Here is a 126,211-nt window from a genome sequence, read left to right on the forward strand (position 1 = left end):
GTATTATATTTTTATCTTATTTCTTTTACTTATATTTAGTATAGTGTGTTTTATTTTCCATCTTAATTTACATTAAATGTTCCTTTTTTGTCTTTTTTATCTTATTGTAAAGCACATTGTGCTGCATTTCTTTTATGAAGTGTGCTATACAAAAGTTAATATAACGATTACTAACTCATGTACTATGTTGTAAAAAAAGCCAATATTGTTCCTATATGTTGTCAAGCTGATATACAGTATCATTCTAAGCCTATCTAGTCATACATCCCTACCTAGAAATAACTATATAGGTAGGGACAAAACTGGAAGAGAATTTTTTTAACAATCTGACTAACAAGTAATCTTTAAAGTAACTAAAGTAACTTTTAGGGTTGATGGGTGTCAGTTAAAACAGTGATAATCAGTGTGTTTGTCAGATTGTCAAAAACATCTCTGCAACCATAATAAGTCAGAGAACAGTTCAGAGCTTCAGCACAAGGTGGCAGGAGTGTGATAGTAACCCTTCTCCATGTGGACCCTCTGCAGAAAGTGAACAAATTAGTTTTGTAATAGGTATTGATTAGCTGTACACTTTTTTTGTCTGTTTCTTTTGTGCTTTTTAATGTTAACCCTTCTCATGTCAAATTTAACAACTAGGTGATTGTTTTCATTGATGATAAAGTGAAAGCTTTAACATACAATTTGTATATGACAGGTCTCCCCACTGACCCTGCCTCTCCAGGTTAATGTGGAGAATTATTCCTGATTGAAATAAATGAGGACTCGACACGTTAATTGTAATGCACTTTTCTTTATTCTACAGTTACTTTGACGACAAAGGGGACCACAGCACAGAAGATCCCGGAGGTCTTAGGTCGTCGTCTGTGAGCTTCACTCCTCATCTAACCCTTTCTGTGATGAAGAATGATAAGACAGTAGACAAACAGAGATGGATTAGGGACAGAGGACCAACAAGACTCAACAAGTGTTATCAAAGGTAACTTGGCTACAATTTTACAAGTTAGTGATTCTGACAGTAATTCTACATGAACATTGAACATTTATTTTACTGCCCACATTCCTTTACTGTAGTATGTTGGCTTGGACACAAATCATTTTAAATGCTTGACAATTAATGTTGATTTTGTGGGATTAGATTCATTTTAACAATGTAGCACTGAATGTAGTATATGGAGGAAAGTGTTTTAAATATTATAAAAAGTTAAAGAGCCAAGCCCTCTTGAGTTTAGTCTCAAACCATTTGGGTTTTTTTAAACTAAAAACGAGAATTCGAAGCCTAAGTTCTGAGGAAATCATTTAGTCTTTTTAAGACATTTAAAACATTTATCTTTCAAACTGGGACCCTTTGTTGCATGGTGTTCCCCATCTCTCTCTACCTGCATTTTTACAGGCAAGTTATTAGGAACAGGTTCTTATTTACAATGGCGGCCTGACAAGTGACAAAGCCACTTAGGGGAAGAGAAGAAGGGCTAGAAAATAAAATACATTAGACATTCATACAGTTAAAAAAAAAAAAAATTAACAAAGGCATAACATGCCCAGAAATGTAATTATTTTAGAAAATAATATGTAATGCTTTCTGTGTGACAAAAAATGCATAGCACTAACCTACTAAATTGCACTAATCCAGTTTAACAAATCAATAAAAAAAATTTAATAAAATTGATCTATACAAAGTCTGGTCTGTTTTTTTTTACTCCCATTACAAATGATCATTTCTATAATTATTTTGCATTACAAATAAAAAAACAGCTTAAATGGGTTACATTGATATGGGAATGAGGATGATTAAAAGATAGTGTGCAATATTGTGAAGGTAGTAGGACAGTATACAGTATGAAGTGTAGCTTCTTACCTTGGAGCCCACATCACGGCTCTTGGCACGCAGCTTGTTGACCTGTGACTCAGCGATATCAGCTCGCTCTTCAGCCTCATCCAACTCGTGCTGCAGTTTGCGGAACTTGCCCAGATGAGTATTGGCCTGCTCTTCCTACAGGATTCAACAAAAACACAGGCCACAATATTCTATTACTACAATAGGCAATGAACCTGAGGGAATTGACTTAAAGCCACATGATCTGATGAAAGGGTAAACACAGCTTTAACACTGGTTTGTAGTTCACCAACTAGATCTTAAAGAAGTCACAGTGGAGGCTGAGATGTTTCCTGGCTTGAATTCAAAACAGCTAGTTTTTTAGTAGTATTTTAGCATCTACACAATGTATAATATAGGCATGCTATAAACTACAGTAACTATGAGTGAAAAAGTATTTTTAAGCCTCAATTTAAATGTATGAATTTAAAACAATAAAGAAACAACATATACATCTTGAGCACACAGCACAAATGAAATACAGCTTTTCCAGTCCACACTTACAGCCTCCTCAGCAGCTCTCTTATAGGCTTTGACTTTCAGCTGCAGTTTGTCAACCAGGTCCTGCAGACGCACCATATTCTTGCGGTCTTCCTCAGTCTGTATAAATCAAGGGAATAGGAGAAACTCACAAGTTTGATAAGGAGTATTCTCTTCATATAGCATCTTAATTTTAACAAAATTGGAAAAGTAGATGTGGTATAGTGGAACAATATTTTGTGGACCCATGCATAAAGGCATATTTGTGAGCAGGCTAAGAAGACACCTTTTAATGGTATATATTGTATGGATGATAATACACTAATACACTTGTTGCTATTTGTATAGGTTATGGAAATAGGCAAAACAAATCACCTGGTAAGTGAGCTCTTTGATGCGTCTCTCATATTTGCGGATTCCCTTCACGGCTTCACTGCTCTTCTTCTGCTCCGACTCCACCTCATTCTCCAGCTCCCTCACCTGAAAACATCAGAAAAGGATTTATTAGAAATTCACTGGTTCACAAGGAGCTAAGCTCAAAACATTAATCAATATATTTTAACATTTCACTTCAAGACACTTCTCAGCCAACTGTGCGGCTCTACAGAGCTTTGTAGCCAATTTCAATTCAATTCAGTTTTATTTATAGTATCAAATCATAACAAGAGTTATCTCAAGACACTTTACAGATAGAGTAGGACTAGACCACACTATAATTTACAAAGCCCCAACAATTACAATAATTCCCTCAATTTCAGGTACATGTTACAGTCTCAAAGCTCTGATAAACCCATCTGCCCATAATCAAACAGCAGAAAGACAAAGTAAGTGACTGCCTGGTGAAGGAATTGAATTATATAACAAACACATTTATCTTAGGATTTGATAGACTGTTTTAGAGTTCAAAATATGATACTACATCTTTATGAATATAAAATGAATGTTGGTCCCACAATTGTACTTGCAAAAATTGATGATTTGTATATTGGTAAACTTCTCTTACCCTGGCCTCGAGCTTCTGCACCTGCTTCTTGCCTCCCTTCATGGCGATCTGTTCAGCTTCATCCAGACGGTGCTGCAGGTCTTTGATGGTTTGCTCCATGTTCTTCTTCATACGCTCCAGGTGAGCACTGGTGTCCTGCTCTTTCTTCAGCTCCTCTGCCATCATGGCAGCATCAGTAATGGCCTTCTTGGCCTTCTCCTCAGCGTTTCTGCACTCCTGCACTGCTTCCTCCACTTCACTTTGAAGCTGGGAAGCATCGACCTCAAGTTTCTTCTTCTGGTTTATCAGGCTGGTGTTCTACATATTTTCGAGGTGTGAGATTTGAGAAAATATTACTGCACTTAGAAATAGCAATGCTTTTGATTTCTTTATAATGTCCAAGAAAACCAGTCAGTCATCCATGGTTGTTGCATTAAATTATGAGTTCTCACCTGTGAGTGCAGGAGCTGCACCCTTTCACTAACATCCAGCAGCTCTTGCTCAGCAAGTTTGCGACCTCTCTCAGTTTGCTCCAGAGCAGACCTGAGCTCCTCCAGTTCAGCCTGAAGAAGGTTGTTGCGCCTCTCAACAATGGCCATGTTCTCTTTAAGATCATCATTCGCCCGAACAGCCTCATCCAGCTGAATTTGGCAATCCTTCATAGTATGATATCAACCACATTGTTTAGAATCAGTTTGAATTTGAAACATCTTAAGGGAGTGAGCCTTTCGTTTTCAGTTTACCTTGAGATGTGCATGAACAGATTTAAGTTGTTTCTGTGCCTCAGCTGCCTGCCTGTTGGCCTGGCTCAGCTGGATCTCCATCTCATTGAGGTCTCCCTCCATCTTCTTCTTCAAACGGAGAGCCTCATTCCTGCTGCGACACTCAGCCTCAAGAGAGCTCTGCAGGGTGTCTATCATCCTCTGCAGGTTCCTCTTGCACTGCTCCATCTCCTCATCTTTCTCAGCTAGTTTGCGTTCAATCTCAGCTTTAATTTGGTTGAACTCTAGCTGGGCTCTTAGAATCTTCCCCTCTTCATGCTCCAGGGAGGCCTGGTGGACAGGAGGGTACAGAGTTATACATAACCGCTGACAAGAATTTACATAAAATGTTTCATTCCGAAGGCCTGTACCTCAGCTTCCTCAAGAGCAGACTGGATCTCACTTTTCTCCTGTTCCAGTTGTTTCCGTAATTTCTCTAGTTCATGGATGTTCTTTCCACTCTCACCAAGTTGCTCAGTGAGGTCAGAAATTTCCTCTGTGGAATACCAAGCAGTGTGATTTAGATGGGTTTACAATTTCAACTATAAAATATGTCTGCAGAAACTTGGACACAAACCCTGGCAGTAGATCTTACCCTGTAAGTTCTTGTTCTCTCTCTTCATGGTCTCCAGATGATCCAGAGACTCCTCATAAGAGTTCTTCAGTTTAAAGAGGTCAGTGCTCAGAGCCCTGGCCTCCTTCTGGGAACTCTCCAGCTCACACTGAGACTCTTCGTATTTCTGCTTCCACTCAGAAAGGACCTACAGTGGAAAGAAAGGCCAGCGGTAAGTGTATATGTGCCAGACAAATGGAGAAAGGCCTACAGTCTTGGGGAATTTGCCTCGCATGAAACAATTTCTCCCATTAATAACAACGGCACTACAAGGTGGAGAACATATAAAGCTCACACCAACTCTAAACAATTTTAGTGTTAGGTATATATGTATGAAAATATTTGGACTGATGGAGAGTCATTCTCTACAGCTTGTGCATCTTTTACAGGTGGCATATGTGTACGTTTGTGGAATAATTAAAATACTGGTTAACATTTGTACAATGTTTTAGCCCATTCATCTCAGTGTATGCCAACAACAAATACTACCACTGGGGGACACCAAAGTCAGGCTTTTACTAATTTTACAAACTGGGTTAAACAACCCCTGTTAGACTTTCTTTGAGCAATGGACATGACCCCTAGCTGCTTCAGAGAAGTTGCCCTAAAGTATCCTTGTACTTGGCAGCTCTAAGCTGTAAATGTGTTCCCACAGGAAGCCGCACTACTGGCAATAGCAGGTTCAATGTTTTGCTGATACAAAGGTTCAGAGGCTACAATGCAAATTGATACTTTTGGTGCTCGAAAATTCTAAGTAGTATTTTACCTTGTCAAAGTTTCTTTGCTTCTTGTCCAGAGCAGCAGCAGCAGCATTAGACCTCTCCACATCCACCATGAGATCTTCAATCTCATTCTGCAGCCTGTGTTTGGTCTTCTCCAGAGACGAACATTTAGCATTCACTGCTTCCACAGCCTCCTCAGCATCCTGCAGACGCTGAGCCAGCTTTTTCCTTTAGAAATCGATCATTCAAAGCATTTAATGTTCCTGCAGTTGTGCTTGTTGGATAAATTCAAATAAATTCATCTAACGTGACTGGCTGCTCGGTCATCTAACAGACAAACTTTTTGTTCGTCTTACATTTTAGTAGGAACATAACACAAACAAAAAGCTGATCTGCTAGACAAAGTAAAAATGTCTATTTAGAAATTAAATATCATGAATATCATGAATTTGGATCTCAAAATGTCTTACTTGGCCTCCTCCAGTTCCTCAGTTCTCTGGATGGCATCAGTTTCATATTTAGTTCTCCACTGAGCAACCTCAGAGTTGGCCTTGGACATGCCTCGCTGCAATTCAGCCTTGGCCTCCTGCTCCTCCTCATACTGCTCCCTGAGCAGGTCACAGTCATGACGAGCAGACTGCACTGCATGGGCCAGGGCACTCTTTGCCTATCAAAACAAAATTAAATGAATGAGTAACGCTGTAATACACTTTAATTAGAAATGACTGTCCAGTGTAATTGGGCACTGCAACTTTATTTTACCTTGGTCTCCTCTTCCAGTTGTCGCTTTAGGTCTTCAATTTGTTGAGTGTAGGACATTTTTCCCCTCGTCAGTTGAGACACCAGGGAATCCTTTTCTTCCAGCTGCCTTGTGAGCTCACCTTGTATTGGCGAATGCAGATATTTGTATCACCAAAAAGTTAACTTTTGAAAGAAATTTTGTTTTCTCAGTATTCATTTGAAAAATGTATACATGAAAATTGTCAGATATCAAATACATCAAGTAGATAGCAAAAATATACCATTTTCAGTTTGAAGTTTTGCTTTTTGCATATTGAAGTCATTGATGCAGCGTTGAGCCTCTTCAAATTTGGTCTTGTATTCATTCATCTGATCTTCCACAGTCCTGCATGTCTTCTCTAGATTTGTCTAGATTTAAAATAAACATTTAAATATTCCCATTTAACCTGAAATACCCACATATCTGTGCAATGTCAACAATAGCAAAAAAAAATTGTTTGTCAGTTTAGCCAACCTTTGTCTTCACAATATGTTCCATATTGGAGACCACATCATCCAGCTCCAGTCTGAGCTCGCTCTTCTCCTTCTCCAGTTTCTGCTTGACTCTCTGCAGGTTGTCAATCTGCTCTCCCAGGTCAGCCACACTGTCAGCTTGTTTCTTCCTGAGTGTGGCAGCAGTGGCTTCATGCTGCAGAGTGGCCTCTTCAAGGTCTCTGCGGAGTTTCTGGAACTCAGCCTCCCTCTTCTTGTTCATCTCAATCTGAGCAGATGTTGCTCCACCAGCCTCCTCCAGCCTCTCACTGATCTCCTCCAGCTCTCTGGCCAAGTCTGCTCTCTGCTTCTCCACTTTGGCTCGGGCAGCTCGCTCTGCCTCAAGCTCTTCTTCCAGCTCTTCAATGCGGGCCTAGAAAAGCAGGGTTGTTTAGTTGCTAATTACTATTGAGTGTTTCACCAATTTTGAATCATTACACATGAATCGTCCATTACCTGGAGCTCCTTCAATTTCTTTTGAAGCTGAATTGTTACCGCCTGCTCATCTTCTATTCTATTGTTGAGCTGACTGACTTCAAAATCTTTCCTGTGGTGAAATAAAGTTGTTAGAGTTAGTATAACTGGTCATCTGTTTTGCCTGTATTCTATACAGCGTTTGTGTACTGTATGATATACAGACATGCTGTACATACAGTAGAACACTGATTCTCAAAGTGGGGTCCATGGCACTCTGCCTGGGGCTTTTACAAAAGGCTTCATAAATTAACGAATATTTTGAATTTTAAATCTATAATAGTTCATAGATAACGTTCTAATCTAACAAATCCAACTCTTTAATCTGCAAATATCTTTAATACATGTCTAATATATTTCAAATACTGTTCCCTTGAGTTGTTCTTTCACATAACTAAGACTCTCAAAGTGTAAAAAATATGCTATGTCAAATTATTCCAAGGAACCTTAGGGGGTTCCCAGTATATTCTCTATCTTGTAATGGGTCCTTGGCTGAAAAAAGATCTCTGCAGTAGAATAATGTGATTACTTTTTCAGATGCTCTTCAAGTTGCTGCTTGTCATTCTCCAGGTCCATTAGACTCTCCTGGGTTAATTTTAAGTCTCCCTCTAGTTTCCTCTTTGCTCTCTCAAGGTCCATCCGAATCTTCTTCTCTTGTTCCAGTGAACCTTCAAGCTGGAAAATAGCATTACAGAAAGTAAAACTATAGTCCTCATTATGCAAGGAGCATATGATCTTACTAAACACTTTAAATTAAGCTTGCGACAATACGTTGTAGAATTCTCACATCATCCACTTGCTGCTCCAGCTTGGCCTTGGCCTTGGTCAGAGTGTTGACTTTGTCTTCTTCACTCTGCAGATCATCCAGCGTTTGCTGATGAGCTTCCTGTAAGGCTTTCTTTTCTTTGGTCAGCTTAGCTATGATTTCATCCAGAGCAGACATCTCTTCGACCAGGTTCTTCACCTGGGAAATTAGAGATAGGTATTGAAAAAGTGTACTGGTTAGAAATGTGCTACGTGTTCATGTACTTAATATTAAGAGAAATAGAAATAGCTGGTATTGTCATACCTTGTTCTCTGTGGCATGCTTCTCTTTCTCCACTTTAGCCAGAGTTAACTCTAAGTCATCAATGTCTTTCTTCAGCTCAGAGCACTCATCCTCCAGCTTCCTCTTCTTAGCAGTCAGTTCAGAATTCATCTCCTCCTCATCCTCCAGTCTTTCTGTCAGCTCTTTGGCTTTTGCCTCCAGCTGAATCTTGTTTTTGATCAGCCCCTCACATCTTTCCTCAGCATCTGCAAGATTATCTTGCTCCTGTATTGAAATGGTCATTCATTTGATAACTTTGTTAACATAGGATAATTTGCTATATAAACGATTAATAAATATATATATATATATATATATATATATATATATATATATATGTATGTATATATATATATACTGTATTGTTATATTACCATTTTGACATTAAAATATTAAGAATGCTGTCATTAGACTTACAGCCTGGACATGGAGCTGCAGGTCATTCTTCTCTTGAAGAAGAGAAACCATTTTCTCCTCTAGTTCCTTTCTACGAGCTTCAGATTTTGCGTAAGCCTCCTTCAGCTTTAGGAATTCTTCCTTCATGTTGGCCATCTCCTTTTCTGCCTCAGCAGATCTCAACAGAGGTTTGATCTTGAAGAACAGCTTCATCCAGGGCCAATTCTTCACCCCCATGAAGGCACGGATGTTCCACTGGATCACCAATAGTGCATCTCTGTCAAAGATCAACCAAAGTTATCACTACCACTTACACAAAACAAAATCATTACTTATAATCGTCATCATTTACTTTGTTTTAGTTTTTTTTTTTTTAATTCCTGATTCCTCTTACCTCCTTTCATAAAGCTTATGGAATTCTACTCTTGCCAGCAGACCTCTTGCTCTTGCCTGGATTCCAGTGATGATCAGTGACAAACGCTCATCCCTCATCTCCTCCAGTAGCCCAAGAAGACCAGCCTTGAAGAACACCTTAAGGAGCATGTAAATATCCGCTAGGTGTTACACATAAGTGCTTGCACCCTTTTGAAAGAATGCATAATACATTGTTCCTCTTAGAAATTAAAAGTTGAACTCAAGTGAACTCTTGCTCAATGCAACACACTCCTGGATTTTGCTGATACAGGCCTATTTGGTCTGGTGTAACCAGTAGCCTATAGTGGCAAATATAAGTTAAGATAAGATTGCTGTTGAACTAGCATTATTCAGATTGTTTATTGATTTAATGACTCTTCTAGACTATTCTTCTTCTACTTGTACTACTGTTCTGCTACGTTTTGCATTCCGTCGTTGATTACAGACTAAACATTTGTAGCAGATGTGCTTTGGACTTTTCTCTTTTATGAATTACCTTAGTGTGGCCAAACTTGTATTGGTTGTGATCAATATCCAGAGACCCAAGAAGTTTCTCAGCTCCCTTTCTACTGTCAATAAACTGACCCTCAGGGATGGCAGCAGGATTCAGGATGCGATATCTAGAAAAGAAAAAATAGTTTGGATAATAATATTTACTTTGTGTTGGCCCGAATGAAGCCTCATGAAGCTTTGTGAACCATTTTTACTTTATTTTCTGAGCCCAGTAGATGGTGCTCTTTGTTCAACAAAGGGTTGAAAGCACACTGAATTGCAATTTCTTGAGCCTTTTTCTTTAAACCAAGAGCGCCATCTAGTGGGCTCAGAAAATAAATACAAAATTTCAAACAGCCTCATGAGGCTTCATTTGTCCATTACTAATATTTTCATTTTCTTTGGGAATTATAAAGTATGTGACTAAACATTTGACATATGAGATAATACCTCTGTTTGAAATCTCCATAGAGGATCCTGTTGGGGAAGCCCTTTCTGCAGATCCTGATGCCTTCCAGCACACCGTTACAGCGCAGCTGGTGCATCACCAGAGGGTTCTCCATGGCCCCAGGAGTCTTGGTCTCATTGGGGATGATGCAGCGAACAAAGTGAGGGTGAGTAGACCTCAAGTTGGTCATCAGCTTGTGCAGGTTCTCCTGAGGAGGTAATTTAACCCTGTGTTTAACTCTCAGTTTAGGTTATTGTTGTGACGCATATCTCTATTACCAATGTGAAACGAATCAGTCATTGTTTTGCATATGGAATAGCCATTCAAACATATTTATGTTTACTAACCCTGTGCAAGGCCGACACTGTTTGGAAGGATGAACCTTTCTTTTTGCTTCCTCCTCCTTTGCCCTTTCCACCTTCAGCTAATAAACCGGTGTACAACTCAGTTAAATTGCCTTAACAGACACAGGCATAAACTTTTCAAAAATAATATTGACATTCCCAGTGGAGGTTAATGCAGTACTACATTCAGTTTATTCCTACCTGCTTCTGATCCAGCATAATTTGCGAAGAGGACAGATAACAGTTTGAGATTAGACTTCTGGTAGAGTCCTACAACGGTCTCATTCAGAGGATCCTTGTTCTTCACCAGCCAGTTGTTGATATTATAATCAACAGTTCCAGCATAGTGAACCAGGGAGAAATGGGCCTCTGGTTTCCCTTTAACAATTCTGGGCTTCTGGAAGTTGTTAGATTTCCCCAGATGGTTGTCATAGAGCTTACTTTTAAAGGTGGTATCAGAGGCTTTGGGGAACATGCACTCCTCTTCAAGGATGGACATGATACCCATGGGCTGAAGGGACAAAAATATGAGTGGTTTGATAAGAACATGTTTTTTAAAGCTTTTTTATTCATGAATGGTTAATAGTCCAGCTTCTCACCTTTTCAATCAGGTCAATGCAGGCCTGCAAGTCCATACCAAAATCTATGAAAGTCCATTCAATGCCCTCTTTCTTGTACTCTTCCTGCTCCAGCACAAACATGTGGTGGTTGAAAAACTGTTGCAGTTTTTCATTGGTGAAGTTGATGCACAGCTGCTCAAAGGTGTTGAACTGTAATGTAGTGACAAAACTATAGTCATTTCCATACTCATATCTTCATTACCTGCATTAAGTTGAAAAAATATGGAGTTGAATAAATTAATTTGCCTGTATAATATAGATTAGATAAACATAAATAGATGAAGCTCACATCAAAGATCTCAAATCCAGCAATGTCCAGTACACCAATGAAATACTGGCGAGGCTGCTTGGTGTCCAGGGATTGATTAATTCTCACCACCATCCACAGAAACATCTTCTCATACACTGATTTAGCCAGTGCACCAACAGCATAGTACACCTAAAGAAAATCCAACCTTTAAAGTTACATTAAATAACCCTTATTGTGCACTCAGTTTTGCTTCCTTCATCTTTTGTACTTTAGGGGACACCTTCCAAAAAGTTTAATTCTTACCTGCTGGACATTTTGTCCCTTGGTGACCCACTCATTTCCTACTTTGACTCTTGGGTGACAGAGACCCTTGATGAGGTCAGCAGAGTTCAGGCCCATCAGATATGCAATTTTGTCAGCAACTGTTGAGAAATTGTGGTATTAATTCATCAAGGTTTTTGCATTAGGTTTCTTTTATTCCTGATTCCTTTAGCACCGTTGGCTGTACTTTGTTTCCACAACATCTCTCACCTTCAGTGCCATCAGCCTCTGCCTGCTCTTCACGTTGCTTGTTCTTGAATTTCATATTTCCATGATGCATGATGGCTCCTGTCATCTTGTAAATGCCATTCTTCTCTTCTTGAGTGAAGCCTAGCACATCAAAGGCTTCCTGAATGAGAAGATGGGTATTATATTTGATGTCTGATGTCTTTGACTTTCTGCATTGTATCACGGTTTGCAGTAGAGTGACGGGAGAGATCCGGGCAATAAAGCTGTACTTTTAAGAGTAATATTTTAAACGTGGGAAAAACACATGGGAAGCCAGAGCAACTGCTCCTGGCTGTTGTAACAACAGTCGTTATGGTTGTTGGAGACACCCAAGGCCAAGTCTGAATGATCATTGTTGGCGAACAAAGCGGTATTGATCATCTTGACAATGACCCCACAGAGGTTAATTAGCTGGGTTTCCATAACGTTCAGTCAGAACTAATGAAGTTCCTCAGATGAGAGACGAAACGTCTTCAGAGCACCTTTTACCAATTCCAGTTGCCCTTGATTTTAACCCTCCCCTGGATGACTATGACCCTGGATGACTGAGAAACTTCACAGACAGTATGCTAGTGATGGCCAAATGAAGCCTCATGAACCTGCAAACCATTTTTTCCTTTTTCTGAGCCCAGTAGATGGCGCTCTCTGTTCAACAAAGGGTTGATAGCACACTGAAATGCCATTCCTTGAGTCTTTTTCTTTAAACCAAGAGTGTCATCTAGTTGGCTCAGAAAACAGTTCACGAAGCTTCACAAGGCTTCATTTAGCCATCACTATATTATGGTACATCCCTACTCACATCTGTTGCTATTAGCTCTTCAGAATCATTGATGGAGGCTACTGTTGTCTCTCCTTGGGAGATGAAGGCGTAGTCATATGGGTTGTTGGTGATAAGCAACATTTCTGAAAAGTAAAACAGAAATGTTATATTTTGTATGCTAGGGATATAGCAACATTACAACTACTAGTTGTTACTGGTCCAAAGTATAGTTGTTTTCATTTACCAAGCAGCTCAGGTTTCCTCTGAGACAGGATCTGATAGAAGATGTGGTAATCTCTCTCAGCTTTAAGCTGAAAAGTGACACGGGACTTTTCCAGCAGATCTGTAAAGGAATTTGCATTAAGTAACTGTGAAGGTGATCATTGTTTACATTGGACAAACATTGAAAGTTTAGAGAAAAGACTGCTTACATGTCTCAATATCAGCTGAGGCCAGCTTTCCACTGGCTGCAAAGTGAATTCGGATGAATTTGCCCTACAATGTATGACAAAAGAAAAGTTAAAAAATAGAAAAGGCACCGAGGTATATTCATTTCAGACAGAAACTTACAAATCTGGAGGAGTTGTCATTCCTGATGGTCTTGGCATTACCAAAGGCCTCTAAAGCAGGGTTAGCCTGAATGATTTGATCCTCCAGGGTACCCTAAAAGATTTGTTAAATTGGTCACTATTTGTCTCTACAATACTAACGAAAATGATGCATTGTGATGATAAAGGTTCTATTTTATGTCATTTAAGCATTTGAACCTTTTTCTCGGAGCCTGCATCCTTCTTCCCGCCTGCAGCTGCGATGCTGGCAAAGTACTGGATGACTCTCTTGGTGTTGACAGTTTTCCCAGCACCAGATTCTCCACTGAAGACACAAATTGGATTGTTTTCATAAATAGACAAATGGGCAACACACAATTAGTCAGGTCTTTGATGAATCAACAAAAATGCATACAAGTTACAATCTGTAAATACTGATACACCTTTTCAGTGGAATACATGGAATTTTCTTCGCTTGTTAAAATACTAATATAATCTATCATTATCCTTTTTACAATTAATTGTTTTGCATTGGCCTATTGCAGTTTATAAAACAGTAGCAAATTATTACAGTATTGATGGCTTGCTTGTAGCTGAACCATATAACATAAAAACTATCCTGAAGAATACATGCTGAGTGTTGTTTAGTTATTTAGTTTCTTGCCATCAAATCCATAATCTAATGTAAATGTTTTTATTCAGGTATTCCCATCCACTGGGGCATGCACAACTGTTCACTGATAACATACCACTTAAACAAAGAACATATTACTGGGATTTACCGGTGCATATCAGCAAAAACTCACAAAACCAACAAATTATATTCAATGGCTGGCTACTGAATTGCCACTTACTAAAATTCTCAGAGCATTATATAATTCTCAATTGCAGTATAACATAGTCATCAAAACATAACTTACGTGATGAGAACTGACTGATTTTCTCTGTCTGGGAAAGAGAAGAAAGGGTCACTTAAGGATTCTAGGATTCCTTAGCATTTGTACACTTCACCTTTCTGTGAAGATATGATAACTGAAAGTGAATTACCAGTAAGCATGTACTGGTAGGCATTGTCAGAGATGGAGAAAATATGGGGAGGAGCTTCAGTCCTCTTCTTTCCTCTATAGGCAACAACCACCTCTTGGTTGTAGACTGGCAGCCACTTGTAGGGGTTGACAGTCACACAGAAGAGCCCAGAGTAGGTCTGTAAGAATGATAATTTGGAAGCAGACGTTTTTAAGATACAATCACATTAGCCATTGATATATGAATGTAATATGTAGTTGTAGTGTAGATGAAGGGTACAATCTAAGCTTTTAACTTACATAGATCATCCATGCTGCATAACGCTCTTTGAGGTTAAACAGCACAGCGGGCTCATGGAGGAAGGTCAACATCGCCATGTCTTCAATTTTATCAAACTTTGGCGGGTTTTGAGGGTGTACTTCACAGTCGTTCACTGTGACAATCTGAAAATGGAGATAGTGAGAATTAATACACTATTATTTATCCTTAATTAGAATTAGAACTACTGTTTACTAAATGTATTTAGTGTAGGAGGGCGCATCATGCCTCTGTGCATAAGAGTCTCTGGTTTCTACTGTTTCTTTGATATGTATGACTAAAGGACAAATCCACTTGAATCATCACTTGCATTACCACTGTGTCTTAATTAGGAAACTAGTTGTATCCATCACTGACCTTCCCTTTTGCAGTCAGAGCAGTGACTTTGTCCCCCTCACGGCTGGTGATGGAAGCCTTCACGTACTCCTCGTCAGTATCAGGAACAAAGCACTCCTTCTTCATGTCGAAGGCACGGGTCTGGGCCTCCAGACGCTCCCTGTCTGACTTCCTCAGGTACGGAGCTGCTGCCCCAAAGTCTTTCATGGCAGCGTCACCCATTTTTCACCTTGTCTACAGAAGAAAGAATCTCAATATAAATTCAGCTGGTATGCATTTATCTAAAGGCAACTGAAGGATAAAAAGAACGCCTATGCCAATATAGTCAGGTTTTATATTTGTTAATCCCTACGTCATGAAATTCACTGTTTTTAAATCAAACACATTTTAATTTTTCAGATGCTCTTACCTTACCAATCCCTACCGCGGAGACTGAGGTGTGATGGTCCTAAGGAAATAAATAACGGAAGCTGAAGAGACTAGTCTGCCGTCCACATCAACACAGGTAATGCTTTAGAGTCAAAAGTGTAGCGTGGGATGTGTAAGCCATTGTTCCTGGACCTTACCTTGAGATAGAATGGTGACCTATTGGGGGTTTCACCATGAGTTCTCTTTATAAACAAATCCTCTCTACCAAATATGGAGGAGCATTCAGGGTCCAGGAATGTTATTGTGTCTGCGTTGGGTCGGGGGTACATGAAAGGGAGGGGGTTAATGAGTGGAGGAGAGCAATATAGAAATCAGCGGGTCAGAGTCTTATCAGTGATGGGGTCCCCTGACGAAACCATATTAGGAGCTCCATGCACTGCAGTGATTAATCATAGGTATCCTCAAGCAGCCAGGGGACCACAACTCAATCTCTAAATAGACACAGGGAGGAATTCCTTTCTCATCATCCTTTAAGTCTGCTTCTGTTACAGGAACAATACATGCTGTACTGAGCAGAAGCATCCTCACTTTAGACAGGCAACACTCATACTGGTAAAAAAAAACAGTTTAAATATATTTAAATGGTATATGATCTATACAGATATGGTGATATTTAAATAGATGGTGATATGCCCAACTTCAGGATGTCAAAACCTTTCCAATTTTAAAGTAAGTATTTATTTGTGAAACCTAGTGTTTTTTATCAGGCAAGTCAATCAAATATGATTGAGTAGAAAATGATGTCGACAAACAGATGTTAGCTATCAGAGGGCAAATGCCAATTTTACCAGTATTAACAAAAAATGAAAGAAAACATCCTTAAAATATGTTTCTACATAATTCCATAATAAGTCAATTAAAATGTCTAAAAAACGACTAGACCTGTTATATGTTTCGTTGAGTTATGTACTACTAACATTATCCAAAATGTTTTCTACAATGTTCAAACCCAGAGGAATCTGTGATTCTATTCAAGGTAAATGAGGTCATACAACTTTTAACCCTAATCTAGTTGCTCTGATTTCCAGAGAAAACAAAACAGAAAGTTAAAAAATATAATGGTTAAATAAAAAGTAGAAGAAAACAAGAAATCTATATGTAACTTTCAGTTTGTGTTGATTCTAGCGGCCGCTTTGGACAAAAGTGGTAGTGTTTTTACCACACCTGCTGTTGAAAAGGTCTTTTCTATACGGTGCTGCATTGCACGCTGTATATTACTGAGTTAGCGTTACCAGGAGGTCATATAGTCGCAATGAATGTTTTGCTCAACCAGAAAATCATTCATACAGATGCATCTTTGCATTTCAAGTGTTTAATACGGTAACTTAGCCTACTTTGGATGTCTCGTGAGCTAAACCAGGTATCACTGTCACTGTGTCACGAGCCAAAGCATTAAGAGATTGTTGTAGCAAGCAACGTAATAATAACTTATATAGCGCATTTCATGAAACCCACAGACGCTTTACACAAGTAATGTTACAGGGGGACAAGGGAAAGAAAATAGTAGGTCAACACAAACATGGACTAAAAGAAATAAAACATCCGCGCTAAATGGAAGGGGGACGTAATTTAATGTAGGTTACTGACCACATTGTGCATTGTAAAGTTATTTTATTAATGAAATAGACATATTACATAACTGAGGGCCAATCCGGGGTGGGTTTTGAATCATTTACAATCCTGTAATTGTCTCCATCTGTTACAAATCTGTGACCCTTCAGAATGCGTTACTGTAACGCCGTCTACCTGCCGCAAATCATTCTGTGACTTCACGGGAAAAATCTGACCCGGGCAGATGCCTTACTAAAAACTATATCAAAATAGCGTTCTTTTCACTGTTAGTCTCGTTGGTCTCATGCTGTTACAGGTCAGTTAAGACCATTGTATGAAAAATGACAGCGCTTCAGAGACATTAAAAAGTTACATATAGTCACTTTAAGTTATGAATTATATATCTGTTTTGTTTTGCATAATTGCAAAATAATTGAGAAATCATTACATTACATTCTAACTATATATTTTTGCATGTAAACCTTTAAATAATAAAGGAGTTGGAGAATGAGAAAGAAATAAGTACACATCAATGTATGTATCAATGCGTCGTGGAACAGAAGCAAAAAACAAAAGGATAGTTCACGTTCTTTGCACGCTTTACAATAATGCAGAGAATTTCATAAATGTAAACTATTGGTATTGTTGTCTAAACACAAAGCAAGACGCAGAAAATATCTGGAGAGATGTTCCAGGGAAGTATGTCATGTATGGGTCTCCATTACCCAGAAGGCTTAAGTGAAATCGCAGTGAGGCATTTGTAACATATTGTGTTTAGTTATCATAGAATGGACTTTGCAGTAACATAAACAGCCAAATGGTACGGTCTAAAGACAGAACATTTGTCTCTGAGATTAACCAGGCGGCAAGTGCGAGGCACACAGACAGAGGTCTGCCACAGGTGACATGCTTGAGATTCACTGAAAGGCGGTTATGATGACACGCAATAGAGGGCTATGTCAGCATGATATGCTCCAATACGATGCCAAGGTCACTGTGGAAGCCTTCTCCCATTATCAGTCAGCAGCCAGTGAAAGCTGGCCCCTCAGTTACAGTCCTGTTGACATGTCGTTGTGTCTTTAGGGACAAAGATAACTGTGTGAAATTCCTGTTTAGCACACTGCACTGATTGAGCAGAACAGCCACAGAGGCTTTCAGGATCCCGCCTTTGCCTGCATCTAGGATCAGTTGTAGCAGATGATGGCCTCGCACTGGGTTCTGTCTCACATAAATACACTGGGAGTGACAGGGATTTCTCACAGCACATCAACTTTAAATATTCCATTTAAAATGCCACCCCTATGTGGAGCCTGCTGAGCTACTTCAGTTTTATAGCATATTTTAATTCTAGTCATAATTTTGATATCTTTGAAATCTACTCGTTAAAAGTCTGTTTATACACCTACCAACTGCTCACCCTTAGGTGCTGTTCACCGAGCTTACAGATTTATACTCCAAAACATATTTTGATTGACATTTTATGACCTAACCCACTATTTTAATAACACATAATCAATAAACAACATACGTTGTCATTTTGTATAGCAACTAAAATGCACAGCCAGTCACTAGCACCAGTAATAATCACAGCCCCTTCAGAGGTTAAGAGATAAAAAGAGGGTCAACAGCTGCTGACAAGTGCTGAGATTATTTCCATTCTGATAGCTTCCCGGGCCTGGTACTGACAGCTGGCGTCAGGGTGCCAAATGGAAGTGAGAGATGCCATGCCCCTGCTAAAGACCAAGTGAAGATAACACTGACCTTACAGGTCAGACTTCTTTTCATTAACGGAAACATGATTCAAATGCTTTGTTTATGTCAAAACAAATAAACATATCACCACATATATTTCATTAAATACAAACTGGGGGGGGGATATTTAGATGGAGCATTTTGCTACATGTCTCTGGGCTTTGGTCACCTACTCATTACATCAGCAACTCTCTAAGGCAATTCTTCTTCTTCTCAATTTTACCAGGAAGCTTTTTTTCTAATTTTACCAGTGACTCCATAACTATTTATAGGTTTGTTCTTTCCTCTGCTTTTACTGTAAAGCACTTATAACAGTGCCATATAAATAAAGTGTATTATTATTTCTTAGTCACTAAATTGTTTATACACTATGTTAGTTTATGTAAATCAAATCACATTAACATTGAGTAAAACCTAAGTTTTAAAGTCTTAAGTGTTTTTTTTTAATGTATGCAATTAACGACTAAATAATTATGTAACTAAATATGATACTATGAATATGATCATAATCATGACAAATCTGTATAAATAAGGGATTTTAATCAAATATGACCTTAAGTGGTTACAGCATTCTCCCTCGGTTTTCTGTTGGTTTGATTTTCTGTAGGTGGTGCTTTTTTCTGTCATTGTTTAATCATGGTAATTATTGCAGCTCATGGTAAGTAACCAATTTTACTTTTTCCTAACAACCACTGATGACGGTGTTGCTGCTGTTGCTGGTGAAGCCAATGACTCTCTGTTTATCAGAGGAATTTCCCCTGGAGAGACTTGAGTGTGTAAAATATTTTATAAACTGGCTTTAAACTGAGTCACCATTGTGTAAGACCAGTCAGGGGTATTATATACTACCATATACTATAGGTAGTATATGGTTGTTTGTATAAAAACGTTATGACAGTGTCAAAGATGATTGCTTTTAACTCCTGATATTAGACCTTAAGCATCATATACTGTACCATGTTAAAGATGGTCTAATTATAGAGGCAGTGAATTGTTCCATCTTTGGTCAGTCCTCTTATTCATTCAGGCATGGGCTCAGATGTCCTGTTAATCATGCTGATAATCCTCAACACATACTGTGCTGTATGTGGTGCACCTCTTTAGGCATACGTGTGAATGTGCTCTCATTAGCTAATGGATACCTGCTTGTCCGCTCAGGGAGTTAGGGACATGACATGTAATAAGAGAAGAGACAGGACTCCCTGAATTTCTCTGTGGCTTCCCTCTACTCTCTCATCCTTCCCCAAATCATTACTTAGTCTCCAGCAGCAGCAACAAAGGCTGGCACCATCGGTAAGGCAAAGCTCTAGACAAACATGTAAGGATAGCTCTCTTAGTACAGGGTATAAAAGAACATTAATAATTATAATTTGTAGTTTTCGCTTGATGTATTTCAGTATATGAACTAAATATTTGATTACTGATTCATTGAAATCCTTCCTAGCCCTTTGGAGGAACAGGCAGGCTTGGACAAGTATTTACTGAGCAGCTGCAAGTGATTATGCATGGTATTATGGTAGGCCTGAGTATGAGCATTGGTTTAATGTTGACATTGCAGCCCAGGCTCGTGGGCTTTCTTTAACTCTATTTTAAGAAAAAGGGATTTGTTTTATCTCTTCTCTATTTTAGCATGCACCCCACCTCAACTTCTCACTTTTAGGCCCTCTGCCACCCCATTTAAAAACATTTTCTGACTCTGTGGTTGCGTCTGCAATCTTTTATGCAGTAGCCTGCTGGGGAGCTGGGAGCACAGAGAGGGACAGGAGAAGACTCAACAAACTGGTGAAGAGGGCCAGCTCTGTTCTGGTCTGCCCTCTGGACACCATAGAGGAGATGGGGAGAGGAGGCTGTTAGCCAGGCTGGCATCAATCATGGGCAACACCTCTCACCCCCCATACATGAGACTGTGAGTTCCCTGAGCAGCTCCTTCAGCAGCAGACTGCTGCACCCTCAGTGCAAGAAGGAGCGCTACCACAGGTCCTTCATTCCAGAGGCAGTCCGACTCTTTAATGCAACATCATAATGTAGCACTGCTAGCTGTTTCTGCAATATGAGCCATCACTGGACAATATTCTGCACTATGTACATTTATCTAGTTATTACTCTGTGTCACCTCCAACTGTGCAATATGTCATCTCTATTCATTCGCACCTTACTCATCTGTATATCTGTGTTTATATACTGTCTGTTTATATAAGGTTGTTTATTGTGTAAATACGGTTGTTGTTTTATTACTATTATTATTATAACTAATTCTATTCTATTTTTCCATTTCCTATAGTTTATGTATATTGTTTCTCCTATGTCTAATTAATGTGTATTTGTGTTATTCTAATGTGTGTACATCTTTCTTTTGAGCTGCTGTAGCACAGGAATTTCCCCAGTGTGGGATTAATAAAGTCTATCTTATCTTATTTCATTGGTTCCCTTGAGTTTTCCTGATTAGGCCTCTGCTCTTCCTGATTCCTTATCACAACAGTGACGCTTGGTTTACTTCATGACTTACCTCAAAGCATTTGAATCAATCTAACTCCACTTACAAAAATTGATGGTGGCAATTTATATTGGTTACCTAAGTTGTATTACTTTATTATATATAATATTTGTAATTCGCAATAAACCTACTGTAACTTCGCTACTGACCAGTCAGTACTTAAGTTACACTGAATACAGTATTTCCTAAACAGTGTTCCATGAACCCACTCTTTTTTTTTATATCATTTCTTAAATGAAAGAATACAATGTTGTGAAATGTTGATGATATTTTATTAAGCACTACAGGTTGTGAATAGTAATAGTTGAGGTTATCTAAACGATTGAGTCTTAGGGCATAATATTACAAGAAAAAAGTCGTAATATTTCAAGAATAAACTAAGAACAGAATAGGTTGCTTTTGAATCATAAATTGATTGGATTACATGTGCATGTTTTAGCATTTCCTGACAGTACATATGCTACTGTAGCCTACTGTAGTTTCAATTTTCCACCTTTGGTGAAGGGAAGAACCCAGACGCTTCCTCAAACTTTGTATCATCCAGATTAGGTGTGTGTCCGATGGTCGTGTCCCAGGTATATAGCATATCAGCTGATCGCTGAGTAATAGCATTATGCAGAACAGCCTAAAGGATAGGTAGATTATGGCTGCCTTTCACATAATTTACATAGAGCCCATTGAGCTTTAATCACATTCTGATGCCATGACTAAGCTCTTGCTCTGCTGTACTACAGCTGCTGCTTTAAAACACATGTGGTTATTGACTGGTTATCATACATGATGTAACTGCTTTTGAGTTCTCTGATAATAAAGTAAGTTGCTTATTGGTGAAACATCACTCATTCAACACATAAAAGACAGACTGCTCTTATCTGTTTGCTACAGGAGAGTATGAAAATCTCGACCTGTTTCACATAAATTACGACTTCATTCCTAAAATATTGTGATTTTATTCTAATTAAATTACGACTTTATTCTCACAATCTCAAATTTTGTTTCCCCTCCATGTGGGCCTAATACTCTGTCGTAGATCTAAGGTAAAAGAATTTCTTCAGGCTCCGAATCTTCACTCCTCATCAAAGCCTTTCTGTTACAGCCGTGGAAGTTGGAAAGAAAGAAAAAGAGAAAAAGCTGTTAGTTCTTCAGATTAGTATTGCTTCAATGCCACAAAGCAATGCATTAATTTACACACTTATATAAACCAACATTTATTTGTACTAATACTTGAATAGCAAAGCAACATGTTAAATGCAGCCAACAGAGGGCAGCACGTGTCAGGCTCAGATGCTGTGCATGCTTCAAACCTTTGAGCCCACATCACGGCTCTTGGCCCGCAGCTTGTTGACCTGAGACTCAGCAATGTCAGCTCTCTCTTCAGCTTCTTCCATCTCGTGCTGTAGTTTGCGGAACTTGCTAAGATGAACATTAGCCTGTTCCTCCTGTTTAGAATAAATAAAAGAAACATAGTTACACATTGACAGGGGAAGAAGCCAAATAAAGACCACACTTCACACATTTCCACACTTACAGCCTCCTCAGCAGATCTCTTGTAGGCTTTCACTTTCAGCTGCAGCTTATCTACCAGATCTTGGAGTCGGGCAATATTCTTGCGGTCCTCCTCAGTCTGGGAAAATAAGACACAAGGTTACAAAGTTAATTTCCTTTAAAAGAACTTTAACCACACATGCAGATTAAGGAAGCTAGCTACATGCTACAAACCTGATAGGTAAGTTCTTTGATACGGCGCTCATATTTACGGACACCCTTCACAGCTTCAATGCTTTTCTTCTGTTCCATTTCCACCTCATTTTCCAGTTCCCTCACCTGGTCAGGGACAATATTCTTTAGATAACAGTCCCAATAACTTATTCAACATAACTGCTAAAAAAAAACAACAGACATCACAAACTGGAAATAATTACTCACCCTGGCCTCGAGCTTCTGCACCTGCTTCTTGCCTCCCTTCATGGCGATCTGTTCAGCTTCATCCAGACGGTGCTGCAGGTCTTTGATGGTTTGCTCCATGTTCTTCTTCATACGCTCCAGGTGAGCACTGGTGTCCTGCTCTTTCTTCAGCTCCTCTGCCATCATGGCAGCATCAGTAATGGCCTTCTTGGCCTTCTCCTCAGTGTTTCTGCACTCCTGCACAGCATCTTCTACTTCTGTCTGAAGCTGGGCTGTATCAGCCTCCAGCTTCTTCTTGTGATTCATCAGGCTGGTGTTCTTTTATAGTACAATAAAGGTAATTCCGTTATACAATGAATGTACTAAAGGAACATGTCAAATACATTTTAAAAAGTTAGAAGTCTAGCATCTGCCATACCTGTGAGTGCAGGAGCTGCACCCTTTCACTAACATCCAGCAGCTCTTGCTCAGCAAGTTTGCGACCTCTCTCAGTTTGCTCCAGAGCAGACCTGAGCTCCTCCACTTCGGCCTGAAGAAGGGTGTTGCGTCTCTCAACTATTGCATTGTTTTCTTTCAGATCATCATTGGATCGAAGAGAGTCATCTAGCTGGAGCTGAGCATCCTGGAAAATGTTCAAAGCCTCCGGTTACAAAGATACCATAGTAATGATACCAGCAAAAATGAGAGGCATGTTCCCTTTTTTACCTTCAAATGTGCATGAACCGATTTGAGGTGTTTCTGGGCCTCAGCTGCCTGCCTGTTGGCCTGGCTCAGCTGGATCTCCATCTCATTGAGGTCTCCCTCCATCTTCTTCTTCAAACGGAGAGCCTCATTCCTGCTGCGACACTCAGCCTCAAGAGAGCTCTGCAGGGTGTCTATCATCCTCTGCAGGTTCCTCTTGCACTGCTCCATCTCCTCATCTTTCTCAGCTAGTTTACGCTCCATGTCTGCCTTCATTTGGTTGAACTCAAGCTGGGCTCTTAGAATTTTACCCTCCTCATGCTCAAGAGTACCCTAAGATCAGTGGTGGAAGAATTATTCAGATCCTCTACTTAAGTAAAAGTTCTAATACCACACTGTAAAAAGTAAAAATCCTGCATTGAAAATGTTACTTAAGTAAAAGTATGTAAGTATCATCAGGAAAATGTACTTAAAACATTAAAAGTAAAAGTACTCGATGCAGAAAAACCCTCACATTTTAGAAACTGGATACAATGAAAACTATAAAACTGTGTTTAATAAGCTAATCATTTCAGCTGGACTTGTAGGCCGTTATATTGGTAGGTAGTTTAATTTATAATAAAACATAGTATTTTATAAACTACATGTGTTTTGTGTGCAAAAACCTTAAAAAGTACAATATTTCGCTTTGAAATGTAGAGGAGTAGAAGTAGAAAGTGGCATGAAAAGAAAAGACTTGAGTAAAGTACTAGTACCTCAAATTTGTACTTAAGTACAATACTTATGTAAATGTACGTAGTTACATTCCACCACTGCCTAAGATAGACATAAGGAGTTTGTCAAGCCATATATATGTCCAAATATTCTCCAAATTACAGCTTCATTTTGTAAACTATACATATACATACGTGAGAAACTGAGGTTTTGAGGTTTTAGTCTTACCTCTGCTTCCTCGAGGGCAGACTGAATCTCACTCTTTTCCTGCTCTATCTGCTTACGGACTTTTTCCAACTCATGAACGGTTTTTCCTCCCTCACCAAGTTGCTCAGTGAGGTCAGAAATCTCCTCTGTGAATGAAAGTAATTGTACTTAATTTGGCACCTGCAATGTGTATTGTTTGTTTGGACACATTAAGTGATATATTACCCTGAAGATTCTTATTCTCTCTCTTCATGGTCTCCAGATGGTCTAGACATTCTTCATAAGAGTTCTTCAGTTTGAAGAGCTCAGTGCTCAGAGACCTGGCTTCCTTCTGAGAGCTCTCCAACTCACACTGACACTCCTCATATTTCTGTTTCCAGTCAGACAGGACCTGGACATTGAGATATAAGTTTTACAATTTTAAGTTTAAATCACCATGTCAAGCTCTCTACAGTTTTGGCAAAGCTGATTATTTGAGGAGACTCTATTTGCACTGTAACAATATTTTTGAAACCCCAGGTTTCTTGATGATTAGAAAATACTGATATACTTTGTCAAAGTGTCTTTGCTTCTTGTCCAGAGCAGCAGCAGCAGCATTAGACCTCTCCACATCCACCATGAGATCTTCAATCTCATTCTGCAGCCTGTGTTTGGTCTTCTCCAGAGACGAACATTTAGCATTCACTGCTTCCACAGCCTCCTCAGCATCCTGCAGACGCTGAGCCAGCTTCTTTCTAAAAAACAAAACAAGTTCTAAATGAAGGCGGTTGAGATGTGGAATGACACGCAGCGAAGGTTTATTCAAACTGGAGATATAAAACAAATATATAAAACATTGTATATTGGGGCAAGCTGCCTGAGCCTCCTACAGCTTTCCAAATAAAGATGATTTTTACATGAGTAATTTAAAATCTACGGCTGCCATATTCATACAAGCACACCAGTTTGTTGAGGCTGACTTTCACTGCGGTTTATTGTCTTTAAAGGAAACTCAAAAAGTGTTGCGCAATGGCTGATTATCCTATGGACTGTCATGAGGATGATAGCTAGTCATTTTACTTTTTATTCAAACTATTCTGCCTCAGTGTCTGCATTTTGATTCTCAATCCCATTGCCTGGTACCTACTAGCCTCGTGAGACCATCCTGATCTCGCGAGCTCCAGTTTTCCACTCGCAGATCAGTCTGGCATCTTGAGACAGAGAAAATGTGGAGCCGTTCGCCAAACGACCGACCAATCAGCGTTGGTTTTGAGGTGGGTTTAGGTGTGACGCAACGAGAAGCGACTGTGAATGATCCTCTTATGAGGAAGGAAACTTTAGTTTGAAAGCGTGAGGGCCTTCCGATGCCAGACTTGGAAATCAAGATGTGTCCACAGATGAGAGTGGCCCGAGCTGTATACAGTAAATACATCAAATTAATTTGATCTTATCAACACTGTGGGCCTGGAGGCAGTGTTTCACTACTCCAAATAATAAAAGGCCAAGGCCAGCCAGCAATTAACACTGGTATGTTGTTATATGATTTAGAGCCCTATGCAGTTACATCTGTAGGAGGCTCACGCAGCTTGCCCTGACCTTGACCATTGCCCCATATGTTTACTTTGCAGCCCAGTTCGCGGCTACCAGCTGCAGGGCTCTCGCTTAAAAGTGGACGATTTAAACAATTCTTGTTCCTATTAGTCACTTAGACACAAACACATAGGAAAATAGTTTACAGGTTGAAAAATACCAAAGTTCCTCTTGAAGTTTACTTCTCTTGAAGGCTTTATCTTACATCATTATTATGTCCTTGTATGTACTAGACTCACTTTGCCTCCTCCAGTTCCTCGGTTCTTTGGATGGCATCAGTTTCGTACTTGGTTCTCCACTGAGCAACCTCAGAGTTGGCCTTGGACATGCCTCGCTGCAATTCAGCCTTGGCCTCCTGCTCCTCCTCATACTGCTCCCTGAGCAGGTCACAGTCATGACGAGCAGACTGCACTGCATGGGCTAACGCATTCTTGGCCTGGATAAATATTGTTAATGTGGGTATTTCTCTTGGACATGCAACTAGTTTTGAAACGTAGAGATAAAATAATACATTTTGTCATTTTCATACCTTTATTTCCTCCTCTAGTTGTCTTTTTAGATCTTCAAGTTGTTGATTGTAGGAATTCTTTCCTCTGGTCAGCTGAGAAATAAGAGATTCTTTCTCCTCCAGCTGTCTTGAAAAGTCATCTAGAGAGGTAAAATAAGTTTTAGAATTGCATCGTTCCACATTAAACACATTTATTATTTCAAGTGCAAAACGTAACACTGACCGTTCTCAGCTTGAAGCTTGGCTTTCTGGGTGGTGTAGTCATTAACGGATCTCTGATATTCATCACACCTGGTCCTGTATTCATTCATTTGATCCTCCAAAGTTCTGCAGGTCTTTTCCAAGTTAATCTTATATAGGAAATATACCATATAGTTCACAGGCATTGTTTACTACTTTACAACATTAGACATCTCTAGACATGTATTCACTACTTTGCTGATTTGAGGGATAGAAGCCTTGATGTTAAATCTAGCTCGTTTTGTCCACCTATCCTAATAAGAACAACTAATGTACGTTGGAGGTGTTCATGTTCACGGTTTACTGATGTTGCATCACCTCTATGTATTAAACTGTCATCATTTAGTTAACTACTAGGTTGTCAGTTCCACCAGTGTGGAAATTTACCTGAGCAACTTGATGCACACATACCTTAGACTTAGCTACGTGTTCCATATTGGAGACCACATCATCCAGCTCCAGTCTGAGCTCGCTCTTCTCCTTCTCCAGTTTCTGCTTGACTCTCTGCAGGTTGTCAATCTGCTCTCCCAGGTCAGCCACACTGTCAGCTTGTTTCTTCCTGAGTGTGGCAGCAGTGGCTTCATGCTGCAGAGTGGCCTCTTCAAGGTCTCTGCGGAGTTTCAGGAACTCAGCCTCCCTCTTCTTGTTCATCTCAATCTGAGCAGATGTTGCTCCACCAGCCTCCTCCAGCCTCTCACTGATCTCCTCCAGCTCTCTGGCCAAGTCTGCTCTCTGCTTCTCCACTTTGGCTCGGGCAGCTCGCTCTGCTTCAAGCTCTTCTTCCAGCTCCTCAATGCGGGCCTAGTAGAACAACATGTTTAAATGTGGCAATACTTTGGGAAAATGTTATTGTATGTAATTCATTCACAGCCACTAGTTCACATTTGTACCTGCAGCTCTTTTATCTTCTTCTGGAGTTGAATGGTCATGTTCTGTTCATCTTCAATTTTGCTGTTTAGCTGGCTGACCTCAAAGTCTTTCCTGCAGAATTTTGTTTGATTAGTGTTAGCCAAATAAAACTGCATTCACAATAATGACCATACTGAATGAACAATGTCATGATGAATTTGTACTTTTTCAGGCGCTCCTCCAGCTGTTGCTTGTCATTTTCTAAATCCATTACAGTCTCCTGGGTCAACTTTAAGTCTCCCTCCAGCTTTCTCTTCGCTCTCTCAAGGTCCATTCGAATCTTCTTCTCTTGCTCAAGAGATCCTTCAAGCTTAATGCAAATACATTTGATTACAACATTTGTGAATCATTTTATTTTTAATACTTACAATATCATCTAAGTAGTACAATTTTGATATGGATTCTTACATCATCCACTTGCTGCTCCAGCTTGGTCTTGGCCTTGGTCAGAGTGTTGACTTTGTCTTCTTCACTCTGCAGATCATCCAGCGTTTGCTGATGAGCTTCCTGTAAGGCTTTCTTTTCTTTGGTCAACTTAGCAATGATATCATCCAGAGCAGCCATCTCTTCAGCCAGGTTCTTCACCTGTGAACCAAGAAAAGATGAGTTACTGGATGCCGTGTTAAGTTGCTGATCTGAAACAAATTAAGGTTAAGTTGGATGTCATACAGTACCTTGTTCTCTGTGGCATGCTTCTCTTTCTCCACTTTAGCCAGAGTTAACTCTAAGTCATCAATGTCTTTCTTCAGCTCAGAGCACTCATCCTCCAGCTTCCTCTTCTTAGCAGTCAGTTCAGCATTCATCTCCTCCTCATCCTCCAGTCTTTCTGTCAGCTCTTTGGCTTTTGCCTCCAGCTGAATCTTGTTTTTGATCAGCCCCTCACATCTTTCTTCAGCATCACAAAGATTATCTTGCTCCTGCCAAACATTCAATCTCATTAGCACATACCTTAATGATATGTTCAAAGGAAAATGTCAGTATAGTGGCATTCTCACCGCTTGAACTTGAAGTTGCAGGTCATTCTTCTCTTGAAGAAGAGAAACCATTTTCTCCTCTAGTTCCTTTCTACGAGCTTCAGATTTTGCGTAAGCCTCTTTCAGCTTCAGGAATTCTTCCTTCATGTTTGCCATCTCCTTTTCTGCCTCAGCAGATCTCAACAGAGGTTTGATCTTGAAGAACAGCTTCATCCAGGGCCAATTCTTGACCCCCATAAATGAACGGACATTCCATTGGATAATTAATAATGCTTCTCTGCGTTCCACCATCTTCTGATACTCAATACGGGACAAAAGACCACGGGATCTGGCTTGAATACCGGTGATGATTTTGGAGAGACGCTCATCTCTCATCTCCTCAAGCAGACCCAGCAAACCAGCCTTGAAGAACACCTAACAACACAAATGGGTATTTAACTTTTTAGCTATCTTCTTCATCTCTTACTGGGATGTTTCACTTATCCCAATATCAGAACAACTTCAGATGATACCTTGGTATGTCCAAACTTGTACTGATTGTGATCAATATCCAAAGAACCAAGAAGTTTCTCAGCTCCCTTCCTGCTGTCCATGAACTGACCCTCAGGGATGGCAGCAGGATTCAGGATGCGATATCTGGGAAACAAAAAACAAAAAGTATTTTGGAGAATAATATTTAACTTCTGTTGAAATTATACATTATTTGACTTAAATCGGATAATACCGTTGTTTGAAATCTCCATAGAGGATCCTGTTGGGGAAGCCCTTTCTGCAGATCCTGATGCCTTCCAGCACACCGTTACAGCGCAGCTGGTGCATCACCAGAGGGTTCTCCATGGCCCCAGGAGTCTTGGTCTCATTGGGGATGATGCAGCGAACAAAGTGAGGGTGAGTAGACCTCAAGTTGGTCATCAGCTTGTTCAGGTTTTCCTTTTAATATGATGAAGCATACATTTATAAATACTGGCTTTTATAGCCAGTTATATTAACATGTAAAATACCAAAAATGTCATACACAATACCCTATGAAGAGCGGACACAGTCTGAAATGATGATCCCTTCTTCTTCTTCTCTTTTTTGACTTCACCATCACCCAAAACTGTTCAGAAAAATAACCTGAAAATGTAACCTTATAGCTAAACAAAAATACATGTAGAATTTCCAATCAAGATAATCACATTAGGGTACCTGCTTCTGCTCCAGCATAATTTGCGAAGAGGACAGATAACACCTTGAGATTAGACTTCTGGTAGAGTCCTACAACGGTCTCATTCAGAGGATCCTTGTTCTTCACCAGCCAGTTGTTGATATTATAATCAACAATTCCAGCATAGTGAACCAGGGAGAAATGGGCCTCTGGTTTCCCTTTAACAATTCTGGGCTTCTGGAAGTTGGCAGATTTCCCCAGATGGTTGTCATAGAGCTTAGTTTTAAAGGTGGTATCAGAGGCTTTGGGGAACATGCACTCCTCTTCAAGGATGGACATGATACCCATGGGCTGAAGGGACAAAAATATGAGTGGTTTGATAAGAACATGTTTTTTAAAGCTTTTTTATTCATGAACGGTTAATAGTCCAGCTTCTCACCTTTTCAATCAGGTCAATGCAGGCCTGCAAGTCCATACCAAAATCTATGAAAGTCCATTCAATGCCCTCTTTCTTGTACTCTTCCTGCTCCAGCACAAACATGTGGTGGTTGAAAAACTGTTGCAGTTTTTCATTGGTGAAGTTGATGCACAGCTGCTCAAAGGTGTTGAACTGCAAAGAGAAAATATATAGGATTTTCTATCCATTTTGTTGAAAGAGGGCTGGTTAATTGTGAGCTAATAAGATCATTTACATCAAAGATCTCAAATCCAGCGATGTCCAGCACACCAATGAAGTATTGGCGAGGCTGCCTGGTCTCCAGTGACTGGTTGATTCTTATCACCATCCACAGGAACATCTTTTCATAAACAGCCTTGGATAGAGCTCCAATGGCATAGTTCACCTGGAAAAAAGACAATATATCTATTACAAAGCATAGAAATAAATACAGCTTTTTTCATGCAAGCTTTTTAGCCTCTTCAGATGTTGCCATATACTGTAGAAAACAGAATGCATTCCTGTATTGGTTATAGAACCTTTGTGTATAAGATTTAAGTTGACTTTTTTGTACTTCTTACTTGAGCGACACTTTGTCCCTTGGTGACCCACTCATTTCCTACTTTGACTCTTGGGTGACAGAGACCCTTGATGAGGTCCGCTGAGTTCAGGCCCATCAGATATGCGACTTTGTCAGCATCTGAATAAGGAAAGTGAATTATGTAAAACTGCCTAATAAGGCCATTGTCCATCTTTATTGGTTCTGGGCCAGCATGACAAACAGCTTCTCTCACCTTCAGTGCCATCAGCCTCTGCCTGCTCTTCACGCTGCTTGGTCTTGAACTTCATGTTGCCATGATGCATGATGGCACCAGTCAGCTTGTACACAGAGTTTTTTTCCTCTTGAGTAAAGCCCAACACATCAAAGGCACTCTGTGGAGGAGCACATGATAACTCCTCAAGATTTGTGCAAGTAATATAGTTTTGATCCAAATTCTAAATTTGGGACTCAAAAAATTCTAAATCCTAAAAAGCTACCTTAATAGTTATTCTGTACTCAGTGAACAAACTGTACAATAAGAAATGAACAACTTCATTGTGGGTAGTCTGACGTCTATGTCAGAACGCAACTGTCCAGTCAGAGCATAAATTGCGTGATCAGCGCAACACATACAGAGAGCTTAATGAAAGTTCAGAAACTGCCTACTACTTTGTACCTGTATTTGTGAACTCAGCAAGAGACCGTGTTCAAACCGACTCTACCCCTGAATGAAATAATGCAGCCCCCTCATTCATCAGTGGAGCCAGTGAGTTGACACATCAGGGGTGCCAACACAAAGGGGTCCAGCAAAACAACACACGGTCATCCAGAAAAAAAGTTGAACCTGGTTAAACTTTTGCTGGAATGCAACGTGACTTCCTCCAACAAGATTGTTATCCAATCAAATGCATGCAAGTGCACATTCCTGGTAGACTACTTTGAAATCTGAACGCCTTATTTGTACCGTACCTTATTTCTACATCGCGATTGTTTTGAGGTAGAAACGAGAAAAGATTACAGAAAGATTAAATAGTTGATAACTTTCTAGAGTTGTAAAATCCTGTCTCTGAGTATTATGAACAGCTCAGAAGTGCTTTGGCTTCTGATAAGTCTTTGAACACATTAATCTGTTACTCCAACTGGACTTCCTGGATTGCATTTCATTGTCTTACCGGTACCTTAACCAATACAGCCCCCTGCTTTGTTTGAACACTGTCTTGTTTTTGGAATGAAACCTGTGTAACTCATTTAGTCATAATGATTAGAGTTTAACGTCATATTGTAAAAAGAGGAATGAGTGAGAGCCTGACATCTGTTGCCATCAATTCCTCTGCATCATCAATGGAGGCCACTTGGGTTTCCCCCTGAGAGATGAAGGCATAGTCGTAGGGATTATTTGTGATCAACAGCATCTCTGGAGGACAGAAAGAGAGAGAGAGAGAGTGTCAGTCAAAGTCAGACAGATGAACACACAAGTGCAATAAAAAGACAATGACAGCCATGGTTTTAATTTTTTCACTTTTTCTTTTCATGGTGGCCAACCACCACTGAGACAAAAATGAATCACAGCCTTGTACTAACCCAGGAGTTCAGGCTTCTTATTGGAGAGAATCTGGTAAAAGATGTGGTAATCTCTTTCAGCCTTGAGCTGGAAGGTCACACGAGACTTCTCCAGAAGGTCTGAACAGTGAAAAATACAAGAAAGAAAAAATGTCATATGTAAAATCAACTCTAGACCTATGTTGTAAAACATAAATAAAATAATATTAACAGTATTAGTGTATGTTAGATACGGGTGTTTGATCTTACATGTTTCAATATCAGCAGAGGCCAACTTTCCCCTGGCATCAAAATGAATCCGGATGAATTTACCCTGAAAATATATTGTAGTTTATAGTTTGCATTTTTAAAGAAACCTTGATATCTGCTACTGCCACTATTAACTTGGAAACTAAATAACATAATTCACAATTTAGTCATACAAAAATTAGACACTCACAAATCTAGAGGAGTTGTCATTCCTGATGGTCTTGGCATTCCCGAAGGCCTCCAGAGCAGGGTTAGCCTGGATGATTTGATCCTCCAGGGTACCCTGTCAAAAGGGAACATTATATATGCTCAATCTGTAATAAATGTTTAAAGCTACACAGCGAGACTTTAGCAACCTCTGGTGGCAGTTTTTGAAACTGAGCAAGCAAGTAAGCAAATCCATTCCATTTCAGTTAAAGGGGGTAAGAGTTACGACAACTTCCACAACTCACACCTTTGACAGAGCTTATTAGTTACCTTGTCCTTGGCAGTGGGGTCTTTCTTTACACCGCTAGCTGCAATACTTGCAAAATACTGGATGACTCGCTTTGTGTTGACTGTCTTTCCTGCACCAGATTCTCCACTGCAATTGAAAAGTCAATGATCAATACTTACAGTAGCATAATGTAGAATAAGATTTTATTTCAGAGCATTTAATGTCATATATGCTTTTCAAGAATAAGACATTACATACGTGATCAAAATTGACTGGTTTTCGCGGTCTACAAAAACAAGTTTGCAGAGAGTACAATTTTGTGAGTATCAAGATTCAGCACAATTACAGTACACGTGACAAAAGTTATCTAAATTTATTTAGGTTTTACCTGACAGCATGTACTGATAGGCATTGTCAGAGATGGAGAAGATATGAGGAGGAGCTTCAGCCCTCTTCTTTCCTCTATAAGCAACAACCACCTCTTGGTTGTAGACTGGCAGCCACTTGTAGGGGTTGACAGTCACACAGAAGAGCCCAGAGTAGGTCTGTGAAACACAGAAAAAATATAACTGTTCTCACATCAACCATTTGTAATTTAAAACTTTATGTTTTTATATATTGATCATTTCAGGTTTTGGACACACTATTTTCTCATTTGTGTACATTTGACTTTGAACTAATGCCAATATTTATTTAAGAATAGGAGCAAAATGAACCATGATCTCATCTTCTATACGTGTAAACATACTGTGTTACAGTTTATTGACACATCTTTTTCATGTCATTGTAGACTACTCACATAGATCATCCATGCTGCATAACGCTCTTTGAGGTTAAATAGCACAGCTGGTTCATGGAGGAAGGTCAACATGGCCATGTCCTCGATCTTGTCAAACTTTGGAGGATTCTGTTGCAGAATCTGGGACTCTTTGACCACCGCAGTCTAAGGAAAATTAATGCAGTTTTCTGATTAATACAGTATGTATTAGTCACATTATCAAGGGTTTGAATCCGACCTGAGGCCCTTTGCTGCATGTCATCCCCCCTCTCTCTCCCCCATTTCCTGTCTCTCTTCAGCTGTTATAATAAAGGGGAAAAAAACAAAAATATCTTAAAAGTAAGTAAGTAAGTAAGTAAGCTAAACATTCAGTGATTTTGTTAACGTGCATGCATGTGCTACCCTATTATACAGCTTGTGTAACATTACAAAGCATGCCACACATGGCAGATGGCAGCAATGCCTCGTTTCACCAAACACTTCACTGGAGGCACTTTCATGGCAGTGGTACTCAGGGTCCCAATAGAATTTGTATTACACTCACTCAAGGATAGATGCTTTGAATCACACATAGAGTTACTCTCACATTATCACTTGCTCCCAGACAAGGACTCTCACAGACACACTCTTTCTAGTGCTGCTCTAACTGATCCTGGTGATCGAAGTGACCCAGTTGGGATGGATTCAGTTTTCGTTCTGGGACAGATTGGTTTCAAGTGAACTGAAGAATGAAATGGCGCAGTCTCTGGATTTGACAGTGCTTAACTTTTGGCATTCTAGGTAGATTAAGGCAAAACATTTATTTTATGTCAAGTATTTCCCTATTTCATTGAGAATTCATTCTCTTAAAACTCTGTTTATGGCCTGCCTTTTACTTCTGGTTTCCCAAGATTATTGCAAGTGCTGTATTTCAGCAATGTGCTTACACTTAGTTTATACTGTACATGTTGACTTGTTAAGGTTATGGTTTGGATTGATAGTAATTGTATTAGGTCAATTTTAATATAGCCCAATATCACAAATCACAAATTTGCCTTAGAAGGGTTAGGGTTAGGGTTGTACAGCAGAACACCCTCTGTTCTTTGACCCTAACATCAGATGGAAGGAAAAACAGAAAGAAACCTTTAGGGAGGAACTGAGGAGGGAGCCCTGTCCCAGGACGGACAGCCATGCAATATAGTGGTATGTACAGAACAGACCAGCATAATGAAAGTAAAGTATAAACAATCCATATGACACAATGATACATAGAAAGTGAGAGGAGAGAGAGAGGGTTGGGAGAGAGACAGAAATGCTCAGCCACCCAACCTATAACAATAATAATACTAACAATTATAATAATAATAATAATAATAATAATAATAGAAATATGACTAATAATAAAAGTCGTTTCAGTAAAGATAATAGAATGATGATATAATAATAGCAGTAATAATAATAATAATAATGTATCATTGCAACTATGATAAGAAAACTGTATGTGTTGTTAATGATATAAGCTAAATGTCTGAATGGTAAAATGAAACCACTAACCTTCCCATTCTGTGTCTCTACAGTGACCTTGTCTCCATCTCGGCTGCTGATAGTTGCCTTCACAAACTCTTCCACTGGATCCGGGACAAAGCATTCCTTCTTTATGTCGAAGAGACGTGTGGAGGCCTCCATACGCTCCTTGTCCGACTTCCTCAGGTACGGAGCAGCCGCCCCAAACACAGACATCTCCGCATCCCCCATGGCTGCACTAATGTACACACAGTTAGTAGAGGTGATAAAGGGTTCACTCTGTCTGTATCTCATACTTCACTTTGTTATCTTTTACTTTACTTTTCAACTGTGGTTTCAAGGAAAATGTAAACGTTTGTCTTGTATATCAATCTTTAACTCTATAATATGAATTGCTTAGGAGAGGAAAATTTACCGGTGGATTCAGCGCCGATGACAGGTGAGCTCAGACTTCAGAGTATGCCAGTGACCTAAAGGGAGTAGAGAAAACTATAAGCAGGATATTGTGAGGATATTGTATCGTATTGTAAATGTCTGAATTACAGTTGCTTACTTACATTAGTATTTGAAAAAGTAACAGGTCTCTGGTTTTTCTTACTAGTATTTTGGATCATTAGTTCAACCTAGTTAGTTCAAATGTTCAAAAGTATATCTGACAAAAACATTTTGTGGCATACACCTTGTTATGTCACTCTTGTGTTAGCTATGCTTTAAATAAAAAATAAAAAAGTGTACATTCCTATCACATATTTAAATTGATGTACCTTTAGTTTAGACAGCAGAAAAATACAGTATAAAAACAGCATGAATTCAAAGTACAACCAGACTTACAGAGGCCAGGTGAAGAGGAGCAGCTGCTAGACCTGTGGTGAAGGCAAGGATCAAATATATAACCCCTGATAACCCTGCTTTACAAGGCCAAGGTTACCACCCTGTCCCACTCACGCACACACACATATCTCAACATGTACACTACTTCACACATTTTCCTTTACCCTCACACACACACACACACACACACACACATTGTGGTCATCGCCATCACTTTCATCACTTATGATAAGGCTCTCATGATGTCTGGCTTCTCTCTCTGCTCACGTCCAAATAATGTGATTTTTTGGGAACAGTGCCAAGAACTTTCTCTTACATAACTCGCCTGTCACTTACCAAAGCACAGCCTTTTATCTCTAATTCTACCACAGTTGTTTGTAGAGCAAGTGACAGCAGATCAAGCATCAATCATCACATCCATACATATATTAAATAATCCATCAAGACAATACAGTAATAAAAAGTCATACTAAGATTGGCATCTGAGCCATTTTTCCAGTGCCTGCTTAAAACCTCCTAAACTTCTGACCATCTTTAGATTTCCTGGCAACCTGTTCCACAGGCTTGTTGCTACATACAAAAAGGACTCCTTACCAGATTACTCTTAACTCTAGGAGGTACAAAATCAGTAGAGCTGCCCCTGGTGGAGTTATAATTTATAAATAAAATTACCAAAATTGCCTATTTCTTTTATATCAAATTCACTTGTATTTTTTTTAATTTATTTATTAATCTGTTTCTGCACACTAATAGCCACAGTATGTGGTATGTGTGCAACTGTGACCAGTGGGTTCTGGGAAATCTTTTTTTGCTCTGAAAAACAAATCTCAGGCACAGCCTGAAACAGCAGAAAATCTTAGCACGGTAAATAGGAACAGTAGGTGAAACTGCTTCTATTTACAGTTTACTAAGTCTGTCTTGAAAACAGACTATTTCCACAATAGATTATAACTATTTTGACTCTTTTAACAAATTAAAATAACTATTAATAAATGCAACAATCAAAGGGTTGTGCAGAATCCCTTTTTTAGTATTTGAACTTTTTGGGAGATTTTGTTTTTTTCTATTAGCAAAAGTTGTGGATAGTACCTGGTAGCCGGTACTTTTTTGGTACCACCTGGTCGAGGTTGCGAGACAGCTGAGCCGATATTAGAAGGTGGAGTTAAAACACTGCAGACCACTGATCGGTCAGAGAGAATGGTAACTAGCGCAACATGGGACATCCGGCACAAACCGCCATTTTTAAATAAGATACAGTCTATAGTGACCACAGTTTAAAAAAAATGGCAGCCTGCAAAACTTAGCTGTACACTATACAGTACATTCGACAAGTGCAGACATCGTCGATAAAAAGGATCCAGCGAGTGTCGTGTTGATGATGTTGCTTCAATTTCATGCGGCTCAGCTGGACGAATCCTAATTTGATATATTTTGTAGGTTTAATGATTTGTGTTGGCCCATCTCTTGCCAATAGCATAGTTGATACAAACGTTATTAATCCATTAGATTATATAAAGGGTTCTTTTACCTCTTTTAGTAATTTTGATCCACCTGACTTAAAGGAGGTGAATTATATTAGAATTAAAAAAAATCTGCTCCTGGTCATGATAAAATTGGCACCTCCTTAATTAAAGAAGTCATGATTTCTATTATTAAGCCTTTTTCATTTATGCATTATTCATGAAAACTGGCATCATACCCTGTGACCTGAAAATGGCTAAAGTTATTCCACTCTTTAAAACAAGTGATCCTAAATCCTTTCAAAACATTGTACAATTTAAATACTGCCATGTTTTAGAAAAGTTGTTTATAAAAGAATTCGGGACCACTTACAATATGCACTATGATCACCAGTATGGATTCCATAAAAACCATCCAACTTATATGGCACTTTTAGAACTTACTGATATAATATATACAGCTTTGGATAATAATGAGTATGCAGTATGTATATTTTTAGATTTTTCGAAGACATTTGACACGGTTTACCATGCTATTTTGCTTATAGTTTATAGTGACCACAATTTTAACAACAATCAACGAAGTGCAGACATTGTAGTGGTTTGCAAAAGCTCAATGCATCCCATGGGTTATGGCAGCTGCAGCTCTGCACGGACAGTTTGATTGACTGCTGGTACAAAGAAGATCTGTTATCATAGAAAAATGAAGAGTTAATTTACAGCATACTCTTTAAAAGCAGCATTTTTAATCTTTACACTTTGGCAGGGTATCAAGCCATTCAAGTCAAAAGCCTAAACATCCACTTTTCATGACTTTTCATACATCATAAAGTTGCATATTCATAGTCTTTAATAGATGCCGTTGAGTCACTGTTTTTGTCCAAATAATTTGCAATAAATTAATGAAAAAGGTCCTGCTCGGTATGGACACTTCTGTGCTCCCGGAAATAACAAATTGAATCTAAAGAACAGTGGCAGGCAGAGGGATTACAATTATAGCTGCTTCTTTTTAAGTGAACATTGTTGCATGTATTATACATTAAACCAACTTTTGTTAGTTAAAATAAAGTCCCAGTCCACTCCTAGACTGTGAGTTCTCTATCCATAGAAAGCTGCCCTTGTCATTGTTTACTCATCATTTTGGTATTTAGCATGTGTGCAGTTTATTAATCCTCTGGGTGTGATGGATATTAATAAACCTTTTGTTTGTTACAAATTCCTGACCTCACTGCCTTCCGCTGCATGACAAACCACACAAAGTGGGTTTGAGCCTGTTTACTGTCCACACCATCAGTGGCATTTTCAGCCTGATAGCTGCAGGGGAGATAAGGGCTCCCTTTAACTAGTACTGAATTGAACCATGCTCATGTCATGGAGACAAAATAAGACCATGGCTAGACAAAGAACTTGAACTGAAGTGTTATTCCTGTTTATTGTCTCAGTCATGATTTGGCCGTTATATTTCAGACACTAAAGGTTTTATAATGTTATGATACTGAATATTTGTAAATGTTAATGAATATTGTTAAAAATTACAGCTTTTAGTTACAGAATTGTCCCCCAGGAGCCACTGGTTTGCTATGCCTATCATCCTAGGAGTAAATTACTTTTATTTTGCAAGGGGTATAGCTGTGTATGTGTGCCCCAATACTGTTCAGCACAGATTTTGTAAGTGCAGTAAGTAGCCTAAGTCATTAAAACTGAATTGTGTCAATAAAAAAAACATTCAGACATATTTTTGTCTTTTGGTAGGAATGAACAAAAAGCCTCCAGCATGTCCATCCATGCCCTTCCTTTTTGGCTTTCTGCCTTGGAACATTTTCAGCAGCAGGACAGGGTAGAGCAGATCACGCAGTCAGCTGTTTGTGTTTTCAGTCAGTGCCGGATTAGAGGTGTGATCCTACAGCTGACAGCCACTCTGGATTCCTGCGCACCACACAGACACCCGGCCCTTTAATGGATCTGCACAGGGAGGGGTGAGTACTGCATGTGGTACTACCTTCTCCTTCAATTAACTGAAACCAAAAATACAGTTAAAAGTGAAACAATAGTTGAAGGATGCTGATGAAGATGCAATTTACACAGTGGATCTAACATATTAGCACTTTTATTTGAATGATTAAACAAGTGCTGTGTTTAATCTTAGGGTCTACAAGAGTTGTTTGCGAGAGAGCAGGGAGAGGGAGCTAAAGTGAATGGACTGTTTCACTTTTATCAAACAGATGAAAATTAAATAAGTTTTGACCGGTACAATGATTATTATGCCAGCTAGGCCAAAGACACCTGGTATTGGTTATTATTACTGTTCTCTTCTAATGTTGTTAGAATAAATCAATATGTTTCTTTGAAGTGCTTTTTTATGAAAACTTGTTTTTGTTCCCTATTCAAAATATTAAAAAAAATATTAAAAATACATAAATCTCCCTCATTGAAAATTATATGAATATGCAAATATTGTTCTTTTCAAGTGTTTAACTACTGGTTACAAGATGTCTTCTACTTTAAAGGAACACGCCGACTTATTAGGACTTTAGCTTATTCACCGTAACCCCCAGAGTTAGATAAATCCATACATTCTCAGAAAGGCGAAGCATTGCTGATCTGCTCAGGGCTTCTCAGGTGCTGCAAAGCATATCACTTCGCCCAAGTAGCAGAAGTAGCACTGCTTCGCCTTTCTGAGAATATAGTTCCCAGTTTATATACAGTTAGAAGATGGCTGTGTCTCATGTGACCTTGTTATTTGTACACGCTGTGACTATACAAATCACAACATGTAAACAGGAACATGTTGCCGTTATTTTGTCACTTACTCAGAGCAGTGAGCTAGTTGGAACCGATTACTTTCAGGATTCGTGCTAGGCTAAGCTACCGGTGGAACCGTCGGACAGAGTTACAACACGCACGGAGATGAGAAGGGTATGTATGGACTTATCTAACTCTGGGGGATACGGTGAATAAGCTAAAGTCCCAATAAGTCGGCGTGTTCCTTTAATGAAAAATCCATTCTGTGAAGTAAGTTGGGTAAGTTTCATACTCAACCACAATTGGCTTCCAAACTACTTGTGATGTCACAAAATCCTGCAGATTTTCAAAGTGAAACTGTTCTGACTGAGCCATCTCCCCTCTGTGTTGGAGTATGTTGTAATGTTCCAGTTGATCCACACAGTGGCAGTATGCTTTCAAATAGGATTCACGAAGAAGAAACTCATATGCCTTTCATTTCATGTTTAGACTGAGGGCGCTGTGATCTGAAGTTACTGAGTGGATTTATAGATGTATCACTTCCGATGCGCCTGAGCATAATCCTGACATTATCGGTGCTGTTACCTGGAGTTAGATGTTTTAAGTATGTCTCCATCAGAATGACAAAACTCAAGCCTTCGTTCATTGAACACTCACTGTATCTTGGCTCCAAATCTACTCAGCATCTTTCTTTCTACTTGGGTTTTCTATCACATTTTGAAAGGTTGTAGTATGTGTGTGTCATTAACAGCAGATAGAAATTGTAACCAATATCACGTGTCTAACTTGGTGATGTTGTGTTTTCCACCCAGCATATGGAACCTCTTTCTACTTCCTATAGATGTCAGCAACACAAAAGTAACTGCAGTAGGCGGTGCCACAGTTTATTAGTTAGACCGTATTGCTCTTGGAGGTGCTGTTGCACTAAAGTTTCATCAGTATTAGAACCACCTTATTTCATCATTGTGTTTAGTCCTCATATCAAAACCCACTGGATGGCATGTATTGCATTGTGGCAGCAAACTAAATAGTTGTTAGTATAGTAGTTATAGTTACTTATGGCACTCTACAGTGTAAGTTACAGTATTGTTGTGTAGGGAAACTCTTCCACAGGGAGGTCAGATTCAGAAGAGAAAGGTCTGTGTACGTTCTGCTCTGAGATGATATGAGAGTCTCTCTGCTCACCAAGTCAACCTGTAGTCTTAGGCCACATCTACACTACTACGCTTTCATTTTTAAACCATGTTTTGAGACAAAAACAATCTCATCCACACAAGATTTTTAGCTCCAGGAGCAGAACTAATCTCCGTCCATATTAACACGTCTGCCAATGCATATCACATAACCATTCACATACACTGGGCATGCACATGCCGGTGTAAACAGGAAGCAGATTGTCTGACGTTACTCTGCAGTTGAAAATCATGGATGTAGAAGTTAGAAATACAGAAAATACTTTGGAGAAAGAACAACAATGGCAAAAAGTAAGAGCAGGGATTTATTTGCTTGGACCAACGACGAGGTGGAACTGTTACTGAAAGGTATGTAAGCCTACCTAACCAATTAAGACTGACTGACATGTGTGCCCGTCCAGACTACAAAGCAACCCCCAGAGTTTTCAAACTTAAATGGTGGCAGCAGTGTTTCCAAATGTCTCCCTTCTTAGGGGCTCGGAAACACACGCAGTAGAGTGGACGTGAGGCGTAAATGTAGCAAAAGTTATTGGTTTTTAAACCAATATGTATTAGTGTAGATGTAGCCTTACAAGATTTGTGTTGTACCAAATCAAACCTGCAGCAAATGCTCCTAAATAGAAGGAGACTGGGAGTCACCCACCTCCTAAAGTTTTTGTGGTGACAAATACAAGTTTTGAATGTTTTTAGACCTTTGCCAGATTTACTTGTTACTTGTCTTGTCTCACTTGAGGTTCTGAAGCATGTGAGGGATCTATTAGACCCACTTCAGTTTGAGCAGTTGGCCATGACTTGTAGAGGTTGCAACACTTATCCTCTCAATGATTCTACATTTGAATCAACATTTCCCTGACACTGTAAAACAAAATCTGAAGATAATTACCTTCACATTAGTAGGATCTATTGCAGGGCTGCTGTATTAGGTTACATTGCCTTCCAGAAGTGTTTCTGTTTGTCTGTGTGAACATTGTTATTTATAGTTTTTATATGTGAAGTCTGACTGCAGACAGAGTGAGTCAGTGGGGACAAATATACAGACAGACCTCTTAAACATCTGAGGATCACTTATAGCAGTACAAGAACATTCATTAAATGCCCAATGTAAGTACAAATTGTGGTTTCCTGTAATCTGATGATCACCATTCCTAAAAAACATGGCCATTAGATCTGGAAGTAATCCAACTTGTTACACTAATCGATTGTTAATTATGGATTGACCCAAAAAATAAGCTCTTTTGAGTTCTCCAACAAACAAAAAACAATGTCCTCCCGGCATTTATATTACTTTGAGGTGATGTAACAAATGGTTAGTGGATCGAATGCTGTCTGTAACTTAACTAGACTGTTCAGCCGTTCTGCACACAGTTGGAGAGTAGGGAGACATTTAACACTTCGAAAGCAGGTCAACTTTTATTTCTGGAGCAACAGCAGGTTCAAAACAGAAACTGACAGATGGACAGCTCAGACATTTCAGAATCACAAAGTACAGCAAGGGACATAAGAAGATTATAGTAAAAAAAATAAAGGAATAGTGCACCAAATGAGAGGAACCTTCCTCATGTTGAATTACACTCATGTTGATCCATGTCTTAGTTGCCAGAAGATTAAAAATACACAAATAGGGTAACCTTTTTAACTTACATCGGTCCAGTGAGCATGATCATCCTTGAAAAAATGTTTAATTTCAACACAAACATGAAAACATGCAAACTAAATGATTTAAAATTGTGTAACATCATTGTACAATGGAAATATTAATTGCACAAACAACAAGTGTAAGAGACATGCACGGAGATGGAACAGACAAAAAAAAAAAGGTTTTTTTTAGAGAAAAGTTCTTTGCTAGAACAGATATGAAACTCAAACTTTATCATGAGAATGGGGCTCCTAAGGAAAATATAACACAATAACACCACAGCAACAAGTGTAAATCACAAAAGATAATGCAACAACAAAACAAACTGGATACATTTGGCAAATTCCTATTTTGACAGCAGAAATTAAGGATGGATCACAGATTTATGATGAGACAGTTATCTTCTTGCCAGTGGATTTGAAAATATTGTTTGAGAAAATGGAACCTCTCAGCAGGGCTGGATTACCAAAAGTGCTAATTGTTCCTCCCAGGGCCACTGAGCAGGTTAATCCAACCATGCCTGTCACACACAGTAAACTGGTGTGAATTTGTGGTTCCACACAAAAAAAAAACTTGATTATGTCTTAGATCCATCATAAACAGCAGCTGCAATTCTTGACTGTCTTTAAGGAAAGGTTAGACATTGTTAGAAAAGTTAGACACACTGCTAGCAGCTGGTTAGCTTAGCTTAGCACAAAAACTAGAGGAAACAGCAGGGCTGGCTCTGAACAGAGGACAGTTATCTGCCTAGCACCTTTGAAGAATTAACACGTTTATATCTTGTATATATTGTTTTTAATCTGAACAAAAACCTATGGGGGCTATGTGCCGGAGCTTTTGTTTTAAAACTTTGGCTGAGAGAGAGGAGAGAAAGGACAGTAAATGTAGACTGGGTTACTATTCACTGATTGACAGAGACAGACTGCTGCAACAGCTGAGTCTCAGCCCAGATACAGTACAAAGGTTATCGCTATTAATACACTTGAACACACACATAATTTGACTCTTAGCATCTAATTTCACATCATTGATGAATAACTGACTTTTCTGTAACACTGGTTCTGTTGGCGCTGCTCAGCTTACTCTCAGCCTATGACTCTGCTGGCAATCGGGACTACTAAATTAGTCAGAAACCTTGTGATATCCATATTAGCACCAAGGAACACATGTCATTGGTTCAACCTCTATGTAGCCTTCAGTCATCTCAGTAGGAGCAATGTGACACCTTCAAGGCCCCGGAGGCATATGATAGGGCGAGAACATACTCTGTGTGTTGGAGAGGGTGGGTGTGAGTGACAGAGAAGAGCAGAGAAGCCACAGTTAGTTTGAACAGGGGATTTATTCTCAACCCACAACCATTGGGTGTCTCTCAAGGTAGCGCAGCGGTGGCCATTGCTGAGTGAAACACGGTGGTGGCAATTGCATTTCTGCAGAAGGGATCCAGAGGTGGCCTGTGACAGTCACTGCACAACAAACGGGAAAACGGGAAGGAGACATATGGGAAACCTGCTATACAAGGTCAGGGAAGACTGAAGGTCAACTCACCTTTCTGCAGCTGCAAGAAAAAACAGCAAAGCAACAGTTATGTGGTCTGGTTGCATTGTTTAGCTATAGCTAAACTACTGTGCACTGAAGCTACTAGCAGATACATTATACTGTGCTGAGTTAGGAGGAGTGCCTACTGAATTGAAGAATTTCATGGTTGGATTTCACAGTGTGAACATTTGCAGTCTGTGGAAGGCTAGGGGCCAGCTGTCGTCCCATTCATGTTACACAGGAGACGCATGGATGCCGAACACTAGCAGCTAACACCAGTGGACTTCAACTATTTTTACAACCCAGCCAGCATCTTTAGATTTCAGGATCTGGATTAGTCTTCCATTGATGCACCAATGGAGCCACTCTGAAACTTAAAAAAAAATATATGGTTTAGTTTGTACAGATTGAATGATTCCATCCAGACTTTGGACTACTTAAGATGCTAAATTGTTCCATTATGCAACATAGGTAATCCACAGTATCTATAAGTGTATTAAGTTCATTCTAGACAGACTTAGAGCGGATCACATGAAACATTGCATGCTCATTGGTCTGAGGTGGATATTCTACACAAACACGCTGCTGCATTCAGAGCCAACAGCAGTCCATTTTTATATAGAAATATTAAGTTGAGATCTGGTCAGAGGTTTGGTTCTGGGTCCAGATGTTCCTCAACACGGTGCTGGTGGTCCTGACGGACCTGGCGGCCCGGTTCCTGGGTAACACTGTGTTCCGGCAGCACTTCCACCTGTTGCTTTCAGCAGTGGTGATGTTCGGTCCTGCACTGAGCCTCTGGGTCTCCCAGCACAGCATCTTTGCCAAGAGAAGCCACTTCCTATACCGGTGAGGCTGCTTCCTGTTTACTTCCTGATCAATTGTTTTCTTAGAGACAGTGGTATTGTTGTGCCACTGAGTTACCGACAATGCAGCAGGCCTGCACACTGTTTAAAAAAAAATAACTTCTGTCACTTTGAAGTGGATATCACCATTTTGATATCTTCCTTCCAAATCCTCGTCAGGCTTCTTTCACCTGGAAATGCTACTCCTCCCACATACTTTCAACTACAGACGTCATTCAAACTTAAAATTATTCACAAAACCTTCAGCTATGAGAAAATGATACAGCTTGTTGATATCTTTTACAGTTTTTGTGTTATCACTATTTAAGTTTAATGCTTCTTTCAGGCTTTTTCTGCATTTTTAATGGGTGTATTGTGTGAGTTTTTGAGTGGAGTTTGCATGTTCTTCCAGACTTTCTTTGGCATAATATACTAAGACTTTTTTTATTATTTTTTTATGACATACTATACTATGACTATTTTTGATATACTATACTATGACTTTTTTATTACTTTTTTCGACATACTATACTATGACTTTTTTCGATATACTGTACTATGACTTTTTTTTCGATATACTATCAGTGACTTTTTTCAACATAATACACCCACTTTTATTATCACTTTTTTTGGCATACTATACTATGACTTTTTTGGATATACTATACTATAACTTTTTATCACTTATCGCCTTACAATACTATGACCTATTACCACTTTTTTTTTTACATACTATGACTTTTTTATCACTTTTTTCGACTGTGACTTATTTTATCACTTTTTTCGACCTACTATATACTATGACTTCTTTATCACTTTTTTTCTACATACCATACTATGAATTTTTTATAATTTTTTTCAAAATGCTATACTGTGACTTTTTTTGACGTGTTATACTATGACTTTTTTTTAAATGCTATACTATGACTTATCACTTTTTTCAACAATGTTACACTATGACTTTTTTTCGATAACTATACTATGACTTTTTTCGACATAATACACTGACTTTTCTATCACTTTTTTCGACAATGTTACACTATGACTTTTTTTCGATAACTATACCATGACTTTTTTCGACATAAAACACTGACTTTTCTATCACTTTTTTCGGCTTACGATACTATGACTTTTATCGACATGCTATACTATGACTTTTTTGTCACTTTTTTCGACATACTATACTATGACTTTTCATCACTTTTTTCAACATATACTGTGACTTTTTTCGACATGCTATACTATGACTTTTTTGACATACGATATTATGACTTTTTTATGAAAACATAAACTCTCTGTCAGGTCAGATAGCTTAGGGTGCTATGTTTATGATTGGTAGACAGATGATTGAGTGTTCTAATCTTCTTTCAGGAAATTTTGAGGGCCAATATACTAAGTGAAAGAGACAAATTTGCCGAAATCATAGACTCTTCTTTCAGGTCAGATAGCTTAGAGTGATGAAAGAAGGCTTGGAAGACAGAAGGTTGGGTTTTCAAAATGCTGTGTTTAACTAAGTTTTGAGGTCCAATACAGTAAGCGAAAGAGACAAATATGCCATAAACTTAACTTTAATTTGCGGTCAGATAGCTTAGAGTGAAGAGAATGATTAGAGGAGAAAAAAGCACTTTTTGACATACTATACTACGACTCTTTTCCCACTTTATTTCGACATGCTATGATATGACTTTTTTTCGACATACTATACTATGACTTTTGTACTACTTTTTTCGACATGCTATACTATGACCTTTTATCACTTTTTACGACATACTATAATCTGACTTTCTTCGACATACTGTACTATGAGTTTTTTATAACTTTTTTGACATACTATAATAGTCCTTTTTTTGACATACTATGCTATGACTTTTTTTATTACTTTTTCAACATACTATACTATGACTTTTTTATTACTTTTTCAACATATTATACTATGACTTTTTTATCACTTTTTCGTCATGCTATACTACTTTTTTATTAATTTTTTCAACATAATATACTATGACTTTTTTATTACTTTTTTCAACATGTTATACTATGACTTTTTTTAATTACTTTTTTCAACATAATATACTATGACTTTTTATCACTTTTTCCCGCATGCTACACTATGACTTTTTTCGACATGCTACACTATAACATTTTTATCACTTTTTTCGACATTCTATACTATGACTTTTTATCACTTTTTTCGACATTCTATACTATGACTTTTTTGTCACTTTTTTCGACATACTATACTATGACTTTTTTATTATTTTTTCGACATGTTATACTATGACTTTTTTTAATTACTTTTTTCAACATAATATACTATGACTTTTTTTGACATGCTACACTATGACTTTTTTTATCACTTTTCTTGACATACTGTACTATGACTTTTCATCACTTTTTTCGACATATACTATGACTTTTTTCAACATGCTATACGATTACTTTTTTGACATACGATACTATGATTTTTTTTTCAAAAACGTAAGCTTTGTGTCAGGTCAGATATCTTAGGGAGATAAGTTTATGATTGGTAGACAGAAGATTGAGTGTTCAGATCTTGTTTCAAGAAGTTTTGAGGGCCAATATAGTAAGTGAAAGAGACAAATTTGCCGAAATCATAGACTCTTCTTTCAGGTCAGATAGCTTAGAGTGATAAGGGAATGATTAGAGGAGAAAAATGCACTTTTTGACATACTATACTACGACTCTTTTCCCACTTTATTTCAACATGCTATATGACTTTTTCAACTTAATATACTATGACTTTTTTCGACATGCTATACTATGACTTTTTATCACTTTTTTTCACGTTATACTATGACTTTTTCAACATAATATACTATGACTTTTTATCACTTTTTTTCAACATCTTATACTATGACTTTTTTGCTTTTTTCGACATACTCTACTATGACTTTTTTAACATACTATACTATGACTTTTTAGACAAACTATACTATAACTTTTTTATCACTTTTTTTCGACATAGTTTTCATGACTTCTTACGTCATACAATACTATGTCACTACTATATCACTTTATTCAACAAGCTATTCTATGACTTTTTTCAACATACTATTTAATTACTTTTTATCACTTTTTTTCGACCTAATGTACGACCTATGAAAGTGGGAGAGAGAGGGGGAATGACAAGCAGCAAAGGTGCGAAAAGGACTGAGCCTCTATACTTTACTATGACTTATTTTGACATTCTATACTATGACTATTTTCCATTTTTGGACATACTGTACTATGACTTTTTATTTTTAAAAGATTATTGTTTTGGGCTTTTCCGCCTTTAATTCTTGACAGGACAGGTAGGTGAGAAAGGGGAGAGAGAGTAGGGGAAGACATGCAGGAAATCATCACAGGTCGGACTCAAACCCTGGACCTCTGCGTCGAGGCATAAACCTCTATGTTTATGTGTGCATGCTCTACCAACTGAGCCACACCATACTATGACTTTTTAATCACTTTATTCAACATGTTATTATATAACATTTTTCATCATACTATACTATTACTTTTTTATTACTTTTTTCAACATACTATACTATGACATACATACTAATACTACAAACGATATAGTATGTATAGTATACACAATGTACTTATCTGCATAGTATACTGTTATGGCACTGTAAACACAACATGCATGTATTGTTTTGGTTAACTTCTTAGCAGTTGCCTATTTACACATTCAGCAGCCACAGAGACAGTATGTGTTTTGAACGTTAAAGCATGTAAACATGTTGTAGTAAAAACCCAAAATACAAGTATGAACCTGAAAACGAGGGTGTATAATATGGGACTGACAAAATGAAGACCGGTAGTAAAACAAGTACAATCGATTATTATTATGTTGAATCCTGGCCTTGTATTGTCATGCTGCTATGTGGAGTATTTTTATGCCTCAATATGTTATTTGTACAAATGAATCGCACATTATTAAACATGTGAGACTATGGTGGAAGACAACTGGTCTCCATCCAAGGAGCACTATTCTGCTTCCTTCTCCAGCATCATTCCAAAGGCTTTTGTGTCGTCTATACTCAAGAATTGAAACATTTCAGGAATTCTTTTTCCATTTCCATTTGCCTCAAGGGGCTTTCCAATCTGCACAGCATAAGGACACCCTTTGTCTTTTGACCCTCAATTTGGATAAGAAAAGCTGCAATAGATGTCATGTGTACAGAATAGACCAACATAGTAAAGTCACAGTTTGGACAATTAATCAGGATGACAAAATCCATTACATCTCCTGATCTAAACATGAAATCTGGCACGGTAGCACAGTGTGAAATATATGGAATGCTGAGTAGAAGCCACCACAAGGATAACATCACAGTTGATGTGGAAGTGATGTCCTGATATTTAACTACTATGCTACACTTCATTTTCAACACGACAACATCTAATTTACTAATTTCCTCTCATCACTTCATGCATCCTCCAATCCCTCACTTAACTGTAAACTGTAAAACTGTTCACATCTCTCCTTCCTTCTTTCAGGATTTTCTTGCGCTCTGGTTGGGGCTGGACCTGCATCTTTGTTGGCTCCTTCGTCTTCCTCCTCTCCTTCTCCATCCGTCGCTCCCTCTCTCTCTCCATCCGTCACCTCTCCCGGCTCGGGGTGGCTGGCGGATTGTGGCTTGGTTTCTGTAAACTCCTGGACCTTCTGGAGAACACCACCGGAAGCTGCTACGAACCTTTACTCAGCGGCCCAGAGGTCACTAATGGGCAGCCTATGCTAGTGTTGCGAGAAGGGGAGAGTAAATCCGAATGCCTCAAAGCTGGGATGCTGTGGAGGGGGTATGAAGTTTCAGAAGATGTCTTCCTCCTCTGTCTCTGCTGCCTGCTGTTGGCTGAGGAAACCGCCGTGTTTGGCCCTTATCTGAGTCTGGGTGGGATCTCAGGTGCCCCTCTGAGGATCCTCTTCCTCTTCTGTGTTCTCCTGCTCTGGCTCTGGATCTTTCTGCTGCTCTGTCTCTTAGCTTATTTCCCTCAGTTTCCCACTCAGCTGCTAGGGGGCGCTCTGGGGTGTCTGAGCTGGAGGGGACTGTACCAGGGCTGGTATCGCCTGGGGCCCAGCTGGTACTGCCCCGGGAGGCCTGGAATGGGACTGCTCAACACCAAGACCAGCAGTGGTGAAGTAGAGGACCCACACCTGAGTCATGATCACTGTAACTAACTGAAAAACAGACTTAGATTTTAACACTGACGCAAAGATTAATTTAATCATGAGCTCTAGGTGGTTGTTTGGAGAAGACTAAGATGACCTGTCCATTGTGTTTGTCTTCTTTTAACAGTAAAACAAGAAATCTTGTTGTAAATTGGAACAAACCAATGTAAGAAGTGGGCTTTAAAAGATATATCTGTACATCTCTCACACGTTTTTTTCTAATGTATGCCAATGCAGCAAACACATGCTGTATTTATCCAAAGGCTTGTTTCCTACGACTTCATAACAGGGAGTCCCAGTAAATGGCAGGAAAGTCGCCACAAGACAGGAATTCAGGACAACAGACGGTTAAAATGTAGATACAGGCTGGAAAAGCTGGAGAAACCAAGACTTTACTGAACCACAAGCTTGTTTGCAATGGCGGGAAAAAGGACAGTGAAATGTTTTGATGGATATGTGACATGCTAAATCAATTAAACATTAAAAAAAAAACTTGCTTGTGTAATGAAAGACTCAACTCTGTAAAGCCTGTTAACAGATGGACTATTAGTATGGTTTACAGACATCCTCCATGTGTTTCTCTATCAGTGTCTTATTTTGCATGAGTATAATGTTTGATAAAGACCACCGTCTGAAATGATCTGAACAGAGAAGGAAAGACATTGGTTGAGTTTGTTTACACTTTTTCTCCATTATTCAGATGCACTGCTGTCACTTCTTGTTCTTGATCCTTGATTTATAGTTAAAGTTTGGAGAGAAACTAAAAAACATGAAGACAGAAGACCATTTTCCTCCTAAATTAGTTTTATGGATAAAACATCTCCACGAAGAAAATATATACAAATCAGCAATCAAACAGCAGAGAGTACATGCTGCCTTGACATTTGATACAGAAAATCCGCTGTCGACCTCACAAAACCATAACAGTTTCACAGTGCTCAAAAGCATTTGGCGGTTGTACCATTCATCCTTATACACACAGACATCAAGCTTCTTGTCTGGAAAACAGTGATAAATTACATTTGTGATTGATTACCGTTCTGTAAACCCAACGTCATCTTTCCATACGGTTACATCTTTTACGTCATCCATCAGAAAAAAATAGAAAAGGAAGAACATTTCTTCCATTAAAAAAAAAAAATGTAGACAAGACTGATATCCTGTATATACAAAATAATTCTAATGACCATCATAGACTAAGAGGAGGTACATGACAAATGACAATTAAGGCATAGTTTGATCTGTCTTCAGAAGACAATCTCTTCTTTACGTCCGTAAAAAGTCGGCCACATCCAATGAGTGAATTTAGCTTTTGCCGGTGTCGCCATTTCAACATGGATCGACAAAAGTTACCGACAGTGGAGTTTGTTCCTCAGTGATATCATTATATGGTGAAATATTGACACGTGACGTTCAGTTTCTAATGCTACAGCTACTGTGTGCCAGTCAACAGCAGAGATAGACTACTTCAGCACTTCATCCTAAAGCTTTTAGCTTCTGGTTTATTGAGGAGTTCATACAAAACAGTATGCACTACACAGTTACATCACTGAACAACTTTTTGGATATTACCAACATGGTAAACATTAAAATCAAGTGAATATTTGTGTGTAGTTTGAGTATTTGAAGAGAAACATGTACATGTATGTACTCTCAGCCTTCAGTCGGGCTTAGGTAAGTACTGAACTGGCCTTTTTAAGGTGGTGTTAGATCATGGTAGATTAGGGGAAGTAAAAAAAAAAAAAAAAAAAAAAAAAAAAATAATCATAAAAAATGAAATATTTAAGGTTTTGGGGAGGGATGAGAAGAAGGAGATTCATCAGGAGAGGGAGGGGATGGGAGAGTTCACAGAGTCTAGGGGTTCCCAGTGACAGTTCATCATGGCGTCGTAGAGCTCCTCGCTGCGCTGCATAAAATCTTTGTTCCACTGCTCCACGTCACATTCAGCTATGGGCTCTGTAAAACACCACAGAGCAATGATTTACACATTTACAGTACATGCTCATTCATAGGATATGCTCATCTGTGTCTGCAAACAAAGGACACAGGCAAAAGTCAAAGCAATAACACCGCCAATACGGTCTAACACTTGACACCTTATTAGCAGACAAGATAGTAATGGGCAGGGCCCTGGAGTCGTGGATTAATCAAGTCATATCTGTGAGGCCTTTACTGCTACTGTGCCTAAAGACAAGGCCTCAATCAACTGTTTAACGCTAATTACCATTAGATATGTAATAAACATAACCAGTTTTGGTAAATGTAGAAATGTCTGACTTAAGGTCGTCTAAACATAAAGCATCTAAATTGGCAACACAAGAATGTGTCTGCTAAAAGACTGACAGCCTATATTATAAATATAGCCATATTTTTTTTTATGATAAAAGGGGCCTTACCTTCTGAATTATCATCATCATTATCCCCACCCTCCTCGTGGCCCTGCTGGGAAACCCATTAAACATTTGGAATTATTTCTGAGACAGTCTGTGAACATTTATCACATGAAAGGGAAAACACTGGTAATCATGCTACAAGACCAACAAGATAATATATCTAAGCAAGGAAATACACAAAGGTTGTAGTAAACACTTTTGGTTACACTTTACTTGCAGGTATTTACATAAAGCTGCAGACACACCAACCAGACGGCCGAACCTCGGCAGAAAAGGCAGTTGGACTGCGAGTTAGTTAAAAAAGTGCCTCAGAACACACCAAAGCGACGAGACGTAATACGTCTCCATAACAGCAGGCGGCGCTAATCTCTATTGTCGCCCAAAAATGAAAACAGGCAGCTGATTGGACGAATGCGTCACGTGGGTCTGGTTTCTCCGGAAATTCAAAGACAGACTGTCATGGCGGCTTGTTCAGAATACGATCTCATATTGTACTAAAATAGTTCACCGAAACGTGTTTCTGAAAACATTTTAAGCGAGAAATAGACCACGCAGCTGCTGAATCTGTCTTCATTTCAGATCAACAAAGGTCAGTTTAAAAGATTTTCGTCAGATTTTGAGAGACTCTAGTCACGCTCATTCCGCTCCTCGTTTCCGGGTTAGCACTCTACCAATCAGATGGGTCATTTGAGTCCGACTGCCGGCAGTGCCCGCCCCGCCGATTATACATGTCAAATCGGCCAAAATGAAGGCCGACGGCCCCTCGGACAGACGACGGCACGGAACACACCGAACAGACTCGAGTCACTGCCCTCGCCAGACTGTCCGACGGCCGATTTTCAACTCTGTGTGTCTCGGGCTTAAGAGTGACATGACACTGTCATGAACGTGTCATGAACATTATAAACAAGTCATAAACGTTTATGACATATTGCTTCTTTTAGTAAGTGGCATTCGGTTTTTGTCATGACAAGTTAGGGTTCATGTGTCATGCCAGTGTCATGTGTTCATGCCAGTGTCATGTCACGCTTATGTAGATACCTTCAAGTAAAGTGTTACCCAAACTTTTGTGTTACATTCATTGTCAGTTTTTTTGTGGGTAGAAATATTGATACAAAACTGCGAGGTTGTCAGGCAACCCCGAGGCTCCAGGGACACACTGTGCCCGACAAAGAAATAATCCAGCACATATCTCCCAGAACACCACAAAATGTTACATTTGGACCGAGGGAGGCTGATAAGTAAATGATCGCATTTCTCGAACTTTTCGTAGGCATATAAAAATGAAAAAATGAGACACTTGTTAAATAAGCATTTAGCTTATTCATCAGGGCTACTTACTGACCAACAAGAGCTGATCTCCGTTAACTTTTTGCAGTAATCTTAAAGTTCTGCTCTCATAGTGATGTCAGCTTCACAAACTTTTGTGTCTGACCGCACAGACACCAACTTCTCAACCAATTCCTTTAAGCATGTGTGTCAAAGCATTTCCCTCACCTCTACAGCTCCGGACATGTCAGTGGACATGGGTGGTACCCCCATTGGAGGTGGTGGCATCATGTGACCTGGTGGGGGGTATCCATAGGGCCCATAGTTGTAGTTGTAGCCAGTGTTGTAGCCAGTGTTATAGCCGCTGTTATAGCCGCTGTACTGGTCATAGCCACCCCACTGAGCGTAGTAGCCCCCCTGACCCCCGCTGCCCTGGTTGCCATAGTAACTGGACTGGGATTGGTTGTAGTTGCTATGGTAATTCTGGCCCTGGCCGCCGTGGTAGTTGCTCATCTTCTGGCTGCAACAGAAGACATACAACAAAGTTCCGTTGACATTTGAAGGGAACTTGGTGAAGGGTACTTTGAATAAGCTCAGTTCATTGATTCAAGATCAACTCAAAAGATAATGTAGGTCGTGCAGAAAAGTATGTACAGCTCTTCAGCTGTCATCATCTGTTAGACAATTATAATTCACAACAACTTGTAAACAGCTTGGTTTTTTCCCCGATACCGGTGCTAAAGCAATACGGTGCCTAAATGGTGCCTGGACCGATACTTTTTTTTAATTGAAAAAAGAAAAAAAAGAGCACAAAACGACAGTAAAGATCAGCTTGTTTATTGGTAAGGCCATATGGTCAGAATTAAATGATTTATTAATAATGTAATAATAATTTATTTCAACTGCAACAGTTACTATGATAATCTCTGTCACATCTTTTTACGATGAGGGGCATTAAATCTTGGAAGAAGATATTTCGCCACGTTCCATCACGTTTCCTTGTCTTACCTCTTTGCTACAGCAACGCTGAGTCTGAGCGGCTTTCCCCCCAGCATCGTACCCTGGCACTCCTCGATCGCCTTCTGCTGCTCGCTCTCCTCCCCAAACTTGACGAAGCCGTAACCTCTGCGGGTGAAACAACAGTTACACCTCCTCTCCACACCGACACACACTCCATACGTGGCATTACAGCCACTTATAATGAGAAACAGAATATAATGGGTATTATTATGGTAGAACTGAAACTTGTTGTTTTACTTTTAACATGAGGTAGCATCACTTGAATTGTGAGTTGCTCTTGCTTAGCCTATATGGGGAAAACAATAGTTTTAGCATAAGACGGCAAGTAAACATTTCTTCACCCTTTTTTTTTTTCCTCGAAAATAGATGAAGATGCACTGGTGGTCAACGTCCATAGCATAAAATTACACCACAGAAACCAGAAAACATTTTTCGATTATTGTATATTTATTACAATAATATTCAACACGCGCCACCAAGGAAATAATGTGTAGTTTAAGAAATCATCTGACGTCAAACTGAATACTTCTAACATTTCTGAAGCCGTGTCGCGGTCTGGTCCACCTCTATGGGCTGACGTACCTGGAGTATCCATACTGGTCAGTGACTACTTTGGCTCCCTTGCAGGAAGGGTACTTCTTGAAAACTTGGTGCAGTTGGAAGTCGTCCACCTCGGAGGCCAAGTCGCCGACAAACACTGAGTACTCCGGCCTGAGAGAAGCAACAGATTTGGATCACATACTCTTAGTCTTTATACAACGATACCACTGTCAAGCATTAAAGGCATAGCTGGATTTGTGGAAATATTTTACTCGGTTTTCCGTTTACCTAAAACCAGACAAATTGTGCCTTTCTTATGACTGAAGAAAATGGCCTCATTTCTTTAATAGCATAACTAACATTAGCAGCATGCAGCTTTGTACCATCAAATTAACTTGCAGCAGTTCATGACATTTTTTTTTCAATTTGGGGAAGAACTGCTACTTGAGCCCACTGACATCCATCTGCTCAGCATACCGTTAAACTGGAAGCAGAGACATAATTGAGACGTATAGGATTTTGTCTGACTTTGAGTGAGAGAATAATCCTACAACTTCCTCAAAACCTGTACTGTATTATGTTTTTCCATTTCCTGTTGTTCTAAAGATGTGGCCAAAATGTTAACTTTCAAACACACATGACCAAAATGAAATGACGTCGCAGTGTCATAATTTCTATGAAGATATTTTGTTACTGCATTTTTTTTAAAATTTTTTTTTTTTTTTTTATATTGGAGGGATAGGAAATAAGTCTTTGAACATTAGCAATGACTACTGTCTGATATATTATCGTGAATCATATTATGGTGGAATCCTACTGTAACAATATGGTGTTAAAAGAGTACTCCACCGATTTAGCATTGCACGCCTATAAAAAGATCAGAACAGAGATGATGGGATCAGCAAGGCACCAATACTAGGAGATGTTATTGTTTCTATCTTCAATCTTCCTCTGCAGATCTCTTAATGTTCCATTATTCTAAGTAGTTTGAACAACAACAAACAAAAAAAAATTTAGTGTTATGTTAATTTACTTTGAGTGCCTTCTTAGGTTCTAGAGATTGATAATAATACCATAGATAATAGGTTAAAGTTACAAGAACAGCGGATTTGTTTACTTACACTACTAAAAGTGGGTAGCATTTCTTAACTTACATTGAGACTCGAAGAGTAACATGCAAAAGTTCAGTGTGCATCATATCTTACCCTGCCTCTGGCCGCTTGCCGTAGGTGGCATAGTTTAGCTTGAACTTCCGAGGCTGCACAGGGAGAGAGAGAACACACACACTAAGCCTACCTCAAATACCAAAAGACGTGTAGTATAGCACTGATATTGCTGAAAAAATAAAGAGTGGAGTTATTATGGTTGTTATTTAGGTTTACATACCTCCACCACCCAGACCAGCCTTTAGCCCATTCCTCAGTTAGTTCCTACCAGAGACTCTATTCACCAGCTTCAAACAAAGTACATTCATGTACAAGCAGCCTCTCAGCCACCTTCAGCAGGCAGCAGGTACAGGCTGGTGGACAGGGGAGCCCAGTAGCTTGGCCAGCTCACAGGGGCCAACAGCATTTCTAATTCAGTAGCAAGCAGCTAAAGCTCACAACTTTACACACCACTTGAGACTTAGAACATTTTCAAGCTGGCATGACTTTTTTTATGGTTTTACATCACCAGACCCTTAGGAAGGCTTTTAGTGCGGCCGATATAGAATATAGTTTCCCATAGTATAATATCTGTAACTGGTATTTAGCATTGCTCTGTAAACGTTTTATTTTAAAATGACTGAGTTACTGTTGTAACAAGGGAGGACCAAGACTAGTGGAGCTTCACTATCCACAGTCAAATCAACAATTAAATACTGCTTGATAACATGAGTCTAATACTGGGGGGAAAAAGGAAGGCAGTATTAAGTTGTCAAAAGTATATAAATATAAATATATATGGAGAAACAATAATTATAACTGTATATTATAAGGATTGCATGAAAGATATGAGTAAGTATTTTGAAATTACACCATAGAACTGACCGGGTTTGATCCAGGAACCAGTTTTCCATTCAGTCTTTGGACACAGCGGTCGACACTTGCTTCATCTGCCAGCTCCACAAAGCAGTATCCAGCTGAACCCCTGCACATGAGGACAGAAATGTTAGGGACAGAGAGAGAGAGAGAGAGAAATCATTTTCCATAAAAGCAATCTCACCGCAGAACAGAAGCCAGACAAATGATTTCGCCATCAACCCTGCGGTCACATTTTGGTCGAGAGTGACGGGATAGGCTTAAAACCGCACCTGGTGTAACCACTTGCGGGGTTCATAGTTTCTAGTGGAGGTGATTTAACCCATAAGCGACAGCTTTCAAACTCTACTAAACATTTTTCTATGGGAAATCTTACCAGCACATCAAATACTGTAATGGTTGCCTTCAAAGCTCTAACAGAGGGGCTGGCTGTATAGCATAAGGTGCTCTGTATATATCCTACCCTGTTATCCTGTGAGTGATAATCTTGACTCCAAACGGCGATTCTCCCATGGCGCTAAATGCCTGCTTGATGAAGGTCTCATCCATGTATGGGTCCAACTAAACACACATGAAAAGAAATTTGACATGGGTCACATATAGTTTAAGCCAACAACAAATGTTCATAATAGTAAAGAAGTACCTTTGTAACGTAAAAGTAAAAGATTATGACAAAACCAGCATGGTTAATGGTCCTTTCTAATGATTGATGCTACACTATCAGCTATGAAGTGTTTTAGCGAAAATGCGTGAAACAAATTACAGCTCATTACTTTTAGAATACTACAAATGAATGATAATGAGCCTTTTTCATCATTTACATCTTAAATTGTTACAGGGTGTAACTAATAACCTTAATGACAGCTCTGTTCCATTTAGTCTAGGTGTCCCAAACATCCATACAAGAGAGCCTGCTGCCTTGTCGAAAAATGCTACCTTGTGCGTTTTTGTGCATTTCCGTCAGTATTATGACGTCTTTATTTATGTTTTGGATTACACAGTGCACGTGTACTGTAATAATATTGGGGAGCATGTTGTGATACTCTATTATGCTGTCTTTATTTAAGATTTCAGGGGTAGCGTATTTCCATAGACCAATATCTCCTATCAAACAATGCTCCCACGCATGTGCAGAACCGCTCAGTAGCACATTTCGATAGAAAACACATATCGGCAAAACACAGGACATCAAAAAAAAAAAAAAAAAAAACATAAATGTTAGTGCGCCATTATTAAGGTAAATAAACTCCAACATATGCCAATTATGAGTTGAGAAAGTTCTTTAAATCGCTAGTGCACGTGCATTAGGACCCGTACAATTCTGCATATCAGCGTTATGTTAACTGTAACGATCAATGGCTCGTAGCAAGCGTAACGTTAGACTGTAACGATAACGTTATATAAAACAGGGTCCCAAGTGACTTGGTTGTTAACGCTTGCCTCAAGGTGAAACGCTTAGCGGGCAAGTAAGGGGTGTTTCGATTAATCATTTCACCACCAATGTGCTACTATTGGTGTTTATAAAATGTGCTTTACCAACGAAGTGCCATAGAACAGAGTTTAGCCTAACCTTTTACGACAGGGGTCACAGTAATCGAGCTAGCAACCATCGTAGTTACGTTAGGTAAGCTAGCTCGCTAAGCTAACGTTTGCACACTGCAAGAAACAGGCTTCAAACATACATCACCCATCCACAGGCTCGTCTGTCTGTTAAACATCTTGAATTTGGAACGGATATGAAACTGTAGAGGGGTCCGTTGGTGTTTGATGGGGGTGCAAAAACAGCGAAATTTTACAAAGTTAAAAGTTCTCCACACGTTCACTCGGAACGCTCTGAAAACATCGGTATGTGGTTCCGCTTCCTTTTTCAACAAGCTGTGACACTTCCGGTGTTCGAGTTCTGCCTGTCCGCCGGTTTCCCTTGTGGGAGCGCGCACGGCTAAAGCGAAAATGTACAGCTGCAGGTTACACAATTCTTACAACCTTGTTATCAGTCCTGTAGCTAGATAGGTGAAGACATGTTCCAAACCCACATTTCCAGTAGCACCCACATTTCCATGTGGTCCAAGGTCTAAGGTCCATGTGTTTAATCCCCTTACGTCCCAGTTTGTTTCTTAATAACCATCTTGCATTAATATATTGAAAACAAACAAGCTTAGCAAAGATACATAAACATAATCATCCCTTAGCCTAAATCATTTCCTCTTGAGGCAACACTCTCCTGGTGGTGGCGTAGGCACCATGGATGTATCAACGGTAGCAAATGAAGTTCAACAGGAAAGTATTGACAACATGGTTGAATGGTTGAACGGCACTTTACTTTAACTGCACTTTACAGGGGCCATCATTAATTTTATGGACTCCTCGAACGGTGGGTCACACATGAGGTTATACCACTTATACCATTTATACCATATAATCTTACCAGCGGTAGTTTTAAACATTTTAAATCCGATTTGTCGTTTTCCAAGTATGTGGACATTTTTAGTATTCACTGAACCTCGTCTCCCTTAGATGTTGGCATGATTTTATAAAACATTTTTTTTTAATGTTAAACATACATGTGGCACAGTGAATTATTAATCTGTGGATATCTATTTTAGTAATTATCTCTATAGAAAAAAACTTTCAAAAAATTGAATAAATTGGTGACCCCCACTGCAGTAACGCTGAGGACCCTCTAGGTGTATGGGACCCCCTGTTGAAGATCTCCGGGTTAAGAGCATCAGTTTTATGACAGCATTCTAGATCAGATTTATTGTTTTCAAAGTATGTGGATGTTTTCTTATGTGGAGGAATTGAGTTTTGTCTTTGTTGTTGGACATTTAGTTTGTTAGAAGGATTCACTGAACCTCGCCCTTCAAAACAGGTCCCACCGAGATTTGAACTCGGATCGCTGGATTCAGAGTCCAGAGTGCTAACCATTACACCATGGAACCGCTATTTTGCGGCTAGTGCTGCATTCACAGACAGTTCGTGTAGGGTGGGAAATGCCAAACCTGTGCCATTGTTTTGGTTTTAAAAGACAATTATGAAGCTGATTATTGAGGCACACTAACTGTGCAAAGATAAACATGGGTAACCACCACATTGCACTGGATGAGACTGCTAATAAAACAGGATTTGTAAAGATTGATTTTTTTATTTTTATTCAAAAAAGAGGCATGCATAAACACATATCTCTATGTAATTTAGTTGATAAAAACTTACCTCTACGCACAGTCTCGGTTCTGGAACCACACTCCTGGATAGGGGTTGGACTCTTTTCTTCTCCGGAGTTGCCCAGGGTGTGAGGCACCGGGCGGGTGTGGGGATTCTCACAAGCCCCCGGCTGAGCGCCGCTACGTTTGGAGTTTAACCCGGTGGACGAGAGGGTCGCCTCCCTATGCCTGCGGGTTGTGGGGGGGAAAACTCTGACTGAGAGTTCGGACTTCATTAATTTATCGCACTGTTGTGACAAAAAGAGAGCTGAGCCAGAAGGCAAAGCTCTCAATCTACCGGTCAGTTTTTGTTCCTACCCTCACCTATGGTCATGAAGGTTGGGTCATGACCGAAGGAACAAGATCCAGGGTACAAGCGGCCGAAATGGGTTTCCTCAGGAGGGTAGCTGGCGTCTCCCTTAGATATTGGCATGATTTTATAAAACATTTTTTTTTAATGTTAAACATACATGTGGCACAGTGAATTATTAATCTGTGGATATCTATTTTAGTAATTATCTCTATAGAAAAAACTTTCAAAAAATGAATAAATTGGTGACCCCCCCTGCAGTAACTCTGAGGACCCTCTAGGTGTACGGGACCCCCTGTTGAAGATCTCCGGGTTAAGAGCATCAGTTTTATGACAGCATTCTAGATCAGATTTATCGTTTTCAAAGTATGTGGACGTTTTCTTATGTGGAGGAATTGAGTTTTGACTTTGTTGTTGGACATTTAATTTGTGGAACCTCGCCCTTCAAAACAGGTTCCACCGAGATTTGAACTCGGATCGCTTGATTCAGAGTCCAGAGTGCTAACCATTACACCATGGAACCGCTGTTTTGCGGCTAGTGCTGCATTTACAGACCGTTCGTGTAGGGTGGGAAATGCCAAAACTGTGCCGTTGTTTTGGTTTTAAAAGACAATTATGAAGCTGATTATTGAGGCACACTAACTGTGCAAAGATAAATATGGGTAAAACAAAACCTAGTGAGAAATTGACATCAAAGTAATGAAATAATATGCACAACGATATTGACATGAAATGACAATTTCATAATTTATAAAATCACAGGGTTAGCAAAACTAACAGATTGCTGCTATTGCAGCACATCGGCACAACTACCACATATATTGTATAAAATGAAGTTGCGTATTAAACTGGGCCTAAAATAACATGTAGGGCGGCCAAATGCCTTTTTACATACCTTGTTAGTACAAGGAATACTAAGCCATTGAAATAATAATTGTTGGCATGATTTTATAAAACTTTTTTTTTTAATGTTAAACATACATGTGGCACAGTGAATTATTAATCTGTGGATATCTATTTTATTAATTATCTCTACAGAAAAAACTTTCAAAAATTGAATAAATTGGTGACCCCCCCCTGCAGTAACGCTGAGGACCCTCGAGGTGTATGGGACCCCCTGTTGAAGATCTCCGGGTTAAGAGCAAAAGGTTTATGACAGCATTCCAGATCAGATTTATCGTTTTCAAAGTATGTGGATGTTTTCTTATGTGGAGAAATTGAGTTTTGACTTTGTTGTTGGACATTTAATTTGTTAGAAGGATTCACTGAACCTCGCCCTTCAAAACAGGTTCCACCGAGATTTGAACTCGGATCGCTGGATTCAGAGTCCAGAGTGCTAACCATTACACCATGGAACCGCTGTTTTGCGGCTAGTGCTGCATTTACAGACCGTTCGTGTAGGGTGGGAAATGCCAAAACTGTGCCATTGTTTTGGTTTTAAAAGAAAATTATGAAGCTGATTATTGAGGCACACTAACTGTGCAAAGATAAACATGGGTAAAACAAAACCTATAGAGAAATTGACATCAGAGTAATGAAATAATATGCACAACGATATTGACATGAAATGACAATTTTATAATTTATAAAATCACAGGGTTAGCAAAAAAAAAATACTTTTATTGAAATAATAATTGTTGGCATGATTTTATAAAACATTTTTTTTAATGTTAAACATACATGTGGCACAGTGAATTATTAATCTGTGGATATCTATTTTAGTAATTATCTCTATAGAAAAAACTTTCAAAAAATTGAATAAATTGGTGACCCCCCTGCAGTAACTCTGAGGACCCTCTAGGTGTACGGGACCCCCTGTTGAAGATCTCCGGGTTAAGAGCATCAGTTTTATGACAGCATTCTAGATCAGATTTATTGTTTTCAAAGTATGTGGACGTTTTCTTATGTGGAGGAATTGAGTTTTGACTTTGTTGTTGGACATTTAATTTGTTAGAAGGATTCACTGAACCTCGCCCTTCAAAACAGGTTCCCACCGAGATTTGAACTCGGATCGCTTGATTCAGAGTCCAGAGTGCTAACCATTACACCATGGAACCGCTGTTTTGCGGTTAGTGCTGCATTTACAGACCGTTCGTGTAGGGTGGGAAATGCCAAAACTGTGCCATTGTTTTGGTTTTAAAAGACAATTATGAAGCTGATTATTGAGGCACACTAACTGTGCAAAGATAAACATGGGTAAAACAAAACCTATAGAGAAATTGACATCAAAGTAATGAAATAATATGCACAACGATATTGACATGAAATGACAATTTCATAATTTATAAAATCACAGGGTTAGCAAAAAAAAAAATACTTTTATTGAAATAATAATTGTTGGCATGATTTTATAAAACATTTTTTTTTAATGTTAAACATACATGTGGCACAGTGAATTATTAATCTGTGGATATCTATTTTAGTAATTATCTCTATAGAAAAAACTTTCAAAAAATGAATAAATTGGTGACCCCCCTGCAGTAACTCTGAGGACCCTCTAGGTGTACGGGACCCCCTGTTGAAGATCTCCGGGTTAAGAGCATCAGTTTTATGACAGCATTCTAGATCAGATTTATTGTTTTCAAAGTATGTGGACGTTTTCTTATGTGGAGGAATTGAGTTTTGACTTTGTTGTTGGACATTTAATTTGTTAGAAGGATTCACTGAACCTCGCCCTTCAAAACAGGTTCCCACCGAGATTTGAACTCGGATCGCTGGATTCAGAGTCCAGAGTGCTAACCATTACACCATGGAACCGCTGTTTTGCGGCTAGTGCTGCATTCACAGACAGTTCGTGTAGGGTGGGAAATGCCAAAACTGTGCCATTGTTTTGGTTTTAAAAGAAAATTATGAAGCTGATTATTGAGGCACACTAACTGTGCAAAGATAAACATGGGTAACCACCACATTGCACTGGATGAGACTGCTAATAAAACACACATCTATACATAATTTAGTTGACAGTCGTCTTGAAGGTGGAATCATTATTTAGCGATATCGATCTAGGATTAAATGTTTACTGACTAACTAAATCACCTTTGACACTCTCACATTATACAACGATATTGGCATTAAATGACAATTAAATGGGTGGCAAAAAGGTACTTTTATTTTGAAAGCACGATGTACGTGTTTTACCAAAAGGAGACTTATAACACAGGTCCTTACTTGTAACTAAAGGGTATTTAAAGCCCATGAGGGCTAATAAGACACAGCTAAACATATACAGGCTGCTATCCAATCCCAAAAAAACAGTTCACATCCAGGTTTTAAACAGGGTTTTAAATTACCTTTACGGCTCACAGCAGCAGGTGACGCTGTAGCCATGGAAACAGTAACAAGCTTTGCAAAGTAGTGTGTGCAAAATGACATCGATACAGAAAGAAATCTTTAAATGTGTGTTGTCTGGTGACTTAGAGGGTATTAAGGAGCATCTTGAACGCGATTGTGTCACAGAGGAGTCGCAGGAAATAGATGTGTGCGGAAAGAAGGACGAGGTTGGGAGAAATGCCCTGTTAACTGCCTGCATGTTGGGGAGGAGCGCCATCGGCCGAGAGCTGGTCAGACACGGAGCCCAGGTCGACGAGCAGACTGTCAGAGGTTAGAGGAAAACACACTGTTGTTGGCTTAAATTAACTAATGCTGTTCACCTTTAATTAGGGTGAGAGCGGGTTAACCATCTAACAACTTAAGATAACTAAAGTGTTTCAGCCAGTAAATAAACTAAACTACACACAAAACTGCTTTCTTGAGTCCACCTTGACATTAGATTAGATTAGATTAGATTAGAGATTCAACTTTATTGTCATTGCACAAGTAAGGACAACCAGTACATCGAAATGCAGTTTAACATCTAACCAGTAGTGCAATCATTAAAAGTGTTTTTCTTTATAGCAGTGTTTAAAAAAGACATAAAACACAGAATGCAGTATGATCATGTTTAGTCCATTATTAAAGTGCATTAGCAAATAAAGTGCATGGAGTTCTATTATTTTATTTATTTTTATTTTATTTTAAAATATTATAAATTACGCTGATTAAACTTTTCTTTTTGCATTTAAAGTTGTTTAAATTTCCAATGTTCAATAAAGTGAGTCTACAGAAAAGTCTGTGTGACTATACAGACACAGGGCCTATGAATAAAACATATTCTTGACACCCACATGTGTATCTACATACGTAGCCTACTGCATAGTCACCTATATTCTGTTCTACTGAATAAACATAAACAAATAACTAACAGTTACAATTACCAACAGTCTGAGCTGACCCACAAACACTCTCAAAGTAAACTAGGAGGTATTTTACTTCACCTGAAATGATTCAGCTGTGAGCCGTCTGTACCTGGTCTCAGTTTGATGCTCTTTGTCCCGCAGGTTATTCCTCGCTGCACCTGGCTGCTTGTTGGGGCCACCTGGAGACAGTGAGGACTCTGCTTGAACTGGGAGCTGACACACAGGCCAAGACCTTCAGAGGGGACAGGCCTGTAGACCTGGCCAGGAAATACTCCAGGACAGACTGTGCTGACTGTCTCGTCCTGGCCGGTGTGTGTAGCTGATGTTATGGCATTATCTTTGGCAACCTTTTATTAGTTCAGATGTTTAGAATTCTTACCCTGTGTGTATGTTTATCTCTGTGCAGAAGCTAAACAGGACTTGGTGTCATATGTAGCCTTTGTTAAAGACCTCATTTCTGACCCAGAGAAGAACCTTACAAAGGAGGAAAAGGTAACATTTCTTTACATCAGGATTCAAGTATACTTATTAATGTAGCCCTTTTACATGATTATTATTTTTGTGTATGACTAAAACCTTGGGTGTAGTTTAACAGGGATGAGGGGATGCGTCCTCAATAGATATAAAACATATATGGTGTCCTCACCCTGCACTTTTTCACCCTGACATTTTAGAAATTGTCACTGAGAAGATGCACATTATACATTTTTCTCAGCTTTTCTAAGCATACTCCATATTCCTACACAACATGCATCAAGCTTGTATTTGCCGACACAGTGAATAATAATAGTCTAATAGTATATATAATAAGTCTTATTCTTATTTGCAAGAGTATAAATTAGAGATGTTCCGATACCGATGCCAGTATCGGCCGATACGTAAGTTCAGGTATCGGAATCGGTATCAGAAAGCAAAAAATGGTATCGGACCGTCTCTAGTATAAATGTACTGCTCCCCAAATGTGAGTCACTTTGGAAAACAACATCTGCAAAATGAATGTTATCTAATATGGAAGTGCATTCAGTTACTGTATATGTGTCACACTTTCCATAAATGGATAATTGATCTTGTTCACATTTGTTATTGGAACGAATAGTTAAGCTTGTCATTTTCTCATATTAAGACAGATGAGGATAAATGTACTTCATTAAGAAGAATGATATAAATAAAAAATAGCAACATTGTTTTTCGGTCATTTAATAATTGTTGTCCTCATCAGCTCATGTGCTTTTCTTCACTATGTGTTTTCTCCTGTCTCTTGTGTAAATCTCTGCACAGAACATCTGTACGCGTACATGCTCTGCCAAGTCAGACTGGATTCAGAGTGTCAAAAACGCAACAGTCTCAGATTTCATAGCGCACAGGAAAGACATAGAGGACATGCTTCAACCTATTCTCGGCAAACTGTCAGCTCAGTGTAAGTATTAGTAATGTTTTTGTAGCGCAGTGAAATCTTGGAACCATCTTATACTTACTACTGTGGACTGATTTTGTGGTTGCAAATGCATTTATTTTGTCCATAAATCCTGCCACAGAGGCTGTAGTTTCTGGTGAAAGGAGATAGCTGTGAATGTTTACTACTGCTACTACTACTGCTATTGGACATACACAAAACAATGTTTTAGATCCTATCTATCTTTAATGTCTTTTGACATGTCAGTATGGTTTATTCAGTGTGTAATAGCATGTTTTAATGTCTGCTTTTTGGATCATCTGATCTGTTTGCAGCAGCTACGGTGCCTGTCCAACCAGCAGGAAAGATCTGAAGCAGAGGAAGATCTTTGCAATGTCAGGTTTCCAATAAATCGGAAAAATGTAAAAGTTTCCCGTGTATTATCATTTGAAAATGGAAATTAATTTGGAAATTATATTTAAAGAAACGGGGAAAATGTTATTCAGACCTAAACCTCCGTGAGATTATGTGTGGCTGCTTTCATGAGGTTTTTGTGTAACTCTACATTTTAATTTCATGCTCCAGCGACAGGACTTCAACCTTGTGAAGTCTCTTCAACTGCCTGCTGCAATAAAACCATAGGAGAGATAGCCCAATTCCATCATGCACACTGATGTTTTATTGGAAATTCACAGCAGAAAAAGGATGAGAGACACTCACAGAGCAGATGCTCAACAACCTGGTTATCACACCAACTGACAGACACAGTCTCACTCCACACAAAACAGCCATATAACAGCATGGTACATGGCAGGATAGCCTATAGCATATTGATTAGTTACTCACATTATCTACTACCTCTCTATGTAACATGATTATCTGTGAGAACATGAGAAGTCAGGGTAAAGTGTTCACTTCCAAACTGGAGGGAATGTTTTATATACTTTGCATGTGTCTGTGGTTAGAGGCAGATAGAGTGGTCAGTTAAACCACCAACTGGTTTTTCGACATGCCTGTAGTACACAGTTCAACAGAAGACATTGTTGATACAGCACTGAAAACTTTACTGAAGTGGCTACCGAACTTCTACCTCAGTTGATTAAAAACTTCTGCAATTCATTTTCTCTAGTCACTCCTTATTTAAGTCAAATGTTTGGAACTATCAGAATAAAAATGAAATCCCTGGGCTGAAATAAATTAAGATTACTCTTGCTTGAGAGGAAGGGACAGGATCTAATGAGGTCTCTAAAAGGGTCAGTTTTTAGTAAGTACCAAATACCATAACCATGGGGGAGAAAAAAAAACACGATTAAAAAGTTAGTATGTGTAGAAAATGGATAATATCACCTTCAGGTATTTCAAATTCCAAAAGAATGCGAGCTTTGTGGACATTATAAACATGTTTTTCAACCGCTGACAAAGTCGTGCGCTACTTAAGGAATCCAGCAATTCACACAGCAGGTAGAATTAGATATGGCAAGACTCTGTCAGGTCACTTAACAATTCACTAGTGATGGCCAAATAAAGCCTTATGGAGCTTCGTGAACCATCTTCTTATTGTCTAAGCCCACTACGTAGATGGCGCGCTCTGTTCAACAAAGGGTTGAAAGCACACTGAAATGCCATTCCTTTTCTTTAAACCAAAGACTGAGTGCCATCTAGTGAGCTCAGAAAATAAATAAAATTGTTGCAATCACTACACTTCACACTCTCAATGTGGTGATAATAATCGGTTTGGTTTTTGTTGTCACTGTATCGAAACTTACCAAGAACACAATAATCTCTCTAGCTACAGCCACTGACATGAGCTGGTAACTTACAGTGGCAGCCATGTTGGCTCCGTTGTGTTGCTAAAAGCTTGAGGCAGTTTTCAGGTGTGTAGAGCAGAACACGTGGTGCCCTTTATCCAATCGGACCATAATCTGTGGTTGTGTCTAGGGATGCACCGATCCGACTTTTCCAGTCCCGATACCGATACCGATGCCAGGGCTTTGTGTATCTGTCGATACCCGATCCGATACTGTTGTTGAATTAATAATAAACTGTATACCTTCCACCTTATACCTTCCTTCCACCATGTGGAAGAGACTAAAGGCACCAGACTTTCCTAACTAAACATTACTTTCCTAACTAAGACAAAATAACATAAATGTAATGTATTGAATTCTTATTTATTTGTACACTCAACTCTTCCAGCATGCGACAGACGTGCGACAGAGGGAAAAAAACTAACAAAACTGGATCGGCCCGTGGATCTATTAATTTTTCCAAATATCGTGTCCATATCGGGACCGATATCCGATCTTAATATCGAATCGGTGCACCCCTAGTTGTGCCTCCCCATCTTTGCCTCATAGATACACATCTATGCATTAAAAGAGTACTCCCATTAATCTATGAAGCAGAACCTGAGATTTTATTTGATGCATTCTTCTTCTTTCTGGTGCCAACTTTACCTACAATGCAACTGGACCACAAACAGTTCGTAGATTTGGGTGTGTTATGCCAGTAGCGGTTAATGTAGCCTCCAGCAGAAATAAGGCTGGTGACTTCACTTCTTTCTAACTCCACACCAACAGATATCTTTATTTGTTTTTTTATTGTAGTCTTCAGACCCAACTGAGACCGACTTAAGTGAATCACTTGAGGCAATATATCAGATTTCACACAGCTGCCTCTGGAGCTACAAAAGGCTTTATTCAACTTGTTCCACATATTCAGTCGTACTCCCAAACACCTGTAAACATACTATGACTCCGTATTATGTAAAATCGGTGCAGTTCCCCTTTAATCATTATCTCGGATACTCGCTGAACTATTTCTCACAGTACACAAGGACCAGAATCCAGGAGTAAAACAATATACAGCATTCATATGTCCATCCCAACAAAACAATAGCAACCATTTGATTTCCATGTCACTGTAATGCCATTTAAATTGCTATTGGACCAATACCCTTGCATATTAAGCATCATTACCATAGCAACAGCTACACAAATCATGCCGATTGCCGCGGCTTACACGGTCCTCCTAGGACAATGTTGTCTTGTGCCGATCAAAGGCGCTCAAACTTTAAAACTGAAATGTAGCACAAGAAGGCCCAACCTCCAACAGCAGCTCCGGCTTTGAGACTGAAAGTTGTTCTCTCTGAGCCGAGCCGCACCCTTTAATGTCATCATCACACCATCCAGAGTAGGCCTTTAACCTGCCAACAGCTTCTCCTAGTCAACAGCATCTTCCTTCAATCTGCGGCAAAACATGTTGAATGAACATTTAACTCTTAACCTCTATACACATGTTGTATCTATACAAGGTTATCAATTAAACAAAGGCTGCTGAGACAATCTGAATGTTAAACAGGTCACCTTTTTTTTTTTTTTTTTCTTTTTAAAACTTGATGGTTGTTTTACACCATGTAACAAGGTTTCACAGCAAAACGACGAGTCCAACTTCATGCCAGTGTTCGTTGGCAAACACACATCGCACACATTGGCTGTTGGAAACAGACTGCAACACTTAATGGCAGACAGTTCAGAAAGACCTACAGTAGTCCGCATAAATAGGAGTTGATCGAGCATATTACATTTTCAGTAGGGTGAAAAGTGTTAGGGTGAAGGTTAATCAAAATACAAAACCATGCACTTAGTAGCAGGAATGGCTTGCAAGGAAATTGGAGGAGGACATTTACAGAGCCAGCTCAGGTTAGACTTGTTTTTTTTAAACTTCCATTTAGTTCTTGGTGATATAACACCACTGAAACACAAATGCATTTCTTGTGTAATGGCCATGTGCCAGTCCTGAATGAGACTGTACATATTGGATGGTACTTGTTTTTGTACATTGTTCTCAGCAGAGGCGACCACACTGCCATCCAGTCTTTAGTCCGTTAGCCGATTCCTCTGCTCTTAATTCACTGAGAACTGCAACAGTCCAACCCACACTGTTTGTACTGGAGAGGTGATGATGTGTGAAGAAACAGTGATTTCAGTTCAGTCCAACTCATTACATGCATTTATAGGATGCTGAGGAAGGTGAAGACCCCCACAGATGTTTTAAGTTATTCTGCTTAGGGTTAAGGTTCATTAAATCCTTTTCCATGACCGCCCTTGCTCTCACTGCCAGTGAAGCGTTGCTACCATTGCTCTTGGTAGACTAGGTAGCTTCTTTTGGTAGACCCACACCTTGCCGTTATCATATTGTGCAATGTTTTTGTGTATATAACAGGAGAGCAAGGGAACAGCAATCACAGCATGCTCACACCCAAACCTGAGAATAGATTTAATCATCCAAAAATCTTTCTCAAACAACAGATGAGGAAATAGACAACGTTTCCTTGCAAATGTCCCCTTTCTGTTGTTTGTCTCCAACATAGTTAAGCAAAATTGGTAAAATCTGATCCCGTCTGGGCCTTGCCATGATTTAGGATTAGCAGTGCCTTCTAGCTGAGCTGACACCACTTAGATAGTTTGAAGTGAATTCATTTGGTATAATGATGCTGGTGAACAGACGGTTTGTTGATAAAATGTAACTTCATTGGTTGTTTAGGCCAGGTTTGAAGTTGGGACTTAATATGATAACAGACAATCGTGTCAGTCAATCCATAGGTTCTGTTGTAATGTTCAGCATTGTGCTCCTTAGTTAAATGTCTCACATTAAGAGTCATTACAGAGTTAATGTTCACTGTGAACATATGTTTGTGTGTATATGCATGTGGAAAAGAAGGTGTACCGTTTCTACTAGCTGAAAGTATGTATGCATGTACAAGAGTGTGCGTTCAGAGCCATTGTGTCAGCCATTGCAGTTTCCAGTGGCAGCCGTGTTGGTTTTACCGTCCTGCTCGGTGGCCCATGCCGTTGACACCGATGATGAAATCACACGGGCCTGGTTACGTTTGCAGACCACTTTTAGGTATAGGAAAGGGCAGCCAAACACACCTTACCAAAACCTGACCAAACTACCAATGGCTCTGTGTTTGTGTCTATCAGTGCTTTTCAGGGTCCCAGTTTGGTAGTCTCTCCAGTAAGGCCTTATGGTCCACACCAACACTGGCCACCAGTCCTCCTTTGTTGACTGGTGTTCCACTGTAGTCGATGTCCTCTCCCTTTAGCGTTGTCATGTGGCCTCCTGCAATCATGGTGATTACATGTCATTGGTACAGTGCACTTCCCCCATTAAACATCCATTTCAGAGATGATGATACATTAATTAAAAATAAAAGTAGAATTGATATCCTGCTGCATTTTAGCATATCTGTGTGGATGATGTGTGGTTAAAGATGCCTTTTTTTTCTCTGTAACATAAATGCTGCACAAGCATTTAGCACAATAAATAAAGATTAAAAAGGCCCTTCTATGAGTGATGGGTTCCTACATGAACACACAAGTTTATGCTAAAGTCAGAGTAGTTTTGGTTAATTCACGAGATATTTCTGTATTTGTGCGTTCTCTGTGTTCTTCTCACTGATTTGAAGTTCGGCGAGGCTCAGTTGGAAAAATGTGATGTCATGTACTTCCATGCACCAATCCGGCGCACGTTCAATCTCAAAACGCTGTGCACCGTTTTGCAACGGTTTCCTGGTTGAATGACATGTTCCCTCGGAACGGTGTGAAACGGCTTTGAGTTATGTTTTCTCTTGTTTGGTGGGTGTGTCTCTCTTTTATTAGCTGTGTCACAGGTGATATCCAATCAGCAGAGACGTGTCTGTAAACTCGTTGCGCACACAACAGGGTGTTCAACGCACCCCCGTTTCAGTTTTAAAAAACGTGTTGCTACAGGATTCACCAAAATTTGATTCAGAATGTACTCAAAATGAAGTCAAGTAAACAATGCGCGTCCACCAAAAAGAGTTATTGTAATTTAATCAACAGAAATGGAAAACAATCCTTGTTACATTACCCAGTGCTTTCAGTAGTGCTGCACCAGCGCAGATGTCCCATTTCTTGATAAAGGTGACGTGGATGTAAACGTCTGCCTGGTCCATAGAACCTGTTTCACTTGAAGGCATCTCCAAAAGTGACAGGACCTTATATCCTGAGAGAGAGAAAGAGAGCGAGAGCGAGAATGTGACCATGGTCAATAGGATTCTTTATCACACTAGTGCTATAGTATGCTGACATCTACTCCTACAAGTTAAGATTATGTTTTGCATAAACCTCTTTACTGCCTGAGAGAGAATGCAGACAGAATGCTGCCGCTGGCAAAAGCCCATCTCCTTCACAGGAGTTCAGCAGACTACCCCTAAAATGTGTCCTTTGGTGTGAAAATGCTTAAAAAATAGGCCTTAATGTGCTTGCTCCCCACATGGGTTGTTTTTACTGGATATAATAATTGAAGATATAGCCTTAAAACTTCCTCTGCACATGCAATACTTGAATGTAATACATAAAAGTAAAGGAATGCTCACCTGCTCCACCTGCTTCAATGATTGTTGTGCTGTTTCCAAAAGCCTCCTGAACATAACTTTTAACTGTTCCAGAGTGGGAACGTGATACAATCGCCTTTGGAGGGGTGACAGTGTAGGACGGCCGGGGACGCATATTTGACCCCTGACCTACAAACGCCCAGGCTGGGGAAGAGACGAAAGGGAGACAGAGAGACAAAGGGAATGGAGGTTTAGAGAGGGGGAAGAAGTTCAAAACATATTATTTTGTTGACGAACTCCCTTACTATCAAAGCTCTAGAATGCAAGTTTTGTGGCAGAACTCCTCTATGCCAAGATAAAGAGAGGAGAGACACTGATCTTATGGTTTCAACAAAAACTTAGAAATGTCTTCTCATGAGGTTCTAGAAAATGCAAAACTCATGAACTAACTTGAAGTACCATGTAGGGCTGCACAATTAATCACATTTTGATCACGATTTTGGCTTCCCACGATCAAATTCACGTGACTGAGCGATATTTAAAATGCTTCATTCCGTTCATAGAACGCTCTGTATCAAAGTTTTTTTTTCTCCAAAGCTCCTTAAACCACTCTCTGATCACGTGCCTCCATGAGCCAATCAGAGTTGTTCCCTGCACCGCGCAGCTTAGTTTCGATGTAGACAGTCACAGAGGACAGAGTAACGTGAGGAAAATTCCACAACAGATAGCAGTCGGTCATAAGTCGTCGCGAGGTTTACCAGTAAACGCAACATTTTGTCCCGTCTGTGTTGTTTTTCAGACAACAGCAGTGACCAGTGCTAGTTTGAGTCTTTTAGCTCATATCTTTAGCGTCAGACTGTTGTACGTCCCGCTGTTGGAATCCTCTACAGTGAAATACAGTCACATTACACCGTTTAGCTGTCAGCATTTTAGCCGCGTTTAATCCAGTTACTATTGTAGCTAGCGGTAGGTTAACGTTAGCTGCTGCGTAACGTGTTAACTAGCGTGACATGCAGCAATGTTTCTGTTGCCTCTGACGTCTGTTTTGGAGCATCGGAGAGCAGCGCAGACATTTAAGAAGCACTGTAATGAGGCACCGTAATCCGTGTTGCTATTTCGTCCGGTAGATACCGGGATTTTAACATGCGCCGTTAACGTGAACAGAAAATTGCGTTGCATGTATCTTTTCACGGCAAACGCGCATGTTTGGAAAGCGGTCGCACAACAGCTGAAATGGCATACTCCTTCATAGTATCCTTCAACAAAGGAGCAATGTAGCACAATATGGATGTGAGAGCAGTCTATGTGACAATACAATTTGTTTTGGTTAAAATCAACAAATAATCGTGATAATTAATCGTGATTATCATTTTGGCCATAATCGTGCAGCCCTAGTTCCATGATTGTCACAAAAGAGTGAAACATTATATTTCTTTCAGTAAAAAAATTCTAATTGTTATGCAAACAGGCACAATTAAAAGCCTAAACATTGTGGAGGCATCTTGTTTAACACACACATAAAGTTGTGGAGGCACACGCACTTACCAGTGAACCCAGTGAATGGCTGGTGTATGACCCCAATGACTGGTTTACCATCTACAGCCACACATACCATGGTGGTCACATACTTCACCAGATTCTCTATGGAGAGAGAGATATTGGCAGATAAAGAGAGAGGGCAGAGTTGAGAAGAGAGATGGATACAGACAGGAGAGATGATAGAGAGGGAGAGAAGGGAGATGAAGAAGAGATTACAGGATTTGGGCGGGAACAGGGTGTCTCTAACATGCAGAAATCCAAACTATGCATCTAACCTTAATGTTCTTATTTATAATAAATAATACTGTGCTGGTGTTTAAAAGGTCCGGCTGGGGATTCAATAGGTACACATTAACTAGGAAACTAGTCTCCCACACTCTTAAACATACAGTTGGTCCCAACCCCAGGGCCAAAGGCCACTGGGCCACAAGAACATCAAATCATTTTGCCAAAGAAAAGGTACTTACATAACTTTATAGGCTACCATCGATTATTTGTGCTGTAATTATCTTGGACTTCATTATCCTAAGTCATCTATAAACGAGGTAATCAGAGTAAAAAAAGTAAACATTGAGAGTTACCTCGGGGTGATAAAAGCCATGTGTGCATTTGACCTTTATTTTGGTTGCACCAAAAAATGAATGACTTTAGACTTCTAACCCTACAGTTCGTCAATGACATTTATATTTTAATATAACGTGAAAATGATGTGTCAAAATTTCCAATTATTGACTTCTCTGCCTTCGGGACATAATTTTTCAAGAGAGAATCGCGATGCATCTAAGAATCGACTTTTCCACCGCACCGCTATACATTCATGATCGCGACGTTAAAAGCGACATAGATCCACGTAAATGATAACAGCTCTGCAGTGTATTAAGCTATATTGAGTTATTATTAATGAGCGATCAAAGAGAAGGTTCGAGGCGACAGGAAGTCCCTCTTAATACTGCCACACAGCCCCCGACCCTCAGTGGTCAGCTCGCGTCATCATTTTGGAAAAGTTCAGTTTACCCCTTACACACTGAAATACTGGCTTTTAAGATTTATAAATGGAGGGCTGACACAGATAGAAAAAGACGCCTTCATAAATGTATTTTATAATGTATACACATAAAGTGTGGACGTATTCTCTGTGGCTGACAGAGTAAACAGCAAGCTCTACTGGGCAGCTTCCGGATGTATCAGATTAACTGGATGAAAGTTAAAGAGGACTCTGCTGCAAAGGGCCATGCATTTTCAGTCAACTTTATGTAGATAGTGGTGGAACAAACACACCCAAGACAAACAAGTACGCCCACAAACCTCATATATTCATTTAAGTTTCTTTTTTTTTAACTTAACCTGAACACTTTAAAATGTGAAGAAAAATCAATTGACAGCTCTCAATCTAATTCTAGCAAAGAAACTGCTTGCTATTTAAAGAGGAGCAGCACAAGACATACCGCAGTGACAAGTGGATATATTATCGCCAAATATGTCATGGAAATTAACATAACTTAACTTCAGATTTGTGCACACCTGTATATTCCTGTGTAGCATCTAGAGGATCGATCCACACAGTGATGCTCTCAGCAGGAACGTACTTGCCCCCCTCTATCTTGTCTCGTATGTCGGTTGGAATATCCCGACTCCAGGCTGCAGCCTTATCCACCGTGTTGTCATGTTCCTCACTGTTCACCTGAACACAAACACACGCAGACACAAGTATGAGTCATGTGCCTTATTCTTATTTTTAAACTTCAAACAGTATGTGAAGGCATCTCAAAAAGAAGCTTTGCGCTCTTGCCTGTCTGACTCAAATCTGACTGAAGCAAATACAGGCATGATGAGACCACTGCAGTTTTTATCTAACTAACATGTACCAGTAGTCTTTTAAATCACTAGACTTTCCACAGTATACAAAGGGTGACTGAGGAACACAGTGTGGGGAATAGAAGACACTACAGTTCTACAGGGATCTGTGCTCACCGTGACTTCAGGGAAGGCGTTGCTTATAAGGTTAAACATCTTTCTGTGCGACTGCAGGTCACCCATAGTCAGAAGCTCATTGGCTCCCTCCTTTGTCTTGCCTTTTGACTTCTCCTTAAGGCCATTTTCTTCACGCACCTTCTTCACCTAGGGAGGAAAACAAAAACACAACACAAATGCTGACACAGTTTAAGGGCCCCAGATGTACCCAAACATACGACGTGGCTACTGTTAATTTAATATCTCCAATTCAAAACCCTGATAAAAAACGTTTACCTCCGTGCCACCGAGCACTGCAGCCTCTAATGAGACAGCCAGCAGTTCCCTCAGATCCACTTTTCCCCTCGTTCTGCAGAGAGAAGGGGACAGAACTAAAATGTTAAGCTAAAAACAACACTGATGGGAAAAAAAAAAGAAGCTTTTACCCTTCCTAACACCAAACCTGATGAAACTATCAGCCTTATCAGCTCTTGGAAGGTTAATGAGATGGCATGTTTTTGAAAGACTATTGTGCTCATATTTACTATCTTACAATCAAACTATTGCCATGTCTGACAATTACAAAGACTTAGTGTTTACCCACAGACCGCTGAAAGCCAGAGAATAGTGAGGCTTTCAGGACAGCAGTAGAACAGATCTGATCAAAAAGTAACAGGGATTGCAAATCTCAACAGATATCTGATGCCAGCGTTTGGTACTTTACAGTCTAGTAAAGTCTAACAACATAGACTCTAGGATACTCTGCAGATTCTACTGTGCACCATCGAGAGTATCCTGACTGGCTGCATCACCGCCTGGTTTGGCAGTTGCACCGCCCTCAACCGTAAGGCTCTACAGAGGGTGGTGAAATCTTCTCAGCACATTACCAGGACGGAGCTGCCGTCCATTGGGGGACCTCTACACCCAGCGATGTAAGAAGAAGGCCAACAGGATAATCAGAGACCCATATCACCCCAGCCACAAACTGTGCTTCATCCCACAGGCTACAAGACTGCTGAACTCTTGAGCTCTTCACAAGTCACTTTACCTTCAAACCGTCACTTTATCTTCATATACTTGTATGTACGGTTACAACTGTTTATTCTTGTCATTATGCATACATTTACTGCATTCATGTTTACATTCATTCATTATTCATTTGGAATTGTCTTAGTCTTTTATTAACCTATTTCACATTTCACTAGTTATATGTTTCCCCTATATTTTAACTTGCACTATTTTATGTCTTCTGTCTTAGATTGTCTAGACTTGTGATTTTCCTTTCATACAAAATAAGTAGCATTGTTGGAGGGAGCCTGAGACAAGCGTTTTAACGTCGTCTGTAGTTGTTTTACATTTGACAAAAAATAAACAGTCTTCAATATCCAATGCAATAGGCACATTTCCGTCTGTACTTTTAAAAGTATTGAGGTTCACCCAGCTCTAATAAGCAGCTGCGTGACTTGGGTGATCGTAGAATATTATCATGCAAGTACCATCATTCATAGAAGAGATTGGACACTATTTACGCTCTTCACTCTTCAACCAGCTTGATAAACAGACGAGCAACTGCTGATGTTACAAGCCAAGCCCTGCCCTTGCAGATACGGTTACTGTAACGTTACCTGCAGTGAGAGATAATGCCACGTTATATCACCCTGTATGGAAATGAGACAAAAGTCTGACCTGAAAGCAGCCAGGCGGCTGGAGATGACCCCTGCATACAGGTGGTAGATGACACCGACTCCAAGGAGGCAGAACACCGCCACACCGAGGGGTGACAGCCGGATACCCATCGGAGCCATTGTCTCAGAAGAATAACGTTACCCTTTTGAGTTTTTGTTGGATAATGTGAATCACAAAAGCAAACCAACTGCACAGAAGTGCTCGCAATATAACAGACTAGAGAGAAACAGCGTCAAGCTAACGTTAGCTGACGTGGCTGTCACCGCCACCGAAGTATCCCAATAAAGCAGCTAACGTTAACGTTACGTTAACTTGCTGCTTCACACCTGGCGTTTACTTCTCGGATAAAAACGTCGACTGTCATGTAACGTTAGCAAACAGCTGAAAGGCGGAAAAACTGAAGCTGCTTATTCCGATTAACGTTGATTAAAGTTGGCTGGCCGTTTAGCATCGTCCGACATCTGTCTGACGAATTTCACCGAATAACCTGTCGCTTCTGTTAGTAACGACATTCCGTTAGTTGGACAGCTTGACTGTGGTCCTTATTCTCGCTGTAAACTCGTCGACGCGAGCCAATAGTTCACTGGCGCCGAGGGCAAAACGGAACAATCACATCTCTGTTCAGTCATTTTTCCTCTCCAGCGTTACGTACACAGCACAGCCAAGCGGTCACAGGCCGTTTACTTCCGGGTTATCACTCGTGTCGTCATCATAGACTGTAATGGTCGTCATCAGTTTGTGTGCATGTGTCTTCTATTAGTCTGTCTTCTATCTAGTGTTTGATATATTCCTTTTTGGGTTTTAACAATTTTCATCATGTTTGTGATATATTATTTACAGAATAAAGTGTGTGTATTACATTTAAGTACTTAAATGTATTTTCTAAGTCTTTGCAATAGTATCTACTAACTGCATCACTAAATGACTTTGCCTGTTTTTAAGTCATTAGGCCAAACTTAATTTGATGAAATGCAAATTAATAAATAACTGTGTGGTCATTATGTTTGGAGACCATTTTCTTGTTCTTTCCATATGCACCCTCTGCCACATTTGTCACAGCCATAGACTGTATATTAACAGTCTATGGTCACAGCACAGCAATCTACAATAGAAAAAGAATACATTGACAATGACGGATGCACCACAGGACCCCACCAAGAACACATTCTCCTCTTTGACTACAAGGTAAAGCTAATACTTGAACTAACTGTACTAATCTGCATGTTTATTATGTGGCTCTACTCTGTAAGACCCTGGTTCAACCTGAGCAGTCTGGGAACTTCATGAACGTCAACTTTATCTCATTCATCCATACTGTTAGTTATTGCAGTTTATTTGTTTTACTGTATTCTGTCCCAAGTGCAAGTCCAAAAGTCAGACTGATTTTCTTTTAGCTGCCTTACTACAGTAACAATTTATTGTTGGACAATAAGGCGATGAACCAAACTGACTATACAAAACTTAAAACAGAGGATATTTGCACCTGCAAAAATATGACTTTTATAACGTCACATGAGTACGATTAGTAGAGCTCCAGGAACTGCCCCACATTACCTGCCTCTTGCAATAAAAAGACTAACTTTGGAATACCCACTTGATTTGGCCAACTTAAACTCCTCATATTAGCTTCATCTGAAAATTAGAATGTGTTTTTACACAGAGCAAGGACTGTGGATTATACAATATAATTACAGCTTTGACGTGGTTGTTCAGAGTTTTATTCTTACCAAGGTGGAATGTGCTCTGAAACATTTAAACCATCACGTGACACAAACTAATTCCAAATAAGCAGCTCTTTAGAGTCAGCAGAGCTTAAGTCCTTGAATTGAGGGAATTGTTGATAATTCACAAAGTTTCTGTTGTTAAAGAATGATTATATGAGGCGTTGGTCTGAGAGGAAACCACCATCATAACAGAGAATCTATAAACCAACTAATCAGTGTTGTACATTATTATCAGTGAGACTTGGTAATAAGCTTTTCTTCTTTGTTGAACCCGTCAGTGTTTTACATTTCCACAATGTATGCTGTGGCAGGTCCAATTCCCTTTTCTCTTCCATTTTAAAAGGAACAGTACTCAGATGCAGCCACAGCATCCTCTCCTCCTCATTTTCAGTCTTCCTCATATCTGCCAGCCAGCTGGCAGAGGTCTTGATAGGCTAACAGTCTCTACACCAGCGGTTCTCAAAGTGGGGGACCTGAGGGGGTTCGAGGGGCCCCTAGCAAAAAGGGGAATCATTTATTTTTACTAAAAATAAATCTATAAGTAACACTATAACAGAATGTATGATTATTTTGGACGTGGGTTTCATACTTTCTGTAATAAAACATCTAAAAAGCAAAAATCAGGCGAGGACCCTGGGACAAAATCTTATCCAATGGGTGTCCGTGGTCTAATTTGTGTCAGTTTAGGGGTCCTTTAAAAAGTTTCAGAAGCGCTGCTCTACACCGCCTGCTGGTTGTCTGCTCATTTCTGTCTCCTTGCCTCCTTGTCCCCACGCTGTTTCCTCTGATGTGTAGGTTCCAGAGATCTGGCAAGGCATCATTTCTTCCTCGGATTTCTCTTTATCTCTTCCTTTTTCCCCTCTTCACTTCCCCTCTTGCCCTCCTCCTCCTCCTCCTCCTCGCTCTGCTGGCCATTTGACAGAGATGTGGTAAGACTTCAGCTCCTCATCAGATACCAAGTCAGGGGCGCAGCTCATAAGGTCGTGACCCCGGAACGACTTGGGGAAGGCAATGACGTCACGGATGCTGGGAGCCCCGACCATAATGGAGACCAGCCGGTCCAAACCTAGAAAGGAGGAGGAGTGATAAGACGACTTAATGAGTATATAACCATTGTCACCTTTTAGTTTTTGAATTGGGCATTTTATTACATATATAATTCACTGTATCTGCTCAATGCAACACTGCCTCTTAAACCCTGATGTCAAATTCCAATTTTCCATAACTAAGTCGCATCCCATCCACATGGGATGTCACACGCCCCCTGACTTAAACTTGGAAGCTCAACAACTGCTACCATAATTAGCCAGTTAACAGAGAAACAACATCATGTCAAAGTCATTTTGAATCAAATAACTAGCTCTTTGATTCTCAGCCTTTCTACGATCAACCAATCTGCGGTTCCTGACTGAAAACAGTGATTGTTTCATAGACCTAGACTGTAAGCATATGATCCTGGGTTTATTTGCTAGAGTGAGCATCCTAATTATAAAAATTTAAATCAAATGTGTAAACATTTACTTTTATATATATCTTTCTTTACTGTGCTAAACTAGCTCGGTGATCGCTCAAGCTTGCTGTGGTAAAGTGCAGAGTTAACATTACCCAAAGCAATGCCTCCATGTGGTGGCGCTCCTGAGTCCAGAGCCTCCAGCAGGTGAGAGAGAAGACTGGGGTCCTCCTGCAGCAGACACATATCAGTTATGACCAGTTATGTATTCAACCCAATTCCAAAAAGATGGGCTTAACACTTTCAAGATACACAATGACTCACCTTGAGGATACTCTCTAGCACATGAAGCTGTTCTGAGGCCTTGTGGATGCGGATGGAGCCTCCTCCAATCTCACAGCCATTTAACACCAGGTCATAGTGCTGACCACGTACCTGAGAATGACAGAGTGCAACCGATGAGCTTTAGTCTGGATCAACGGAAGTACATTTCCAGGATAAAGCCTGAAATCCGGTGTGTGAGGTCAGGCTTTGCCCCTCACCTTCCGCTCGAGTGAGTTGCCAGCCCTTACTCCACAGCGCTGTGGAGAAAGGTCTGACAATACAGGACTACATATACTTTGATGTAATGAATACAAAAAGACACTAACATTCGTCAGATTTTGAGTGGCTCTACCTTCTGTGGCTCTGTGTAGAGTAGCTGTGTGTCCTCTGGCAGTGGAGCAGTAAATGGATGATGGGCTGACTCCAGCTGCTCCGGCTCATCTTCTTTGGCCAAAAACAGAGGGAAGTCCACAACCCACAGGAAGTGGAAGGCTGAGGGGTCGCGGATTGAAACGCCACGAGACTCCAGGAGCTCTGCACACTGCAGACGAAGATTACCCAGCAACGGGCGCTGAGAGCGGAGCAGGGGTGTAGCGAGACACAGGAGAGAGGAAAGGTAGGATGGAGAGACAAGAGAAGAGCTATTAACATATATGCACATTCTATTCAGTTATATCTTTCCCCCTTCATCAATCTTATATAAAAATGTACCTAACCCTTACCACAGTGTGGAGGGAACCAGCTGCCATCAGCAGCAGGTCTCCTGGTTTGGCTCCAGTCCTCTGCAGCAGCTCATCGGTGACTGAGACAGACAGCAGCTTCTTTAGAGGAGACTTCAATGTCCCGTCTGCTTTGACCAGCAGCACACTGAGCTCCTTGGGGAAAAAATAAGACTGGATACAATAACACTGCACCTGAGATAACATGAAAGGGTGACTTCACATAAAATAGTAAGGTAAGAGGAAAAAGTAGAAAAACAAACCTACTTGGCTGAACTGAGTCTTAGCCATTTGTTTCAGTTCTTCCAAATCTTTCCCAGCAATTAGTTTCTGTAGTCAAACACAAGACAGAGAAGATCATTTGAGACAGGCCGCTGTGACGGGTCAACAATGGCAAGCTTGCAGATATCAGCAAACCTGTTACTTACAAACATAGTTCTGTTTGACATTTAGAAGCTTTTTTTGTTTTCATTAATATTGCATTGTACTTCCCAATGTGTATGTACAGTATGTTGTGACGGATTTCTTACCGCTCCACTGGGGACACAGATAGCCTGAACGGAGCCTCCTGGTTGGCTGAGAGCTGTTCGGAGGAACTCAATTTCTGTGGATAAGAAAACCTGACTGAGGTCGACCAGCTGGACAGACAGACAGATAAGAAGAAAGACAGGGATTCAGACAGAGACACAGCCATACACACTGCAGGTCCCAAAGACATATTCACCTCCTCCTGAACATCAGATGATAACAACCAGAAGAGAATTTTCTGCCTTTAAAAGGAACACGGCGACTTATTGTTGGGACTTTAGCTTATTCACCGTATCCCCCAGAGTTAGATAAGTCCATACATACCCTTCTCATCGTCATGCGTGTCGTAACTCTGTCTGACGCACCCACCGCTAGCCTAGCTTAGCACAGATCCTAGAGGTAACCGGCTCCAACTAGCCTACTGCTCCCAATAAGTGACAAAATAACGCCAACATTTTCCTATTTACATGTTGTAATTTGTATAGTCACAGCGTGTACAAATAACAAGGTCACATGAGACACAGCCATCTTCTAACTGTATATAAACTGGGAACTATATTCTCAGAAGGTGAAGCACTGCAACTTCTGCTACTTGGGCGGAGTGATTTGCTCGCAGCACCTGAGAAGCCCCGTGGTGAGGAGCAGAGAGTAACAACGGTGCTTTTCAGGCACTAATCACTCCGCCCAAGTAACAGTGCTTCGCCTTCTGAAAAATATATATATATATATATATATATATATATATATATGGGATACGGTGAATAAGCTACTGTCCCAATAAGACGGCGTGTTCCTTTAACAGCAATTATTTTTTGTTTTTAGTCAATGTGAAAATCCTCTTAGATTATCTCCAAAATTGGCTTGTGAAATAATTAGAGGTGACTTAAGGGCAGCTGCACAATTATAGTATGCTACATAAAAAACGATTGGTTTATAAAAGTTTAAAACAAGCAGAAAATATGCCATTATAAAACCACTAGGCCTCTATCATTACGTGAGAATAGCGGGTTAGCCAGCTATCTTTGGGCTTGACTCATTTTCATTTTCCTAGAATCCCCCACCTTCATACTGAATCTGGTGTCAGGCTTGTCCACACCGTAGTCCCTCATGGCCTCTTCATAGGTCATGGTTTGGAAAGGAACCTTAATAGGACCGTTCTCTGCAGGCCAGGAGTACTGTAACAAACCCTCCACCAGGGACATGATACCGGCCTGGTCCACAAAAGACATTTCTATGTCTACCTGGGAGAGACAATGAGAGGACAACCATTCAGAGAATACAGACCAGGACTGTAAACCAACTAGTTAAGTCCAAGTCAACACCAGCACCAAGTACAAAGGGGAACCAAATTAAAACCAGGACAATTTAAATAATATTCAGCACCTAGACCAAAGGAACAAGAAACCATGTACACCCCAGTACTGGCTCACTAGTGCACAGAAATGTGATGAATGAGGTAAAGTGTTTTTGGAAATGAATACTGGAGAGTAAAATTTAAACTGATAAAATGACCTACAGTATGTTAGTGCAGAAGAGACAAAGAGAGAGAGGCTAAGTTCCTTTGATCTATTCCCATTTGGTCTAGCGGTTAGGACTCCTGGTTTTCACCCAGGTGTGACTCCCGGTATGAGAACAAATGTTTACCTAATTTCACTGATCGGAAAAGTGGTCTAGACCAGATTTGAATAGTTCAGCTCCAATACCCACCACTAACAACATAAAACGATCAGCTGTGTGTGAGTTCATTTTGCCCTTTTCCCGTTCCACCTCCATGTTACCTGGGTGAACTCAGGCTGCCGGTCAGGTTTGGAGCCTTCATCTCGGTAGCACCGGGCCATCTGGAAGTACCTGCCACAGTGACGGCGATGAACAAAGGCAAGTAACATTATGCATTATATTAGTTAGCTCTTGGTTAGTGACCATTTATTGTACATTATTCTCAGGTAACACTACAGGTATAAGTACATTTACTTATTACGTATTTCCATTTCATGACACTTTATACTTCTACTGTACTCCACTACAGGGTGGGAAATATTGGACTTTATATTCCACTACATTTAAGAGGGAAATACTGGACTTTATACTCCACTACATTTAAGAGGGAAATACTGGACTTTATACTCCACTACATTTAAGAGGGAAATATTGGACTTTATACTCCACTTTATTTGTTAATCATGTAGTTTTCCTCTGCTCAGGCCTGCACCCACCTGTCTATGCCAGCCACCATTAGGAGCTGTTTAAACTGCTGTGGACTCTGGGGCAGAGAGTAAAAGCGGCCCGGCTCTCTGGACGGAACCACAAACTCTTTGGCTCCCTGAAACACAAAAGAATGAACATCTGGGGATCATGTCTGAGGGAAGCACAGACTATATCATTTCCCTAAAGTTTAGAGAAGCTATCTTTTTCTCAAATTGATAATGCAGCAACTCGGAGACAAATTCTTCTTCTTTGAATGTTCGTTTGGCTGAGAACTGTTAAGTAAGTGACATTGATTCCGTGTAGCTGAAATCTTTAAATAGTAAAAAAAGGGATCTTCTTACCCCTGGTGTTCTTTTAAACAAGGTCGGAGTTTCCACGTCCACAAAACCTACGAATGAGAAAAAAACAGTTAGAAACAGTTGAGTTAGGTCATGCTTTAGCAAGGGAATGAGGACATGGATTCTACTATTCTGTACTTTTGGTGTAGTGTTTGCATGGTTTTCCTCCGCGTCTTCTAACTTCACTAAAGTCCGACGACAGACAGGTCAAAATAACACTCGACAGGGGCAGTGTGCTTGGAAGTGTGAATCTATTGGTCAGTCTGTGCGTGATGGTTCGATGATGGATGGACAACCTGTCAAAGTGTTTTCCTAGTTTAAAGGACAAATCCAGCACAAAATGAACCTAGGGGTTAATTACACACGTGTACCGAGTCGACCGTTCTCTGGGATATGTTTTCATGCTAATCGAATGTGTGCAGTTTTATCGCAAACCGCTAATTAGCTTATAACGCTAGTCGTCGGGGCAAGGGTAAAGTAAAAGGAAATCGCCGTGCCGACGAACGCCGTGCTTGAGCCATGTTCCCGGTTACTGGTTGCACGGCGTTCATCGTTCGACTGGTCGTGACTGTTTTCCCAAGATGGCGCCAGCCTGTATACGCGAAAAGTATTGTCTTTCTAAACTATCTTTTTAATAAACTGTCTGTACACTTACAAAGTTCTCAATGCTTCGGTTTACATGTAGGGACCCTCATTATGCTACCGTGGAAGTGTGGTGCTATTTTGAGCCTTGTCAGTGGTATAGAAATAGAGATTTCTTTTTACTTTACCCTCTGCCCCGACGACTAGCGTTATAAGCTAATTAGCGGTTTGCGATGAAACTGCTCACATTCGATTAGCATGAAAACATATCCCAGAGAACGGTCGACTCGGTACACGTGTTATTAACCCCTAGGTTCATTTTGTGCCGGATTTGTCCGTTAAGAAAATCACCAGTCAGAGAAAATGAATCTGGCTCTCCTTACCGTGCACATTACACAGGTATTCCCTCATCTTCATCACCAGCTGAGATCTCAGTCTGAGGTTCTTCTGCATCTGAGAGGACCTCAGGTCCAGGTAGCGATACTGCATCCGCAAAGACTCTGATTTCTGTACATTTAAAAAAAAGAAAAAAAAAGAAATCACAATTATTCACAATTAATAACAACAATAAGTCATACAGTATTACTTGCTTGAACATATATATAAAATAGTTACTTACTTTGACAAAGTCTTTAATTTCAAAAGGCAACTTCTGGCACACGTTGAAAACCTCCACGCTCTCAGCCAGGATTTCTATTTCTCCTGTTGGCATGCCCTGTCGGTATGGGCACAGCAGAAAGAGACGATGGAGCACTCCAAATAACAAATGACTACTTCAAATATTTGCTTTGCTAACCCCCAAAGTTCAGAGAAAGTCTCTCAAAAACCCTGACAATTCTGCTTTCCTTTTCGGCAGACGATAAGTTGAAACTTTACATTATATTTTAGCAATTCAATGACTAAATTCTTGATATCATTAAAGATGTTCACTGAAAAGTTTGTTACAAGTTGTTACACATAAACATACACAAACCTTGTTCTCCTGCCCCGCTGGTCGTCGCCTGACTGTTCCTGTAACCTTGACGACAGACTCGGTTGTGAGATCACACAGCGCTGCTTTCAAATTACCCGCAGACTTAAAACACAGAAACGTTTCAATTAAAACACAACTGTTGCAGTTTACCATTAATCCAAACAATAAGAAGCCCTTCATTTCCTTTACTTTAGTAAATTCCTCTTCTATGTGCTGCAAATAGTTTTCCATTATTATTAATATATGTGTATTATTCTTGTCTTTTCATTCTTATCTTTGTTATCTGCTGTATTAGTAATAACATACACTGTATTGTGGTATATGTATTGTTTTCATCCTTACTTCTTCCTGAGGGATTAGAACTTGTGTCAAGCCGCTGAAATCTCGCATGATGACAAACAGGTCTTGCCTGTTGGAGGCAGAAAGGTTACTTTGTGTGGGACCAAGAGAGCAAAACAACCAACTCTGCTGGGTAGTGCTGGAGCCCTGCTTCTCAAAACGCAACTATCAGGTTGTAACATAAATGCAAGTACACATTTTCGCTTCGTCACAGAATTGTGCAGTTAGGTATGAAGAGGGAAATCAAAAGAGCTCACAGGAAGTGTAGAATTAAAATCTAATAGTGACATATACAAAATGTGTCCTACACAGCAGTGAGTGAGCATCGAAGAAAACACGGACTGACTATTACTTGTCATTGCTATGTGGAGCCACCTGAGTATCGCCACTGAATCAAAATCACATTCCGATTCACAAGGTATCAATTCAATGTAATTAAATATTGATTTGATTAGGGATATTTCAGTTATAATACCAATTTTGCTGGGATATGAAAGATTCTCAGAGAGCTAAAACTGTTAATTGTACAAGGAACCATCTAACCTGGTGCATTATTAAAAATATGAATGTTGATGTTAAGAATTGAGAGAGTGAGTTGTACAAGTGCTTTCAGAGATGGTATACCTAAAGTCATACATCTGTGAAAATGGCCATGACTGTTTTTCCCCTCGCCAAAATTTTGCCTAACTTTGGAGCGTTATTTAGCATTCCTGATCATTTAGTTTCCAATTTGATACCAATATATTGAGTTTATCTTTAAAATTAAGAGCCTCTTCAAAGATTGGTCTCAGGATTTTATGAATCGATGTCAGATCATTCAAGTGAAGGTCGATCTGAATATCCAATTTTTTTTTTTAAACCCAACACTCTAAAGGCAATGTCTAACATACCTTTAAATACTTCTTCTGATCATTGTACATGTCAGTGTGTAAACAGCAGTAACAGAGTAATACCTGAGGTATTGGACCCAGCCACACAGAGTGACTTTCTCTCCCACATGATCAGATCTCAGTTCTCCACAGGTGTGACTCCTGAATGACAGACTGCTGGGACCTGGAAAATAAACCAAATAAAGATTATGGCTGGACGATAACTGGAATTGTTGTGATCATGTGATGACTCATTTAATAGTTGACAAATAACTTTAAATCGATTAATCTTTGCAGCTCTACTGTCAACTAAGACGTTTGTATATACTATAAATGGACTATTTTTGTAAGGCTAAAACAAATAGATGAGTTTTTGGGCATTGCACGTTCTACATATTCCAACCAAGTGTGTTTTTGTTTTGTTTTTGCTTATTGGTGGTATTTCTTGTTCTGTATTTGTGTTGGTTGAGGGAGGTGAGGGTGGGGTGGAATATTGACTTTTGATATCTTTATAATATACTTTATAAGTATCATTTGTGAATAATGTGAAAAAGTAAACTAAAAACTATGTTTTAAAAAAAGCCTTAAATAAATCCATCTTTTCTATGAGTTTTGGGCTAACTAAATACCACTCCTCATATATAATGTGTTCACATGGACCCTCCACAGCGTGGTAAAGGAAGGTCTGGCACAGCGAGACTACATGGACCCTAATGGGAGTCACTGTCCAAAGGCAATACCATCATCTACAGCCAATAAACAATAACCTATCAATAAAACAATCAATCACTTCCAGAGTACCTGTGCTTGGAGGATGAGCCTTGCAGAGTGTGTGTGAGCAGCTCAGCTGTCTGAGTTGAGGTTTCCACAGCAGGCGTCCTTGACTTGAGGTCGAGGCTGAGCTCTGGTACCAAACAGCGGGATTTCTGAGTCCACTGAACACTCTCTGCAGCAAATATCTGCTTTTTGTTGCCATCTTCTATATCGAGCTGTCCAGTCCTTGCTGTTTGAATGAAGCGCATGGGAGCTACTCTATAAGAAAGACTGTTATAAAGAGGCTCTTGACGTAATGACAAATTCAACAATTCAACAAGAGTGCTCACACCGAGGACTTGACTTTACTGACCGGTCAGGATGTTTGGGGCTGGAGAGAAACCTCCGCTGTCACTTCATTTGGTCCTGGTTCCGCATTTTCGCTCGTCCTGAGCTGCTGTCACGACTCTCTGCTCATGTGGATGGTCTTTTCTGTTAGCTCAATGCTAATCCATATATGTCATGGATGTATTAATGCAGGAGTCGAGGATATGTAAACGGATGTGACGTAATGATATCTTTAGACCGAAACAGTCAGTCAGCTACATAATCGATTTAAATCGGCAGCGCCCTCTGCTGATGAAAGACGAGAATAAAAAGCTTGTAGCACAGGGTACACTCCATAACTTGTACATTCTGTAAATAGTTCTCTAAAATGTACAATCTATAACTTCTATAATATTGTTAGAATATTATTTAATTTCCTATTTAATTTAAATGACTATTTAATAAACCAATTAATAAAGAATTGGGAGTGTTGTATGCTTATTGGCTGGTGTTTGCATATTTGTTTAACTGAAATAAGATGACATAGCAATGTTTCACTTTTCCCAAAACATCTCCTTGGAGAATCTTCACATCTCCAAGCAGATTTAGCATTTTCCAGGAACTGGAATAGGGACTTGGAGGGGTCATGGGGTACTGACCCGGCCCGGCCCTGCGTGGCAGGCGTGTTCAGGGTGGTATGGCGGTAAGCAATTCCAGCAGATAAACACAAAGTATTTCTAGTTGTTAAAACCTAAGGGTTTTTGCAACTGTTGAGTATGCAGTTTGGGGTTGGGGAGTACTAAACGGCTGAATATTGGCTGAAAAGAGATCAGAGATCTTTACCAACCACCTAATTCTTACAGTGAGAATTATGGCCAATGAAGCAATATTGAATGTTTCCATTTTTCAAAATAAAGCTTAAGAATGCTATTTAATGTATGTATTTAGTTTTCCATGGCACAAAAACGAGGGAAGTATCAAACGGTTGATTATGTTACACCCCTACTTTTTATCATGTACAAACAACCTTGGATTTTATTTATGAATGAAGACCTGTTGGTGCTCTACAATTTATTAGGTAATGCTGGACCTACATCTTCATAAAAAATTGAAGTCATGTGAAGTCTGTATTCATCCAGCAGGTCATATACCCAGTGGGAATACATAAAGTTATTACAATGTGTTCATTTAAAATGTGGTCTTTTGTTATTTATTTATGCCCGAATAAATGTGTAGGTTCATTCATGTTTATTTGGGTTATCTGTAGTATTTAGAAAAGTTACATGGAAATACCTTCATTTTGATAAATGAATAATATGTATGCTAAGTAGCTGGATGTCTTAGCACTTTGTGAAATCTACATGACAGCTGGGCACGCTTCATCTGCTGAGGAAGATCATGTGCTTTGATTCAGATTATTTTTCCAGCTGTTGTTTAAACATCAAGAATGAACTTTCAATCTCAGCTACGTGACTGTGTGTGTTTCTGTGAGGTGTCAGTCAGGACACGGGAGTCTGTATTTCATTTAATATATTTAATCAGGAAGGTTATAGGTGGCACACATGCTTAAGCTTTACAATAATAAGATGTGTGTTTGTGTGTGTTCGTGCGTGTGTGTGTGTGTGTGTGAGTGCGTGTGAGTGTGTGTGTTAATACAGATAAAAATGTATTTGTATTAAATAAACAATATCGAAATACAAAAAATGATTAGGATGTAATGTAATAAAATGTATACTATGCAAGGAAAATAATTATCTTGAAATAATGATATGATCAATTTAACCGATAATGATTCTAAAACAAGTATAAAAATAATGAGTATGACAAATCATATACTGTATATATGATGTACTTTCAACCTGCAGTGACAAACAGTAGTCAGGCTGTAGCTCATTCAACACAATGAACACTTCACAGCAATGTCTGTCTGAGTGACTGAAAGAAACATCCAGGCTCCTGGTCGCACCCAGCAAAAGAGTAAAACTAAAATATATATGTGTGTGTATTTTTGTATGTTAATTACTTACAGATGATGTAATATGGGAAAAAGCAAAGTATTCTTTAAACTGACAGTGTTAAACGCCTGCAGTTAAAAGATGTTCAAAAAATGTTTAACATCATAATGATCAAGAGTCAGTGGGGAGGTCAAAGGATGATACATTTGTTTTGGTATTTTTCTTTCAACTCTTCCATTTCCTGTTCATGCCGTTTCCTCAAGTTCTCTGTTTCTTCTTTTAAAAGCCTTGATTGGTATTCTTTGTCTTCCATTTCCTCTTTCATGCGTTCTCTTCAACTGCGTTATTTCTCCTTTCAGTGTTTCTTCTTTGTGAGTTAAGAGGTCTTTTAACTGATTGTACTTTTGGCCATGCCTCTTTTCATCCTCTTGCATTTGTCTCTCATGCCTTTGCTTCATGTCCTGTATTTCCTCCATGTGCTTCTCGACCAACGCTGTGAAGTCCTTGGTGTATTTCTGTCTGAACTCGTTGAACTCTTCAGCCTGTTTTCTGGCCTCCTCTTCATATTTCTTCTTCATGTCCTCCAGTTGTTTCTTATAGTTTTCCTCCAATTCTTTTCTCTCCTTTTCCTCCTGTTCTCTTCTGTTTCGATCTTCTTCTTTTCTTTTCTTTTCATATTTTTCTCTTTCCTGCTCATATTCTTCTTGGAGTTTTGTAAGTCGTGTTTGCTCCTCATGTCGTTTCTGTTCATTTTCTTGATTTCGTTTGTCCCACCATTCGTTTCTTTCCTTTTCCCAGTCCTCTCGTTTCCTTCTCATCTCTTCTTTACTCAGCTCCAACTTTTCTTCTGATTCTGACTTAAGAGCTCCAAGTTTTTGCTCCCACTCCTGTCGTTGAAGTTCTTCCTGCTTTCGCTTCTTCCTGTCCTCTTCTTCTCTCATTTCCTGTTCTTTCTTTCTCTCCTCGCGCAACTTGTTGATGTTTTCCTCCATTTCTTCAAGTTGTTTGGCTCTCTCATGTTCAATGTCTGCTTTCTCTTGTTCCATTCTTCTCTTCACTGCTTCCATTTCCTCCTCATGTTTTCTTTGAAGCTCCTCCCTCTGTCTCTGCATTTCTTCTTCTTTCTCCTTCAGGATCTTCTCCACTTCCTTCTGTATGGCTTCCTCGGCCTCTTGGAACATCTCTGAGGTGTAGCAGTTGCCTCCATTTTCCTTCAGCATTTTGTTGGACTTCTTCAACAGCTCTCTGACTTGTGTGTTATCATTCTTAACCTTATTATTGAAGACCTGGTATCTTCCTCCACAGTCACGTGCCAGTTTTTTTAAAAAAGTCTGAGTCTGAGTCTTCTATGTAACTTTCAATTGACTGACTGAGATCATCTCCTCTGGTGAATATAATGATGATGAAGTCTCCTGACTTCTTACCAAAATATTTCTTGATCAGTTCCACAGAGTTTTTTTCCTCTTGTGTAAAGCGACCAATCTGCAGCACCAGTAAGAACACATGAGGTCCAGGAGACAACATGCTGATGCATTTCAGAAGCTCCTGTTGAACCTCATCATTGGACAGAGTTGTGTCGAACAAGCCAGGAGTGTCGACCACAGAAACGTGCTGTCCATCAATCTCTCCTGCTGCTTTCTCGCAAAACTTAGTGACAGAATTCGAGCTCCCTTTAGATGTAAAATGTTCTTTGCCCAGAATGGTGTTTCCAGTTGCACTCTTCCCATTGCCAGTCTTCCCAATCAGCACCATCCTGAGACACTCTCTGCTCTGATGTTTATCATCACCTTCCACCTCACTCATTTTTTTAACATCACGCAGTTCAGCTTTAAGTCTCGCATTAGCACTCTCCTGCTCTACAACCTTCTTCATCTGAACCTTGGTGAACATGTCCTTTGTGAAGAATCTGGACTTAGCGACTCTCATCTTTTCCACACCATCCAACAGCTCTGGGATCTGCTGCTTGTCGTTGATATTGAGAACATATCTTCCTCTACAGCTCTCACAGAACTCTTGGATGTCCTTATCGTCTAGAAAGTTAACAACAGCTGGAGCTGTAGGATCTGACTCTGTGAACAGGATCATAGTGAAGTCATTGACTGCAGAGCTGAATGTGTTCTGGATGGCCTCTAACTCTCCCTTGTCTTCATCAGTGAGGGGACCCACAGGTAGGACCAGGATGAAGGCATGAACTCCCTCAGGATCACAGAGGGAGATACACCTGAAGGATTCCTCCATCACTGCCTCCTGAGGTTTTTCCATACAAGGCAGGCAGCTCCACCAGGGAAACCCAACGTCCACACACCTCTCTCTGATGTTTAACACACTCTGATGAGTTGGACACTAACTCTGTCTGACCTAAAATGGCCTTGGCTGCTGAAGTCTTCCCTGCGCCTCTCCTCCCACAGAGAACCACGTTCAAAGCCGGTTTGATGTTTTTATTTGCTGTTTCTTCAATCTTCTCCATTAATGATCCACGGTTTTCTTCAGACAGGCTGTAGTGTCTTCCTCCACAGTCTTTGAGGAGTTCATTAACAGGGACTCTCATTTCTTCCCACTTATGTGTCACAATGATCATTGAGTACTCAAAGGCATCTTGACCAAACAAACTCAGGATGAACTTCAGTGTTTGTCTGTTCTCCTCTGTGAATTCAGAAGGCTTCACTAACAGCAGCAGAACATTTGGTCCAGGAGAACAAAGAGTCACACAGTTTTTCACCTCTCTTCTCAGGTCCCCCTCAGACAGACTGAACATGTCTGGAGTTTTCACGACCGTTAATTGTTTTCCTTTCCACTCTCCACAGGTTGCCACACATTGCCTGGTTGAGTAAGTTTTTTGGTTATGAAAAAATTGGTTATCGATGATGAAGTTACCAATTTTTGTCTGTTTGTCCTCGCTTTTTCCCAGCAGCACAATCCTAAATGCAGATGCTGTAATACAACAGAGAGAAAGATGAGAAGACATAAACTCACTAAGAGGCTGTAATCACTACACCAGATGTGGAAAGTAACCAAATGTTGTGTGGACTAGCCAGACCTTACTCCACAGCACTGTGGAGATAGGTCTGGCAATGCGAGACTAGTTGAAGTAAACGGCACTTGATCCTTTCTGCTTTCTTCTATTCACCAGCTAACACTATAATATTATTCACAATTAACCTGAGTTTAAAGATGCATTTAAAATTCCAACTCAATCACCTGCATATGATATGCATATACATCTGTTTTACATAAGAAATTATATTAGTACAGGAAATAGTGTTTTGGCCATACAGAGCAGTGTATGTGGAGGTTGAGGTGGTCAATGGGAATGTATGTGTTAACCATGAATGACTTCTATATATGTTCAATATAAACATATAAACATTTCAGAAAAAAAACGGCATCACATTTCACCTAACTAGTTTCTATCAACTGTAAAGTGGCAAAATATAGAAAATACTGACATGAAATTATTTAAGAATTTTTTTTCATTTTATTGGTTTTCAATGGCAAAGATTTGTGGGATGTGTTTGGGAAAATGATGCCTCCAAAAATCTTAAAATACATGATTAGCATTGTGATACATTTACTTACTGTGAGTCACAGGGTTTTTCTTAAAGTGTTTCGCTGTAATCCCTGTAAAAAGATGACATCATTAATATGCAGTTTAATGTTGTTAAATAAAGGAGCGGTGTGTAGGATTTAATGGCATCTAGCGGTGACGTTGCAGATTGCCACCAACTAAAAACCCTTCCCGTCCTCTCACCCCTGTTATGACATACTGTCATTATTCTTATTTCCCACACTGTCTTTAAAAACTTTAGGGTCTGAAACAGACACATTGAAAAAAAAGAACCCAACATGAATTAAAAAAAAAGAGACCCAATCCAAAAGTGACCTGAGGACAGTCAGACCCTGTCTGGACCAAATCCAGAATGTGGTGGAATTGAACAGACCTACACCATTCCAATCAGGTGTTGTGTTAAAGACTGTTCCCCCGTCGATATGCGTTTCCCCTACTTTAGGTAGGGGAAACGCCTGAACAAAACCTTATCCCTAACCCTAACCACGAAAGGGGGTGCTACACATTTTAACAGTAAGGGAAACACATTCTCCTCCCTTTTAAAGCAGGTAGAGAACCTACGGTGGCCTTCAGGTGTCATTAAAACCTCTCTGGAGCCAGTGTTTGATTTGTCCATTCTGGGCTACTGTAGAAACATGACACTGCAACATGGCGGGCTCTGTGGAAGAGATCCACTCCCTATGTAGAGGTGAAGGGCTCATTCTAAGCTTCTAAATGAAAACATAACAAATCTAAGTTGCAGGTGATTATACACTTATAAAATGTAGTTATGATTATTATATTTCATTTCTGCCAACAGATCCTCTTAAATTCTACACACTACTCCTTAAATGAAGGATGGTTTGTGTGAACAAAGTCTTCCTTGTCAAAAATGTGTCTGCACTTACCAGCGGTGTTAACAGTTTCTAAGATAGAAGCCTTCTGTTTTGGGCTTTGATGATCAACTGGTAAAGTAGATGTTGCATCCTCAAATGGTTCATAGATCACATGCTTTCCGTTGTTCTCCTTTGCAGTTTGACTCAAGCGTGTTAACAGCTCTGAATGATCAAGGTTCTTCTGCTTCAAGTATCTGTACCGACATTTTCTGATCAGGTCTTTAAATGGAGGGTGTTCCATGTATGTTTCCATGGAAGCTGAACTCTCCTCTCTGGGTGGTGATATCAGCACCAATGAATGATCAAATGATTGATCACTGAAGAGTTTAAGGACTCTGCAGAGTCTCAGTTTGTGTTCTTCAGTGAAGCCTTCAGGCTGTAGAACCAGCAGGAACACATGAGGTCCAGGATTAGAAGATCTCATACATTTTTCTACATGTTCTGTCAGTTTGTGTTGAGAGATGTTGGGATGCAGCAGATCTGGAGTGTTGACGACAACTATTTTTTTCTCCTGCAATGGTCCACTGATTCTCAAACAGCATTCATGTGGTTTGTTGAACACAGTCTTTCCCAGTATAAAGTTCGCCACTGAATTCCTCTCAGACCAGCTGTTCCCCAGCAGAACAACCCTCAGCTCAGACACTGTGAAAAAAACCAAATAATTAGAAAGGGCAACTAAACACAGACTAAGATGTATTCATTTTATATATACTATTACTATATACAGTATTAATAATAATAATAAACGCAGATATTTTTAAATAGCAGAACACCATAGTTCAGTTTGACTCACTGTAAGGTGGCAGTATCTCATAGCTGCTACTGCGCTTCAGAGGAGGCGGATCATCTGTGATTGGAAGGACACAACATTTGTTTACTTCTTTTTGTAATCAAATGTAATCTTAAGTAGACCTGATGCCCGGGTTGTATGTTCACTTTTTTGCAGAGAAAGCGAAGATACAAGTTACAAAATCTTTTTTCGATCATGAAGCCCAAAGTTACTCTACAATTATCTGGTGATCAGTGCAGTGTATAAACTCCACTGCAGACTCAAGTTTTTACCATCAGGTAAACAGAGTGACGGCTGACTCATATGAACAGTCCAATGTAGGTTGAATGCGCATCCGCAGGTCGATGACATATACGTTTTGTATAAAATGGCTGTATTCTTACTGCTCTGCATTATTATAAACTATAATAATTTGGTTATGAGTCGCATCTCTCGCCACATCATTTTTTTCTTTTGTCTGTGGCTGCAAAAGATTACCAGCGGAAACACTGATATATTGACTCTACACAGCCGGGGACAGGATTTTCCAATTACACAACAAACTACAAATACCAAGTAGAATAGTGATGCGCCATCAATTCACCTCACACACAAACAATCACACAAACACTCACTTCACAGATACAGCATGCAGCACAAAGCTTCAGTAATTTCATTTATCATCATTTATACCAACTCGTTCTCATGCCAACTCATCACATACTGATGCTTTGTCAGTAGTGTCACTTGTCAACGCATTGGATAGCCCTGCACGTCATACTGTGACGCTCCACTACTATGGAATTTAATTCCTATCTTTATTCAAGAGCACATTCTTTCTATTTGAGAGCATTTGTCATTGATTTCATGTTCAGATTTTGTAATAATTTCCCTCAAAACCTTGCTCTTTCACTCAAATAGCCACTGCTCACGTTTGGATTTGCTCTGCTTCTGCTCAAACTTTCTGCTTGGACTCAGATATGTTGTTGCTTGGACAGATTTCCTGCTCTCAGCTTTGGCCCTTTTCCTCACTCAGGCTGCTTCTGCGCGCTTGAAAATCTCCTCTCGGATTTGTCCTGCACTCTCGGATTTTTTGTGTTACAACCCTGTCAAAATGCCCTAACCAATAGAATGCCAGGTGTAGTGTTGACCAATGAAATGATCCCTGCCCCGTTAAGGGTGTGTTTGCTTTACGTTAGAACGTCCGTTGCGGACGGCTGCTCTGTAACCAAGTTTATTTACCCCCGCCGTCCATTGCTTTATTATTATGTCAAAAATGTGCACAGAATGGTCGAGGCTCTTTCACCTGCACCCATCAGGAAACTGGAGAAAGGTTTGAAGTGGGACATATCAAGTTACGTCCACAAGTACGAGGGTGAGTAACATAAATTTAGTACATAGCATATGGCGCTAGCACATAGCCTAGCTTGATGTCCGTAAACAAACAGATTGTCTTTATTGTTTAGCTAAATTGAACAACATATGACGGACAGTATGTGTGTATTTAATGACCCCACTTTGTATTTTTTCCTCATTTGGTTAACCATGTTCCTGGGGATTTGGCTAATTTCAGACATGTTAGAGCCAATAGTAAAACCTAAACCGATATTGTTCTAAATTCTTATAACATTAGTATAAAAATAATAAAATTCATATCAGTCTGTATAGAAAGTTGTAAGTACAATGTCACTACTATAATAACAGTTATTTATTTTTACCCTAATGAAATCAATACAAAGCAAACTGAACAAAAAAGAACAAGTATTGTGTTTCAGTTTCTATTCTTCCAGGTGTGACTGAAGTACCCCTGTTGAGCTGCATCACAGCTACACTGTGTGCATGGACCAGTGTTGTACAACCACACTACTGTTGTTCTAGCCAGTACATAGAGCTCAACAGTCCCGCCCCTCCTCTGAGAGACCTTGGGTTCCGGAAGTAAATTTCCCATTCATTTCTCCCATTGACGTCTGGAAAAATACGTATATAAAGAGTTTTAGACCATGCCTTAGGCTAACCAGGTGGTACGTGACTCATAAGCATACAACGTATCATTTACGAGTAAAAACACGAACAGAAAATCCCAAAAAAGTCAAAGGTATAAGACTGCGTACATATCGTCATCTCAGAGCGAAGGAACTACTCATCCCATAAACCACCGCGCACCACTGAACAAAGGAAGCTAACGTTAGTTTAGCTAACAGCTAATTCAGCTAACCGCTAGCTGAGACAGCATGTAATAACTTTAAAAGACCCTCAAAATAAAACCTGAAAATAACCGCTAACATATATAACGGCTGTTACGTCAGCTGCAGACGGCTTTACCCAGTGTTAAGTTTGAATTAACACTATTTTAGACTGAATCAAGCTGTCAGCTAGCGGTTAGCCGAATTAGCTGTTAGCTAAACTAACGTTAGCTTCCCGGCAGAGGCTAACGTCAGAAGCGTGGAACAGATCGTGATTCGTGCAGTGTCGTAAATCCTCGTGACGGATCGTGCAGGCAGCACAGATCGGGTACTGACACCCCCTCTCCTCACCAGCATGAGTTCCACCAATCAGAGGCATCACTGTGGGATTGTGGGATTGTTCAGGATTGTGGGTAATGAAGTACTTATCCAAGACATCGCGAATAAAAGACATTTATCTCAAAACAAGGGTAGTGCCCCATGATTTGTGGTGTCTATATGAGCATATACAATCGCTGAGTCATGTCGGCATGCTGGTTTTAAGTCTACCATCGACGGTTACGATTTTATGGCTTATACTCCAATTTGTCAATGGAGAAATTTGCATTGTATTTTTACTTCTGGAACCCGCTGTGGGCGGGACTGTTGAGCTCTGTTACTCCCAACTCAAAATCCCATTGGTTCCCCCTGTACTCACCTGTGTGCAGAGGGCAGGCAGCAGTGGCACAAACCAAGAACGTAGGCAAGTCCGATAATAATGTAATTATAAAAAAATCAAAAAATACAACTACAACTACACACACATCATGTTACATACACTTATCATTTATGTATCTTGCTTAAATTCACAGGGTGCACAACCAGGCCCGGGAGAGAAAATTACTGTGATGTCCACAAATCCAAAGCAGAGACTGTAAAGTAAGATAGATTATATATATATTATGTGTTGATGTCTATGAATTTGTCTTAAATAGGAGCACACTATACAAAGACAACAGTGGAGAGTTGCTGGATCTGTCTGTCCTCATAGTGCTCGTTTCTGCACCATCACCTGCATAATCCAAGTGATAAAAGAGAGAACTATTGTTTTCTCTGCTTACATGAATAGGTGCCTGTAATGTCTGCCCACATATACAATCAATTCATTAAATGTTCACTGTTATTTCTTAAATCATTGTAGTTTTCTAGAACAATAAGATACAGATTATTAAAGCCATGTTAATATTTGCAACAAATTAAAACATAATCAAGGCAAATTGGTTTTTTCCATGTTCTGTAACCTTTATAAAAAAAACAAAAAAAAAAACAGTACAATTAAATTTACCAGAGCCGACACTTGGTAAATGGCCTCAATTTACCTTGTCAAAACAATGAGTAATTCATAACAAACTGCACAATATTTGACACAAAACCTAAAAAGCGTATGGTGCTCCTGTGAAGCAGTACACTTTGCCTGTGGGATTTACTGTAGCAGGAACATTGATATTTGCAAACAGATGACCCAGGTACAGGTGAGTTTGTGGTCAGGGTTATGATATGAACTAAAATAAAGATAAGATAAGCCTAGTGTTCACAAGAGGGATGATTCAGGTATTGCAAAACAAATTAAGAATAATTAAATTAAATAGGAGGTATATACAACTAGTAGACGATTAATTATCTATACCAGAGCAATTAAGGCAAAGTTATGAGGTAGTGGCAAGCTAAAGTGACTTATAATAAATAGCAGGGAGTCAAGTCAACAGTGTACACCAGAATAATATATACTGTGATTAAGTAATGACACTTAGTGTTTTCTGTACTAATATAACAAAACAGAAAAATAATATAGTGTATGATGCAGTATGCGCAGTATCCGCAACGGACGTTCTAACGTAAAGCGAACGCACCCTCAACGGGGCAGGGATTATTTCATTGGTCAACACTACACCTGGCATTCTATTAGTTGGGGAATTTTGACAGGGTTGTAACACAAAAAATCCGAGAGTGCAGGACAAATCCGAGAGGAGATTTTCAAGCGCCTAGAAGCAGCCTGAGTGAGGAAAAGGGCCAAAGCTGAGAGCAGGAAATCTGTCCAAGCAACAACATATCTGAGTCCAAGCAGAAAGTTTGAGCAGAAGCAGAGCAAATCCAAACGTGAGCAGTGGCTATTTGAGTGTGAGAGCAAGGTTTTGAGGGAAATTATTACAAAATCTGAACGTAAAATCAATGACAAATGCTCTCAAATAGAAAGAATGTGCTCTTGAATAAATATAGGAATAAAACTCCATACACTACTTTTTACACACTGGAAACACGGCTTTAACATTGTGAATTTAAACAAAACCACGTAGTTAGGGTTAGAATAAGTATGTTTGCAACGTAACGAAAGTGATGCACACTAGACACAAACCTGGACCTGGTGAAACCTATGTTGTTTGACCCATCCGCCACCTTGACCTCCAACAAATTTAAAATGACATACCACATGTACTGTATGGCAAGAAGTGTTGCAAAAGTCAGGCATGCAGATTTGCCACCTTGTGATGCGAGAGAACACATATGTGAAGTTGCAGTGACCGATTCAGCATGGGGCGAAGCCTCTGCTTACTGTCTGTCTGTTCTGTCACTGAGCAACAGTCCTTACTGGTTCTCATATTTAATGTTTTGTTGGGACTGACCAATCGGAGGATTTTAATTCAGGACTTTCAGACCGAATTTATCAAACACTCTTTTGTTTTCTATATAATGTAGAGAGAGAAGAGTGTTATTCAAACTAATAAAGACTCACCTATTGCTGCAGTCGCCATGATGTCTGCTACTAATTCAACTGGAAGCCAGCTGCTGGGTGTGAAAACATACAGAACGCAGAATTTAAATCTTATTCACATCATAAAATAAGTGTCTCAAAGCAACTTGGAGCTCAGATTGGTTACTGCAGACAACAATGTGAAGGTGTGTTTGTGATGAACAGATTTGTCTGTAAATGTTGCTAAAATTAAGGCTTGATGTTAGCTTTAAGGATTATTATTTTATAGTATAATCACATACATTAAGCAATGACTGTTTTGCTGTCACCTTGTTATTTCACAGTCTCATAAAAGAAATCCAGTAAATAAATAAATAAAGCTTAACTGAAAAAATCAAAATTAAAAATGGCGACTACAAAATGTAATGTAAAATTCAGAGATTTAAAAAATGAAAACTCTTTATATGTATCAAAGAAGGTGTTCTTTTAATCTAAGAATGTCCCACTTCACCAAACCTAGCCTAAAACGATTTATAGAGTCACTGGAGTGAGTCAACATTTTTTTGTAAGTCTACAGGAGCATTTAGGCTACCAAGAAGTGTCCCACATTATCTGAATTCACCCTAAACAAATTGTAAAACTTGCTAAATTAAGGTCTTGATATAAGCTATATAAAATATTATCTGTGATGTAGCCGAAACAAAGACACATCCTTCTTTATGTCATAAAAATGCTCCAATAGTGCCGAGTGTCTCACATGCACGTGTACTGTAGACCTGCTGTCAAAAAAAAAAAAAAAAAATCAGCACTATTGACTTCCTTATCTCATATTTGAAATATCGACAGTTCATTTCGGCCTAAATGTTGAAATAAACATTTGGTTACAGTCGGTTCAGTAAATCTCCTCATTACAGTGAAATCCAGGGGTCAAACACCAACTGAAAGCATATAAGGACCAAACACAGGACTCGTTTATTTCCGCTTAAAACACAAAGACGGTTAACTTGGCTGGTCACAAATAAAGTGTTAATACCGTACCTACAGTGTTCCCACATAGATCAACTATTAATCTATTGACCCATCCACCATACCGATATAGGATACTTTTACTTTAATTAGGGACTTGGTTATTTTTTCTTTATCTAGTTTTGGTCGAGTTCACTTACCTGGCTACAAGAATTCTTGCTGCGACACAAAAACCGGCGAAAGTGAAACTAAAGTTCAGAGGGCAGGAGAAGTTCAAATAAAGTCCCCCAGCAGCCAAAAATGTTCTTAAGAATATAAATAGTGGAGGTGTAATTGTTTAGTTTAGGGACAATCTAGAAGTTCTCTACTCATTGATAAAACAAAAACAGTTGTTGTTGTTGTAGCCTATTACCTTTGCAAATGTAACTTCTGATAACTGTTTTTATTATGCTCTATGTTAATATACTGTGATATTTGTAATTTAAAAATATATTAATATTTTAAATAATTAAAAGACAATAAGAAAATGTTCAGTATCATTGAAAATAGTTCAATCTTCCTCTTAAGTAATAGTAAAGTAGTAGTAAAATGTACAGAGTGGCTGTGTGCATGCATGTAGGCCTATACAAAAAAATTGAAAATGAAATGGAAAAACAGTAAATTATGAAGAGAATTAGATTCCAGCAGATCTGCAGAAACTAGTCTCTCTTTGTCAGGCCCTCCTCCAAAGCGCTGTGAAAGCTGGAGGAGGCAACGGAGCAATCAGACCATCAGTTCAGTAGTAAATGTTAGAGCTCCACCTGCTGGACAAAACAATCAAAAAGGCTATCAAACAATACCAGACTCGGTGGTTGGCTTCGGGGGGAATCGGGTTTGAAAGGCTTTTTGCCAGAAATGATTGCTGTTGCCGCTGCCAGTCTTTTCAGTCAGCACCATCCTAAAGCCGCCGGTTTTGATTTGTATTCATTCCGATGTCACTCCTCTGTTATAGCCTATCCTGCAGTTCAACTTTAAGTCTTGTGTTGTTCTCCTGCATAATTACCTTCTTTCTTTTTTTATCTGAGCCTTTGTGAACATGTCCTTTATAAAGCATGTGTATTTATTTTTTACCTTTCATCTATTCCACAGCATCCAACAGATATGGGATCTGCTGCTGGTCCTACTGTTGTGTTGAGAACAACATATCTTTGGGGCCAAGCCGAATATTCGGGTCGATTCTATTCGATATCTATTGATTCACTCATCTACCAAAAGCCATTTGAATATTTTCAAATCCTCACGGCAAATATTGATATATTGCTACAATTCATATAGATTGAAGTATGTAATATTTTTCAAACCAGTCAACTGCAGTACACTCCGGTCCAGATGATGGCGCTGATGCGCTTGAATCCTGTCTGTAAACCGCAGAAGCAGTGCACTTTGGGAAATGTTAAGGACTGGGACGTCCGCATAGTCCGTCTTTGAAGTTTTGTAAAGCCGTGTGTGCAGATCAGATATGTCGGGCTGCAGGCTGATGAGAGCCATCAGAGTGAGTGAGTTTGGAGCTCCGGCAGTGCTCAGACTCTGCTCAGATGTGACTGTCCCGCAGCCTGGACACAAACAGGTGAGACACACTGAAGCAGGCTGAATCACAGGTTCAGCCATGTCCTTATTGGGCAACAGTGGCAGTAAAGCTGCTACGCTTTAAAACCACAGTGGTGTTTTGAAGTTGACAATATTCCCAAAACTGTACATACTGTACATATCGGTCTATATGGTTCATACTAAATATCCATATTTATTCTTATAATATATTCTGTTAATACACTGCATATATCTATATTATTCTTACTACTATTATAATGTTACTGCTACTACATTGCACATATCTATGTTCAGCCATTGTTCATATTACATAGCCATATTTATTCTGCTCTTATAAGGTAACTGCTAATACACTGCACATTTTTATATTTAATATACTACTACTACTGTAAACCAACTGTAGCCTAATACTACTGTCTACACTGCACTATATTTCTTGTCCTGTCCTGTCTATGCACCACCTGTCTATAGGCTACTTTGTACTGTATATTGCATTGCACTTTTCTGCTTTTTTTGCACTTCTGGTTGGACGCAAACTGCATTTCGTTGTCTTTATACTTGTACTCTGCACAATGACAATAAAGTTGAATCTAATCTAATCTAATTTAACAATATTCCCAAAACCTGTCACTTGTTTTTATGCAAACACACGCCTAACTTTACAGCTATTTAGCATTTTTTCTGGTCACATTCAATAGGCTGCATCAGACAGTTGCTTAGGGTGAATAGCCCACAACATTACAATAAAGCCAACCGAGTGCATGTTATGAATATGAAAAAGCGATAAATGCAAGATATCATTTGGATTAAAACATTGAGCTACTATGCAATTGAACTGGGGAAACATATAGGAACATACTGTATGTCTGTTGTGCTTAGCCTTTGGCTTTTGGTATGTCATTTAATCTCATATTCCCATAAAAAACTTTTGCATATAAATGTGTCTGTCTAAAATGTAGGCTATTAGATGTGGTCTCAACTGTTTTGTATGACTTACAGCTCTTCCATGTCCACTGTCTCTGCTGTAGGTGTTGATTCGTGTCCATGCCTGTGGAGTGAACCCTGTGGAAACTTACATCCGGGCTGGGACCTACGCCCGTAAGCCCCCCCTGCCATACACACCGGGCACAGATGTTGCTGGAGTGGTGGAAACTGTTGGAGAAGGAGTCACTGCAGTGAAGGTCTGAGGAAAAACACATGAGAAATGGTGGATACACTGGACATTATTTTGTTTAGCTTCTAAGATAAGTTGTAGCAAAAACACATTTATGTCCATTTACATTTACAATACATTTAAAGCCATGAACACTACATGTTTTTTTATATTGGAATGTTTACTGATAATATACCCCAGCAGACTATTTTACAAACAATTCTGTGTGTGGATTGATCTTTCTCTATGCCTGTTCTAAATTGAAACTGAATAATTTTACTCTGAATGTTATTGAAAATCAGTGTTACTGTAGAGTTGGCCTGACGGCCCATCCCGAGTTAAGAGAGACATGTGGCAAAGTACACACTGTTCACTAAATGTCTCTGGCTTACACAAGAGTAACACTGATGTTTTTTAGAGTCTACTGTACAGCTTAGGTCAGGGTGTATACACTCTGGGATCTACTGTAAACTGTAACTGTTCATGGTCTTGTCACTTCTGACAAGAATAGAATACTAGCAGAAATATTTAACTTTAAAAACAATAATAATAATAGGCAAACTTCAGGATAGGTCTAAAATGAGTATACATAATATACACACATCACTAGTAGGTGTAAGGCTACTGGAGAAAAGTAGTGTCTGCACACTGACACCAATCCACAAATTAATTCAAATGTTTTGATCCCAGCTGGATCTGCTTCAGTCCCAAACGTGTCAAACACTGAGACATCAGGGATTACAATAATCTTTACAGTGAGACTACTGCTACAGCTTTGCTTGTTCTGGTATGGCCAATAGCTTATGGTGGCTAATGCTAGCTAGTACAGTAAATCAGGTGTGTGTGTGTGTGTGTGTGTGTGTGTGTGTGTGTGTGTGTGTGTGTGTGTGTGTGTGTGTGTGTGTGTGTGTGTGTGTGTGTGTGTGTGTGTGTGTGTGTTTGTTCTGCAGGCAGGCGATCGCGTGTTCACCACAGCCACAGAGTCTGGAGGGTATGCAGAGTACACTGTAGCAGCCGATGAGTGTGTCCACAAACTGCCTGATGCTTTACACTTCAGCCAGGGGGCAGCCATAGGGATCCCTTACTTCACCGCCTACAGAGCTCTGGTTCACAAGTAAGACCACTGACACGTGCTGGTGGATGAGGTGACATAGGTCTGAATTAAGCTCTTTCCCTTTTCTTTCATGTCACTTTTTGACTTAACTTTCTTTAGTTGTGCACACGTTTTATTTACACATTCTCAAAAGGATTCTTCAACTACATATTTTCTACACATCTCCAGGTTGTACTGTACCTGTTAGAACAAATCTATATAAAAAAAAAAAATGATGATTTTATGAGCTCATAACTTAGACCTCGTCTTCAACCCATACAACGCCAACAGAAATGTTAGCACAAATAAAAGTTGAGGGTAGCTTTACACTGATGTTTCCACCTTTCTTTCTTTTTTCTTTCTTTTTTTTTTAAATGTGAACCATTTTTAGGAGGTCTTGGGGATGAATAGGGAAGTCAGAAAGCATTAAGAAACAGACTAAAGTATTGTTGGTGTAGCGACTTCTTTGCAACCTCCATAAACAGCAGAGAGGCTGAGTCAGGGAACTATCACCTGTATGATGTGCCGTTTGACTGATTCAGATCTACTCTGTGATATGCTTTCAAGGATGTATTGTTCATTTGAAAGTCTGAAAAAACAAAAAGAAACTAAATCCAGTTGCCTGAAAATTACTGCATAAAGGTGAACGTGAATGTAGTGAAACTGCGTTGAAACTGTGGTCAACAGAAAACGTGTGACGTTCTACATTATGTAATAGGTGAAAAAACTATCAACCATAAACAAACATAACATGGCTCCTATAGTTGGTTTCCACCTTTTCATGGGATTTGTTTACAATCATGAAAATATAGAACACCAGACTTAAGCAAGCCAGTTCATCGCAGATGTTATGACTAAAATGTGTTTTAACTGACGTGTGTTGCAGAGCTCACGCCAAAGCCGGAGAGACCGTTCTCATCCATGGAGCCAGTGGAGGGGTACAATTTCTGTGACTTTTTTTCTAATTATATTAAAAATCTAAATGGTTTCCAGAACCATAATGCATGTATGTGTGTGTGTGCATATGTTTAGGTTGGTGTGGCAGCGTGCCAGTTGTCCCGTGCTCTGGGTCTCAAGGTGTTGGGGACAGCAGGGACACCGGAGGGAATGAAGCTGGTTCTCAACAACGGAGCTCACCTGGCCTTTAATCACAGAGAAGAGGGCTACACAGATAAAATCATGGTATACACACCGTGCACACACACCCCACAGGAACACCAGGAGGAAAAGAACTAGTCATGAATGAAGCTCACAAAGCATTTAAAGATGTATTAACCTTTATTCCTTAAAGCTTATCTTGACTCTATCATGTGCTTTAGTAGTGGTTACAGAAATATGAATGTTGTGTGTGTGTGTCTGTTCCAGGAAGCCACAGAGGGCAGAGGCATAGATGTAATAGTAGAGATGCTGTCAAACGTCAACCTCAGTAAAGACCTCCAGATGTTGGCCTTCGGAGGACGTGTTACGGTCAGTAGGACTACAGGCCAGGGGCCGTATTCACAAAGGATCTTCTCTTAACACTAGCACTAGGGCTGCACGATTATGGCCAAAATGACAATTTTTGATTATTTTGATCAATATTGAGATCCCGATTAATTATCACGATTATTTGTTGATTTTAACCAAAACAAATTTTATTGTCAAATAGGCTAATTATAACTGCTTTCACATCCATATTGTGCTACATTGCTCCTTTGTTGAAGGGTACTATGAAGGAGTATGCCATTTCAGCTGTTGTGCGACCGCTTTCCACACAAGTGCGTTTGCGGTGAAAAGATACAGGCAGTGCAATTGCGTTGATTGTTAAAATCCGGTGCCAATATGGCAATATATGGAAATAGCAACGCCGATTTCGGTGCCTCATTACGGTGCCTCTTAAATGTCTGCGCTGCTCTCTGATGCTCCAAAACAGACGTCAGAGGCAACAGAAACATCACTGCACGTCACGCTAGTAAACACTAATAGCACTTTACACAGCAGGTAACGTTAGCCTACTGTTAGCTACAGTAGTAACTGGATTCAGTTACTAATGAACACAGTTACAATGCTGACAGCTAAACGGTGTAGTGGGACTGTATTTCACTGTAGAGAATTCCAACAGCGGGACGTACAACCGTCTGCTGCTAAACCTTGGGTTGGGAACCGGAGGGTCGCCGGTTCAAGTCCCAGTACGGACCAAAGTATAGAGTGTGAATTGGTAGCTGGAGAGAAGCCAGTTCAACCCCCGGGTTACTGCCAGGTGCTCTTGAGCAAGGCACCGTACCCCCCCCAACCGCTCAGGGCGCTGGTCCAGCACTGGCAGCCCACTCACTCTGACATCTCTCCATTTGTGCATGAATAGGTCCTGAGCATGTATGTGTGTATTTCAGGCCTGTGTGTAGTGATTTCTAACAAAACAGAGTGTAAATTGTAATGATCAATAAACAGTATAAAATAAAACAAAATGGTTTAACCCGTTTACTGGTAAACTGGTAAACCCCGTGACCGACTTATGACCGACTGCTATCTGTTACGTTACTCTGTCCTCTGTGACTGTCTACATCTAAACTAAGCTGCGCGGTGCAGGGAACAACTCTGGCGTGGGATGCCAAAATCGTGATCGTGAATAAAATTTGATTAATTGTGCAGCCCAAACAAGCACTCTTCCTAAAATCCACTAAATGTTCCTAACGAAGAGTTAACTCTTAGGATCTTCTCACAAAGCTGCTGAGAGATACTTTTCCTAAGGGACCGAGAGAACGCCCAAGCTAAGTGAAGGGACAGGGTGAATGAACTTACTCACTATGTCTACAGTGAGTTGTTGACAACATTTTAAAAACCGCTCAGAGTAGTAGTTGTGCCCCAGTGTAGCTGTGTTGTGCCCCTGTACATTTTTCGAATACATCTTCATCTTTCTTTCTCTTTTTATTTTAGATCATTGGCTGCAGAGGCTCCATAGAGATCAACCCCAGAGACACCATGGCTAAAGAGAGCAGCATCATGGGAGTGGCTCTTTTCTTCGCTACACCGGTACAAAGCAGTCATGCCATGTTTTATACAGACATTTTCTGGGTTTAAAAGCCTACACACACTTTGGATGATGACATTTGGCTGTTTCCTGCAACATAGCTGTGTTAGCTTTTGACATGGAGCTAAGAAAAAAGAAAATCCTGAAACAATTTTGCGGTTAGTTAAAATAACTTTACTTTTGTACATCTCTTCCTTTCCTGCTCCTCTCTAAGGGGGAGAACAAGGAGTGTGCAGCGCTGCTCTACGCAGGGATGGAAGCTGGTTGGCTGCGTCCAGTCGTTGGTTCCCAGTACCCGCTTGACAAAGCCGCCCAGGCCCACCATGACATCATTGAGTGTCCCGGGGCTGCTGGGAAGACTGTCTTGACCATGTGATGATGTAATTGTATCAAAGGTCAAAGGTTACCAAGTAGGGTTTTGGCTGTTCATAAAGGGGAGAGCAAACAATGGTTTATGTGGTTACATTAAGCTTTGAATGATTACTGATAATTACCTTTGACATTTGAAGGAGTTACTACTAATGTGCTGATTTATCATCACTGCCACTCTGCAAAACATGCATAAAAAATATACGTTAACAAGACTGATGAGAGCAGTTAAACTGACTAAAAAGTTGCGGGGCCACAAAACCAAAACAACATTTTTGAAAAAGTGCTCTGTATAGCTGAGAAGAGCTGTGCGTCGGCACTACAAATGTCCCTATTAACATTACTAATAGTCATTTGCAGCTTTAAGTGAATGTTTAAAATAGATGGATGTGCAGGGTTTCCGACTGTACATTGGGTCTTATTTAATCATGAAGGTGCCAAAACATTTTTCCAGCTGACTGATGGTGACAGACACCAGCACTTGAGTTGTGGAGTGAGAGTATGGAATTAATTGAATTGCTCACTACAATGATCTCAAGAACCAAATCCCCGAATGCGATCTGTGCTCAAGAATCCCCCACTGCAACTCAACTCGTCTAAGTCGTCTGTCTGGTGATACTATTGATTTCCTACTGACGGTGGACAATGTTGCAAACATCCATTCTTTCTTAGGCAGAAAATCTTTTCTCTATCTTTGATTTTAAAGGCACTTGAGAAGATGGGAACTATGCATAGGTACTCTATTAAACCATTTGTAAAATTGTGAATGAAAATAAAAGACTAACATGACACAACAAATACATTTTTTAAATATGTTTGTGACAATCCCATTAAACAATATTGACATTTGGGGAAAAGAAAATAATAGGAAAGAGTAAAGTTAAAGGCTCGTTTCTGAGAGGTAGCTGAGTCATATACGACACCTGTGCGTCTCAGGTGACAGACAGCTCTACTGAGCATGCTCCAGAGAGGGCCACGTAACTTAAGCTAGAGAGACGCAGTTCCACAGTATCTGCTACATCACTGTAGCAACCAGTAAATTATGGACTTTAAGCCGCGCAACAGTACAGTCAGTGCTACAGATTACTCGTATGGATTAATATGTCAGTGGAGTATACCATGTACCAGGTTCTTTTTAACAGGTAAGCAGTTTGTAATGAAATATTTAAATGATCTTGCACTCTAGTCATTTCTTTGGTTCAGGTAGATGTTCAGACACTAAAGTCGGACAGAAACGGAATCAATGGAATTTTAGAAAAGAATTTCCTCACAAGTTCAAGTGCTCTCTTTGGGTTATTGTGGTGAATGTTACTCATGTTATGGGTATATTTAATTGTATATTTTCTTGAAGTCTACTCACATGCTTGCAGGATGGAGGGAGAAGATATTTAGCTAAAGCTGAGGATCAGTCAACTAGTAGGCAACAAACCTGATTCCCAGGGTGAGGTCATAGTTTTTAAAAATAAAAAATACTTTTTAATAGAGAAATGTGACATGTCTAAAACACCTCGTGGACCACACAGCAATGGGACACTAAAGTGCTACAATGTTTTAGGTGAGTTTGTAGTTCAATAACTGACACAACTGACAAGGATTTCTCAGGTCAGACATCTAATCATCTAATCTGTCTATCTATATACATATCTATATCTATCTATTATACTCAATCAAATCACAAAATGATGACAAAGAGGTTCAAAGAATGACCACATTTGATTCATTTCAAGCAAAAATCTTGCTTGAAGTGCTCTTAAATACTGAATCGCTTATTACTGCAGGTTTAAGCTATATGTCACTGTATGTGTTGTCTTCAGTGGCGGTATCTGTGCTAGGCTTTTAGGAATGAATACCCAAATACGTTTTTTCATTTACAATTGCTCAAACTCTGTTCTCCCATTCTGTTGATCCACTCTGGTTTATGGATTTCATGGAAAGATTACTGTTGTGGAGTAACTCATATTTGTTCATCAGATGACAGCTCACTGCAGGAGAGTCCATTAGGAAAAGAGCTTTAGCAGAAACATGATAGGCCTCATTCTGCTACAATGTCTGGCTGTCATCCATCAGTCCGCATCCTCTGGGGACAACTCCCTCTAATGATACCTCACACACACACACACACACACACACACACACACACACACACACACAGACGTCAGTTCATTGCCACCACGTGTCACTGTTTGTTTGCCTAGCAACTCAGAAGAAACAGTGACAACTGGCTCACTCGTGAGCCATCACCAGCCGTGTTTTCACCTGGTACCTGTAAAATGCAATGAATCCTGAGAGTACAGTCTTTATACTAAATATCAGACATTTATGTGCTCCATGTTTTGTTAAAAATGTCATAGGCCATTATAATAAATTGTCTTCGGTCAGGGTTTGCATGAGTGCTGTTACATTGAGGAACCGATTGTGATGTCTGTCATTTGGACATTTGAATTTAGTTTTATTAGGATAAAAGGAATTTAATTGACTTCTCCGGGAACCATCACCTTATCGTGGTGGAGAGGTTTGTGTGTCCCTATGAACCTGAGGGCTGTGTTGTCTGGAGCTTGGTGCTCCTGGTAGGGTCTCCCAAGGCAAAGTGGTCTCAGGTGAGGGGCCAGACAAAGAATGGTTCAAAAATCCTATGAAAAATCGAGGAAGGGATGAAGTGACCCTGCCCGGAGGAAGCCCGGGGCCCCCGTCTGGAGCCAGGCCCAGATGGAGGGCTCGTCAGCGAGCGTCTGGTGGCCGGGTTAGCCACGGAGCCCGGTCGGGCACAGCCCGAAAAAGCTACGTGGCAGACATCCCTCCATCCCATGGGCCCACCACCTGTGGGAGGAACCGCTGGGGTGCGCCACATGGGTGGCAGTGAAGGTCAGGGGCCTCGACGGACCAGACCCGGGCAGCAGAGGCTGGCTCTGGGGACGTGGAATGTCACCTCTCTGTGGGGGAAGGAGCCGGAACTTGTGCGGGAGGTGGAGCGCTACCGGTTAGATCTGGTGGGGCTTACCTCTACGCACAGTCTTGGTTCTGGAACCATACTCCTGGATAGGGGTTGGACTCTTTTCTTCTCCGGAGTTGCCCAGGGTGTGAGGCGCCGGGCGGGTGTGGGGATACTCACAAGCCCCCAGCTGAGCACCGCTACGTTGGAGTTTAACCCGGTGGACGAGAGGGTCGCCTCCCTACGCCTGCGGGTTGTGGGGGGGAAAACTAAAGTCGGGGACTCCATAGTTCTGCTGGGGGACTTCAACGCGCACGTGGGTAATGATGGAGACACATGGAGAGGCGTGATTGGGAGGAACGGCCTTCCTGATCTAAACCAGAGTGGTTGTTTGTTGTTGGACTTCTGTGCTAGTCATGGATTGTCTATAACGAACACCATGTTCGAACATAGGGATGCTCATAAGTGTACTTGGTACCAGAGCACCCTAGGCCAAAGGTCAATGATCGATTTTATAATCGTTTCATCTGATCTGAGGCCATATGTTTTGGACACTCGTGTGAAGAGAGGGGCGGAGCTGTCAACCGATCACCATCTGGTGGTGAGTTGGGTCAGGAGGTGGGGGAAGACTCTGGACAGACCTGGTAAGCCCAAAGCGGGTAGTGCGGGGTAAATTGGGAACGTCTGGAGGAGGCCCCTGTCCGACAGACTTTCAACTCACACCTCCGGGCGGAGCTTTTTGTGCATCCCTGTGGAGGCTGGGGGCATTGAACCCGAGTGGACAATGTTCAAAGTTTCCATTGCTGAAGCTGCGGTGAGGAGCTGTGGTCTTAGGGTCTTAGGTGCCTCAAGGGGCGGTAACCCACGAACACCGTGGTGGACACCGGTGGTCAGGGAAGCCGTCCGACTGAAGAAGGAGTCTTTCTGGGATATGTTATCCCAGACGACTCCGGAGGCAGTTGCAAGGTACCGAAGGGCCCGAAGGGCTGCAGCCTCTGCCGTGAAAGAGGCAAAGCAGCGTGTGTGGGAGAAGTTCGGAGAAGACATGGAGAAGGATTTTTCGGTCGGCACCAAGGTACTTCTGGAAAACCGTTCGCCACCTCAGGAGGGGGGAAGCGGGGAACCATCCAAGCTGTGTACAGTAAGGATGGGATGCTGTTGACCTCAACTGAGGAGGTAATAGAGGCGGTGGAAGGAGCACTTTGAGGAACTCCTAAATCCGACTAATACGCCCTCTATGGTAGAGGCAGAGCTGGAGGATGAGGGGGGGATTGGCATCAATTTCCCTGGTGGAGGTTGCTGAGGTAGTTAAACAACTCCACAGTGGCAAAGCCCCAGGAATTGATGAGATCCGTCCAGAAATGCTTAAAGCTCTGGGTGTGGAGGGGTTGTCTTGGTTGACACGCCTCTTCAACATTGTGTGGAAGTCTGGGACGGTGCCTAAGGAGTGGCAGACCGGGAGTGGTGGTTTCCCCCTTTTTAAAAAGGGGGGACCAGAGGGTGTGTGCCAATTACAGGGGTATCACACTTCTCAGCCTCCCCGGTAAAGTCTACTCCAAGGTGCTGGAAAGGAGGGTTCGGTCGATAGTCGAATCTCAGGTTGAAGAGGAACAATGCGGATTCCGTCCTGGTCGTGGAACAACGGACCAGATCTTTACTCTCGCAAGGATCCTGGAGGGAGCCTGGGAGTATGCCCAACCAGTCTACATGTGTTTTGTGGATCTGGAGAAGGCGTATGACCGGGTGCCCCGGGAGATACTGTGGGAGGTGCTGCGGGAGTACGGGGTGAGGGGGTCCCTTCTCAGGGCCATCCAATCTCTGTACGACCAAAGCGAGAGCTGTGTCCGGGTTCTCGGCAGTAAGTCGGACTCATTTCAGGTGAGAGTTGGCCTCCGCCAGGGCTGCGCTTTGTCACCAATCCTGTTTGTAGTATTTATGGACAGGATATCAAGGCGTAGTCGGGGTGGAGAGGGGTTGCAGTTCGGTGGGCTGGGGATCTCATCGCTGCTTTTTGCAGATGATGTGGTCCTGATGGCATCATCGGCCTGTGACCTTCAGCACTCACTGGATCGGTTCGCAGCCGAGTGTGAAGCAGCTGGGATGAGGATCAGCACCTCTAAATCGGAGGCCATGGTTCTCAGCAGGAAACCGATGGAGTGCCTTCTCCAGGTAGGGAATGATTCCTTACCCCAAGTGAAGGAGTTCAAGTACCTTGGGGTCTTGTTCGCGAGTGAGGGGACAATGGAGCGGGAGATTGGTTGGAGAATCGGCACAGCAGGTGCGGTATTACATTCAATTTATCGCACCGTTAGATGAAAAAGAGAGCTGAGCCAGAAGGCAAAGCTCTCAATCTACCGGTCAGTTTTTGTTCCTACCCTCACCTATGGTCATGAAGGCTGGGTCATGACCGAAAGAACAAGATCCAGGGTACAAGCGGCCGAAATGGGTTTCCTCAGGAGGGTAGCTGGCGTCTCCCTTAGAGATAGGGTGAGAAGCTCAGTTATCCGTGAGGAGCTCGGAGTAGAGCCACTGCTCCTTTGCGTCGAAAGGAGCCAGTTGAGGTGGTTCGGGCATCTGGTAAGGATGCCCCCTGGGCGCCTCCCTAGGGAGGTGTTCCAGGCACGTCCAGCTGGGAGGAGGCCTCGGGGGAGACCCAGGACTAGGTGGAGGGATTATATATCTAACCTGGCCTGGGAACGCCTCGGGATCCCCCAGTCGGAGCTGGTTAATGTGGCCCGGGAAAGGGAAGTTTGGGGTCCCCTGCTGGAGCTGCTACCCCCGTGACCCGACCCCGGATAAGCGGATGAAGATGGATGGATGGATGGAATTGAATTGAACTCTTCTTCAGATTACGTGGGGCCCTCTGGAGCCCCATAAGGGACCTCACTGTGTCCTTGGACCAAGGTTTGCAAACCTCTCTATTTAGAGCTGTCCACTTGTGATCGGATCACTCAGATCGGATTTTAATACTGTATATACCATTGGGCAGACTGGGGATGACTGTAACACCTTTTGTTTTAGCACCTATAACTCCCTGTACTCCCAAATAGCAATATGTCTAACTATATCACATAATGAATTAATTGATGTCAAATACAAGGAGTTCCATTGTTACAACCGGCCCCACTACCTGGGGTAAGTTTTAACAATAAGAATGAAGAATTAAAAATGACATAAGACCACACAAAACTACTAAGTGGTTCGCAGAGAACAAAATGAACTCACCGCTGACTTAAAATCACTTTAAGAATGACTGTAATCCACAATAATGAGCTGTTGTTGATACATATTATTAGATTGTATTAGAACATATGCACTATAATATGTGTCTCTAGACATGTATATATTTATATGTGTCATTAGGGGTTATTTTTTACAACCATCCCCACCCTTGTCAGCCATTGTTTTAGCTAGCTGTAGCAGCATGATGGTTTGAAATGAAATACCTCACATTTTACCAAAGAGACTACTCTCTAATCTGATACAGGTTACATAATTCTAACTTCAACTGTATCAGTACTAATCAAAACATAGACTCGGTCCAAAAATTACTTTCACACCTGAAAATCAGTGTTGTAGCTGTAAAATCTGCACACTTCACACAGCTATGACATTTAAATGAAAGGTCAGGAAGTAGTCATACATGAAAGTAATGTCATGACTCTCAGGTCCTCTCTTTTTAGCGAAAGGGTGCTGTTACAACCATCCCTGGTCGCCCACTATGTCACAAAATTAGAGGGCGTGAAGAGAAAAAAAAAGAAGATTTTCCCCAGGTTTGGATTTGGTTTAGTTTTTGAAAATCAATCTCAACCAAATGGCTTTGTGGTCAAAAGGAAAACACACAACGCTAAAAAAAAAAAGAAAAAAAAGATTGACGTTGTTGGAGATGATTAGATCATTGATTGTTGCTTTCAATCAGATCTTGACAGTGATGCAGCTGTATGGGGTTGCAGCCCTTTGGAAGAGATGCTACCTCATCACCATGTTACCTCTACTGTAACACAACATGACCAGTAAGTATATACACAATGGATTTCCATTATCAGTTTCACCATAACTAAATGAGACTGTAAGACAGTAAATGGGAAATGTAATTGTGGACATTGTGTCTGTAGCAGTGACATATGCCACTTGCCATAGTTGAGAAATTAAAGAGTTAAAGTTGAGAAACTTTTCGAAAAAGTTCCATAAACGTTTTTCTTCGACTCTCGTGGTATTCTGTACAGTTGTTTTACAGAGGAGGATTGAACCCAGAGAGAAGGAACGTTATTATTATTATTATTATTATTATTATTATTATTATTATTATTATTAGCTGAAGTAGAACAGCAATCTAGTTTGGCAAACTCTGAGTTTTTAGAAAGAAGATATCTGCCCTAGAGATTGCTGCCTTTTCTCAAGTGTGATGGCACTCGGCTTGTGGTGTTCAAATCAACAACAATGTCTGTTTCCGGAAATCATGACACGGTTACTCAAGATAATTCACAGACCTGATTGTGAGCAGTTTCATATATATATTCATATATATATTCAAATGTGAATTTGTCTGCAGGTATTTTGCTGATGTTGCTGCTGTCAGTCATCAGAACCCAGTGTGTGTCCCCTGTCCCATCATGCCCTGCTTCCTGTGTGGTTTGTTCTGAAGATGCCCTCATCTGTCACAGACTGGCTAACATTATTGGTAACACAAAAACATTTACAGCAAAATACAGCTTTTGTGTTTCATGTCATCCAGTCTAAATGGCAGTAATTGTGTTAGATTTAGATTTCCCCTCACATACACTGCAGTAATATGATACAACGTTGTAGCATATTACCCCTGGGACCTCATGTGCTTACAAGACTGTACTGTATGTGTTAACTGTGTGTGTGTGACCAGATGCTCCAGGCACGACCCAGGCTCTGCTGCTAACAGAAGGCTCCATCTCCACAGTCCAGCCTGCTTCACTGTCTGACCTCAGCAACGTTACAGTCATAAGTTAGTCAGTACTGTGTGTGCATTTGTGTGTACATGTATGGGTTGTTGCATTTTACAGTACATTTTACATTCTCTTTCGGAAAATAAGAATGTGCAGATAGCAACAAGGTAGCTACTTGCCAGATACACCCACTAGGGGTGAAAATTCTACACTCAATGGCTTTAAAATGTTGCAAGTATCAACTATAAGTATGTCTGTCCATCTTCCAGGTCTGAGTCATAACCATATCTCAGTGCTGGGTGAGAAGCCCTTCAGAAACCTGCCGTTCCTCAACACCTTACTGCTGGACCACAACCTCCTGACCAGCCAGGCCCTACAGGGGGGAGCTCTGACCAATCTAACCCGGCTAGAGGTCCTCGCCCTGGGCCATAACCTTATTAACATGGTGGGTACCTCTTCAGGGGGAAAACATTTATCTGGGAAAATATTTGAAATAGACTGTACTTTAAGTACCCATAAAGCTTGTACCTTTTCCTCTGACATGATTCTCTATGTTGATGTGCAGATCCAAGGTGGCTGGTTTGAAGGTAACAAAGCCCTGCGGAGCCTGAAGCTAGAGGGAAACTTGCTCACCAGTTTGGACTCTGGTTCCTTCCCTCTTAATGACCTCAGAGATCTGGAGAGTCTGGATCTGTCAGATAACCTGATATATCATCTGCATAGAAACACGTCAGTACATTTCTAATGTTCTTTTCATACTTTATCGCAAGAGCACACAGTTTACATTTCCATTTGCTCACAGTATTTTTGCATTCTCCCAGTACTATATAACTACAACACATGTATACAGTATGATCCTGTCTTACGATCTTAGCTTTGGTAGGTTGTGGAGTCTGCAGACTCTGGATCTGTCCAGGAACCGTCTGAGTTCTGCTCCTGCTGAGGCTTTTTCCTACCTCAGCTGGCTGACAAACCTCAACCTGGACCTCAACACATGGAACTGCTCCTGTCAGCTGCTTGAACTGGCGGCCTTCCTGTCCACCTTCATACAACAACCAGACAAGGTGCAGGAGTTCTTCTTCAACCTGAACACATTTTTAATGCAGCTTCACTTATTTCAGAAACCGGCGCAGTAAAATAAATTATTGAAGATAAAATATTAACAGAGCAAAAACATTTTATTTGGTGACTGCAAATTATGACAAATACCAGCACTGTATTCCTTGGTGGAAAACATAAAATTATATTATAGTGAAAACTGGAATAACTTTGAAATAAATAAGAAATTTGAGGAGATTATACTCAATAGAGAGATTTTGAATCAAGCCACAATTTCCTTATAGCCTACCAGCTTACTGATTCAGCTTATTTTAAGGGTTGGTCATTTAAATGATCAGTACAAGACTAGTTGACCTGACATCTCCCCCACGCTGCTCTCAGACCCTCTATAATGGCCGTAGGATGGTGTGTGTGAGCGCTGACAACCCGGCCGTAACCACAGTACTGGAGCTGACTGAGGCCAACTGTGTCCCATCCAATCAGAACATCACAGTACAGATAGAGGCAAGAGGCAGCGTGACACCTCAACTGTATGCTCGAGATCTGGCCATCACTGCGGTCATCTGCTTCATTGGTGAGAATGATGCACAATACAAATGGTTTGATTTGTTTAGCTGTGCCATGATGTAATCTAATTCATCAGAAAAAAAGTTATTATCTCATAAATAACAACAGCCCAGAAAAACAACAATGTTTTGACTGCACTTCTCCGACTTCAAGGGCAGAAAACTACAGTACAAAACAATGCAAACCCAAATGTTGCATTTAGATGTGTATTAAACAAAAAAATTCCACATTCTATTTTTTGAAGGCATTATGATTATCTGAGAAGTTGTCAGAAAGTGATGACGTGGGTTGTGTAGTGGCTAACATTGGTATGTTTGCAGTTGTTAGCTGTTATGTGGCTCTGTAACATTGGCTTATTCAGTGGCAACACTGCCAACGTTACATGGGAAATAAACATTTTTTGGTTACTCTATTATTTAACTGGTCAGCACGCTCGTTGAGGAGGTAGCTAGGATGCTGACTGGTAACACACAAGTTAGCTTACAAAACAAAGCAGCTTGCTAAGCTAGCTAACCTGCTAACCACCAATTAGAAATCTAGCTAGCTAGCTAGCTAGCATGGACACTATTTGGAGAGAAAAATGAATGTGAATACCCATTAAAGACATCACTGTTTAAAATTCTACCTGCCCTGCTGTGCTTCAGGAGGCGTTGGCTTGACCCTGCTGGTAGTCCTGATCTGCTATCAAGTCTCTTGGAGGAAGAAACTGAAGGAAAGTAAAAGACAGGAAGAAGAAGAGGGAAGCAGCACAGGGGTGAATCACCATGCCAATCACCTAAATGCCAGTGAAAAGAGGAGGGACCTCTTCTTGCAAGCACAAAGAAACCAGCCTTGGGACAGGGAAGCCAAGATGTTGGATGCAAGGACAGATGGCTACGGTGACCAGAATAGGTCCAGAGTTGACGAAAATGGCCATTTTGGGTGCCCGGACTGCAGCGCCCAAGGACAGAGAGGGATGGGGCTGAACCAGATGAGAGCCAGGGGGAACAACAGGATTAATGGAGGGATGGAGAAAGAGGAGGAAGGTGAGAAGAGGAGAATGAGGATGATGATAGAGGAAGAAAGGAGGAGGCTTGGGACTCAGCAGGGAATATCAGGCAGGGACATTCCTAACAAGCTTCTTTCTCACAGCAACACCAACTCTTCCTCTCATCCACGGAAAGACACCTTTAGTCAGAAAGTAGAGACCCTGGCTGACAATCAGACAAACAGGACTGGCATGGAAGGTAAGAGCAGAGGACATGAGACTGTACACTGTGAGAGCTGCCACAGGACATACAGACCACCAGAGCAGAGCATGAGACACGGGAGGATTCACACCAACATGAAAGACTCTGCTCTGTTTGATGGCTTCCCTTCTCAGTACAGACAGATCGACAGGGGTAGATATGATAACTACAACCAGTTTGACATGATGAAGAACACAGAGTTGAGAAGAGAAACAAGAAACGTAACCTTTGACCTGAAGAGTTCCAGAAGCTTAGAGCAAGGAGGCAGTCAAGGCGAAGACCAGAGGGAGAGAGAGGAAACAAGGAGCTCCAGAGACAAGGAGAGAGGAAGAGCAAAAAAACACGAAGCTAAAGTCCAGTCGAGCCGGTTACTGAAGGTTAAACTAAATTTGAACCCGCTGCTAAAAAGCAAAGTCCATCCTAAGAGGAAAAATGAGCTGGGCCACTCAGAGGAAAGCAGCTCAAAGAAGAGTAAAAATAAAAGGCAGGATGGAAAAGAAAGAAGGGAGATGGAAGGGAAAGGAAAGTCTGGGGAGAAAACAAAGGGTAACAGTGAGAAAGTAAAGAAATCCACCAAGACTAAAGGATCGACTGAGGGTGGGGAGGAAGAGAAGGAAGAAAAAGACAGAGGAGAAGGAGGACAGAAAAGCAAAAAATCATCTAAGCAGAAAATAGACAAGCAGGAAAATACAGAAGTTAACCAGAGCGAGAATACACACCCAGAGAACTCCCAACCTGGCGATACCACCAATACTGCTGACCAATCAGCCTCTGCTCTTGCGATTGGACAGGGACAAGACTTGCAGGGTGGGAGTATTCAGTCTCAGGGAGCTGGATTGGTTCTGGGGAGTGCGCAGCTCTCTTCGCAGAATCCCTTATCCATCTCGGCCACTGACAGGAATCACACTACCAACCTCTCACTGCTTGGTTTAGCGAGCTCACAACTGACTGGCAGCAGCCTCTCTCTTCAAGGAGGGAATCTTTTGCTCAACACCATGGCCTCAGGATCTAATGCCCTGTTTCCTAGTGGTCTGGCTAAATCTGTTGCTCCTAGCATAGCAATCAGTGGCGCCCCAGACAGCTTCAGCAGGCAACCTGGGGTAGGCCTCGTGTCTCCTGCTACCTCTCTTCTAGCTAACGCTGTACTTGCTAACCCATTGCAAGCAAGTGCAATACATACCTCTGCTCTTCATATCTCCCAGCCTGCAGGACTAGCCTCGAGTTTAGCAGCAAACCCTGCACCTGTGCAGTCCCTCTCGCAGAGCAAGCCGCCTCCTGACAGCTCTCCTCTTGTGGTAAAACTGATGTCTGTTCCAGGCCAGGAACCGGGCCTTCAGACTGGAGATGGAGTACTTCCGAGACTCACTCTCCAAACTCAGGCACCTCCAAGTGCGGATGGTTTATCTGGGGTGACCCCTCAGGCTCCTGGACCAGAGACCACTGTGGAGAATGTGTCAAACAATAACAGTCAGACAGAGTCTGGGCGTATGGATGGTGGGTCCACCGCCCACATGTCAGCTGAGGGTGGGGCTCTAACTGAAGGACTTGCTGCAGGGTTGTCAGGAGGCATCATGCAGGCAGCAGATGCGTCTGTATCAGGTGTCTCTGCACCCATAACGTCTACACAGAGCACATCCTCCACAGGGGATGCATTTGGAGTTGCTGCACTGCTGCAGCAGGAGTACCTGTCAGAGGAAGAAGGATCCTCCCCCAGGAGGAAGCTGAGGCTGGTGATTCCTGAGAAGACATCAGACCGACCACCCACCGCACTGGAGAGGAAAATACGCTAGCTGCTCATATTATATTTGATGGCTGAAACTTTATGGATCAGTAGTGTTTTACAAAAAGAGTTTTAGATCAGGTGAAGAAAAGACTGATGCCTTCATACATTCTTAATGCGATGTTAGGAAATGTAATTTTGGGTGTTTTACAGATGTTTGGTGTACACTGAGTAAAAAACCTGGGTGTTATTTTTGAGTTTCAAAGTTCATTGTTGACTTTTGTAACAGTAGTTGACATAAATCTCACCTTAAAGCTAGTTGGTAACTTTCATTAAAAAAAAAACTTTTTGTTGATATATCCTGACAATAGAACATGATTCAGATCATCTGTGAAAAAAAATGTGTAAAATTTTTTTATGTATGCATTTTCAAATTATGATTGCTCTTGGATGCAAGTGGTCAGCCTAATGGTCCCATATAGTAAAAAGTGAGATATCATGTCTTGTTTGATTATAAAGCAGCTTGAGGTGCCTTTAAACGAGTCATTAGGACTTCTGGTTGGTGACGCAACTATACTACGGTATATATCGGTAAATCTGAAGTCTCTCTTTATATAGACCTTAGTGGTCCCGCTAATACTGTATCTGAAGTCTCTTTTATATAGGCCTTAGTGGTCCCCTAATACTGTATCTGAAGTCTCTTTTATATAGACCTAGTGGTCCCCTAATACTGTATCTGAAGTCTCTTTTATATAGACCTTAGTGGTCCCCTAATACTGTATCTGAAGTCTCTTTTATATAGACCTTAGTGGTCCCCCTAATACTGTATCTGAAGTCTCTTTTATATAGACCTTAGTGGTCCCCTAATGCTGTATCTGAAGTCTCTTTTATATAGACCTTAGTGGTCCCCTAATACTGTATCTGAAGTCTCTTTTATATAGACCTTAGTGGTCCCCTAATACTGTATCTGAAGTCTCTTTTATATAGACCTTAGTGGTCCCCTAATACTGTATCTGAAGTCTCTTTTATATAGACCTTAGTGGTCCCACTAATACTGTATCTGAAGTCTCTTTTATATAGACCTTAGTGGTCCCCTATTACTGTATCTGAAGTCTCTTTTATATAGACCTTAGTGGTCCCCTAATACTGTATCTGAAGTCTCTTTTATATAGACCTTAGTGGTCCCCTAATACTGTATCTGAAGTCTCTTTCCCGAAATTCAGCCTTGGTGCAGAATTACAGCCACTAGAGCCAGTCCCACAATGAGCTTTACTTAGGATGTGCCATTTCTGTGTCTGTAGCTTTAAGTGCTATTGAGGAGGAGAAGGGGGGGGCTTGACCAACTGCCACTTTGCTTGATGTCTCTCTCTTTCTCATGGGCAGACCAAATTCTCTGGGCGGGCAAAGCAGAGAAAGGGGAGGTAACCTTCCTTCTTATGACCTCATAAGGAGGAGATTCCAGATCGGCCCATCTGATCTTTCATTTTCTCAAAGGCAGAGCAGGATACCCAGGGCTCGGTTTACACCTATCGCCATTTCTAGCCACTGGGGGACCATAAGTAGGCTGGGGGAACTCATATTTATGTTAAAAAACCTCATAAAGTGACATTTTCATGCCATGGGACCTTTAAGGCTGCACATGAACCTGAACAGGAAACAAACTAAAACAGCAGTGACTTTGACCTCTTTGTTGATTGTAGCAGGTTTCCGAGGCTTCTATGTGTCGCTGCTGGATTGGGGTTCCGTTTTGGCAACAGGACGGCTGTTTGTAGTGTGTTGGGTTTCACTGGTCACACTGGCAACCTCTAAATGCTGCTTACAGACAGTTCGGAGTACACTTACCAAACCTTTACCGTCTGAGCATCTTTACTAGAGCTAGTTTCATCAACCCTCTGCTGTGCAGAACCCAGAGTCACAGTGATCTGTCACCCTCACAAAACTCTAGTTTCAAATAACCTACACTACTGCGAGTTGGGTTTGAGGAGTGTCCCAGACAGAGTGGGACTAACTCTTGTTGCCTTTAGGGGGCAGTGTGTACCTGCTGACACAGAGAGAAGCCGCCTGTAAGCTTTGATTCATGACAGGGATAGAACAGAAATGACACTTCCTGGACACATAATGTAATTAAAGCAGAAAAGCACTTACCTGTAATATGCTTCAACACATTATATTACAAAAAAACTAATTTAATTCAAGATTTGGCTGACAGAACCGAATCAAACCAGTGTTTGACAAAATGTGGATTGTATACAGTTGTTACAGCAGTTGAGGATTACGGTTTTAATACTGACAGTGGTGATTATCAGCACACAACTGCTTTGTTAGAAATAAATGCACTTAAAGTATTGCACTATTTTGTCCCCACACAGACAAATAAAGAGATAGGCGATATGACTGATTGATGTTACTAACTACCAGCCTGCACTGACACCAGGACACCAACACTTTGTATTGTTAGCAGTAATGTAACTGTGTCCCCAGGCATGTGTGTGTGTGTGTGTGTGTGTGTGTGTGTGTGTGTGTGTGTGTGTGTGTGTGTGTGAAATGCAAATGTTGAATGCAAGAGAAGAAATGGCAGTTAGGCTGTGCCTCGCCCCCCACACCCACTTTCTTGTTTCCACTGAAAAATGGAAATAATAGACTTGATTTATACACATGTCAAAACTATAAGTGTCCCCTCACCACTGGCATAGTCATTACTCTTCATTATACGCCAGATGTAGCTGAATTGATTATTAATCATTATGCCTGTGTGAGTCAATCAAACCAATAACCATCAAGATGAGGATTAGTGCAAGAAAGGAGCTCCTGTTATCTAAACCATAAACACAACACCAATGCACCACAGCTGCTCTTAACCTTATTACTAGCAAGAAAGAGAATGCTACCTGACATTTAAATATTGTGCCATTGGTTTTGTTAGTTTTTCTCAAAGTAAGACCAATTGTAGCCACAGTTTGCACCTCTCATATATTACTATTACATTTTAATGTCTGTATATTTGTCCATGGTAAAGCAGATCTTTTTTGTTGACCACTTGGAGGCAGAAGTTCACAACAAGCTAAACATCACACACATTTTTTATTTATTTTTTTTACATATCAGCATGTTGTGAAATCTTGGTATAGTTAACTTGTTAGCAAACACTTACATTATACCTATATTGTGACAATGATGAGATCGCTGAGCGTGAACCAAGTCAGTAAAGTTGTGGACCGTAAAACCAAAACAATGAGCTTAAAGACGCCACAAGGCTCTCAGGAGCTGGAAGGAATGGCAGTGTCTTGTGATGTGGGTCTGAGCAGGCCCTATAACATTACAAATTTGGTCCATTGTCAAAATAAAAAATATTGACAAGTACAACTATGAATGTCTCATTAAGAAGTACACCTTGGGGTGTTGGTATTTTTTTCTTGTGGGGGCTTTACATTCTGAGGATGTTGGAGTTTACTGCTGTGATGCCTTGTGAGATTTTGTGCCAGGAAGTCTGCATCATGAACCAGGTCTCTGAAAGGCAGCGGAGATTCAATCAAACTGTTGGGCTCCCTATCCGGTGGGCCACGCTGTCGCAGTACACAATAGCGCTTCTATATTTTTCTTGTTTGGTACAATTTGGAAGGACGTCAATTACGGCAACCTTTGCTGTAGCTGTTGTGCTGTTAAACAACCTTTTGGGTTTTCATTGGGATTTATGTTTCAGTAAAATGAATGCTTAGCTTTGTG

The 126,211-nt window shown here is 40.3% G+C and overlaps 9 protein-coding genes and 5 non-coding genes across 18 annotated transcripts; 3 read left to right on the plus strand and 11 right to left on the minus strand.

Annotated features, from left to right (window-relative positions):
• Positions 1 to 870: 870 nt before the first annotated feature.
• On the minus strand, positions 871 to 14,987 carry LOC144527011 (myosin-7-like). Its single transcript, XM_078264826.1, has 37 exons — positions 14,787 to 14,987; positions 14,411 to 14,554; positions 14,133 to 14,289; positions 14,006 to 14,033; positions 13,305 to 13,410; positions 13,108 to 13,200; positions 12,969 to 13,032; positions 12,782 to 12,880; positions 12,577 to 12,680; positions 11,760 to 11,898; positions 11,532 to 11,650; positions 11,268 to 11,417; positions 10,958 to 11,128; positions 10,560 to 10,869; positions 10,362 to 10,438; positions 10,017 to 10,222; positions 9,571 to 9,694; positions 9,055 to 9,191; positions 8,682 to 8,937; positions 8,247 to 8,489; positions 7,965 to 8,141; positions 7,707 to 7,852; positions 7,160 to 7,250; positions 6,687 to 7,076; positions 6,454 to 6,580; positions 6,194 to 6,312; positions 5,902 to 6,098; positions 5,476 to 5,659; positions 4,692 to 4,857; positions 4,468 to 4,592; positions 4,079 to 4,387; positions 3,788 to 3,991; positions 3,357 to 3,653; positions 2,729 to 2,833; positions 2,378 to 2,473; positions 1,856 to 1,990; positions 871 to 891 (listed from the first exon to the last, which is right to left on the minus strand). Exons 1-37 carry the CDS (start codon positions 14,985 to 14,987, stop codon positions 871 to 873), a joined length of 5,817 nt encoding a protein of 1,938 aa, XP_078120952.1.
• Positions 14,988 to 22,057: 7,070 nt separating this feature from the next.
• LOC144527010 (myosin-7-like) lies at positions 22,058 to 35,579 on the minus strand. Its single transcript, XM_078264825.1, has 36 exons — positions 35,379 to 35,579; positions 33,867 to 34,010; positions 33,456 to 33,612; positions 33,326 to 33,353; positions 33,109 to 33,214; positions 32,822 to 32,914; positions 32,632 to 32,695; positions 32,404 to 32,502; positions 32,133 to 32,236; positions 31,076 to 31,214; positions 30,863 to 30,981; positions 30,538 to 30,687; positions 30,285 to 30,455; positions 29,887 to 30,196; positions 29,721 to 29,797; positions 29,423 to 29,628; positions 29,211 to 29,334; positions 28,720 to 29,112; positions 28,399 to 28,641; positions 28,133 to 28,309; positions 27,889 to 28,034; positions 27,706 to 27,796; positions 27,227 to 27,616; positions 26,799 to 26,925; positions 26,597 to 26,715; positions 26,307 to 26,503; positions 25,049 to 25,232; positions 24,724 to 24,889; positions 24,520 to 24,644; positions 23,602 to 23,910; positions 23,315 to 23,518; positions 22,918 to 23,214; positions 22,711 to 22,815; positions 22,520 to 22,615; positions 22,296 to 22,430; positions 22,058 to 22,078 (listed from the first exon to the last, which is right to left on the minus strand). The coding sequence occupies exons 1-36, from the start codon at positions 35,577 to 35,579 to the stop codon at positions 22,058 to 22,060; spliced, it is 5,817 nt and encodes a 1,938-aa protein (XP_078120951.1).
• Positions 35,580 to 45,413: 9,834 nt separating this feature from the next.
• Positions 45,414 to 51,100, plus strand: fitm1l (fat storage inducing transmembrane protein 1, like). The gene is made up of 2 exons (XM_078264292.1): positions 45,414 to 45,592; positions 50,098 to 51,100. Exons 1-2 carry the CDS (start codon positions 45,414 to 45,416, stop codon positions 50,774 to 50,776), a joined length of 858 nt encoding a protein of 285 aa, XP_078120418.1. The 3' UTR covers positions 50,777 to 51,100.
• A 453-nt stretch (positions 51,101 to 51,553) lies between these two features.
• On the minus strand, positions 51,554 to 59,887 carry trnau1apb (tRNA selenocysteine 1 associated protein 1b). Of its 2 annotated transcripts, none has more exons than XM_078264828.1 (9): positions 59,693 to 59,887; positions 58,474 to 58,571; positions 58,020 to 58,119; positions 57,195 to 57,247; positions 56,032 to 56,160; positions 55,438 to 55,554; positions 54,658 to 54,949; positions 53,164 to 53,206; positions 51,554 to 52,723 (listed from the first exon to the last, which is right to left on the minus strand). In XM_078264828.1, exons 1-9 carry the CDS (start codon positions 59,726 to 59,728, stop codon positions 52,587 to 52,589), a joined length of 1,005 nt encoding a protein of 334 aa, XP_078120954.1. In that variant the 5' UTR covers positions 59,729 to 59,887; the 3' UTR covers positions 51,554 to 52,586. The 2 variants fall into 2 exon arrangements, with proteins under 2 accessions (XP_078120954.1, XP_078120953.1); XM_078264827.1 differs by having other exon boundaries at positions 53,164 to 53,209.
• Positions 59,888 to 60,877: 990 nt separating this feature from the next.
• Positions 60,878 to 60,949, minus strand: trnaq-cug (transfer RNA glutamine (anticodon CUG)). The gene has a single exon. It is a non-coding gene; the product is annotated as a tRNA-Gln (tRNA).
• A 1,022-nt stretch (positions 60,950 to 61,971) lies between these two features.
• On the minus strand, positions 61,972 to 62,043 carry trnaq-cug (transfer RNA glutamine (anticodon CUG)). Its single transcript has one exon. It is a non-coding gene; the product is annotated as a tRNA-Gln (tRNA).
• Positions 62,044 to 62,806: 763 nt separating this feature from the next.
• On the minus strand, positions 62,807 to 62,878 carry trnaq-cug (transfer RNA glutamine (anticodon CUG)). Its single transcript has one exon. It is a non-coding gene; the product is annotated as a tRNA-Gln (tRNA).
• Positions 62,879 to 63,504: 626 nt separating this feature from the next.
• Positions 63,505 to 63,577, minus strand: trnaq-cug (transfer RNA glutamine (anticodon CUG)). Its single transcript has one exon. It is a non-coding gene; the product is annotated as a tRNA-Gln (tRNA).
• Positions 63,578 to 64,204: 627 nt separating this feature from the next.
• On the minus strand, positions 64,205 to 64,277 carry trnaq-cug (transfer RNA glutamine (anticodon CUG)). Its single transcript has one exon. It is a non-coding gene; the product is annotated as a tRNA-Gln (tRNA).
• A 608-nt stretch (positions 64,278 to 64,885) lies between these two features.
• ankrd45 (ankyrin repeat domain 45) lies at positions 64,886 to 67,568 on the plus strand. Its single transcript, XM_078264830.1, has 5 exons — positions 64,886 to 65,120; positions 65,897 to 66,064; positions 66,162 to 66,247; positions 67,034 to 67,172; positions 67,484 to 67,568. The coding sequence occupies exons 1-5, from the start codon at positions 64,886 to 64,888 to the stop codon at positions 67,519 to 67,521; spliced, it is 666 nt and encodes a 221-aa protein (XP_078120956.1). The 3' UTR covers positions 67,522 to 67,568.
• A 2,256-nt stretch (positions 67,569 to 69,824) lies between these two features.
• Positions 69,825 to 79,360, minus strand: bpnt2 (3'(2'), 5'-bisphosphate nucleotidase 2). The gene is made up of 8 exons (XM_078264829.1): positions 78,685 to 79,360; positions 77,296 to 77,368; positions 77,020 to 77,166; positions 76,570 to 76,729; positions 75,055 to 75,150; positions 73,552 to 73,713; positions 73,044 to 73,178; positions 69,825 to 72,272 (listed from the first exon to the last, which is right to left on the minus strand). Exons 1-8 carry the CDS (start codon positions 78,801 to 78,803, stop codon positions 72,130 to 72,132), a joined length of 1,035 nt encoding a protein of 344 aa, XP_078120955.1. The 5' UTR covers positions 78,804 to 79,360; the 3' UTR covers positions 69,825 to 72,129.
• Positions 79,361 to 79,989: 629 nt separating this feature from the next.
• Positions 79,990 to 90,059, minus strand: dars2 (aspartyl-tRNA synthetase 2, mitochondrial). Of its 4 annotated transcripts, none has more exons than XM_078264836.1 (18): positions 89,862 to 90,059; positions 89,537 to 89,738; positions 88,820 to 88,919; positions 87,870 to 87,936; positions 87,528 to 87,629; positions 87,174 to 87,269; positions 86,938 to 87,061; positions 85,976 to 86,022; positions 85,643 to 85,749; positions 85,208 to 85,277; positions 84,491 to 84,670; positions 83,432 to 83,539; positions 83,169 to 83,231; positions 82,905 to 83,057; positions 82,535 to 82,753; positions 82,183 to 82,293; positions 82,014 to 82,089; positions 79,990 to 81,474 (listed from the first exon to the last, which is right to left on the minus strand). In XM_078264836.1, the coding sequence occupies exons 2-18, from the start codon at positions 89,709 to 89,711 to the stop codon at positions 81,272 to 81,274; spliced, it is 2,001 nt and encodes a 666-aa protein (XP_078120962.1). In that variant the 5' UTR covers positions 89,712 to 89,738; positions 89,862 to 90,059; the 3' UTR covers positions 79,990 to 81,271. The 4 variants fall into 4 exon arrangements, with proteins under 4 accessions (XP_078120962.1, XP_078120961.1, XP_078120959.1 ...); XM_078264835.1 differs by having other exon boundaries at positions 79,991 to 81,474; positions 89,537 to 89,762; XM_078264833.1 differs by having other exon boundaries at positions 79,991 to 81,474; positions 89,537 to 89,767.
• A 1,275-nt stretch (positions 90,060 to 91,334) lies between these two features.
• On the minus strand, positions 91,335 to 103,115 carry LOC144527015 (uncharacterized). The gene is given in 8 exon segments (XM_078264832.1): positions 91,335 to 93,098; positions 93,100 to 94,026; positions 94,028 to 94,701; positions 95,347 to 95,388; positions 96,223 to 96,852; positions 97,004 to 97,057; positions 101,933 to 101,985; positions 103,057 to 103,115. Coding segments are annotated over 7 exon segments (3,429 nt in total). The 5' UTR covers positions 101,952 to 101,985; positions 103,057 to 103,115; the 3' UTR covers positions 91,335 to 92,015.
• Positions 103,116 to 104,258: 1,143 nt separating this feature from the next.
• cryz (crystallin, zeta (quinone reductase)) lies at positions 104,259 to 110,863 on the plus strand. The gene is made up of 8 exons (XM_078264837.1): positions 104,259 to 104,462; positions 105,472 to 105,624; positions 106,547 to 106,710; positions 107,576 to 107,627; positions 107,722 to 107,871; positions 108,055 to 108,156; positions 109,603 to 109,698; positions 109,911 to 110,863. The coding sequence occupies exons 1-8, from the start codon at positions 104,355 to 104,357 to the stop codon at positions 110,070 to 110,072; spliced, it is 987 nt and encodes a 328-aa protein (XP_078120963.1). The 5' UTR covers positions 104,259 to 104,354; the 3' UTR covers positions 110,073 to 110,863.
• Positions 110,864 to 126,211: the final 15,348 nt, after the last annotated feature.

Source organism: Sander vitreus, chromosome 12 (genome assembly GCF_031162955.1).
Source record: "Sander vitreus isolate 19-12246 chromosome 12, sanVit1, whole genome shotgun sequence".
Classification (NCBI taxonomy): Eukaryota; Metazoa; Chordata; class Actinopteri; order Perciformes; family Percidae; genus Sander; species Sander vitreus.

Excerpts from the sequence above, each read along its gene's own strand:
- LOC144527011 (XM_078264826.1), bottom strand. The coding sequence starts at position 14,987 with ATGGGTGACGCTGCCATGAAAGACTTTGGGGCAGCAGCTCCGTACCTG. Across the intron at positions 12,881-12,968 it reads CTCAGCTGATATTGAGACAT|ATCTGCTGGAAAAGTCCCGT; the intron begins GTAAGCAGTCTT and ends ATTCCTTTACAG. Across the intron at positions 11,418-11,531 it reads AGGGACAAAATGTCCAGCAG|GTGTACTATGCTGTTGGTGC; the intron begins GTAAGAATTAAA and ends GATTTTCTTTAG.
- LOC144527010 (XM_078264825.1), bottom strand. The coding sequence starts at position 35,579 with ATGGGGGATGCGGAGATGTCTGTGTTTGGGGCGGCTGCTCCGTACCTG. Across the intron at positions 29,335-29,422 it reads TATGGAGATTTCAAACAACG|ATATCGCATCCTGAATCCTG; the intron begins GTATTATCCGAT and ends TTTGTTTCCCAG. Across the intron at positions 24,890-25,048 it reads AGCAAAGACACTTTGACAAA|GTCCTGTCTGACTGGAAACA; the intron begins GTATATCAGTAT and ends CTCAATGTCCAG.
- fitm1l (XM_078264292.1), top strand. The coding sequence starts at position 45,414 with ATGTTCCTCAACACGGTGCTGGTGGTCCTGACGGACCTGGCGGCCCGG. Across the intron at positions 45,593-50,097 it reads AGAAGCCACTTCCTATACCG|GATTTTCTTGCGCTCTGGTT; the intron begins GTGAGGCTGCTT and ends TCCTTCTTTCAG.
- trnau1apb (XM_078264827.1), bottom strand. The coding sequence starts at position 59,728 with ATGTTTAACAGACAGACGAGCCTGTGGATGGGTGAT. Across the intron at positions 58,120-58,473 it reads ATCACTCACAGGATAACAGG|GGGTTCAGCTGGATACTGCT; the intron begins GTAGGATATATA and ends CCTCATGTGCAG. Across the intron at positions 54,950-55,437 it reads AGCGTTGCTGTAGCAAAGAG|CCAGAAGATGAGCAACTACC; the intron begins GTAAGACAAGGA and ends CTTCTGTTGCAG.
- ankrd45 (XM_078264830.1), top strand. The coding sequence starts at position 64,886 with ATGACATCGATACAGAAAGAAATCTTTAAATGTGTGTTGTCTGGTGAC. Across the intron at positions 66,248-67,033 it reads ACCTTACAAAGGAGGAAAAG|AACATCTGTACGCGTACATG; the intron begins GTAACATTTCTT and ends ATCTCTGCACAG. Across the intron at positions 67,173-67,483 it reads CGGCAAACTGTCAGCTCAGT|CAGCTACGGTGCCTGTCCAA; the intron begins GTAAGTATTAGT and ends ATCTGTTTGCAG.
- bpnt2 (XM_078264829.1), bottom strand. The coding sequence starts at position 78,803 with ATGGCTCCGATGGGTATCCGGCTGTCACCCCTCGGTGTGGCGGTGTTC. Across the intron at positions 77,167-77,295 it reads CAGTGCTCGGTGGCACGGAG|GTGAAGAAGGTGCGTGAAGA; the intron begins GTAAACGTTTTT and ends TTTCCTCCCTAG. Across the intron at positions 76,730-77,019 it reads ACGCCTTCCCTGAAGTCACG|GTGAACAGTGAGGAACATGA; the intron begins GTGAGCACAGAT and ends GTTTGTGTTCAG.
- dars2 (XM_078264836.1), bottom strand. The coding sequence starts at position 89,711 with ATGGCAACAAAAAGCAGATATTTGCTGCAGAGAGTGTTCAGTGGACTC. Across the intron at positions 88,920-89,536 it reads GGCTCATCCTCCAAGCACAG|GTCCCAGCAGTCTGTCATTC; the intron begins GTACTCTGGAAG and ends TTTATTTTCCAG. Across the intron at positions 82,754-82,904 it reads CTGGTTCCCTCCACACTGTG|CGCCCGTTGCTGGGTAATCT; the intron begins GTAAGGGTTAGG and ends CTCCGCTCTCAG.
- cryz (XM_078264837.1), top strand. The coding sequence starts at position 104,355 with ATGTCGGGCTGCAGGCTGATGAGAGCCATCAGAGTGAGTGAGTTTGGA. Across the intron at positions 104,463-105,471 it reads CGCAGCCTGGACACAAACAG|GTGTTGATTCGTGTCCATGC; the intron begins GTGAGACACACT and ends TCTCTGCTGTAG. Across the intron at positions 105,625-106,546 it reads AAGGAGTCACTGCAGTGAAG|GCAGGCGATCGCGTGTTCAC; the intron begins GTCTGAGGAAAA and ends TTTGTTCTGCAG.